At 48.0% G+C, this 102,228-nt stretch overlaps 8 protein-coding genes across 16 annotated transcripts; 4 read left to right on the forward strand and 4 right to left on the reverse strand.

Moving 5' to 3' along the window:
- Positions 1-271: 271 nt before the first annotated feature.
- On the forward strand, positions 272-11,456 carry RNF168 (ring finger protein 168). Of its 7 annotated transcripts, none has more exons than XM_075417732.1 (8): positions 1,589-1,626; positions 2,215-2,308; positions 2,873-3,216; positions 4,130-4,206; positions 5,878-6,057; positions 6,777-6,901; positions 7,202-7,289; positions 7,945-10,288. In XM_075417732.1, the coding sequence occupies exons 3-8, from the start codon at positions 2,916-2,918 to the stop codon at positions 8,998-9,000; spliced, it is 1,827 nt and encodes a 608-aa protein (XP_075273847.1). In that variant the 5' UTR covers positions 1,589-1,626; positions 2,215-2,308; positions 2,873-2,915; the 3' UTR covers positions 9,001-10,288. The 7 variants fall into 7 exon arrangements, with proteins under 7 accessions (XP_075273849.1, XP_075273848.1, XP_075273847.1 ...); XM_075417736.1 differs by lacking the exon at positions 1,589-1,626 and adding an exon at positions 10,918-11,456 and having other exon boundaries at positions 1,747-2,308; positions 7,945-9,046; XM_075417734.1 differs by lacking the exons at positions 1,589-1,626; positions 2,215-2,308 and adding an exon at positions 272-369.
- A 2,860-nt stretch (positions 11,457-14,316) lies between these two features.
- UBXN7 (UBX domain protein 7) lies at positions 14,317-45,621 on the forward strand. Its single transcript, XM_075417738.1, has 11 exons — positions 14,317-14,411; positions 17,537-17,684; positions 19,624-19,691; positions 22,647-22,712; positions 25,500-25,612; positions 31,728-31,874; positions 32,640-32,730; positions 33,910-34,037; positions 34,450-34,843; positions 35,598-35,677; positions 41,121-45,621. Exons 1-11 carry the CDS (start codon positions 14,339-14,341, stop codon positions 41,280-41,282), a joined length of 1,470 nt encoding a protein of 489 aa, XP_075273853.1. The 5' UTR covers positions 14,317-14,338; the 3' UTR covers positions 41,283-45,621.
- Positions 45,622-49,858: 4,237 nt separating this feature from the next.
- On the forward strand, positions 49,859-54,788 carry TM4SF19 (transmembrane 4 L six family member 19). Of its 3 annotated transcripts, none has more exons than XM_075417739.1 (5): positions 49,859-49,929; positions 51,794-51,976; positions 52,080-52,157; positions 52,876-53,060; positions 53,356-54,788. In XM_075417739.1, exons 2-5 carry the CDS (start codon positions 51,800-51,802, stop codon positions 53,540-53,542), a joined length of 627 nt encoding a protein of 208 aa, XP_075273854.1. In that variant the 5' UTR covers positions 49,859-49,929; positions 51,794-51,799; the 3' UTR covers positions 53,543-54,788. The 3 variants fall into 3 exon arrangements, with proteins under 3 accessions (XP_075273854.1, XP_075273856.1, XP_075273855.1); XM_075417740.1 differs by lacking the exon at positions 49,859-49,929 and adding an exon at positions 50,295-51,141; XM_075417741.1 differs by lacking the exon at positions 52,080-52,157.
- A 147-nt stretch (positions 54,789-54,935) lies between these two features.
- On the reverse strand, positions 54,936-56,958 carry NEU4 (neuraminidase 4). Its single transcript, XM_075417291.1, has 3 exons — positions 56,758-56,958; positions 56,322-56,577; positions 54,936-55,957 (listed from the first exon to the last, which is right to left on the reverse strand). Exons 1-3 carry the CDS (start codon positions 56,956-56,958, stop codon positions 54,936-54,938), a joined length of 1,479 nt encoding a protein of 492 aa, XP_075273406.1.
- A 2,754-nt stretch (positions 56,959-59,712) lies between these two features.
- On the reverse strand, positions 59,713-61,755 carry GAL3ST2 (galactose-3-O-sulfotransferase 2). Its single transcript, XM_009940787.2, has 3 exons — positions 61,508-61,755; positions 60,796-61,075; positions 59,713-60,704 (listed from the first exon to the last, which is right to left on the reverse strand). The coding sequence occupies exons 1-3, from the start codon at positions 61,666-61,668 to the stop codon at positions 59,844-59,846; spliced, it is 1,302 nt and encodes a 433-aa protein (XP_009939089.2). The 5' UTR covers positions 61,669-61,755; the 3' UTR covers positions 59,713-59,843.
- Positions 61,756-72,511: 10,756 nt separating this feature from the next.
- D2HGDH (D-2-hydroxyglutarate dehydrogenase) lies at positions 72,512-82,755 on the reverse strand. Its single transcript, XM_075417742.1, has 10 exons — positions 82,649-82,755; positions 82,010-82,410; positions 81,387-81,444; positions 79,665-79,804; positions 78,779-78,972; positions 77,487-77,655; positions 76,405-76,548; positions 75,845-75,987; positions 75,002-75,167; positions 72,512-73,022 (listed from the first exon to the last, which is right to left on the reverse strand). Exons 2-10 carry the CDS (start codon positions 82,401-82,403, stop codon positions 72,763-72,765), a joined length of 1,668 nt encoding a protein of 555 aa, XP_075273857.1. The 5' UTR covers positions 82,404-82,410; positions 82,649-82,755; the 3' UTR covers positions 72,512-72,762.
- Positions 82,756-84,486: 1,731 nt separating this feature from the next.
- On the reverse strand, positions 84,487-92,789 carry ING5 (inhibitor of growth family member 5). The gene is made up of 8 exons (XM_075417743.1): positions 92,535-92,789; positions 92,116-92,187; positions 90,868-91,034; positions 89,324-89,435; positions 88,256-88,349; positions 87,114-87,249; positions 86,907-86,968; positions 84,487-86,228 (listed from the first exon to the last, which is right to left on the reverse strand). The coding sequence occupies exons 1-8, from the start codon at positions 92,569-92,571 to the stop codon at positions 86,186-86,188; spliced, it is 723 nt and encodes a 240-aa protein (XP_075273858.1). The 5' UTR covers positions 92,572-92,789; the 3' UTR covers positions 84,487-86,185.
- Positions 92,790-92,796: 7 nt separating this feature from the next.
- DTYMK (deoxythymidylate kinase) lies at positions 92,797-100,809 on the forward strand. The gene is made up of 5 exons (XM_075417744.1): positions 92,797-92,985; positions 93,774-93,882; positions 94,913-95,003; positions 97,192-97,389; positions 100,235-100,809. Exons 1-5 carry the CDS (start codon positions 92,856-92,858, stop codon positions 100,343-100,345), a joined length of 639 nt encoding a protein of 212 aa, XP_075273859.1. The 5' UTR covers positions 92,797-92,855; the 3' UTR covers positions 100,346-100,809.
- The last annotated feature ends 1,419 nt before the right edge of the window (positions 100,810-102,228 follow it).

Genomic DNA, 102,228 nt, shown 5'->3' on the forward strand with positions numbered 1-102,228 from the left:
GCAGCTGTATTTCCAAGACCTCTGCACCAGGGAAGGGCCAAGAAGACCTGGGCCACATCAGAAAAACTTCATTTCTAGTGGTGTATGTTCTCGTGCAGCTTGGGAGGAGCCTCAGAGCGGGGTCTGGAGCTGTTCGCAGCGCAGCGTAAGCGTCACCCACCGCCACAGCACCAAGACCACCGCCAGTGCCCAAGCCCTGACGAAGCGCCCTTGTTTTCCGCCCCGCAGAGTAGAGACCAAGCTGCAGAGCGTGGAGGCTCGGTTCGCAGCCCTGGACTCCAGGCTGCAGGAGCTGGCGCGGAGGTTCGAGCGGCAGGCCAAGGCGCTGGAGGAGGCGGCGAGCTGGACAGCCCCGCAGCCGGGGGAGAGGTGAGCACTGGGGTGTGCCGTTGCCCTGCGCCGCGATGGTGATGGCATGGTGGTGGGTACCTCCAACGCCAGGCTCCACAACACGTCCACACGTGTTTACCTTTCCCAGCTGGGATTTACTGCAGAAATGGGCAGTATCAGCAAAAAGCACGGTTCCTTCGATAACAGTTTCTGTAAACAAACCCAACCACACAGTTTGCGAAGCATTTATGTGGTTTAAAAACAGCCACGCCACTTCCAAGGTAGCAGGGGCACCAAGCCTGTTTGCTTAACTCTGTCACAGAATCACAGAATGGTCGGGGTTGGAAGGGACCTCTGTGGGTCATCTAGTCCAACCCCCTGCCGAAGCAGGGTCACCCACAGCAGGCTGCACAGGACCTTGTCCAGGCGGGTCTTGAATATCTCCAGAGAAGGAGACTCCACAACCTCCCTGGGCAGCCTGGGCCAGTGCTCCATCACCCTCAGAGGGAAGAAGTTCTTCCTCATGTTCAGATGGAACTTCCTGCGCTTCAGTCTGTGCCCGCTGCCCCTTGTCCTGTCACTGGGCACCACTGGAAAGAGTCTGGCCCCTTCCTCCTGACACCCACCCTTAAGATATTTAGAGGCATTTCTAAGGTCCCCTCTCAGCCTTCTCTTCTTCAGGCTGAACAAGCCCAGCTCCCTCAGCCTCTCCTCGTAGGAGAGATGCTCCAGTCCCCTCATCATCCTCGTAGCCCTCCACTGGACTCTCTCCAGTAGCTCCTCAGATGGGGCCTCACTAGGGCAGAGACAGCACTTGCTGTCCCACAGCAAGTGAAGGCAAAAAAGGCAACCCCCCCATGAACGCTACTGCTTTCTCCGCCTAAGGCCACAAGATGCACGTTCTCAGCAGCCAGCACCTATTTCGGGCCTCTCCGTCCCCTGGCAGCGAGTTTCTGCGCCAGCCCTCGCTCCCCGCGCACCCAGGGCAGCGGGCTCCGGCCAGGCCTCTTGGCGGGACCCGCCGGCGCCTGCCACGGACCGAAACGCGGACTCCCGCGCCCGGCGAGGCAGCCGTTACCCCCGGGGCGGGCCTCCCGCCCCCGGCCGCCCCGCCTCACGGCCGCGGCCCTCTCTGTCCCGCCAGGCTCGGCCCGGAGGAGGAGGAGCAGCGAGAAGGGCGGCGGGAAGAGCCCGTCAGCGAGGGACGGGGCGGGGCGGCCGCGCAGCGCAGCGGCGGCGGCCATTGCGGGAGGCCGCGGCGCTGCCCGCCGCCGGGCCCGAGGGAGCTGCGGCTCGGTGGGTGCTGACTCCTCGCTGGGAGCGCTCAGGGACGGGGCGGTGCGGGTTTGGGGGCCGGCGTGGGGTGCGGGGCCGGGGTGGGGGGGTGGGGAGCGGCCTCTTCCCGGCGGCCCGGCCGGAGCGGCCTGCGGGGCCGCGGTGCGTGGGGCTGCCCCACCGGCCTGCCCGGCCCCGCTCCGGGCACCCGCGGCGCAGGGAGCGTGAGTTCTGGCTGTGTGCTGACTGAAATTACTTCGGAACAGGTATACGTGTGCTTGGTACGGCTTTTTTAACAAGCCACCTGCGAAACTGGGGGTTTCCGTGCTGTCTAGCATCCTTTTTTTGAAAAACCAAAGGATTTGCTTTGTCAACAAAGGGAGAGGAGAATCAATAAAACCCGCTTTAAAGTACATTTGTCTCCATGCTGTGTGACTGACATTGCAGCCGTTCTCTCAGAAGGGCCTCCTGTCTCTCTGAAGCTGGCTGTTATGAAGCTTGTAAGAACTTTCTTAAGTTCCTGTAACTTAAAAACCAGTGTTTTTATTGTTTTTGCTGTGTGTGTCTTTTATTTTTATTGTCCGTCCCACAATATTTCTGGGCCAAGAGGAAACGTCCCGTGAGGAGGGCTGGTGGTAGAAGGGCTGGATGATCCCCACTGTTTTAAGCCGTACAAGAAGATGCCCAAGTGTTGAACGCATTGGTTAGTTCTTTGCTTATACTAACAAAAAGTATTTTGATTCTTTAGTCCCAGCTTAAGCAAATGAATGAACGAGGAAGAACCTCCTCTCCTCTGGTGCGTAGGGATGTTGTATTTCACCTTCAGAACGTGCTGGAACCAAGTCTGTACTAGAAACAGCTTTTGAAAGACGCATGTATACTGAGATATTGCCCAAATGGAAGGTTAAGGTAACTGTGATAACATATCCACCAAACATGAGCGTAGCTTATCGCTGGTAGAGAGTAAGTGCTGGAAGAACTCTCACTTTCTTTCCCCCCTCTCCTTACCACCTCCTTGCTGTCCTGGAAGCACCTGTTACAGGAAACTGCAGTAGGAAAACCTGCTACAGTTTCTCCGTGACTTCGGGACAGATCTGCGTCTTCCTCTGAAAGCCAAGAATCTCTCAGATCGTGAGCAAAAGTAACCACTTAAGCAGACTTCTTAAATCCAGTAACGTTTTCATAAAGTAGCTGTAAAGCTGAACATTTTCTGTTTTCTTTTATAGTCATTACAGAAAGTAAAATACGTGTTTCTTTTTGCTTTCAGGTACTGATGTTGTACTAGTCTTGTTCCTCCGCTTCAAGTCAGTATGTCGAAGAAATCGGAGGCTCCGCTTTCCTTGTCTGACTGCCTCTGCCAAATTTGCATGGAGATCTTCGTGGAGCCTGTGACGCTGCCGTGCAACCATACCCTCTGTAATTCTTGTTTCCAGCTGACCGTTGAGAAAGCCAGTCTTTGTTGCCCTTTTTGTCGTCGTCGAGTCTCTTCCTGGGCACGGTATAATGCCCGCAGAAATACTCTTATCAACTCTGAACTCTGGGAAAAGATTCAGAAGAGTTACCCAAAGGAGTGTGAGCGTAGGATTAACGGGCAGGATTTGGAAGAGGAAAGTAAGTAAAATGTCAGTTGTACTGGGATGTCTTTGCTTTACCAAAGTAATTGCTGTTCATGGACTTTGGATGTTGTGAAATAAGAAGCTGTGCATAGACAGGCTGTATTACTGTTGGAAAACACAGTGTCAGAGCTCTCCTGTGAAAGGGGCTTGCAAGGCAGAGAAATGGACGTCCGTGCCTTTCTCGTTTGTCGTACAGAGGGTGAGTTATATTGTCTGGTCATTGGAGATCTGTACATGTGTTTTGCACAAAGCATTGATGTGCAGCTGCCTGTCCTTGCAAGGGCGGTAATTCCTTACTGTTACAACTTCAGCTGTGAAACGTGTAAGTGGAGTATTTGCATGTGTGTCTGTGTGTTTATCACTATCAAATATGTGAAGTGGTTAATTTTTTTTCAACTCTTAGATGCTGTTAATTAGTTTGGTTAGAAATTCCAGGGCTTCAGTCTATGCAGGAATCTCTGAGTGAGCCTAAAATTGTGGTGTCAGAGAAAAGGAGGTGAAATCTGATTAACTCTTTGAAGAAGGATTTTGGATTTTATTATGTTGTAAGCTCCATTGGGGAAGGCTGATTGGTGCGTTGGCTCTATGCCATACTGTTCCACTTGCAGTATTATGAAGTCTTTTTAATCACAAAAAGCAAAAGGCACAAGTTATGGTCAGCATACTTATTTGCTGTATATACAGCGCTTAGAAAATGCTGGCTGTTCTTGCTATTCTGTAACACAGCGATTTTTTTTTTTTACTTCATTCCTTTGTAAAACAAAGTGCTTTTTTTCCACAGCACTTGATTTAGGTCAAATCATTCCTGTGACAGGGTATGGAAGTGATCTTTTGTTAAAAATCTTTAGTTGTTGACTGTCATGATCTTGCGTTGTTCCTCACTTCTTTTTTTGCTTCCTCTCCTTTAGTCTGTGTGCCCCATCCGCAACATCAGCTGAGCAAGCCTGGCGAACTGAGGCAGGAATATGAAGCAGAGATTAGCAAGGTAAATCTAAAAACATAGTTAAAAGCATAAATGCTTTGTACCTGGTTAATTTAATTGTTCCCACAAACTTTTGTAATGCTATTTAATGAAAAAGAAAGATAGTTAAAAAGGCATTGCTGCTGCAAGAACACCCAAAGAATGCATTGAATTTTTGTCCTTTATGGAAGAGGAGACACTTTCTTGTGTTTGACAGGAGATGACACTTCTGGAGTTTTCTTGCGCTAGTTGACCTGTACCTCCTACCTCACCCTCTCAGTCAGTCCAGTAACATACGCTGTCTTGTTGTCCCTGCAAGTAGGGGTGCTTTGCAGGCTAGGAAACACGTAGAGGTGCCGACACGGCAGAATGGCCAGGCACGTCTCTCAGTCAACACCTCGCATTTCCCAAAACTCTGCAGAAGAGTTCTTTCAAGGTTAGAGTGTCACCTTTCACTGTCTGCATCCCTGCCCACGCATGCTCAAATGGCTTTTATAGATCCTGAGATGCACATAAAGTATTTTGGACTAGCAAATGTGAAAACTCGGAACTGTTCTGGCTTTGGTATTTTACTTGCCTTCTTGATTTCCCTCCCTAAGTAACAGCACAAGTAGACGAACTTGCATAATGAACATACAGCATCTTCTTTCTTATTTGCTCACTCCCTACGTTATCTGTGTTCATTTGAAAATCAGAAAAGATTTTTAAGAAATCCTAATGTTTTCCTGTGTAAGCATCCTGCTTCCTCCAGTTCAGACACAGCAGTAGTAAGAATCATCGTTGGAAATAGTATCGGAGTGCTCCTTTCCCTGACAGCCCTGTTGCTGGCTGTTACAAGAGCAGGGGGAGTACGTGAAGCAGAGGACTATGGGATTCTCTGTTATGGTAGTTATGGGGTAAGATTGATTGGCAGCAATCATGTTGATGGTTAATGGGGATGGTGCCAGTGAAATAAGTAATGGTGTCTGGTGCCAATCATAAGACATCAATACATGATTTGAACAAACTCAGCCTTAACATAGCTTGTGTAGTTTTACAGTGTGACACTCCTCTCTAAAGCAAATTTCAAATTGTGTTACCCTGTTAAGAAAGCTTTGTTCATTCTTGAAGTACTTTGCTGTCCTTGTGGAGTTGCTGATAACTGATTTACCAAGAATGGGTGTCTGCCATAAAGAAAGGAGATTTAAAATTCTTGGTCTGCTCCTTTGGGTTTTGTGTGTTTCAAGAGAGCACAAGGACTCAGTGAAGAGATGCACTGTCTTCTAGGCATCTTGTGCTAATACTGACGTGAAGATGATATAAGCAGGTTGAGCAAACATTGTGGTCTAGCTGGCATCCAGCCTTATAAAGAATCTTAATTTCAGTTTCTCTGTGATCCGTGTACTTGGAGATCTTAGTTTTTGTTACCAACATTTTCAAAGGTAAGTAAATGAATTTTAACTTTGCGTGCTGGCATGGTGAATGGTGTAGTCTTACAGAAACCAAAAGGTAGGTAGGTCACTGTTATCAAACTGAAGACTCTACACTCGGTGTCGGTTTGATTGCTATATGTTTGGAGAGCTGTGTAAATACTGGCACTGAAGTGTGCAGAGTGTCGTGAATAGTGGATTGTTCACATTTAAGATGCGTCAGCTGAGAGATTCTGGTGTAAAGTGTGGTCCTACAGTAGTAACATTTTAAAAAAATCTTTTTTAGGTGGAGGCAGAAAGGCGAGCACACGAACAAGAGGAGAACAAGGCAAGTGAGGAATACATTCAACGGCTTCTAGCAGAAGAGGAGGAGGAGGAACACAGATTGGCAGAAGAGAGACGAAGGGAGATGGAGAAACAGCTGAAGCAAGATGAAGAGTTGGCCTGGCAGCTGAGCAACAGTCTGGTGAGTTAGGATCAAGGGGGACAGTAGGAAACATTTAGTGCAAGCAATTTAGACTTTTCAGAGCAAAAGTTAAAATTTTGAGTAATTTAAATTTATTTTAATTGTAGTTGGAAGCTGTTGGCAGCCCTCAGTACTTTAGATCCTTGATTAACCATTAACTTTTGAAGAACCAGTGGGAGGGTGAAACACCCCAAACATTTCCACCTGTGTAACATGCACTTGAAATGTGTGCTGGATGTTTTCATTGTGAAACATTTTAAAACAATGGTTTTCTTCCGAATAATTCCTTTTCCCCATGATTTTAAAAATACTTCTTTGGAAGAAACTGATGTCTGTAACCTCTACTGAAAAAAAGGAACCATACGATGAAAGTTTGACTTACGTTTTGGGCTATTTTGTTTCGTTGGTTTGGTTTTCGGGGGTTTTTTAATTTGTTTTGGGGTTTTGGTTGGTTGGGTTTTGTTACCTAATAATAGTCCTAATGATGAAACTTGTGTACTTATTTGAGCAAAACCTCTTGTCCCTTTATGCCAGACACAAGAAAATGTTCAGAACATGAAACATTTCTTATTCCTTAACTATCCATTGCTTACAGTTCTAGAATTCTTTGGGCAAAAGTAACTAATGCTGCAGCAGCAGCAGCAAAATAGTTCTCTACTTTTTCTCCAATTTGTGTTGTGTTTTGTTTTATATAATGCTATTTTTGCTTGTCATCAAAGAATGACGATTCCAAAGGACATGTGCTCGGTAGTCCTTCACCAGCGGGCAGTCCCTCATCTGAAACGTCCCCAGCTAATTTGTGCAAGATGAAGAACAAACCAAACAACTCTGGAGACATTCAGAAGTAAGCAATTCAAGTTTTTCTTCTTGAAGTATCAGTCTGTTTCTTGGTATAGTGTCCCTCTGCTCCATTTGCTTCCTTGGAATCCTGTAGTCCAACTTCCCTGGATAATCTGGGGGAACTGTAAACTGTTGAGTCTTAAAACATCTCCTCATAGGTTAATGTGGGGGAGAAGGGAAACACTTGCCTTTCTTTTGTTGTTTTTGTTTGTCAGACTGAACCTGAAGATCTTGATTAATGCAAAGGACTGGCAATTCAAGAAAAAAGTTTAAGCACGTATACATTTTTTTTTTTCTCTTTAAGGTATCTGTCTCCAAAGCTTCATCGTACCTCAGGATCAGCATTGTTCTCTAGAACAACAGAAAGAGGCAGGAGTTACTCTGGCTCTGTGGTAAATAGAATAATTTTGTTATAAATCTCAGTGTTGGTAATTGTGGGTTATTTTCCCCTTGTGCGTAGGATTGCCAGTCAGCACTGGGCAGTTCATCTTGCCCTTCTTGAACTACCTTCAGTATTCATGGTTGCCCAAAGTGGAAAGGGAAGAAACCGTGCTTGACAGTCCGCAGATGCATGCCTGCAGCTTGCTTTGATAGTTACCTTGTACAGCTGTACACATACCTTACCTGAATGTCTTCAGTGAGCTCCGAGTTGCAATCAATGGTGTATAAAACTAAAATGATGGTTCTGGAGCTCACTGGAGGGGGTTGCACTCTGATTTTCATCATTCCATATGTCTGTTCTGTGTGATCTTTCCTGTTAGGCTTCAAAAGAAGATGAGCAGGCTAATACTTTGAACAGTTGATTTGGGTCATTGATAAGAGGAGAATGATGCAGTTGTGTTTTCAGTCCTTTAGCTAGGCTTCTGTAGGTTGTTCTAAATATTTTAATTATTATGAAACAATTATGTATTATTTTTAAAAGCGAAGAATCCGAGTTAATATCCCAGAGTAGTTATGAGCAGCGCAGCTATGAGAAGTGAGATTTGCATTGTGTTCATACCCGCTGGCTTTTGATAAATTTATTAGTGGTCTCTCCCTTTTCTTCAGGAGACCAACAGCAACGAAGGCAGCAGTTCTGCCTGGCAAGATGAGCAAGAGGAAATGCCAACACTGTCCCCACAGCTGACCGGTGTGATTAAAGATCCCAGTGCTAAGGATTTGTTTTTGGAATCATGCATGAACTATTTCAGTGCCTCAGCTTTAGGGGAAACTGCCGCTGTCAAGCAGGAGGAAACACGAGGACCAAATTGTCTAGGAGACGAAGTTCCAGATGCACTTCACGGAATTGCAAAAGGAGAACAGTCTAGAACAGCTCTTCGTAGATCCAAAGGAGAAGATGATGGAATTGAGTCAGACAGTGGCAGTTTAACACCTGTAGAAAGCATAAACTGTGAAAACTCTGCTGAAATTTGTGCACGTATTCAGTCAGCAACAAATTCTGTGGTGTCTGGCAGCAAAAGTGTAATATGTGGTCTCATGGAAGTGGCTGGGCACTCAGATGAAGAGAAACCAGAGAAACTGCAGAATACTAAGGAGACTCCAAAAAGAAAGTCACAGGAGCCACCAGCTGAAGCAGTGGTTGACTTGTGCGTACTTGATAAGAGGAGAAGAACTTTTCCAGAAAGTTTAGAGGACCAAAGTGATTTTGACTTGCAAATGCAGAAAGCTTTTGAGCAGGAGTTCTATGACAGACGTATGCAGGAGGAGCAGGACAGGCTTCTGGCTCTGGAACTACAAAAACAGCTCAACAAGGAGGAAAGGACACTTAACCGACAAAAGGGCTCTCCAGATGAGTACCTTCTTCGCACTAAGCCACCTCAGTCTGTGAAAGACTCTCCTGCTGGAAAGGGAAGTTCTAAGGTGGCAAAAGACTCAAAGGCACCAAAAAAGCAGGCTGAAGCAAATCACCGCAAGACTCGGAAAAGTTCTTGCAATGAAAACTGGCAGTCCCCCACCAGAGTCCGAATGAAATCGCCCAGCATCCAGGGAGGAAAAGTTTTGAATTGCGTGGTTAATACCAGTGACTCAAATGAGATTTGTTCATTACCTAAGAATAAGCAAAAGACGATCCTTCAGATGTTTAAAAGCTCTGTTGTGGAGTAGATCAACAGAATGACAGACACGTGATGGAATGAGAATTAAAACTGTGGTAAAGCGTTCTTCTGTATTAGGCAAAGCTTCCTGTAAACTGTTTTAAGGTTGTTGGTTTTGGGGGGGGATTGCTTTGAGTCACAAAGTTAGGTATTCTGAGAAGTTTTAATAACGTACGCCCCCAGACTTCAAAAAAATTTAATTGGTCTTTTTGTGACTACAGCTTATTTTCTAGCAGTTACTAACCCCTTTCTTAGACAATGAGGGAAAACCCAGGTCATTCTCCCACTGTCAAAGCCAAGGATCTTTCAGAGATGCCAACAGTGTTTGTGGGCTTGTATTTAACTCTCTTCATAGAGGTCGCTTCTGCAGATGTGACTCTCACTGTTGTTAGGAAAAAGACACTTTTGTTTTCTTACTGATAGTGTTATGCAACTGTATTCTTGTATGATAATATTACCTATATTTAGTGCGATTTAATTTCCATACTTGGACTGGTTTGATTAAGAACACATAATATTAAAAAAATAGTCCAGAAGACAGTTATGATAGGGAACGTTCAACCAAAAAGGGCAAAACCAACTGAAAACTGTAGTTGTCACTAATGACATAACTGTAATTAAAGATTCACATAACAAGTAGAGGGACTACCAAACACTGCCTTCCAGGTGGGTTTGAAGCTAACATCATTCGAAAGAATTACCGTTTGGACGTGGGGAGGCCGAGGCCTGGAGAAAGTTGAGGCAGGTGAAGAGTTCACCAGCTGCCACTCAGCATAGGAAGTATTCTTGCTAGGTTGTGTGATCTGTTGCTATTACAAAACCATTTTTTGGCCTTTCTTTGCTTGTAATTAGATACTTTTCCACTGTAGGTGTTTGTAAGAGAGCAAAGCACCAATCTACATTGCTGAAGTGTGTGCGCTAGTCACCCAAGTTTGCAAACGTTTTAAATGTGTACATTTTTTTGGACCTCATTGATGATCTATAGACTTGCAGTTCTGGGAAGTTTGTAACAAAGCAGTATCTTCTGATGTTTTAAGTTAAAAAAAAAAAAAACAACTGAAATTTTATTGCAAGCATGAACAGCACACCAAGCCAAAAATGTGAATTGTTTTGGTTTTGGGGTTTTTTTGCCTGCCAGTCTCTATTAATGGTGGGTTTCTCATAAATACGTGAGCTATTCTGAGACACTTTTTGAGAAAGTTACAAGAGGTGACCTGTTGCAAATTACTCACTTTTCATTTTGCTGCCTCAGCCAATGTGCTGGAAGCCTTCCTTCAATATAGATCTGTTCTGTTTAATCCTTACCTTTGTTCGGGTTGTTTTCTGTCTTACCCAGGGAGTTAAGTATAGTCTTTCATTGATTAAAGTGTTCTTTAAGGCAGAGCTATCGACTGTTTTCATGCTAGTGACACTGGGGCCTTTGCAGTCATGATAAGCATGCAAGAAGTAACCTATTTTCAAAACAGATGAGGAGAAAGAATTTATTTTTTAAGTCTCTGTTCAGCCTCATTTTACAATCAATTTCTGAAGCCTGGTGTCTATTTTTAAATTGCTTGAAAGATGGCCCTGCTTCTGGCACAGAGCTCCTCCTTCCCTGATCACATCTCCAGACGACTGCTGCCCGTTCTCAAGTATGCCTGAGCAGAGGCACTGCATGCTCCTCTGATTTATTGCCGTTTTGGTGCAATGGGTTGTTTAGGATTTCAGAGCAGGTTTGGAGCGGTGGCCTCTTCCCACACAGGTCACGCCTGCAGCCATCTGCTGCCAAAGCCCTGAAGTTCATGCTCATCTCAATCGCGGCCTTCGATGGCTGGCACTGAAAGGGTCTGAAGTGCAAGTGTTTTGAAATGCTGGCCGTTCAGATGTAAGACATAATCTTGCATGTATTACAAATTCTAACCCTGGTTAATTGGTGTATTTTTCTCAGATCAGCCATCATTATACTCCAGTCCAGCGAGTTGCTCTTACGATCAGGTCCTGATCTTTGATAGATACTTGTAGAGGATGTGGAAAAGAGCAAATTGCAGCAATAAGCAGAAAAGCAGGAGCAGAGCGTTGAAGTAAACAAGAGAAGAGGAAGAAAGGAGCATTCTGTTGCCAGAAACTGCAAGCGCATGGACAACCCATAATCAGCAATTCCATTAGCTTGCTAGCGCGTGATGTATCTGCAGATTGGTTAGAAGCTTGGTGGGACAACTCATGCAAATAGCTGCCTTTATCGGGATGGAAAGGTCCCAGGGGACTAACGTCCAGGTAAGCATGTATAAAACACTGCCTGCAAAATAAACTTTATCACCACAGGTTGAGTCCGTGCTGTAATATGCCACAGATACTTGGTGACAAAGAAAGGAAAGCAAGCATGTGTGGTGATGCAGGTACATATCCAGATAAATGCTAAAGAGCTGAAAGGAGTGAAGCTAGAAGTAAACAGCCTTAATCTTCATTAGGGTTAAACTTAAATGTACTGCTCTCTTGGGGCTAGCTCTGTCCCTGTAGCAAGCTGACACTAAGTAACATAGACTTAGTTGTAAGATACGAAGCCTTTTGTTTAAAAAATGCAGTATGAGAGCTCACTAAGTCTGTCTAGCTGAGTACACCTCAGCAAAGCACAGTGAGCTGCTCTAACAGCTCGCTGCCCATGCCAGGGTTCCTACGCTTGTGCCGGCTTCGGCATCTCTCTCCACGGCCTAATTCCAGGTGTTGAAGGGGCAGGGGAAGGATCGAGGGGGGAGAGGGCCAGGTAGGGGGGACAATTGCCCTTTCTGGCAGCGATGAGCCTGCACATGAACCCATGTGCCCGTATACAGGCTTGCCACATTTTAGACCAGTTTCTTTCCCTTTTCCCCCACAAGCTGTTTTGTGGATTCTTTCTTTTCCATTTTAATGTGTCAGTTACATGTCTCTTCCATATAAGATTTATGAAATGCACTAAACTAATGCCAGTTAGAAGTTCAATAGGGGAGGGGGCATTTTGCATCTTACTCTTCAGTCTCACAGTGACTCAATTCCTTGCCATTGTCACCTGAAATTGAAAATCACTCCCAAAACACACAAAGTATGCTTGGAGAGGAGGTACTGTGTTATTCTGCGCAGGGTGCAAGGTGAAAGATTTCCACAAAACAAGCACACACGCTTAGAATCACATTGCATATTTATGCAACAAAAAATGTTTAAAAAATGTTAGTACTTACTTAGTTATTAGCCATACCCTTCTAACTACACTTGGTTAGTTCCCGTCTTGCCTCAGTTTAAAGATAGAGTACTCCTAAAATTCACTAGGCATGCTCAGTGGGTAAGGGTCTGTGCCTGGGCTGGGCTCTCCAGCTCAGGGGGTGTGATTTTTAGTATTATAATGAGGGTAGTTCAAATAAGGATACGTGAATTCTCAGTTGTTCTGCCCAGTTTGCAGCATATGTAAAACATGCTAATTAACTGTCCTTCTCAAGGTTCAGTTGCTCCAGCACGTCCTTGGTTAAAGTTACTAAGTGTTCTCCTGATTAGAGATGATTTAATGTCCTCCAGTTGTCAGAAATCTCCTGGGTTGAACAAGTGTGTAACCATCAGGTGTTCCTTATCTGGAACGCTGGCTGCTACTTAGATAGTTTTTCATGAGTTAGTTTACAACCTTAGTATTAAACTGTTAGTTCGCCTTCTTAAAATATATCCAAATGTTAGTCAGCAAGGTACACCATCAATAACAAATCAATTGAAAATCGATTTAAAAATTACAGAAATTAGCCGTTTCAAAGGTCTAAATAGTACACAGGGGTATTTTGGTGCGTGTCTATATTGGAGTGTGTGTGTTAAAGTATTTAGGAGTTTTTTGTGGTTTTCCAGCTTACGGGATTTTGTTCTCAGTGTAAGAATGACCTCTTACATAAGAATCTTTTTCTTTTTTTTTAACCAGGGTGGAAAAAAAGCAAGAATAAAACATCAATCATTAGTTAAAACCCAACTTTAACTGCAAAATATGCAAAACTGATAACTTCTGTCAGAGCGCCAGGCCAGCAGCCTCATCCAGGGTGGGGTACTGCAAGCCCTCATGTCCCAAAGACAATCACATTCCTCACTGTGTGTATGGCATAATAATGCTCATCAGACACCTCTTCAGACTGTCCTTTGAGATTTTTCATGTTAGAGGGTGGAGTTTGGCCACAGCTGAGTGTGTTCTGGTAGCACCAGCACTCTGTCTCCATTGCTACTCTCTGGGAACTTCGAAGCAGATGAAATCAGCTTTGACTGTTTTAATTTGCTAAGCAAGAGTCCGTACTTAGGCTGTCTGAGCTAGTGCAATGGCTCACTGCTGCTCAAAAGGGTGAGCTCACCTTCTGCCTTCAGCTAGCGCTGGTGGTTTATTTGTCCACTTTGTGAAAAAGTTCAGCTCACCAAACTGAGAGGGGAAAAAAAGCAAGTACTGAAAACCCCAAAACTTTCAGCAGGCTTGGTTTCTTCCCTCAGAGCCAGAGCTGGTGTGGGAATGGGAGGTAGGAAGAGGAGCAAGAGAGGGAACAGATTTAGCTGTTTTCATGGCAGCAAGTTTTTAAATTGTCTTAGACTTCTAGGGAAACCTCTGCTTTCTGCGGTACTCGCTTTGGTTGACATTTGTTAACGACAAGGTGCTCTGTAATACTCCAGCCTGCTGACAGCGTCGCCAGCAAGCCAGCCACACGCCACGCTGTGTTGTGAAGCAACTGAAAGCAGCAAAATGTTCCTTTGCTAAGGGTGCAATTTCTGCAAGTAGCATAGAGATCAAAACCACCCAGCATGCTCCTTGCTGAGGCTGCTTCTCTTCTGACTTTGAAGAACTGACAGCAAAAATATCCAAATAGCAAGGGCTGCGCTCTAACAAGCTCCCTTGACAGCAGCAGCCGCCTCAGGTCCTACTGCCTCCTCCTTTGCAGCACCTGTGGCCCCTGTACGTGCTTCCACGCGAGGGCCGAGGCCTGCCAGACCCCTTGCTTTGCCATAGGCGTCCATGATGACGTAAATCTGTGAGGAAGCTCTGGCCTTGTGTCACGAGCGTTTCAGTACCGCTGCTAAGGCCTTTGCTCCTCGAGTCCCCCGGTTAACGGAGGGTCTGAAATGCAGCGATGGCATTTGAAAAGCCGCGGAGGCCGCTAAGGCGGCGGGGCGGGTCGCGTTGCCACGGCAACTCCCGCCTCCCCGGGCCATCGAGGCGACAGGGCGGGGCCGGCCGCGTTGCCACGGCAACGCCCGTTTCCCCCCACCCGCGGCGGCCCGGCGAGGCGCCTCCCCGGCGACGGGCAGAGGAAGGACGCGGCCGGGCGCCGCGCCTGCGCAGAGCTCGCGGGCCGGCGGCGTGCGTCTTGTTGTGCGGCGGCGGCAAGATGGCGGCGCACGGGGGCTCTGCGGCCTCCTCGGCGCTGAAGGGGTTAATCCAGCAGTTCACCGCCATCACGGGTGAGGCTGCACGGAAGCCGGGGCCCGCCGAGCTCGGCCGAGGCCGCCGCCGCCGCTGCGTGCTTAACGGGCGGGTCCGGTCCGGCCCTCGCCGCCGCGTCAGGGGGCGGCCGCCCCGGCGGGCCGGGGGCGGGAGGAGCGGGCCGCGGCGGGAGGCGCTGCGCGGGGTGAGGTGGAGCGGCCGCGTTCACACACACACACCCCCCCCGTCTCCCGGGAGGCTTTTCCGCTGCCGCCGCGGCCTCCCTCGAGGCGAGAGGCGCCGGCGACGCCCGGGCCTGTCAGCGGGCGCGCTCCGGGGCCCTGCCCGGGTGATGCCTGAGGCCCGGCCCGGGCCCCCGCCGTGCCTCCGCCCCGCGCGTCGTGGGGCCCGCCTCGCTCTGCGCGGCGGCGGGGAGGCGCCTCTCGGTTGTCCCCGGTCGGGCGAGCTGCGCAGTGTGTGGGCTCTGCTTCGGGAACCGCGTCCCGCTCCTGCGAATAAAGCCGGCGGCCAGGAGGGAGGCTGGAGCTGAGCCCTGATTCCGCCTTTAGAAGGGAAAACAGATCTCTTAAAGCACGGTCGGCTCACTGAGAATTTGGTTCGCTAAGGAAAATAGCGAGTCGCTTTTAAATTGAAGTTTGCGGCAGGTGACAGTTCCTGATTTAGCCTGTGCACTTTGAACGCTTGCCCCACTTTGTGTTTATTCTGCTTCGTCGTCGTTGCCCCTTGCCTGTGGCGTTGTGTATCAAATACTGAAGGAACGTCTAATAAAACATCTTTGGCTTTTCGGTTGATACAAGTGAAACGGCTTGTAATTCGGTTGCTGTAACCAGCTGAATTTTAGGCTGTGTCCCTGTACGCAGGCTCGGACGCACTCAAATCCTGGACAGGGGTGTCGAGGGTGTTTAGTACGCTGTGAGCGTGCCGGTAGGGTACCCTGGGAAATCGTTAAAGAAACCATTTAGAATAAACTCTCGAACAAAAAGCACCTACAGCAAACATGTTTTCGTTATGGTATGCACCCATGTGTGCCTTGTGTTTTCTTTTTCCTGAGGTATTTGCTAAAAAACAAACCAGAACAGGGGGAGTCATGCTAGTTGCTCTTCCTGACAGCTTTTTGTGCTTATACAGATGGTTTACATTAAACACAAGAGCACCCCTCTTACGCTTTCACAAAGGAAAAAAAGAACCTGCTTGGGCTTTGCCCATCCACTATTAGAGTTCTGAAGTTTTGTTTTTCTGTTTCAACAGAATTTATGGTTGTATCTAAAAGTGTATTGTTATGGAGGTTGTCTTGCTGATACAGGCATGATTTGACAGGTGCTCAGAAGCAAAGACCCTCAGTGGTTTGTGTTAGCAGCTTTCACTTTGAGTTGTAAGTGTACGAAATCACCTGAATCTGTGGGGAAAAGGCTGCATGAATAATACTGTACAACAGTTGGATTCTAGCGTAGGTGATAGTGAGGAATGAGGAGAAATAGTCCTTGACGTATTTCTCTTATCCAGATGACAGAAGTGCGTTTCTTTGGCGCTCTCACCCGGAGAAGTATTGCTGATAACTCCTGTGTATCTTTACCAATGACGTGATGGGATCTCTTTGAAATTTGCTTTGAGACTTAACAAATATGTAGTATTTTCTGTTTGCCAGCACAAGCACTGAAAACATTCATATGATGGCAGTTTCCTTAGGAGTGGTGAAGAATAAGTACGAGAAGCACTTTGTGTGTTGGTAACACTTTAAATAGCAGAGTTGAATATAATTTTTCTTCTAGTTCTTCTAAATTAATGACTTCACAATGCTGTACAGTGAGGTTCTAGGGTGGTGTGTGCATAACGGGTATCATTTAATTGCTACAGCTGACATTGAACTGAGCTCCTGAAAAATGCCAGAGAGCAGTTAGTTTGAAGAACACGAGCTTGATGCTCTCACGTCATTTTGTGAGATGTCACTAGTTTTTATTTTACACTTTCTTCATCTCAGTTAAGGTCCTAAAATACAGCTGACTACCATCCCAGTACACTTGTCGTGGCAGGTTGATTTTTTGGAAAACCAGATCACTCAGGTTGGCTCTCTCCTTGATTAAAGTGCAGGTCATTTGGAAGTGATTTATCTTGACAGCTTCAAAGTGTGTTCTCTTTTCAAACTAGAGCTTCTTGAGTCTTCCAGGAAAATCTGAGAAACATCCAAATACATTTTGCCTAAACTGATGTTATCTGTGGTTCTGATGCTGGGGAAAGTGTTTTCTTCATTTTGGTGACTTGCAGTAAACCTAGTAAGAATTATTACAGATCCAAAAGCTACTCCCAAACTGGTTCAGCTGCATTTTGCCACTCTTCCTCTCTACCACCCTCCCCATATGAAAATAAACTCTTTGGCAGTCTACCACCTGTAGAGACAGATGCTGTAGTGAGTAGACATTTAAAGGATTGGTGCAGGAGAGCTTCCATTGATGAGGGTGCTTCTGTTGATGGTGTGGTTTTTGAGGAGAAGTTGGGAGGTTGAGGCTGACCCTCTGAGGAAAGAGTCACAAGTGATGCTAAGAGATTTTAATAAATGTTAGTGATTATACAAATAACTGTGTAGACAAGTACTGCTTTCTCCCTCTTGGCTTGGCTTTATTTTTGTCCCCTCTTAATGTGAACTGAGTTTCTGCTGGTTTGTTTTTGCCTTTTAGCACAATCAGTAAAACAGGGTATCTTTTCTTCTGTCTAAATATCTGTTATAAGTGGGTAAAAAAAACTCCAGCAGCTGATCTAGTATTCCCCCTGTTAAAAAGTTAATTCAGGTTTTCATTTTTTTTTGCGTATGCTTACTGGTGTTTGGAAAATTGTACCAGGAAGAGGTCTGACCTCTAGGAAAAAAAAAAAAAAAGAACATGATAAAACCCCTCCGATGGCTTCCACTAAGTTTTCTCTTGATGGGAGGAAGAAGTGTGGCTGTCCTATATCTGGGCAGTCCCTTCCCCTGTGAGATATGTATGTTTGTCTCATTTCAAAGTTGTACTTCAGAGATAAATGGCAACTGTTGAACTGTTCTTTGTAATTACTAATGCTTTGAGAGAGAAAGCTTGCCAGTCAGCTGTTCCTAGTGCTTCCAATCAAAGTGCTTTCCAAAGGATGCTTTAATTTTTCTTTGGCATTACAGGTGCCAGTGAAAGCGTGGGAAAGCACATGCTTGAAGCATGCAACAACAATCTGGAGATGGCTGTCACCATGTTTCTGGATGGTGGAGGCATAGCAGAGGAGCCTAGCACCAGTTCTGCAGGGGTGTCTACTGTTCGACCACACAATGAGTATGTACCCGATGAATGTGTCTGCATAATGAGTGCTCTGTCTTAAGAATTTAATAGTGTAAGGTAGAACAAATAAGACAATTGTCACTTCTAACCTGCTGTAATACGTGCCTCTTTGATGATCTTGTTAAATTGATTGCTCCAACTGGGTAAATAAGTTCTTATTACAGAAGTTAGTCTCTCTTGCAGGTACTTCAGAAGTTTTCTGTAGCTTGAACAGACCATTGTTTGCAAACAGAGCTCAAGACGTTAAAGTGGTCCAGTAGTAAGGGATTCTTGGTTTTTAATGGCTCCAGCAATCTTGCTTTATGTTAATTTAGCAGAGACTTATGTTGTTTTGGTTCTTATAAATACCGTGACCTTAGTCCCCTTTGTAAGGGGTTGTTAGTGTTGTTTTAAGTGTAACCAGATTTGGCACTGGAAAGGCTGGATTGCGTACACTGGTACGCAGAGGAATGAGCAACTGTAGTATCTGCCTGAGTGTCTTGCACATCAGATGCCAATAAAAGAAAGTTGTTCCACTTCAGCATTGCAGAGAGTCTTTCAGTGCTGCCTGTTAATGTGTCTGCTTGGGATAAATAGAATATTTTGAGTGGAAGTCAATTGGTACAAGTCACATTCATTAAATGTTCTAAATTAAACCGAGCCATGGTTTGGTCTTTATGAAGGTCTTTTTCCTAAAGACGACTAACTTTTAAAGAAAATTCTTGCCCCTCATACTTCTGAAGCACTTGTGTAAATTTAAACAACTGGTTTAGTACTAACCTTTGTAGTTGATATCAAGTGCATTCCTGCTTGAACCTTTGACAGGTAATGAACCTAAAACCCTGTATCTTTAGGTGTTAGAGTTCTTATTTCTAGACAACTTCTGGCACATCAGTGACTTAAGATTCAAGTTTTTATTGGAATACTTTCTTTTTTATACTTGACACCCTCCAGGTACTGGTCAGTTTAGTGTTACTTCTAGGAAGAGAGAACAATAAGTATGCAAATGCAAAATGGAGAATAACTAGCTTCACAAAGCAATCAAAGATGTGGAGGTTAATAGCAAGGTTAGTGCATCCTGCTGACATTATGAGTTACTTTTTGAAATGTGCATGGCCAAGAGCCACAAACTGCACAGTTTACCACTTCGATGAGTCCGAGGGAAGAGGGCACTTCAGGAGCAGTTCACAGGCAGGGAATAGCAGTGGATTTGCTTGACTGAGCCTGTGCCCTCCTTCCCGTAGATCTGTGGGCAAGGTGACCACACTGAGTGATACTGTTTCAGAGCCCTTGTGATGTCCTTTCTTCTAGTCATAATTTCAGATTATCTAGCAGTCTCTGCAAGTGTAACTGAGCTGTTGGTATGTGAGGGACCCCAGCTATGTAAGCAAAGAACTGCTTCCAAAATGAGAGAAATGGCCTTTTTGATCATCTTATTTTCCTTCCTCTGGAAAAGAGAGGGCTGTGAACTTCAAGTGGAAGCAAAATTCTTTCAGCAGAAGAAAGCTTGTAGTAAGGAAGATAATCCTTTTTTTCTCCCTCTGTGTAGATAATTAGGGGAGGAGGGGGGCAAGCAGATTAATTAGCAGCCTTTGCTAAGTTTTAAGAAACTTTTCCAAGTTTTAAGACAGTTACTAAAGAAGAAGAAAATATTTGAATAGTAGATTGACAAAGTCTGGGATCTAGTCACCCAGGGATCTGTGTAATCTTCTGTCAAGATTTAGAAAGGTCGTATCCATGTCAGATCTTAATGTAGAGTATAACAAGTCCTGCTTCAGTGCCATGAGTGGCAATGGATGGTCTCTTGAGGTCCTTTGTGACCCAGATCTCTTGATTTTGTGCAACGGTACAGCTGGTTCAAGTTGCAGGAGCCTTTGGAGCACAACGGGATGCTTGGAACATTATAATCTCTGATGTGTGTGTTTTTCTTTTTTTCCTCCTTCCTCTTTGATAGGGATGAAGTACGAGCTCCAATTCCTCAAAAACAGGAAATTTTAGTAGAGCCAGAGCCCTTGTTTGGAGGTAGGCTTGTGTTCTTATTTTATTGTTTTGTTTTCGTTACCTTGAGATAAGCTAAACGATGAAAAAAACCAGAGCTTGCTTCATATGAAGAAAGCATTGTATGTATTTTTGTTCTTATTTTTTTTCCCTGCTGCAACTCTGCTGCTATGTAACATGATTGCACACTTGGAAATACACCAGTGTTATTGAAAACCTTGCACATTAGAGATGCTGCATTCCCAGTGGTACCAATTTGCTAACTCCAGTTTAATGAGACTTTATGAGGCAATAGCCAGTTAGCTATGATAAATACATGTCTGCGTTCTGGGGGTTCAGGACTGTGATACTGCTGTGAAAGTGTTCAAGGTGATGGGATAAAAGCTTGAACTTTGACTGACGAGTGAAAATGAAGAGGACAAATGCATGCTTGTCAAGGAGATGACAGATGAGAAAGGGCTGAACTATGTGATTACTCATAATTTTCTCCATTTCTCATTTGGGAATTTAATTTGCTTTTTAAACTGCGTCATGCAGCTAGTTTTCTTGTTTGTTTTTTGAAGCTGTGTATCACTTTTGTTTTTGAAACATTTTTTTGCTCTAAGGAAACAGGTGATGGAAATGCTCTTTTCTTTTGGGTGCTTATCTAAAGCACTCTTTAGTAATCGTGTAATACACTCACGTTCTGAATCTCAAAACATCAATCGCAAACCTTTGCTATAGTGGTTCTTTTACAGCAGCACAGGGATGGAACTTCTGTAGTGTGACTGGGTTACCTGGTGCATTATCTTCTCCTTTTGTATAATGTCCATGCCTGCATGGAGATACAAGGCGCTCTCTTTTTATGCTTACTTCCTCTAGCTCTGTCCCTCTCATGTTGACCAGGCCATTTCTGGCTGTCTGTGTGGCTTTGCTACGTCAAGCTAATTGGGAGTCTTGCCCTTTTTATCAAGGAAGGGCTTGCAAGGCTCCCCTTTAAAGTGGTTGCATACCCAGAGGGAATGAGCTTTTCTATTGTTTAGTTCCTGTGCTAGAAGGGAGGAGGTGGCCAGTCCAGGTTTACCACGGAACTGGTTTTCTGTCTTTTTTTTCAACAGCAGAGAGGTTTTTAGCCAGGATGCACAAGCTGGGAGGTGATTCCAGAGGATGGTGCCCTGCTGAGGGCACTCTGAAGACACTGCAGCAGCTTGTTCCTTTTGCTTTCTTTGTGGCCCAGCAGAGTTATTGACAAAGGTCTGTAGACTCCTGTGGGTTCGAGAATCTAAGAAGTGCAGGACTAAGATCTGCTGACCCTAGTGCTTGGTCCTGTTCTACCCACCTGTAACACACTGATCTCAGACGCGCTGTCACTGACTGCCCTACCGAGGGGATCTGCGGATCAGTGATAGCCTCCTGGCACTGTCTGGTCCACCAGTGCTGATATGCTCACTAATGCCACTTCTGTTTGTAACGTGAAGCAGGACAAGCCAGCTGAAACCAGAGAGACTTCACTTGGTCTTTTCAGCTCTAACCTCAAAACAGGGAATGTGCCAGTTCCTGGTTTTGACAGTGTCATGCTGACGTGATTGTGTGAGCTTGGGGTTTCTTCCAGTTGATGAGATGACCCTGTGTATTTGTGCTTTGCCAGATACATGGAATCCGTCTTGCGCTACAAAGGATATCAGAAAAACGTCTACCTGGACTGCTGTGAACGTCTTCATCAGCGCTGCCAGGCTGTAGCTAAGCCTGGCAAGCGAAATGCTGCTTTTGCTGAAGTGGTCCTTCAGTTGCTATCCTTACCTGCAGTTTAAGTTGCTCTGAAGTTGGCTTTAATGGGTTGTGCTTGTGCCCCTAAGCATTTAGAGGTGAAAGAGATGTTATTTATTGGAGTTAGAGAAGTATTATTCACAAGCATGTTCCTCATTCAAGCTTACTTTCTTATTCCATGATAGTCTGTATGGGATACACTGATTCTTTACTTCGTACTCTGTACGAGAAGAATGCAAGGAACAAGAGCTGTGTACCATTCTTTATGCCCTTGGTGTGATACAAGGTGAAAGATGAACGATGATGCACACGCTATGGGTGCAAAACCAGAAGGTCTCTAAAATCAAGTTTTGGAGGTACTTACTGTGTGACCTGTGAGTAGGTCTTGCTTTCTCACAGTAAATGGATTTTTTCTTACTACAGGTTTCCAGTGGGTATACATTGTATTTATCTTTGTTTAATTTGTTTATCATTTATTATGTCTTGTAACAATTAGGCTTTGAAATTTCTATCTTTAAATTGTTCTGTTTTCACTTAATAGTAATGCAGATGAAAAGTTGAAATAAATCTTGGCAGGCAGTTCTGTTTTGCGTCCCACATACAGTGGTTCTGCTGTACCATAGGACTTCGATGGTACTTTTAGGTACTGTTCCAGTTACCTGCCTGGGCCGCTGTCTCTCCCCAACTGCACCAGTTCTGTTCTGAAGGTTCCCTTGCAGTTAGTGATACTGGATCCAGTGGAGGACTGTGGCTGTTGCCATTCCAGGCAAGAATTTGGGACAGAGTCTGGATAAGAGATTAGAAAAGAATAGAAATGGATTGTGGAAAAAAAAAGTGTGGTGCCTAATAAATAAAATTTTCTCCCAAAATCATGTTATTCAAATTTTTTTTTCAAAGTTTTTCATCTGCTTGAAGGTCTGTTGTAAAAATCTTGACTGGAATTGTGACACATGATGCTGTGACAGCACTGCCACTGGGTGGGATGGCCTTTGGAGTGCTTGGTGAGCCCATCAGAAAGGGCTAACTTTAAACTTTGGTGTATTGTTGGTACATGTTTTAGACTACTGATTTCCATCTTTCTCCAGCCCTTCCTAATGACCTTACTCTCACATCATTCATGCTTTGGGTTCCTATTCTGTTGTCCCACATGTGTGATGGAAGGTACTAATATGTAATTATTTTGATAGTATACTTTTGAAATAATTATTGAAATACTTTTTTTTTTTTTTTAAGCTCCTAAAAGACGCAGACCTGCGCGCTCAATATTTGACGGTTTTCGGGATTTTCAAACAGAAACCAGTAAGTGTCTACAGATCAGTAAGTTAAGGGTTCTTTTTTTTTTTGTGCAAGTAAGACTGAAAAATAGTTTCCGTTGTAGACTATTACAACTTTCAGTCATTGAATGGTTTTAAAATTGCCTACTGTATAGCAAAAGGGTTTTTTAATAATATTATTAAGCTGTTCATTGTTGTAGTGTCAGTACTGTTTACTGACATGTGTCTTCCACCTTTGTGGTACAGGTAAGGTTGTTAGTTTATTTTTCTGGGGCAGGTGAAGGGAAGGTGCTGAGTAATGGACATACAAAGCAGCTTGTAAGGAGGCTGGTCCAAACACTTTACTTGCATAACACAGGCAAACCTGCAGACAGTATATTGTCTGCTTTGGTATGGCAAATATTTTCTTCATAACTCTCAAAAAAATACTTTTTCTGCTCTAGAGGGAACTGAAAAGCGGGAAGAATCTAACACCCATCTAGAAATTAAGTTCATTAATTGAATTTTGCTTGGCTAGCCAGTGGTCATTCTGGCATGTGAATTAGGTTTGAGTAGCTCTGAGGCTTCTTCCTTGGTCACACACAAGGTTCTCATGAATTTAATTGCTGTTTACCATTGTCTATCTGTTCATACACAGAATCTCAAAATGAAAAGCATTGGCTGTTATTTAAGCCATGAAGGTTTGTAGAATATGATTCTTTGACAGTGAAACACCAGATATTTCACAACTGAGCTAGAGCTGTTGTGCAGTTGTTATTGCTGATGTTGCTGGAATGTTCAAGAGGTCTAAGCATGGACCAGGTTACCATATAGTTAGCTGCTGTTGGATGCTGAACTGAAAATAAGTATTCATAGTTACTTTCTTTTCCCTGACAGGTTTGGTCAGGGTTTTCCAGTCATAATGAACTTGTCAAATGCTAAAGTCACTGGCAGCTGTGTAAATGAAAATACACCATTTACAGAATCATCATACCCTTAAATTTTTTCTCCTCACCTCCACTTTGTTACAAGACACTTAGATATGGATGATACGTAAAACCATTGTGGTTTAACCCAGCAGCCAGCAACTGGGACCAGGCAGCCACTCGCTCACTCCTCCCCTCTGCCCCCAGTGGGATAGGGAGGAGAATAGGCAAAAAGTAAAACTCGTGGGTTGAGATAAGGGCAGTTTAATAAGACAACAAAGGAAGGAAGAATAATAAAGCACAGGCAAAACAAGTGATACACAGTACAATTTTCCTCACTGCGCAACAACCGATTGTGCAGCCAGTCCCTGAGCAGCTATTGCGGATCATAGAATTGTAGAATGGTTTGGGTCGGAAGGGACCTTTATAGATCATCTCTTTCCAACCCCCCTGCCATGGGCAGGGACACGTTCCACTGGACCAGGTTGCTCAAAGCCCCATCCAGCCTGGCCTTGAACACTGCCAGGGAGGGGGAGCCACAGCTTCTCAGCATCCACAACTTTCACGGAACTCACAGAGTCGTGGGGCTTGGAAGGGACGTCTGTGGGTCATCTGGACCAACCCGCTGCCAAAGCAGGATTTTGCAGAGCTTGCCGGACTCACAGAAAAGTTTCTGCCCCCCAGCCAACCCCATTTATATACTGAGCATGATGTATATGATATGGAATATTTCCACTGGCCATCCTGGGTTAGCTGCCTGGCTATGCTTCCTCCCAGCTCTTGTACACCTGCTCATTAGCTGAGCATGGGCAACTGAAAAAAAGTACTTGATTTCTTAGCAACAACTAAAACCATCAGTGTATTATCAATATGCTTCTCATATTAAATCCAAAACACAGCAGCTACTGGGAAGAAAATTAGCTCTATCCCAGCTGAAACCAGGACAAGGGTTTATGATGAAACTTTTATCATGCTTTTTGGTTAAAACTTCGTAGATGAATATCATTGTCTGATTGCCTCTGAAAAAGCAGCCCTGGCCATGAAAGTCAGGATTATTTCCTGACTCCCAGGCATGCTCCACAGGGATGCTTTTTTCCCCTGTGGGGATCCAGAGTCTGCTCAAAAGTGGTTTGTATGCTATGGCTCATTGACAGCTCCTTTCACTACTGGAAGGTTTTTGGTTGTGGGATAGTTACTCCCCACTTCAGCTGACTTGGTTTCATAGAATACATGGTATCACTGCATTTTTAGGTAAGCAATTGTGTTATTTACCTTTACTGTGTATGGTCATGTGTGTGTAGGAACTATGTTCTGTATTATTTTGAATGGAATTGATACCACTGAAAGAAACCTGCTCGAAGTGTGGTACTTGTGTATAAACAAATCTGAAAACCCATTCACCTGAGAGAGACAGTGGTATCCCAAGTTGATTGTGGGAAGAGTAGATACTTAATATAAACATCCAAAGATACTTCTCCATGTAAACTGTCTTTTTTTTTTTTTTTCATATGAGATTGCCTTACAGTCAAGAAATAGCAACAGTGGAATAGAAATATTCTGAGTATAAGTTATGATACTACAGTCTAGCTCAGTTTTCCCTTTTAAAAGCATCACCGAAGACAAGTCACAGCTCTTTTTTTAGCTCTTTTGGTTTCAAATATTGACATATGACCCCTTCTGCTGATACATTTATTAAGGTGTTTTTTAAAAGTGAAACAAATGCCCAGTGCTTGAGAAATCTAGGGCAAGCGGGATCCTTTCCTTTATATAGCAGCTAATCTTGTTCAGTGTAGTCTAACCTTGTGACTTCAGTGCTGAAGTTTTGTGCATGAGCATGTAGCCAATAATAAATCCATCTTGTGAGTATTTTGTCTAATTCAGCTTTCTTTGCTCTTGGGGCTGTGCAGTTCGACAGGAGCAGGAGCTACGAAATGGAGGGGCAGTAGATAAGAAACTCACTACTCTAGCAGACCTCTTCAGGCCTCCCATTGATCTGATGCACAAAGGGAGCTTTGAAACGGTAAGTTTTGAAATTTTGGTGCAGTTCCTTATGTGATGACTTTACAGTGCGGAAGCCTTGTGTTAGGCTGCTGGCATGTATGGATCCATTTCTTGGGTGATCAGAAAGTTACAAAGGGCCATATAGTGATAAAGACTTGATGGACTGCATATGGAGATTTTGCTGACTTACTGAAGGACTTTAATGATGATAGGCCACATTGTTTGTTTCAGTGTCAATGTGGCAAATCATACTTGGTGAAAGACTTTAGTGCACAAAGGAGCCTGGTCAAAGTGGAAAAATTGCATCCCTTGAAGTATCTCTGTATGGCAGGATGCAGAAAAAGCTGAAGTAAGATTGCTTTTGATAGGTGAGCAGGTGCTTCGGAAGGGGCTATATAGTTGCAGCACAGCCCTGCTAAGAAGCTCAGGCAGAGTTATGTTAACATGGCTAAACGGTTTCTGATACCAGAGCTAGTGAAAGTATTTGAGTGTGGCTTTGTCATGAAGGCACACCTTTATCTTTAGCAGAGGTCTTGCTCTTCTATAAAATCACAGTGGCTGTCTTTTGTAGTGATGGAAAAAGTATCCAAGATAACTGTCTGCCTGAGAAGGGGACTGTTAGCTTTAAATAACTACAGGTGTCACCTTTTCTGGCTGTGTAGGCGTATGTGTATCTAGTCATAAGTCATCATGATAATGACTAGAGAGTATGCAATTTGTTTGGGTTTTGGGTGTTGTGGTTTTTTTTTTTTTTGAGTCCATAATTTCTAGATATTCTTCAGAAGTTATGGTTAGTGCTGAACTTTGGTCTTCTTTAAGTAGCTGAGATTTACTATTATGTGATGATTTCATGAGAATGCAAACTAATGATCAAATGGGGCAATACAGATGCTGCAACCATGAGCTGAACAAAAATATTGTTTACATTCTTTTCACATTTGCCTTTACTGCCATACACAAATAAATACTAGAGCACTGCTGGAGAATTTTTTGAGAAATGCTGTGTGCCGTTCTTGAGTCTCCAGCTCTCATCCTGTTGGCCTCATCTCTTTTTATGCTTCCCACATCACCAGGGGTCAGTTGGCTTGTCACTGATTCCTGTATCCTGACAGTGCCCTCCATACGTTTAATTTTCTAGCAAAATTCCAGGTTTGAAAGGACACTGACGAAGAGTAGCCGTGTCTGCCTCAGCAAGTAATTTGGTGCAATGGAAGCAGATGAGCAGGCTGAATTAGTTGGTGCTGAGGCATCCCTGCCTTGTGATATGTAGCTCAGGGTTTACTTCAAACAAGATTGTGTCAGGTCCTCCAGCTGATGATACCTACCAGGCCTGTGGTTCAGAGATGTTTGAGCCAAGCAAATGCATGGTTAAAGGCAACAGTAAAGGGAATTCATGTGAGAACAGCCAGTGCTGCTCCAGACTGGAACATAAACAGTCAGCGAGTGCCCTCTGACCCCTGTGTTGGAGGTTGAAATGTCTGCTCGTCTTTTCCTTGGGCCTTGCGGAAAACATCTCAAGACTGTAGCAATGTTGATTGTGGCATCCACCACAGTTAACAGTAGTTTCAGATAATGAAATAACTGATTGATAGATTTGATTGTCCTAAGATCTCTGCATTCTTATTCAGTCTTGTAAATTTAAAAAAGAAAAAAAAAAAAACACAAAAAACCACACAAAAAAACAACAAACCAACAGAGGGGAGATGCAGTTTGTGTTTACACACTTTGTCCTGTTGTTTGCAGTAACTCGAATTTAAAGACACTTCCTGGTATTGGTATTCAACTTTGTGTGTTCTTGTTTTTGTCCCATGGGATACTCTTCATTTCAAACTGATGCTTCTCATCTTCTTGCAATAAAAATCTTCAGCTTCCCAGTTTGTTGGTCGTTATCCCTTCCGTTTCACCTTTTATGACTGTAGACTGCTGTACTGCTTCAGCCTGCAACACTGTTGGGCCTCCTGTGAATCCAGTGACCAGAGTCTCCCAAAATTCATCTCTAGCAAGCTGCTGTTAGCTTCCTCCTTCTCTGTACACTGAGATAAACATATATAAACATCTCTGATTTATTATATAGTTTATCACATTCCAAAGTACTAGAGACTAACTACTGTCACTTTGATGCTCTTCTAGTTTAGTGTTAATCTAAGTGGGGTTTTCTTACTGTTTTTAGTGTGTGGTGTATTATAATCTCTGAAGAGGTATGCAAGAATATTCTGCCAGTGTTGTGCCATGTACATTTATCATAGAATCATTTAGGATTTAGGACTTTATTTGAACTTAGCAAGAGTGGTGGCATTCTGGTCTTGCTAAGGTTTTCATGCATCTTTGTTGCTCATCTTTTGTTGGTCATCTTTGGGCATTCTAAGGTTAATTTTGGTAGTAAATAGATTTAGTTATCTTCAGTTTTCCTGAAGAAACCTTATTTTTCTTCAATTACAAAGAAACTTTGTTATCAGTAAGGTGTAAAAAGTTGCCATTTCATTTTAACTCAGTAATACTAGCTTTTAAGAGTCGATGAGAATTAACTTTCATTGAAGAGAAGTTTTCAAGCATTAAATTACATTATTTTGTTTTAACTTGCCTTCTGTGAAAAAGCAACGTGCTTCACATACTGAACAACTTATGATCACTATACTCATAAAGTTAAGTGTGTAATTAACTACACCCTAGAAATGTGGTGAAAAAGATTTGATACAGTGTAAAAGACTTAATCCTGCGGGCCTTTTGAACACCGTGGCTGAGCCACTAGATGCCAGTTACCTAGTGGCTGGTGGAGTAGGGCTGTATAAACCGGAGGCAAACGAGTGATGTGTCAGCGAGATGTTAACCTGAGCTGCCTTTTCTTTCCTACTAGAAAATTTCAGAGGAACTTCCAGAGCTTAAATACACATTGTCACTAAAATGCCGGTGTTTGAGGAGTGTTGCATGGTTATATGATTAGGGAGTCAGTTAAGACTGCACAAGAGATTTTTAACTGTCGTTTCCTGACTGTAATATTGAGCTTTAATCTGTATTAAGCTTCAGAGTTATCTCATTAATGTGGAGTCTGCTAGGAATAAATCACTAGAGTATAATAAAAACAAAGCATGTTTGGTATGTAATTTAATTTAAGTTTTGTTCTCATGCCAAAGACTGCATTCAAGAATTGCAGGTGTTCATCTCTTCATGCATATGATGTGAGATAAGATATAATTTTAGGGGAGTACACACCAAAGTGACTTAGTTTACACTTCTTGTTTAGGGAGGAGATAGTCCTGGCACACGCAGTTCTGTGCTTAACACTCATTAGAATTTCAGTATTTCTGAGGTTATTGTATGTTTCAAGTCTGTCTGTATGAAATGTCCTCATTTTACAAGTTGAACCTTTTTTAGCTGCTGCTTTACAGCTGGCACTGATTTTTTTTCTTTGTGCATAGCAAGCAGCAATAGTTTGGAAGCCAGTCTAGTCGTCGTACTCAAATTGTGCAACTATCTTTGCATAAGGAGCTTCTGGATTTGCCATTCACAAAGGCAAGCCCTGCACGTGGCACCTTTGGGACAGGAATGGCTGGATGATGAAAAGATGTATGCCCTGGCCCAGGGAAGAAGTATAATTATAGCACAGATAGGATGTTTCTTGTTAGATAATTCCATGCTCTGACTTCTGTCACCTCTTACCTTCCAAGCTGAATCGTGCTTGATTAGCAGATGTCCAGAAGGTCACAAGGTGCTGCCTCCACTTCCTTGTTTCTCTCTGCTGACTTAAAGTGCATTTCAGCAAAGCTTTTTATTAGAGTGCGTTTCAACAAAGCTGAGCAAGGAAGAACCAGCACGACATTTATAAACCATACATGATTTGGAAAATTCAAATGAGAGGAAAAGATGTTATTTTTAGTGGTGCAAGTGCTAGAGGTTATCCAGTGAGATCCAGTACTGAGTGTAAAACAAGACTTCTCTCACATATTGTCTAACCAGATTGGTGGTTATAAGGTGGTTATATTGGTTGCTATAAGTTGTTGTAGTGATGAAAAATGTGAATGGCATCTGGCCTGTTGTATCTGAGACCCACTACCTCTGTCTTGGAAAGTTCCTGCTCTGCCAGTTGCTGAAAGCTTGGACAGAGATGCTTGCAAGGAGTGGTTGTTCTGCACTTACGCTATCCGTGTACTCTTTAAGTGCCTGGTGCTGGCCTTTATGCCGCAAAGGAGGAGGAGAGATGGGGGGAAGTTGATGTTGGAAACAGTGGATCTAAAGCCACCAGACATAGCTTTCAGAATATGCAACCAGCTCTTGAGTCTTCCCTTGTTCTTTTGTCACTTACCAAAATGACCCACCAGTATAATCTCCAAACCCACAGCATTTCTTTCCCCCACATTCTTCTCCTTCCACCCACCTCCATTCCCTCAGAAAAACCCCAGTAGCTGTGTAAGAGCAGAGTTGTGTGTGTGTGAGATGGCAGCAATTTAACTGTGCCCTGTTAGATGTTAAGTGTGAAGCCCGTTGCTTTAGAAGGAAGTTAAAAGTACTTTCAAAAGCTATACCTGCTCTACAGGTGAAAACTCATATTTGCAAATGTTCTGTGTGGAATTTCCTGCTTGCATCCTTTCGAGGACCTTAGCTGGGTGGAGGAGAGGTAGAGCCAGGTTTTCACTAATGAAAAATATACAAAGTAAGTGTAGAAGAGTGAGATGCACTTTCTAGTTATGTATTTTTGACTTTGTTCTTTTAATCCAGTATAGATGACATTAGAACACAGGACTAAGGCAATCCAGTTGACTGAAATCACAGAAGTTTTTTTGTTCCTCTTAAACTTGTGCAGTACCTCTAGGCCTCGTCTTTAACTGATTTTGTAGAATTAGTTCTGAAAATCCACAGTTAGCTCAAAACAAGTCTTTTAAATAAAAGCATCATGACTATATTTAAGACTCTTACCAGTTACTTAGGTGTCACCTGCCCCGCTTTCCTCTCCTGGTGACCACATGCTGGATTCTGACACTGTAATATTAGTGGTAAGTAGTTAGTGTAAGGTCCCTTGTGAGAACAGGAGGACTATTCAATGCTTCTACATTCAATTTTTTTTCCTTTGAGTAAAATGGTTGGCTCTGCATGTCACTTGGCCATGCAGATTATTTTTGTAGGCTGAGATTCTTCACTTTGTGAAGCTAAGTGTGTGGGGTTCATGTGTCTGTCTATCACACATTGAATAGGCTGACTATTCGTAAGTGCACTGGCTAAAATTAATTTTAAAAGTAAAAACTTTGGTTTTGGGGAAAAAAATATTGCCCAAAACAGCAAAATCTTGCATAACATCCTAATTCTGTGACTTTGCTGTTAAGTGCATTATCAGCAGAATGGTGAACACACTTATAAATAAATACTTTTTTTCTTTTTTAAAAGGAAAGGGAGTTCATATGCTAGTTCCATTCTTTCCAGGGGGTAAGAGCATTCTGCTGTTGATACAGCCCTCTTTTTTTCAACAGGTATGGCAATTCAGCGATCAGAATTACATTCTTGATCAAACTCCTACCATTAACTTGCAACCAAGCAATAAGACAATGCCAGCTTTGTGACTCAAACCAGTAAGATTTCTTCCTGCACCTTCCTGTCTTCCTCCCCAATTGCAGTCTGTATAATGAGCATCAAAAAAGGATGCCTAATTCGGCAGTTGCACACTAGTAGGATAACTCAAAACTTGGAGAGAAAGAAGAAAACACGCAGAGAGGGGGTCCTGTTGAATTGATGCAAGTCCTCTGTCAGTTATGCAACCTACTTAAATAGAAGATGATCCAGGTTTATCTTTAGAATGAACAGGTCTTTCCTCTGTTGTCAGATCAGTGTGACTGACTGCACTCTTTCCCAAACAAATACTTTATTCAGCATCCCTGCGTCCCCCGCAAGTTGCTTTTCCTGCTCTGTGCTTGGCTTGTTGAAATCCAGCAGCTCTGTTCATCGATGTGATTCTGTAATTGAAAGTGGGTCTTTCAGCCTTGCCTTCTGTTTTGTGGATGCCTTTTCACTAGCACTGTCCATCTTCCTCACTGTGAAGGGATTTTGGTGAAAAATCTGACAGTGTTAGAAGCCATCGTTGACTGGCTGGCATTAGTTATGTCTGGCTCTTCAGTTTTATCTAATGAAGCTTGTCTCTCTGCTTACAGGCCAAGGAGTGTGGTCAGATGCAGAACAAATGGCTCATGATAAACATTCAGAATGTGCAGGATTTCGCCTGTCAGTGTCTCAACCGCGATGTCTGGAGCAACGAGGCTGTGAAGAACATAATCCGGGAACATTTCATTTTTTGGCAGGTCAGAATTTGAATGGGGCCATGCAGGTAACTTGGTGTCCTGGTAGACAGGGCAGTGAAAGAAAACAGACTTCTTTGAATAAAATAGCACTGATGCAGTTCTCTTGGTGAATTTGCAGAAAAGATGCAATAGTTCGTGGAGGTGTAGCCTGAAGAAGAGAAGCTGAGAGGGGACCTTATAAATGCCTACAAATATCTGAAGGGTGGGTGTCAGGAGGATGGGGCCAAACTCTTTTCAGTGGTGCCCAGTGACAGGACAAGGGGCAATGGGCACAAACTGAGGCACAGGAAGTTCCGTCTGAACACGAGGAAGAACTTCTTCCCTCTGAGGGTGACGGAGCCCTGGAACAGGCTGCCCCGGGAGGTTGTGGAGTCTCCTTCTCTGGAGATATTCAAGACCCGCCTGGACAAGGTCCTGTGCAGCCTGCTGTAGGTGACGCTGCTTCGGCAGGGGGGTTGGACTGGATGACCCACAGAGGTCCCTTCCAACCCCTACTATTCTGTGATTCTGTGATTCTGTAGTTTATGGGTGTAGATGTAGTTCATGGATGTGCATTTGAATGCATGAACTGCCTTTCGCTTATTCATTCAGAATGTTACCTCATAGCTTCTAATACATGGACCGTTAGAGGCATAGTTTCAGCTTGTCAGAGTTACTGAGAACTGTACGTACCGGTTGTACCATATACTGTAAAACAGAGAAAGATACAGTTTGTTTGTGTTCCCTCTCCACCCAGTAATTTGCTTCCAACGTGGTGTTTTGTAGGTATACCATGACAGCGAGGAAGGACAGAGGTACATCCAGTTTTATAAATTAGCAGACTTCCCTTATGTCTCCATCCTGGATCCCAGAACAGGTAAGATACGTGACAGTTCGTTACCTACAGATTCTATATCCAGTGTGAAGGACTGGCAGTTGTAGGCTAGAATACCATCTTTTGCAGTATGTGTTGCATTCACCTGAAGAATCTCAGTTACATTGTTTTGCTCTCTGGGAGGCCTTGTTGTCCCTGAAGAAGTGAAGCAATATGTTTTGGAGGAACTGAGGGGATAAAACTCTCAAGGCTTGCTGAAATTTTGTGTATTTGGTTATCGTGCTTGGTATAGCTTTGCAAGTACTTTGGGAAGTGAAAATAGTACCACCTGGTGGTAACACTCTGAAATGATTATTTTTATTTAAGTGTCATTTTAAAAGCTAATTGAAATCATGGCATGAGTAAACTACAATATTTGTAAGCATTACATCAGTCTGCTTCCTGCTCCTTGCACAGTAGCTTTGTGAGGCTCAGAGATGACTTATTAAATTGCATCTTAATTTTGAAAGACCGTTTTGGCTTTGGGTTTTTTGTTTGGTTTTGTGTGGTTTTTTTATGTGTGTGTTTTTGTTGTTTTTTTTTCTTAACTGGAGAATCAAACTTCTACCTCCTCTTCCAGCTCTTTTGAAATTGTTTCTTTTTCTTTTGTGTCCCAACACCCCTTCTTCTTTTATCATCATATAATGCCGCTATATTAATTGTCTGGTCTTGTGCTCCTCAGGACTGAAGCAATAGTGTCTGTAATCAGAGCTGAGATTTCTTGCTATTTGACTTAAACCACCCAAAACTTTTTTTTTTTAACAAAAAAACTTTGGTGCTGAAGTTTGGATACTCTTCTTAGCACTTTACTTATGGAAACAAATGCTGTTTGCCAAGGTGTGGAACCAAAGCAGGCAAGAATGTAGAAATGCTTCTTCATAAACTTAGTGGTTTGGCTTTTATTCATTTCGATGCCTAATTCACCATTTTGTGCACACATTCCCATAGAGAAAAAGAATGGAAATAAACAGAGTCTCTGTTCATGTCTGTCCATGATTGAAACCTTTTCAAAGGGGTGGAGGTAGGAAGCTTTGTAATCATCAGGTGGTAGCCTGTAGGAAGCTGCAGTTCCACAAATATGGACTCTTGCAGAGCATGTGCACAGCAGTGAATTGGTGTGTTTGACCGCTAAGCTGCAATCTTTTGCTGAGATTATGTTTCATGACATCTGTTGTTCCCTAGGCCAGAAACTGGTGGAGTGGCACCAGCTAGATGTGACTTCTTTCTTGGACCAAGTGACTGGGTTCCTGAGTGAGCACGGACAGCTGGATGGCCATTCTACTAGCCCTCCCCAAAAATGCTCTCGTTCAGTAAGTATGAGGCCCTCTGGGAGGTCTGGAGAAACCAGAAAAAACATGCTAGCTTGTCTGTATCCAGCTGTACTGGTTTCCATGCTTAATGAGTTAGTGTGAGAGAGTGCTAAAATATGGTGCGCCAGGGAATGGCTTCTGCCACGGTAACTGTCGTTGTTGTGCAGTTTGTGCTTTCAGCATTTTTTTGGATTTGGCCGTCACAGAATTGTGCGTGTGTGGAAGGAAAATATATCACTCCATGTGAAACTCCAAGGAGAAGTCATTAAGTAGTCATAGTGTGACTAGGCTTCCATGGTGTTTGTTCCTGACAGTTTTAGTAGCTTCTCTTTAGAAGACTGATGTCCTCTTAATTTTCGGTACATATTTAAAAGCAATTTTTGTGTATTTGTGTTATGTCTGTATTCAACAGGAGAGTCTCATTGATGCCAGTGAGGACAGCCAGTTGGAAGCTGCTATCAGAGCCTCATTACAGGAGACACATTTTGATTCCTCGCAGGCCAAGCAGGAGAGTCGATCAGATGAGGAGTCGGAGTCAGAGCTTTTTTCTGGAAGCGAAGAGTTTATTTCAGTTTGTGGATCTGAGGAGGAGGAGGAATCGGAGAATCCTGCCAAGCTGAGGAAGTCTCCGCACAAGGACTTGGGGTATAAAAAAGAGGAGAGCCGGAGGCCTCAGCCTGAGCCCCCTGCAAGGACTGAGTCTGGGACAACATCAAATCATAGAGTGCTGCCTTGCATTGATGCAGGGATGTTGGAGGAGTCAACTGATAATCCTGAAAGTACATTTCAGGGACTAGATGTGAATGGTAAGTTGCCATTTTTTTTATTTTTTCAGTGACCTGTGTTTCAGGGTTTTTTTTCCTGAAAATCTTTATATGTGGACAAGCATGGTTTCATCCCTTGTTTTGAAAAGCTAAATCTTTTCTTCTGTCTTACTCGCCCTCCGTGACACCAGACGTTTGAGCGATTCATTTTGCCAGCAGCACCACTCTGGCGTAGCGATGCCACAAACTGCGGAGTGGTACTAGTGACTGAGCTCAAGTTTCTTCGTTTGAGACCTCATCTGCAAATAAATTACACATTGGTGGAATGCCAGGTGCACATGGCAGGCCTTCAGCCAGTATGGTAGAGAGAAGCAGAATAACATCAGCCCCACCTTGTGCTCAGTTAGCTTGGCTGCCTTGACGGTCTGGACTGAGTTTTAATAATGCAACTTTGGCTAATACAAACAAGTCCTTGGGGTCTCAGTTCCTCCCTGCGGTGCCTGAGCTGGGATGCAGCAGGGTGAGGTGGTCTCAGAGGCAGAGGTAGCACAGTGTGCTTTTCTCTGGGAACGCTGAGTAGTTTCAGTCACTGCTATTGACTATTGATAAAGTCCCGAGTTTGTGTATGTTTTAAACTCGTGGTAGAAGTATATCTTCATAGACTGGAACCTTGTATTTGTCTCCAGTCCATGACCCTGCTATCCTGTGCAGTAAAGTGTGCCTCCTAAAATCTACAGAAGAGCTCAATTCAGCTGCCTTGCTATTTGTTAACTTGTAGTAACTTCCTTTATGCTAGGACCAAAGGCACAGCTGATGCTAAGGTATCCAGATGGAAAGAGGGAACAAGTCTCACTGCCCGAACAAGCTAAACTTCTGGTGAGTGGAGTTAATTGGAATCCTTGTTTGAGTACAGGAGAGCTGAAACTGGAGAATTTCTTTTCCTATTGAAATCAGATCTAGTGAAAGTGGTATATCCAGGGAGCGCTTGCACTGTCATTCCGTTGTGTTTCTTCCGTGTCATTCCTCTCTTTGATCAACAGGCTCCGATGGCTCTGTTTGTTTCCACTGCTGCTTGGGTTGCGTGTGCGCTCCAGGGTCTTCCTTAGTCTCCAAACTGCTAGTTTCTGTCCTAAAATGACTCTCAATGGCTTTTGCGTTAATCATGAAATTACCATAAAATGCTCTCAGCTCTTGTTTGTGTTTTGTATCTTCCTCCCCCCCCCCCCCCCCCCCGAAAAGTTCAGTTGTTGCCCATGGTCAGACAACAGCAAAATCAAAGGCCAGCCTCTTGGTTCTTGTTCTCCATCTCTTTCATCATACTTCCACACTCCCTTCTGGATGTGGATGACAGAGCAGACTTCGGAGGAAGTTCTCCCAAAACAAATTTGTTACAATATTATTTAATTACTGTGCTTCAGCTGTGCACCTCAACTATGCTTTGGGCTTGTTTACCTTGGAGAAGATGATGTCGATGGCATTTCCATCAGATTTTTTCAGGTGCTTATCTGGAAACGGTGTTTCAAGAGGACACTGTGTTCCTGCTAGCTGTGACTTTTCATGACACGGTGGCCAGTTAAGCTCATTTTAATGTAATCAGTGTAGAAGTTCTGTATTGAAGTCTTAGGGAAGGCAAAAGCACGCTTCTTCAGAAGGGTCTTGGGTAGATTTAGAGGAAAAGTGTCACATCTCTTACAGAAAATGAGACTATGACCTAGTCTGCAGCACTCTAGAAATGTAGAGTGTCTCAAGCTCATATTCTCATCCTTAACTCTTTTGGTTGAAAATAAAAGGAAAAAACAAAAGTTGCTTTTGTTATACCATCATCTCTCTCAAAACCAACTGTAAGCAGTAGGTTGTGCACTGCTGAAATATGAGGAATGGGGAACTCTGGCAGAGCATCACTCTTACTGTAGGAACCAGCTTTACTTTCACACCTTCATTCTTGTATTGTCGTAGCAATCATTGATGTATAATCTTTTTCCAAGTACTCTTTTGTATCTTGACTGCTTTTTGAATTTATATCTCAACTGCTGTTAAACTGTGTGCGTTATTAAACATGTGTTGCATTAGGAGTATAGGTCTGACGTGTGACGGGGGGGCCCTCCCATTGAGTCATGAGGTTCAGAAAGCGCTCCCTTGCTTTCTAAACTCCTCCTCAGAGAGCAGTCCAAGTGCGGCTGGATCCAGTCTCAGTCGCAGACTTGGTCAGCAGTTTATGCCTAAAGGAGTGTGCGTGCGTAGCCACTTCTCAGAGCCCACGTTTGCCCATCAGAGCCCTCTCAAGGACTTCCACTGAGTCAGTTTTGCAAAGCTGAGCAGATAAAAGATTTATTAAGGCGACAGATACAACAAACTCGCAATTGCCATTGATAAATTCACTTGCTGCATTTAGCACTAAATGTCTTGAGGCTAGCGAGTAATTAATTAAGCAATATTAATGATTTCCCTGGGTATCGTCCAGCATAGTCGGAGGCACGAATCTTACCAAAGAGGTGTCCCTGCTTGGGGAGGAGAGGGGTGCAGGCCTATCGACCCATCTGGTTAGTTGGAGTTCTCAGCCTGAAAACAGGATTCTAAATGCCAGGTTTATACACTTGGTGAGGTGGGACTAAGTCAATTATTGTGTGCCGACTGGCCCTTAGCAAGGGTTACTAATTAAGGAAATTTGACAGGGCTCGACAGTTCAGCACGGGGGTGGGGAATTTGGTACAGATATAGGGGGGTCTTTCTGGTTTTGCTGAAGCAACATCAGGCTGCGAGGCCTTCACCTCATCCCAGATGTCACTCAGTCAATTTGAGTGCTAGACCACAACCCGTTACATCTGTTTTGCAAGATAAGCACAAGTCTTGCAAGATAAACAAGTCAAGCTGCAAGCTAAGCACGTTGCTCAAGTCAAGCCCCGCTACTCCCTGCTGACTTAAAGTGATTTCTGTATTGGGCACTAAGAAGTCTGGACAAGTCAGTGTCCCACAGCATGTGGCACTTTTGAATACTTAATTAATTTATTTAGGTGCTACATAGGTCTAATACTGATACATTCCTGATAATCCTGACTTCTGGTTTGACTCCTTTTATGGACTGCAGTAGTTAAAGGAAGTTGATCTCGGCATGTGATTTCCTTAGCTGCCGCCTGCTCTACAGTCAGCAGAGGAATTTAGGTGAGTCAAGGTTTGTGGGTAAAGAGATCTTTCTATTGCAGAGATGAGCAGGCAGCTTTTGTGCTCATGTCATGTGATCTTTTAAAGCCGTTTCAGTCAGATCAAGATTGAGTCTCAGATGTTTCTGAGCATCATTTCCATGCTGATTTTTTTCAGCCCTTAGTTGCTTCCATTTTAAAGCTGTCCGGAACTATAAAAAGAAGTTTTAACTGATGAGACGATGTTGCTCTCCCCCCAACACTGGCTGTTTTTTAAAACTTTTTTTTTTTAATCATTGCGTTGTTATCAATCAAGAGTAGCTTCTTTACACACCATGATCTTCAGGATGTGCTTATGCTTCCAATATTACCGTAATTTAGCTTTTCCACCTAGGCAAAAGAGAAAAGGCAACACTGCCTTTTTATAAAAGCGATTGCTCTTTGTGTGCAATTGAGTGGCTGACTTCACTCTGTTCAGCAGCTCAGCCCTTCGCCTGCATTGCTGACTGGCTGCCTGAATAACTTTTGTTGTCTGTCAAGTGTTGTAAGGTGTGCAGGATAGGCTGGCCTTTAAATGGGGCAGGGGGGAGATGTGGGCAGTAAACATAACTGGATTTTTAAATATGGTGGTTTGTAAAGAAATTTTGATCATCCTTGGTCCTTGAAAAGGAAGTCAAACCCACTTACTTGCATTCCTTATCAGACATAGGCATTGTAATCTGCAAAGCCTGTTGGAGAACAGTCCCGGTAAAAGAGGAGATTGGAGTGACACTCTCCTCCTGTCACAGGTTTGTGTGTAGATTTTGATGAATTCAGAAGAACACTCCGTGTATGTGCTTCCCTGGCTGTTCTGCAGTCATCAAATCTTGGAAAAGTCCACGTTGAAAAGAATCCCTGGAGATCATCTGGTCTAGCCCCCTGTTGAAAGCAGGGCTGTAGACGAGGTTGTCTAGGGCCCTCAAACTGACTCTAGAGTACTTCCACCAAGGGACATTCCACCACTTCTCTGGGCAACTTACTTTGAAGTTTGATTTCTCTTGCTGTAGAGAATTCCTTCCTTATATCCAGGTGAAACTTCCACTGGAGCATCTTATGTGTGTTGTCTCTTGTCACTGTGCATCTCTGTGAAAGAAATGCCTTTATCTTCTCTATACTGGAATACTGTGATGATATTTCCACCAAGCCTTTTGCTTTCTAGGCTGAAGAAACTGAAGTCCTTCAGCCTTTCTTCATGTACCGAGGCGGGTCCTATACTCCAGTCATTTTGATGGCCCTCCGCTGCATCCTCTCCGTTTTTTCCTTCTCCCTCTTGAATGTGAAGAGACCGAAACAGAACACAGTATTCCAAGCGTGGTGCAGCAGAGTGGTGTAATCGCATCCCTTGATCTGCTGTCAATACTCTTGTTGATGCAGCCCAGGTTTGCTGTCACTGCTGCAAGGGTGCACCACAGACATGTGTTGAGCTTTCCTGATGAGTCTTGACAATCTCTGCGTGACATCCAGGATCTTGGCTCTGGGCAAGGAGCAGGCTTCCAAGACTCAGGTCAGCAGTTGGGTGCCTCAGTCCGCCGCAGAAGGACTCCCCTCCACCAGCATGCACTGCTTCTCCCTGCTGAGTAGGACCAGTGGGTCCAGTTGTGTTTTCTGGTGGAACTTGTTTGTCCTCCCCATTTATTACCAAGACTTTATACAGTTCTTTCAACTGATGTTCCCCCTACCCCCAAGTAATGGGAGAGCTGCTGTTTCACTGCCACAGGTCTTCAGGGTGCCTTGTCTTGCAAGTTGCTGTCCTTCCTGTGTTTGAGTCTTGCTTCTGGTCATCCCATTCTGTCTGCACTGTGAGGCCTCAGTTCTTGCCCTTGCAATGTTGCTGCCGGCATCCTACTGCTTTCCTGCTCATCTTCCCTGATGCAGCGGAACATCCTGACCTCTTCCTGCAGCTCCTTAACCTCGTGCTCCATCTGCAGTGATGCCCCTGAAACATTAGGGAGAGTGCTGCAGGCTGTTATTGGAGACTGCATCCTGTGTCAGTTCAGCACCGTGTGACCGACAGCTTTCCTGCTGGCACACAAACACGAAAATGAACAGCCACCCAAGGGATCTCCTGAGCCCCTTGCCCGTGAGCTGCAGCAGTAACTGCCAAGTGCTTGTTAGTGACCATGTTTTTCTGTGTGCTGGGTTGCTGTCATCCCAAAGCGGCAGCGAAATAGCGAGGGGAAGCTAGTGGAATAATTAGTACTAGTAGAAGCTTAATACTGCTAGCTTACTCCTTCCATTTAGTTTACTGCCATAAGTTGCCCACCAAAACTATGTGAACAGTATTGTTGGGACCCCCTTACTTTTTCATACTCTCCGTTTTACTACATACTGTCTTTTTTCCCCTCTTTAAAAATCTGTGACTTTTTATTCTGCTCTACTGTTCTGTCAATCTCCATTTTGCTATCCCTGTTTATTTGTACTTTACGTTCTCATCTGCTGTGTTTTCTGGTGAACTTGGGAAATGTCTCTCACTGTGGTGTGGACATCAGCTCTTCTTGATATATCTGCTTGTTGAGATGTGAGGCTGATACCGCTTCATCCCGGTGCCCTCTGTATTCTGCCCCAATTGCTATGGTAGGCAGAGAAGGCAATGAATTGAAAAGAGCTTTAAAAAACAAAACAAAACAAAACCAAAACCTTATGCTTCTTGGAGGCAGGAAAAAAATTAATTTTTTAGTAAAAATACTGCATTTCTTTTTCTCAGTGTTACCTGACAAAAATGCTTCTTTGGTGGTTTTTACGTTTAATGTAAGGGTAATATCTGATAAGTGAGGGGGCTTCTGTTTTGGGGCATTTAGGATTTTTTTAGGATTTTTTTGCAAATCTTTACCGTGATTTGAATGTGTGATGTGAAATTCAGCTTGCTTGAATTAGTATACTATTATGTATGTCTTCATTCTGTTTAAAGAATCAGTTAGGTAAGGGATCACTTGGTAATTAGTTTTTATGATTATTCATACCATGTCTGGGCCAAATTAGATATTAAATTAAAAGAGGGTCTATACTATATGAAAAAGTTCAGAATTTCCTTTGTCTGCTGTTACAAACTTCCTTTTTAAAGGAAAACAGGATTTTTTTAATATATATATTCTTTTGTGTTATTCTGAATTATATGACACTTCTTTGCCTTTCCTTCTCTCCAGGCTCTTGTGAGACATGTCCAGGCAAAAGGATACCCCAATGAACGCTTTGAACTTCTCACCAACTTCCCTCGAAGGAGACTCTCCCACATGGACTATGAGATCACGTTACAGGAGGCAGGCCTGTGTCCTCAAGAGACTGTCTTTGTGCAGGAAAGGAATTAGCACCGTGGCCTGAGTTCTCCCAGCCTTCCTCCCCTCTCCTCTTTGCCTGGGACACCAACTCGTTAAATATGCAGTTGAGAGTCATAGGATTGCAGTGCTGAAATCAGGCAGGCAGCTGACTGGTCCTTCTCTCTCTTCTTCCCTTCTCCTGCTATAGTGACCAAATGAGAGTGTTCAGAGTTGTGTTTTCTTCCTCAGCCTGGACCCTGCGGAGAGCATTGGGAAGAACATCTCTCCTTTGTTTTCATGGAAAAAAGTAAAACGGTGATCTGTGTATCTAGTATGCTGGGGCTTGGAGTGGCCATAATACACATACTCTTCTCGCTGCTGTTCTTAAATCTGTTTCATTTAATTTATTTTTTAAAATAGTGTGTGATAAGGCACTGAGTCATCTCTCTGTAAGGGGAGGGTGTAATCTCCAGTACAGTCTTCCATTTGTTTTGATTCCCTACATGAAAGGTCTCCATTAACCTTACAGCCTTCTCAAGGGTTCAGTTATCTAGTGCTCTGTGAAATCTTGGGGTGTGGGAAGGAGTTGGGTTGCGGTGTGGTGAGTTACTCATGCGTATGGATAATCCTTTCATCTCCCTTAGGCAGTCTGGCATGGGAGCATATTGACCTTTCCTGCTCTCCTGCCTGTTCTGCCAGCGTGAGGCAGGGAGCCTTTGTGGTTCCACCAATTCTGCTTTTGAGCTGCTGCTCGTTGGCTGTGTTTGCTGGTGGAGGGGCAGCTCGTTTTGGACAGGCTTGAGTTTGTATCTGCTCTGGGAGCATTGTTCCACATTAACTTCTCTAACAGGTAAGTTAACCACACAGAGTTGATTCTGCCTTTTCAGTCCTAGGTCTGTTTTATCGGTAGCTTCTCTTCTTCCCCCCTGCCCCTCCCTGGTTGTACTAATGTGCGTGGGGCTAGGCTGGGATTTGTTGAAGCAATCTCATATAAAATAACCAACAGCTGTATCAGCAGTAGGGCAGAGGGGAAACTAGATTACAGACAGCAGCATGAAACTTCCATCAGTTCTGCTGCTGGAGAGACTGTGGTCCCGTACTGCAAACCTTCCTTTCTCACCCCTTTTTTCAGAGTAAAGCAAGTCAGCTGCAGGGCGGTGGGCAGCTGACAACGCCTTCCTTTCTTCTTTGCTCAGCTGTAAGCGAAGGAGTAACTTTACACTCATCATCTTGCTATCCAAAACAAAACTGGGAGCCCTAGGTTAGTTAGCTTTGCATTGGTTTTGTTACACTCGGTAACCTCTCTCACAAGGAAGCCAGCGTTGCACTTGGCTGCAGCAGGTTTATTTTTAAACCATCGAGAAACATGCCTCTTAAGCCTGGTAAGTGGCTTTTCCTGCTGGTGTAGTGGTAGCGCTCACTTAATTTTTTCTTTCTTGAGGCTTTATTTAGAAAAAGATTAATCTTTTTATAACCTGTCAGGGAGTTAAGAATGAGAAATTGAAGATTTATATTAAAAAGGGGATTTTTCTTCCGTTTTGCAGTTCCTAGTAGTTTGTTCTGTTCCAAGAAATTACAAGCCTGTTCATTTTGTTTTGTTTCTCTGGCACAATGTATTTTTTCTTTCAGTTTTCTTTTGCTTTGGTCTGGGAGCAGGAGGCAGGGAAAAAAAAAATCAAGAAATATACGTCCCTGCATGTGGCTCTTCTCTGCCTTCATTCTTCTCCTCTCTTTCCCCTTTCTTCCCAACCCAAATAAAACCAGTGCTGCAGCACACGCGTACATCAGCTGTGCTGTGGTGGCAGAAAGCTGTTAAGAAACAGCACCAACCAGGCCTTTATTCATACTGAAGCCCTTTGGAGTTTGGAGGAACGTGGCTGAAAACTTCGAGTTCTGCCTGCGACAGCTTGGAGAGTGAAGGTATAAGCTAGTTGGGCTCTATTTATAAAGAGCCTTTGTCACAATTGCTTCTAAGTTCAGATTGCTTTTGACAAGTTTGGAAAAAAAATGCCTTAAACTTCTGGTTGCAAAATAAGATGTTGAAATATGAAGGACAAAGGAAAACAATCCTTCAAAGGCTGTGGTTTGTAGCTTCCTATGGGTGTTGCTTGGCCATAATTTGCGTGTTGTGTTGCAAGGACTGTTGTGAGTTTGGAGGAGCAGAAGTGCATGTGGCCAGTGGAAGTCTTTCCAGGTAGAGGACGAAACAGAGCTAACGTGGAGAAGTTTCCTTTGCATGTGCTGCTCTTCATCTAACAGTGCTTTGTTTTCATATTTAATGTCTAATTGCAGCTAGTAGTATCAGTCACAACCAATATTCACAAACAGAAGGCAAAATGAGTGCTGCTTTCCCCTGCCAGGTGCTTCTGACACATTTACTGCTGGCTTCCCACATGTGATCTTTCAGAGGCCCAGAGAAGGATTTCAGGTCTTCTTGGTGATATGTGCTCTAAGTCAAGCTGATTGACCGGCTTCAACCTCACAGCATTCCCTACGGACGTAAAAAGAGCCGTTAAAGGCCATGCCAAACGTTTCTGGGCATAATTTTGGTTAGGCTTTGAATTTTTACATTTCTCGTGTTCATGGACTGAAGTATGTTGCCCTTCCTGATAAATTGGATAAGTTGACAGCACGAGTATTAAAGGAATGGCCATGTATGTGCATAACAGCCTTGTAAAATATAGTTGTCTGTAAAAAGGCATCCAAGGGTACCATTGTTCCTAAGTGGATTTAAACAGCAATTTTACTTCAGCATACTTTCCAGAGCTCACTAGGTCTGCTGCCTTGCTCCTGCAGGAGAATAACATCTCCCGTCTGTAAAGCACGTCGGTGCTGCAAACAGGTTGTGTTTCATGTGGTCCACTACTTTCATAGATGCATTTTTTTTAAAGACTACCGAATTTATATGCTCATCTAAATCAGCTTATGCCAGCTTCCTCTTTTACTGGTGCTGTGGTTTGTACCCTTGCAGAAACTGGCAGCTGGTTTTAGTACGTGTTTTAATAAATAAACCTCACTGCTGAAGGGCCTGATTTCTCAAATTCCTGCTCTTGGTGGAGCACTGAGCTTGTTTGCAGGAACTCAAGAGCAACAAGGGCTAAACTAAAAGCAATTTTTCTTTTGGGGGGCAAGGCATCGCTTGCGCTGCGTTTCATTGGGTACCAAACGCTGCGGAGATGCATAAAATGTGGTGTTTGTGGTTGTCTTTCTAAACCACGTAGAAATAGAGAACAGGCACCTGCGTGGGAATGTCCGTGTGAATGGGAAGACGCGTGTCATTTCAGGGACTTAGCACTTGTTTTTTATCCCTCCTTAGTTTTTAATAAATGTTACTACTTTCAGAAATTACTTTCTGTAAATGGAAGAGCCACTGGTTTAAAGGCAAAACAGCAAAACAAAATTCATGTTTGGAGCCCTATACTGGCCATGTGCGGTGTTGGAAGTACCCACAGTCGCATGTTTGGAGTTGATCTGAACACGTTTGACGACTGGTTGTTGAGGTCTGTTGGTTACATTCTGCAGAGACAGTCTTGTGGAGGTTTTCTCTGTCCGAGCCCAAGATCCTCGTGCAGTTTGGTTATACTCTGCTTTGGTATCTGCTCCTGGACTGGCAAGGTTAATGGATACCCTTTCTGCGTTGTTGTACAGGATGACTTTTACTACAGTCTCCTCTTGTCTGAGGGATGCTTAGTGTCTCCTAATAAATTAGTGTCACTCCCAATAAATATAGCCATATGTATATACATACATACACACACACAAACACACGTGTTTTTAATGGTAGAATGCGGCACAACATCCATGCCTCGACTTGCCTCAGTCTTATCTTCTGTCGTTTTACATGGGTATATTATGAGTGAGTGCAGAAGTTTGGGATTTGGTCACTGTCTTTAATTACTGTGAGTGTCTGCAGTACACAGAAAAGTCATTTTGTAACTGCTTGTTAAACGGTGCTGAGAGTTTAAGGTATAGAAGGATAGATAGTAAAAGTACTTGGAGCAGGGGGACAAAGTGCTATTTTATAGAACAGATTTATATAAAGAACATCTGGGTAAAACTCAGAGACGTTGGGCCTCATGAGGGGCACCAGACTATAGGATAGATGATTTTTAAAAATGAGGCTGTTTCCTCTAATTGGTGAACTAACAGTTTCAAAATTATGACTTTGCCTGTCGTTTTTTACGGTAGTCAGATATTTCTTCAGTGATGGCGACTTCACGTGGGAGGAGGGAGAGGACTAATTCGGACGATTTCAGTTCACGGTGCTGGGAGGGACCAAACTCAAGGAAACCTCTGATCTATATACATAACTGCTGCATTTTTTTATAAATATGTGTAAATGTCCTATTGTAATATTTGATCCTGGAAATAAAACAAACTGTTTTCACTAGCTTCCTTCATCTCTTGCTTTTTGGGTTTGGGGTATTTTTGTTGGTTTAGTTCTGAAAGTCTGTCCTTACATTATATGGAGAGTTTCTGAGTTTTTCCTTGAGGTTATTTGGGCAGAAGGAAAGAAAATCAAGCTGAGTTCCCTATATGTGTGTTATCTTACCCTTTTGTAAAATTGTCAGGTTGGGTGCTTTTCTTTTTCCTTTGGCCCCTCGTCTGTGAATCCCAACTTGGCAGAATAGGTCTGAGAGCCACAGCTTCTGTTGAACCTCTGGGAAGTTTATGGTTTTCCTATCCTGGCTGTAGCCGCTTTCGCTGGCCTTGAGTTTCTTTACAAAAGAAGTAGCAGGAGCTGCAGCGCAGCTGATAAAGCCCAAGTGTTTGTTATTTTATGTGCTAGCTCCAGGTCTGCCCTCCCAGCAAGGACAGGGATTGCCTGAATTTTAAGCCCGTTTGCAATATGGTGTCTGGTAATAAATACAACCAGGTAACGGACTTCAGTAGAAAGCATCGAGTTCCGGCTGACAAGAAGCGCTGATTACAGCGAGCTGCTTGCTTCCTAACCCAGGAAAGCTTCAGCCTATTCTAGTGGTTACAAAATCTTGTGAGACAAACTTCTGGTACCTTGACAAGAGAAATACCCTCATGTAAATGAAATAAAAGAGGCAGGGCTAGGATTTTCCATCCTTCCCAGTGGAAGAGCAGAGAAAATGTGACTTTCTGTTCTGAACCATCGATGTCGTCCTGGTACAGATGTTGTCAGGGCAGAGCCTCTAACTTTTGCAGTTGTCTTTTGGGCTCCTTGGGATGTTCCTGTAGTGGCCTCACATGAAATGCAAATGAGCAGATTCCCTTCTGGACAGTGGGGAAACAAAAGCTTAAGAAACTGATCTCAGGTCATCCTCGTGTTCCTGACTAGGTAGGTCTCCTCTGGATCGGTACCTTCAGCCAATGTCTTAGTCTTGCCCCATCTGAACTCTCCAAACAGTTATGGAATAGGGTGACTGTGCCAACAGTCACGCTAAAAACTTCAGCCAGCGTTCGTTCATCATGACTCGTTTCCAGCATGCCTCGGAGAGGAGGGCAAATGCGCTTGGCTCGGCTTATCCAAGCCCAAAGCTTTCTCAAGGGAGGTGGTCCGAATTCCGTGGTTGTCCTCCTGGGAGACGCTGACCTCCAGGGGAGCCCCGGAGAAGGCTGTAGCTCTAGTTGCCTTTCCAGGGGTATCTTGGAAGTGACTTTCTCTTTAGTTTTCGGCGTGTGCATGTCTTCCTCTCACTATGTTAACTGGACAATTCCAGTTTCTGTGATGAAGACTTGCTTGTGCGCCTCTCAAGGCTGGAAAACAGCCTGATCGCTTCGTGCAGCTTAGGAAAATATTTCCTGTTCCAACTGAGTTGGAAATATTTTTTCATCACAGTCTGCAGGTTAAGGAATTGCAGGATAGACTCAAGATGCCTCTTGTTTTTAATCTGTTCATTTTTTCTTTCTGCAGGCTCCTTCCAGCTTTTAACTGGGGTGGTTTATCTCATCTGAAGTGTTAAATCAGGTGAAATCCATAAGGGAGCTAAAACAAATGCCATCTTGTCTAGCAGCATCGTGTCGTATTTCTTCTTCAGTCTGAGTTCTAGCCCCAAACTCCACACAGGGCTTGTTGAAGGGGATCGCTGTTGGCAGCAGACGTGCCCACACCTGAGTGCAGAGACATGTTAGCTAGTGGCAGAAACAGATCTGCAGTGTTACTGCGAGGACGGGGAGAGAGCACTGAATCGTGCTGAGCATCCTCTGGGCAGGACTGAGGAGGTCTTCAGGTTGGCACAGCATGATTTGATCTTGCTGATGAAAACTCAGCCTCCTTGATTCTCCTTGAAGCCGAACCACTCTTGAAACCCAACCTGCCATGCAATTTCAACAGCCCCGGAGGAGTCTGGGGAAGCGAAGCGCAGGGGAACGTGGTTAAGAGAGCAGGTGCAGTGGCTATGAAAAACTCGCAGACCTTGAAGTTCAGAAAGAGCCATCACTGAACGTGACCTGCAAACCGCGGACTGGAGAGGCAGAGCGTGACGGGACAAAGCAGCATGAACCGACTGGGATGAAAGCAGCCGGTGTGTCTCCAGCTGTGATCTGGCGTCGGAGAAGGAGTTGGCAGGAGGACCTTGCCGCGCCAGAATCGCTTTGCGGGGGACCACGTTTGGCAGCGCCGCGGCTGGGTGACTTGGCAGCAAGTTTCTTGTCTGTAATTGCCGTGCTGACGCTTTCATAATGAAGTTCTCACACGAGAAAGGGAGGCACGCAGCTGCTGACGGTGCTTGGGAAGATGTGCAAGGCTAAAATTAGCCTTTTATTATTATTTTTACTGTTATGGACTTGGGCTGGAGTGGGTGTAAGGGGAAGGTCAGTGATCCTGGGGAAAAGATTCACCCTGACACTTCACGCTGAATGGCATGGGGTTTTCTGTGGGAGATGATTGGCCGGATCATGTGTGTGGCAACGTAGGAAGCTCAGATTGCCGTGACGTAGAAAAGGGCACAAGATGAGGTTGCAACACATTTTCTTCCAGTGGAGTGAAAAACGCTTCCTCTCTTTCTAAGTAAAAAAAGAGAGGAAGGAAAAATTGGATTTTTCTCAGCCGTCTGCTGTCCTGCATGTCCTACACCTTTCGCCTTGGCCGCTGTCTCCTTTTTAGAGATCGACTCATGTTATTTAAGAATAAAACCGGGATTTACGTGCTGGTGCAAACTCTGATTTGCCTTTCAGAGGAACTGCCATTATTCAGATAATCTGTTCCTCTCAGCTTATTTTTCTTAGAAAAACGGAATTGGCTGATGTAACCCAGCCTTACCCATTCATCTTTTTCCATGTGGCACTCAAGGCCTTCAACTCCATTTTCTGTTTCTTCCAACTGACAGTAGCACTCTGTACTTAGAGCAGGTTTTACGTTCTCCACAGTCCCACACTCATTGATTTGAAAGCAAGAAAAGCCACTTTGAAACGTGTTGGCAAACGCTACGCGTGTGCGTTACCCTAGGGAGAGCCATTTGGGTTATAAACTAAAAGGTAGTATTCTAGTTGCTTTTTTTTAATTTCAGAGCAAGTCTGTGTCAGGGCTGTGAGAAGCTGCCCTTACGCTTCGTCTCCTGTGGCTGTTGCAGATGGGGAAGCCCACGTCCCAAGCAGCTGAGGTCCTCATGATGAGTGCACGAGGAATATGAACGTTCTCCAGACTCTCCTTTCAGGAGATTCTTCCGTTCGCCTGCACAGCCCATGAGCAATTCTCCTCTGTGCTTGTGCTGCCTGCAACTCCTCTGCCAGGAAAACTGCCCCATTTTTGCCATTTTTTGTACTACAGCTTCCCTGTCTCCTGTTTTCAGACATGGAGGTCATGTTCTCCTGGTCCTGTTCCTGCCTTGGAGCTGCTACCGTCAGACCTTCTCTGTGGGGACAGAAGAGGAGCTTCCCCATTGCACGTTAGCTGCCAGCCATGGGCACCCCGGGTGGGACTTCGAAATGTGTCTGATGACTTGCAGTAATTAAGATATCCAGAAATAACCTTTTGCTCTCAATGTTATCACCAAGGTGTGAGATATACACGTAATGGGGTACGTTCAGTATCAGGAGGAAAAGCTGGGCCATCTACAAGGAGACAAAGGGCAAGAGATAAGAACCAGCTGAGACATGAGACTATTTATTCAGAAGCTGTAGTTAAAATATTAGTGTGCTGCTCCTGTGGGTAAATATGAGAAGAGGCAAACCTGAACTTTTCAGCATCCACACACAGAGCTCTTGCGCAATGAAGTAAATAAGGTGAAACGTAATGGAATAAGCCCTTGGTGAAGGACGTGGACCCGTGGCAGAAGGATAGCGTTCAGAGCAGGGTGCAGAGGAGAGAGGAGAATGTTCTCCCTACGCAGTCACGCAGGTCGTTCCAGGATAAACGGTGTTTGCTACTCGGGCAGTGGTCAAAGCATTTAGGGCGGAGGTGGTAGAAGCCTTAAAATCTGAAGTTACGCATGTTCTGGTGGACTCGTGGGTTCTGCCAGTGAAAGGGGGCATAACTGAACAGATGGATCAGCCGCAGCGTCGGGAGAGGCTGCCTTATTCAGACAGGACAGTCATCCTTCCTTTTAAGCCACCAGCTGTGTGGGAGAGGGAAGGATCATGACTGATGCAGTGGGTGGACCTTGGGGTGGAGGAGGAAGACGTGGAGCATATGCTGGGGCATCATAAATAGTCACCCATGCGTGATGCCTCCAAGACAGGGCTCATCCAAGGGGTGGACGCTGCTGGCTCCACGTGGTATCGCTCCCAGGTAAGCCGGGAAGGCGAGAGGACAGGTTCCCTGGGCTTTGCTTGAATCCTCTTGCTTTTGGCCATGGAGACACGCTGGCAGGAAGGGAGTCTTTTCGTTTGAGTGTCCTAACGGGGACCTGTTCAGCTGCACTTTTGCTTTACCTCCTCTTACAGCGGGGTTTGTCTGTCTGTGTTGACTGAGGTAGAAGATAGCAGCTAATGCAAGCTTGCTGCTTGCTCAAGGGGAGCGCTGAGGGGCAGCAAGCTGTGGAGAGCTTCCTGGAGGAAGGAGACCTTCTGCCTTCCCCAGGGAGAAGGCAGCGGTGGAGGGGAAGGAGAGTCCTTGGTGAGGTTCAGGGAAGACTTACCGAAGACCACAAAAGCCTCTGAGCAGCCCACGCTGTGAGCTCCAGAGGAGCAGGAGCTATTCTGGAAGGTCTTCCAAAATGGAGAGGTGGGACTCAGCAAGGGGTACTCATGGCTCTGGGGGGACCACCATGCAGAATCCTTGGACTGCAGGCAGGACGGCAGTGAGGGCAAGAGGACCTAAATTCCTTAAAACCGAGGCAGGGAGGATAGAAAGCGGAGGGGAGGTGAAGCTCCAGGCTGGTGGAGCTGGTGATCCGCCTTGGGCTTCTTGGCTTGCATCCTCTCAAAGCAGCAGGGTTGTGCAGCCCTCCCTGGCCCCCAGCAGCCTGCCGGGACTGGTCTCCAGCAGGTCGCAGCGGTGGGAAGCCCCACTGGGCTGGTGTCCCCCGGCCTCTCGGGCCATGCAGGGGCTGGTGCGCAGCCTGAGCTGCTCCTCCCCGTCACTGATGCCGCGCGTGAGGGGGGCTGAGGCAGCTCTTCCCACGGAAACAACCACACTGCTTGCTTCTGCTTCTGCAAAGCCAGAGCGAGCCTGGAATAAATCAGCCAGTGGAGAAGCAGCTCGATTCAGGGGGCTTGTGCCAAACGGGTTGCAAGCCACCGGGAAGGGGAGAAATGGGGAAAACCAACCTGAAGCGAAAATAAACACAGGGTAGAAGAAACCTGGGAAGCCAGGAAAACGGCAAACCAGGTTGTTTCCAGTGGTCCCAGAGTGACCGATGGACGTCCCCTGTCTTGCAAGTAACAGAAGAGGGAGAGCTACTTTTTTACAAGGTATCACCTGGAAATGGGCAGGCACTTTCTCAGTGAACTGAGAACTTAATAAAATGCCAGTGGAACTGCATGGCTTGCCTGAGGACAGGTGATAACCTTTTCTTAATTAACTTTAATTGTTTTAAGCATATTCAGAGCTACGGTAGGACTTGTGTGTGTTGCGGATGGGGTTGCTGTTGGATTTGACTGGAGACTGATGTCCTTGTCTGGGGATTTTGCCCCTTTGCTGACTCCCTCCTGCTCGTCAGAAGCGCTCGCAGTCAAAGCGAGCTGTGGTGGCTGGAATCCTGCCTGCAGTAACATCTGGCAGGAGCTGACCCCACGGGGTGCGCGGGTTTCAGGACTCAGTGGGGGACCTGCCATTGTCTTAAACTCCCTTGCCTATTCGGCATAGAAATATTAGCAGGTCTGAAGGTGGGCTTCTCCTTCTGTGATCAAATAGCTCAACCTCCAGACAACTGTTTGGTGGCAGTAGATCGATATTAACATTTATTTTTAATATTTAATTAACATTTTAATATTTAATTAATTTTAATATTTAATTAATATGGTGTGGGGGAAATAGGTTTTCCACTGGAAATTTCTCTCGAGTAAGGGCAGTGCCAGTGGGGTGGGCTGGGACCCGAAAGCACAAACCACCAAACTCCCATCGATCCGCAGCTGTGTGATGGGCTCAGGGTGGGGCACTGCAGGGCCAAAGGCAGCCCCTTCCTCCCCTCTTCCTCCCCATCCCTGTGCAGGTGGCCATGTGCGTGGGGACGTGCAGCCGGATCGTGGGTCCCTGCCTGCTGGCGCTGGGCACGCTCTCTGTGGCAGCCAACATCCTCCTGCTCTTCCCTGGCGGGGCCTCAAAGTACCTGGCGGAGGGGCACATCAGCAAGCACGCCAAGGCCATGCCGGGCGTCTGGGGAGGCGGCATCGCCGTGAGTACCGCGGTTCGCACCGCGTCCTTCCTCCCGTGTCTGTGGAGCAGGGGTGGAGCGAGCGGCTCCCCTTCGTCCCCCAGTCGCTTCTTCCTTCCCGCAGGTGCTGCTGGCAGCAGCCCACATCACGGCGGTCGGGTGGCGATGCGCCGGCTGCTCCGACTGCGGCACCCGTCGCAATGTAAGGCGGCGCCGGGACCCCCGTGCCAAAGCAGTCCCAAGCGACGCGTGGTGGGAAGCGGGGGGTGGCCCCATGGTGGGACGTGGCAGGGTGCCGCCTCTCCCATGGCCCCGCGGTGGGACATGGCATGGACCCCCCTCTCCTCCAGCCCCATGGTGGGACGCGATGGGTGGCCCTTGTCCCGTGGTGGGACGTGGCAGGGTGCTGCCTCTCCCGTGGCCCCGCGGTGGGACATGGCATGGACCCCCCTCTCCTCCAGCCCCATGGTGGGACGCGATGGGTGGCCCTTGTCCCATGGTGGGACGTGGCAGGGTGCTGCCTCTCCCGTGGCCCCACGGTGGGACATGGCATGGACCCCCGTCTCCTCCAGCCCCATGGTGGGACGTGGCAGGGTGCTGCCTCTCCCGTGGCCCCACGGTGGGATGCTGCATGGCGCCAGCTCCCCAGGGGACAGGGCTTCCCGTTCGTGCTGTCATGCGCTCTGCCCCACCGGGCTCCGCACGGCAGCTCCCTGCCCGCTTCTGCCCAGCTCAAAACAACCCAACCCAGCGACGGCTCTGTCCTCAGCCTCAGCACCCTGGGGCTGGAGCCTCTTGGGGTGGAGGGGAGGGGAGTTTTGCCCCCTTACCAAACTCCACTGATGAGGCACAGCCACGTTTTGGAGCCTGCCTGACATTTGGTGTCCCCCCGCCCCGTTCTCCACGGGTGCTGCCCACAGGCTTTCATCTCCGCCGTGCTCTCCAAGCTGGCACTGCTGGGAGCTGCCGCCTGCTTCGTCCTTTCCGGGGTGGGCTTGACCAATGGACCCCTCTGCTTCTACAACACCTCCGAGCATGGCCGTGGGCACGGCACCCTCTGGGGTTACCCCTTCCTGGACGCCAGCGGCCAGGAGCCTGATGCCAGGTGAGGCAGCGGGGTTGAGTTGCCAGTGCCACCTCATCAGCTCATCGCTAATTAAGTCAGTGCTGTTCGTGGTGGGTGGGCTTGCTGATGCTGATGCAAGACCCCAGTAGCTCAAGAGGTCCTTGCCTTCCATGGCTTTCTACGTGGTGCTCCCCATCCCCATCACCCCGCTGACCCCGCTCATCCTCGTGATGAAGTCGGGGTGTCGGGGGCACACCTCCATGGTGGCAAGCGATGCGATTCCTCACCCGCCACAGGGCAGCATCTTGCATCTCCTCCTCTCCCTGTCATGTAGGGCAGAGACATACCTGTACGACCGTCGCACCTGGAGCATCTGTCTGGAGCCGGCGGGCGTCGTGGCCTGGAACGTCATCCTCTTCTCCCTCCTGCTGCTCGTCAGCGCTGCTGAAATGGTGCTGGCTTCCGTCCAGATCCTCAACGGCTGCCTCGGGTGCCTTTGCGGCTTTTGCGAGGGGAAGTAGGGACCTGCCACGGTGCCAAGGAGGCTGGTGCTTGGGGGAGTTGTCATCCCCGTCTATCCCTCAGCTGATGGCAAATGCCATGGCGGGGACACGGCACAAGCTGTGATACCAGCCCCGTGCAAGAGCCTGGTGCAAGACAGACAGACTGTCCCAGGGGTACAGACACCCCAGCCCGCAGGAGACGTCGAAGCGGTGTGCGTGGGGCTGGCGCGTGAAGGGCTGCCTCCGTGCAGAGCCCTCCGCCCCGGCGACACCTCTTCCTACGCCCTGGGGTGGATGGCCTTGGGGTTAGCAGCCATTTGGGGTTGGAAACCAGCCCGGTGAGCGATGGAGGCGAGGACCTGGTTCCTGCCACCCTGGCACGAGCCCAGCGGCTTCCCGGCCGCTCCTCATCAGCCTCCACCTGCCCCAGTGCAAAACGTGATACCTTGGTCTTTGTAGTGATAAGCGCTGGCACATTAACTTATTTTCGTTAATCAATCTGTATTTAGGGCAGCTTGTGCTGGTGTTTATCTCCCGTGCATGGCAGGAGGGAGGAAGGGAACCGGAGGGGCTGAGCCAGGCTCCGACTGGGGCTGGGGAACATGGATGGAGACATGCTGAAGGAGGCAGTGCTGGAAGCGAGGTGTAGTCCCGCAGAGTCCACCCACACGCGCACACCTGCGTGCGGCAGACGTTGGCAGCAGCCGCTCGGCCCCATCGCGCCACTCGCCGCTGCACTCGCAAGGGCTGCCACCGGCTTCGGCGCATGCCCCATCCCTGCGTGGGGACGCAGGGACCGAGCGGGGGGACAGGCCTGAACCTGCCTGTGCTGGGAGGATGCCTGCCCCAAAACTGGTAAGGTTCAGAGGAAAGTAGCGATGTCCACGATACCTTAACTAAACAAGCAATCAGCCAGATTAAAGAGTAACTGGGTAATTGGGGAGAGACCACGGAGAAAAGATAAATTGGCTCTAACAGATTCACTCAAAAGGAGCAATAAAATAAAAGAACTTACATATTTATGACCATGGGAGGAAAGATCCCAAGAGCAGAGTGGTTGCACCAGGTATGGCACAGCTGGAGCATCACGGCCTGAGACAACGCACCCGGGTCTTCTTCCCTGCATTGCTGCTCTTTGCCCCCTCATGATGTATTTCATGGGTGGCTCAGGTGCTCAGAAGGGAGCCTGGGACTGAGCTGGTGTCACAAGCCTCCATGCCCAACCAACTATGTAATTAAAAAATAGCAATAAAAATGAGATAAACCCCACTTTTGGGACGGTAGCGCATGCCTTCGCTGTGATGTGGCCGTGCTGGCCAGTGGCAGGACCTCAGGCTGTGAGCACCCCAGCGTGCCAGGTCCTGGGTTGGTGCCCTGGGGTCTGGTGTTGGGGAGCCGACCGCGGGAGGCACTAGGAGACGCGGCAGCTCCTTCGTCCCCGCTTGCCGCAGCGTGAGGGGCCACGATCCCGCCGGGACACAGTGGCTGTCAGGGGGATGTTTTGGAGCACGTCGTGCAGCGTGAACATGCTGAAGGAGATCTGCTCGTAGGGCGACCGTGTCCCATTCTCATAGAGGCAGGCAAAGGCGATGGCTCGGCCACCAGAGATGGAGGCCTCATTGTAGGGCAGCTCCATGTAAGCCAGGTCTGAGTAGGCACTTGGGCCCTCGTAGATGACCCATGGCTCGGTCCAGCTCTCCGCGTCCCTGGGGAAGGTGCTCAGGTGAACCCCCATGTTGACCCGTGACATGGAGCTGGTGGGGTGGGAGTAGAGGACCCATGTTGGCGCATGGAAGAAGGCAGCAGGGCTGGGGGGCACTGCAGGGTTCCCTCTGACCAAGGTAAGGCCATGGGCATCACCGTGATGCCCTGGGGTAGGACAGCCCTCCTCAGGCTCAGCTGGTTCACGGTGGCTGCCGGTGGCCATGGCAGGCAGGTACCGAAACCCCGGGAGCATCCCAGGGAGCAGCCGGTGAGCTGAGCCCTGGATGGGCAGCACGGGGTCCCGGGGAGCAGTGGAGACATACACGAAAGGTGCGGGGAAGCCGACGACGCTGCCGTGACAGCCATGGGGGGGCTCGACCAGCCGCTGGACCAGCTGCCCCCCGTGGAAGACGGCCCCGTCATCCGTGCTGAGTGCCTGGACCCTGAAGCCCAAGGGGCTGCGGGCGTTGCAGTAGAGGACGTTGGAGCCGTCCTCCTCATCCACGGAGACCAGCTGGCACTCGCCCGTCTGCAGGTTGGGGATGAACTCCCCGAAGCGCCAGCTCCGGCCGTGGTCGTCGCTGTAGAAGGCGAAGGAGTGAGGGGTGGTCTTGCAGAGCTGCCCGAAGCACTCCTTGCAGTCGATGTGGTAGCTGTAGGCGGGCACCAGCAGCCGGCCGGACCGCAGCTGGATCCCGTGCCCGGGGCCCAGTGCGAACGTCGCCCAGTCTGGGGAGCAGAGATGGGATGGGGGGGGGGGTGAAAGCAGCCTCCTTGGTGCCCCTGCCATGCCCAATGTGGAAGGGTCTCCAGAGCATCCCCCAGCCTAGCCGACCAAGGAGGGGGGAGGGCAGCAGAGCCTAGCGCTGCCTGTTTGTCCTCATGCATGGCGCTACCCATAGCCACGGGCCTCTCCATCTTCTCTCCCCCTCTGCTTGAGGTCCTCCTTCCACCCCATCTCTTTTGATGCTTGTGGGCTTCCTACCCCAAGGCCACCTCCAGCCACACCACAAGTGGCTCCAGGAGGCCAAAACCTATGGTGATGCTCTTGCTGCCTGTCCTCCCCCCTCCTCGCCCCTGTCCAGTGGGCTACCTTTGATGGTCCCGCCAATGACCTGCTGCGTCAGGTCCATGGCCGTGCTCCAGCTCAGGCCCTGGTCAGTGCTGGTGACACAGCAGAGGCGGGTGACATTTTGGCCAGTGACAATCTGGTAGGCTTCAGGTGTCCTGCCCAGCACCGTGATGAAGAAAAGGAAGAGGGTGCCGGTGAACTCATCATAGAGAGGGCAGGGGTTCATTGACCGGTGGTGCTGCAGCGTTGCCGTCTCCAGCACGCGCATGTCTTCCCACTGCTCGGAGAGGATGGAGAGGGGTGAGGACCACCCTGCTTCACCAACCCAGCCTCCCCTCCCCATGTGGGTGCCTCCAGGAGCTCAGCTGTGCCATGCAACAGTGGTGGAGGAGGACGACCCGGCTGTCCCCATGCCCCAGCCCAGTGTGTCCCCTCCCAGCTGCATCCCCCGTCCCACCTCCACGTAGCTCCCGTAGACGGTGCCGCGGCGCAGCACCAGCACATTGGCGTGAGCATCGTCGGCGCTCAGCCGCTCTTCCGCGAAAGCCAGCAGCTTGGCCACGCAGGGCAGGTAGAGCAGGGCGGGCACGCGATACGTGACGCCGTTGGACTCCTTCTCGAAGAGCACGGTCCGGGCGGGAAAGTACCGGGAGCCCATAGCATCTGTGGCAGAAAGATGCAGCCCCACCCTGGTGGGATGATGAAGGAGAGGGGCACTAGTTGCCAGGCACGGTTAGGGGTGCGGGCTGGGAGCTGGGTGGTCCTTGGAGAGGTCTGGGGTTTAACTTGGCGGGCTTGGGTTTGGGGACACCCCTGGGAGCATGGGCTGGAGGGCAGGTTGCTACAGGCAGGGTTGGAGTTGAGAGGGGCTGAACGTGTGCTGCTGTGGTGGCAAGTCACCGCAGCTCAAAGGCGGGATGAGATTTTGGGTGACACCAAAGAGGCTGACCTGCACTACCCCAAAATGAAATTAAATAAAAATAAATTGATCTTCAAGATGCTCTTCAAAAGGGTTTCTGGTAAATCAAGGCCAGTCAGGAAAGGGCAGGGTGAGACCTGCCGTTCCCCGCTCCCAAAGTCAAGTGGGTGTTGGGGGCCCAGAGTCCGTCTCCGCACGCCCAAGACCCCGGGACCAGCCCAGGCTCTTCATAAGGGGGTCAGGGAGGGTTTTGTCCTGCGTTTCTGGTGCCTCCAGTGCAGCGGACCCGGCCGGCTCCCTGTCCCCCCTGCACTGCAGGGTTGTTCTGCGAGGCACAACATGAGCTGCGGGGTCCCCGGCCAGGCTGTCCCCGCCGCAGCGGGGTGCGAGCGGTCCCCAAGCACCCCTCCTTTGGGGACAGCAGTACTGCCACTGCGGTCAGCTGCCCCCAGGCTATGTGTCCCAGGTCATCACCGCAGGAGTGGCCAAGGGCAGCTTTCACCTGCGTTTTAATGAGGAGCTTTGGCTGATCAAACGCCCCGGGGAGAAAGCGAAGGCACTCACCAGGTCCTGCTCAGCTGGGGGGTCTCCCCTCCGTCCCTCACCCCCGCCACGGGGTAACGCCAGCTCCCGCAGCCGCCGGCTTTCTGCAGAGCCTGTCGCCACACAGCTTCGCTGCCGCCCCCCTTGCGGGGTCCCCCCACCGATGGGTCACGGGGCTCCCAGGAAAAAGCCCTGAGTCAGCAGTGGCAGTGGCTCGTGCAGCACAAAGGCACCATTATCAGCGTGGGCAGAGCCCGTGGCTGCTGAGCCACCTTGCTTGGACCCCCCCCCAACCCAGGAGGGGATGCAAAGGGAGACATGGAGGGGTGTTTGCATCTCCTGCCTCCGTTTCCCTCCTCCTGCAGGTGGCCAGAGGCCAGACCTCCCTGCCCAGGTGCTGCCACCCATGCTCACCATGGTCCACCCCCAGCTGTTAGCTCCCCAGCCTGGGCTGTGGTCCAGAGGGTCCAAGCCTTCCCAGGACCCCTCATCCACACACAGGTCAGCTGTTAAGAAATTATTTTTACGCTTATATTCCATCCCTGGGACCAGCTTAGCTAAAGGGGCTTGACAAAATTCATATGGCAAGTCACGATCAGAAGTTCCAAGGCGAAAGCTCAAGCTCAGGCTCCAGAATTGGCTGGGAAAGGCCCTCGGGGATGACCCAGGCTGAACACGTGCGGCTGCCATCTCCTCTGGCCCGGCCAGTTGCAAATGCCTCCTAAGCCTGGTTAATTTTAGCTGGGGCTGCTGGAGCAGAAAACCGTGCAGGCGCTGTTAATCTCGTGTTGCTCCTGCTGTAGCTCACACGGGTAGTGGAGGAGCACAGGTTGCGCTGCAGGAGGTTAACCCCTGCCTCCGCTGGCTTCCTGCCACGTTTAAACGTAGCTGAGGAAAATCCCTGCTCTGCTTCTCACCTCTCTCCCCTCCAATGGCATCTCTCCCGCTTCCCGGGCTGAGCTGCTGCCCAGACAGCTTCACCCCCAAGGCGAAGCTGCAAGCCAAGCCACCCCGGCTCCATCACCCCAGTCGTGCTGTCCGGGTCCCCACCACCACCCTGAGCGGGAGCTGACACTGGCTAAGCTGCGAAATATTGCACCATGGACCATGGCGGGCGTGCTGGAAACTGGCAGCGGGCAATCATTAACGGCGGTGACGCCAAAGCCGTTGGGCTTGGCTCTGCCATCCTTCTGACGAACCTTCCCAGCACCGGTGTGGCAGCAGGGAGCTAGCGAACAAGCAAAGACATCCCCGGCAGGTTTAATTAGTTCCTTCAGTAACGAGGTCATGCCCTAGAGCAACGGCTGTGCCTCCCTCCACCCTGTCCATGCCCAGGGACTGGGGACCCTTGGCCAAGAGAGAGGGGTGAAACTACAAAACGGGCCCTCCCAGGGGAGCACCAAGCTGTCCCAAGTGATAAAGAGGCCCCCTGCACCTCATGACACACACGAGAAGGGCATCACACGTGCCGGTGGGGAAAGGCTGCCAGCCAGTGCGACCGGCTCTGGGCACGACGCTCGGGACGCCCATCTGAAAAGCAGCCCCATCCTCGCATGGTGGTCAGACGTCACCGAGCGGGGATGCTGCCGGACAGGAGACCCAATGCCTCTCCTACTCCTTCGAGTGCTGCGTCCCCTCGTTGTGCTCTCTTCCTAGTTTCCATCCCCCTCCCCTTTCTTCCCCTAAAGACTGAAAATCAGGACTTGCTCTAGTGAACTGTGACCAGTCTGGACCTAATGATGGCTATTAAATAAAGTCCAATGGAAACAAAATGATTAAGCCCGTAATTAATGATTTAGAGGTAGGAACATCTAAGCCAGCTGAAAGCCTGCCCAGCACTCAGCAGCAGTGGGCTCATCCCCCTGCCTGGGAATGAGGAGGAGGGATCACGCAGGATCCGGCCGATGCAGAGCCTTTGGCTCAAGGTACCCAAAAAGGGACCTGCCATCGGCTCGGTGGCCCCGAATAAAGGCCCCGCCACCCCCACCTCCCACTCGTCCATCAGAGTCCTGTGGGCCAGCCATGTGCCAGACATGGGATGATGCAAAGCGGTGCGAAACCACAGTGGGTTGTCGCATGTCCTAGTTGTGAGTTAAGAGCTGCGTCTTCTCCTGGAAACTGGTCCACAGCAAGGGAAAGCCTAACTGCTTCCTCTTCTTGTGCGGATGTTGAACAGCATAAAGATAGGATGTGTACTGGAGCTCTGGTATAACCATTTTCTGGCAGGTTCTCAGAGTCCTGTTGTCTAAATCTCGCTTGAGGTTGTAACCAAGAATATTTGCAGCCCCTGACTGGAAAGGCAGGAGAGCTCTGTTCTTGATGCGATCCTTCTTCACTGCCTCCTGGTCCAAGAGACAGGTCTCCATCAGCTCCTTCTGTCTCATTCGCAGGTGATTCACCTCCTTCTCCAGCTTCTCGAGTCCTATGGTCTCCTCAATTCTTCTCCAGAAGCTCTGGTTGAAGTGCAGGTAGAGCTTCCAATCCAGCGAGCACCACGCTTTTATCCGCTCCTCACTTTCTGGAGTCAAGGTCTGGACAGTGTCCTGGCTTCTGGAATTGAGCTTGAAGTAAATCACGTCATCCAGATCCCAGCACAAAGTGTGCTTCAAGAGGATCATGGACTCATCAAAGTAGTCTGCTATCAAGATCAGGTGGAAGTTCTGTTCAATCTCCTTCAAGACTGCCTGGATGTACCTTTTGTTGTCCTTTGCATTGTTATCATAGCCAAAGTCAAACCACATGATATTCCTGGCATAGATGTTTTGGCTGTAATCTGCCGGATGGTAATACTTCATGGGTGACGCCAGGTACTCGTTCACGTCCTTGGAGATCCTGAAGGCAGGGGCATAATTCTTGTAGTAGACGTAGGAAGACTCCAGCAGAGGAATGGGGTTCCTCACGATGGAGAAGTAGAAGGTGTTCTCTGCCATCACCTTTTGCACCTATTGGTAAGGAGGAAGAAGAAAAACTGTTAATCCAGAGGCACTGCTTGTTCAACCAGGTTTCTGCACAGGTGCCATGACTCTTTCTTACCTCTGAGGGGTTAAATCGCAGGTGGTTGCACATGATGTTGTAGTTTTGTCCTATGGTTTGAAATTCCTCCACAAATTGAGCCAGGAAGGTCCTTGGGTAGCCTAGGTGGACGAGCTGGTCAGCTGGAAGGGCGACGGTGAGGTTGTACCGCTCTGCAAACCTGAACATGATGTTCAGGATGGTGCTGCTGGCTGTCTTGTGTGTCTTGAGGAACATGACGTTAGTTTTGGCACGGCAAGGCATGGAAGGTAGCAGCAGTTCCTTGTGGCTCCTCGAGATTCTGCAGGAAGGCAACAGATGGGGAAAACAGCCTCTCCAGCGCCGCCCCCCATCTCTGAGACCCAGCAAAACCAAACCCCAGCAGGTTCTCCTTCTGATATAACACCCGCAGCAGGTGCAAGACACCAACCCAAACAAGCCCCATTCCTCAGCAGATGTTGGACAACTTTCTGCTTCTCCAGGTCCTCACTTACCCAAAGGCTTCAGCTCGATCCCCTTTTCTTTTTTCCACACAGCTGATTTTGCCCCAAAGAGCTGCTCTTTGGCTAATTTGATCCCTTGCCTGCCCAAATGTGGATCTAGAACCTACCTTTGGGCCGCTGCCCTTCCAATATTAACTTAAACCTCACGAGAGTTAAATCAAGTGTCACAGGTCAGAGCTCTGCTGCCCTGGGCAGACAAAGTCATGCAACCTTGCTTCTGCTTCACTTACACGTAATTTTTATTCTTCACATGAAAGAATCTTGACAGGAAGAGGAGTCCCAGGCAGAGGCTGAAAATGAGATATTTGACTGGCCTGGAAAGAAAGAAGAGTTTCAGTGGATTTTTATCTAATGGTCCTTCCTCAAACACAAACCACCAAACTTTGTACATTGCCCCTGGGAATTTTTATCACCGGGAGCACAGTTTCATGTCTCCGTGGTGCCAGCCACCTTTGGCTCCCCAAGCTGTCTCAGCAGCTCTGGCATTAGAGGCAGGACAGGGAGAAATTGCACTTTCACTACCACTCTCCTAATTTTGGCCTTTGACAAGACACAGCCTACCTCAGGCAGAGCCTAAGCTCTTCCAACAGCCTCCCGCTCTGCTCTGCTGCCTTTTATTTCGCTTGTCTTTTGGTTTTCTGGGGCTTTAGAGCTTATTCGCTATTCAAACTTCTAGTTTATTTACTAGAAAAAGCACCCTTTGTAGGGGCGTAAGGACTTCCTTGGCAAGAATCTGAGCGGAGCTGCTCAGTAATCACATCACTCCAGAAGACAGGGATCTCAAACAAACACTAAACTGAGTTTTTTTCAACATAACCGAGATTTTTCAATACAGACAACCGATTAATAACCCAACAGCACCTGTAACAGACTAATTATGCCTTGCTTTCAAACAAGAGAACTGCTTCCCCGCTGCGAGAGCTCCTCCCAGCCCAGCTCTGGTGCTCAGCCTCACCCAGGGCTCCCTTTCATTAGATCTTCTTGCCTTGGCCATACTTTAAACTGCCTGAGCTCAGAAGCAGCATTTTGGACCAAGCACCTCATCTACCCATGCTCTGCCTGGATAATGATGAGGCGTGAGTCTTTTCCAGCACTAATTAGGCAACCACCATGTATCTTCATCTGTGCATTCTAGCTGGGACACGTACAGGATCTTCTGAATGCCCACCAAAAAGGAACCTTTCATCACCAAGCTTGATCTGACTTCTCTGATCCTTTTTTAACTCAGTGTGAATTCCATGTTTTCAGCTGCCATTTCCAAAATGCAGCAGATCTGGCTTGGGCTTTCAGCTGTTTTGAGAAGATATAGTCCAATTTACAGCATGGGATGGTCACACTCACAGTTCCCACTCTCCCAAGCGAGCAAGGAAGGCTCCAAGCCTGCCCAGTCTGAGGGTCAATGGGGGCACATGGCTCACTGCAGGCTGGACCTGGTGGTCCTTTCTACTGTCCTTCTGGCCAAGGGGTCCTGACACATGGTCCTGCTGCACAAGGTGGTGGCTTTCATAGCCTCCTGCTCGTACCATGTGAAAGACACTGAATCACTCCTTCCAGCTGGCTTACCAAGAGTGCAACCACCAGCTTTATCTGGCATGGTCTACGGCCTCCCACTGACTGGCCACAGTATGACAAACCGGGCTGTGACAGCCTGGATCCGGCTGTGGAAAACTGGAGCGAGGATGGGAGCAAAGTCCAATGGAACACATAAAACCACAGCCATCATAGCCAGCTGTGCTAGCTGTGATTGGGAGCCACAAGCCAAATGCAAACACAGCGGAAGCGCAGGGACAGGTGGACATGTCGCAACACCATGATGGCACCGCCAAAAAGCATTTGACTTTGCTCGCTGTGCAAATCTGCCCCAAACCACTTCTGCTTCAAGCTTTGCTTTGCATGAGAGAGTGCTTTCCTTGCCCAAGAGCACCCCAGCCAAAGTGGGAAATCCTCAGGCAGAAGAGCCCTTCCCAAAGCCAAGGAAGACCCTCAGCCACAGCTGGTACCAACCTCTGACATGAATTTGCAGCACAGCTTCTGAACGAAGAGTTTCACGACATAGCTACAGCCAGTCTTCCATCTGTATTTCTTGACTTTTTGGTCCTAGGCCTATTAAAGGGATGAGGGCTGAGACAATCCCCTTCCATTTGATCGCTCTACGTATGCAAGTAGAGATGAGACAGGAGAAGAAACGCAGTGGGGCCCACAGGCAGCAAGCAAGCTCACATCTATGAAATGCAGCCCCTGCCTATATTCTTGGTCTTTCGTTAAAACTGAAGCTGATGTTGGTGTGATGGTTTTCCAAAACATGTCGCCCCGCCTGCCTGGAGGTCTTTCCTAAGCCGGTCCGGCGACGTCCCTCTTCTGCAGCTTTTCTGTAGAGTTTAATGCACGTGATAATGGTCCACACATTTGTTTGGGTGGCGTCCCCAAAACGGCAACTCGGGTTGATGTTTTATGGGGCAAACAAACCAGCATACACGTAAAACAATCCTGAAGATGGATCAGGATCACAGTATGCTCCAGAATGATTACCAGTCCCTTCTACTGGAAGAAGACAGGCTCTGCAGACCTCTATATCTTACCACCTCAAGGCATCCCAGCAGATTTTAATAGTTATTTAAATAAGAGATTACATAGTTCCGTCCTGCCTCCAAATCCTCAAATACGTGCAGCACACCAATGGCTCCCAGCAGATCCGTTTTGTCTGGATGTGCTTCAAAAGCCTCGAACAACTGCTGGCTTTTGCACCTGAAGACAGGGACGGGTAACGGTCTGCATTACCTAGGCACCTAAACCCTTCAAGTGTTGCTGGTGCAGCAGACTGGACTGGTACTGCGGTGTCAAACATGCCCTGTGGGCAAGTTATGGGCAGAAAAGTGCCACCAGCAAGCCCCGAGGGGCCATGCAGAGCTCACCCCACTCCTCACGGCACCGTCCTGAAGACAACCGCAACCTGCAGCCAAGCAATGTCCGTGCTGTCGCTGTGAGCAGTGGCCGCCCAGCCTATGTCGGGCTTGCCAAAACTGCAGCGGCTTCCTGGAACGGCCCGTTTCAAGGACCAAGAGAGACTGATTTCTTTGGCACATGAGCCACGGAGGTGCTGATCCCCATGCAGAAACATCTCGTGACATTGAACTGTTGGGCTTCTTGTCCCGGTGGTGCCAGACAACGTTACCTCGTGGCATGGTGCATGTTCCCCTGCCTGGGGACGTAGATGGATGGATGGAAGGGTATCTGCCTTCCAGCTCAGGGAGCGAGCAGGGAGCGGGGACAGGGAGGGGACCGCAGCCACCTTCACCCCGCTGCACCCCAGCCCAGCAAAGGCGAGCGAGGGAGGTGTTCAAGGGAAGGGCCAAGGGCAGGGATCGAGGTGACCTTCCCCAGGGAGGAGTGCAGCAGAACGGAGACCGGGGGGAGATGAGGGGAGGAGGCTGAAGGTACACAGGGCACTGGTCGGTGTGCTCGTGCAGCCGAGTCCTGCGCCTGATCGCTGCTGGGGGTCCCGTCTCCATCGCCCCCCGGGGCTCGGCCACCCAGAGCCGTGCTCACAGGGGCTCTCACTGGCTTCAGCACGTCCTGCAAACCTGCCCGCGGGGTTTCACCACCCGTTCCGCACCCACCACCCTGGCACACCTCTGCGAGAGCCAGCACCGCTCTGAAAGACTGTTCCCTTGGTGTCACACACACCCCCCTTTGTCACAAGACTGCAAGTCTCTGACCAAGCCACTTCTCAACCTGCACGTGCTGGGCCAACAGACATCATATTCAACGCTGGCTGAAACATCCCCCGTCCTTTAACCCCTTCAAGAAGGACAAGTCCCACTTGTCCAAGAGCTATTTTGCTGGTGACTGTCTCCCACGCACAGGCTGAAGGCGCAGTGGGTGAGCACCTGGCGTTACAGAAGACAGAGCTGACCTATACGAACAGTTACAGCCAGAAGTGGAGGGATTTTGTGTCCACCCGGCACACCAGTGGGACCGTGGAGGGCGTGATGCACGGGATCGTGGCTGCAGCGATCTCTCCCTCCCTGGCAGGACATCGAGGAAGCATTTCACCTGGGGTGTGTGAAGCCCGACACAGCCGAGTGTCGCAGGGTACGGCCAGAGCCACCATCTACTTTTTCGCCTCATTAATATAGTCTTATGCAAAGCAAAGTTCAAGAGAGAAAGCCACAATTTGAATGTCGCACGGAAGTTACCTAAGCACGCAATGTGTGCAACGAGCCTGGGAGCCCTTCGAGGCAGAACTTGGGAGCTGACCTCTAAGACACAAAATTCTTCCAAGAAGCCAAACAACCTGCAGAGCTGACAGCAGGGCTGGCGCCGGAGGTCCGACTCGCCTTTCCAACCTGCGCCATGCCATCTCCCAGTCGGGAGGAAAACACAGAAAACTACCTCTCAGGTTGCAGTTGGAGGTGCCGCTACGGATGCTTTAAGGCTTGGGACAACCTTCTTATTCACTTGGCTTAAGCTGAAAATAACAGACCTCTGTGTTGACCTAACAAGGTTCTTTCAAATTAAAAGACCTGGAATACAGGAAAGAAACATTCACGGCAAAATTAATCTCTGCCCTGGAGCAAACTGTAACTAACTCTACAGGTTCACAACTTACAGGGATTACCTGAACCAGAACTTTCTATAAACTGCGTTTTAAGTCCGCACCCATAGAGTTCACCTCCCTCTCCCCTTACCTTGAAGTGCACCCAGGGCTTTTCATGCTGCCTCACTGCTGCACGCTAGAAAATATCTCCTTTGCAAATCGACTCCAATACTCCTTTTGCCTACGGGCTCCTCTGGCTCTTACTGTACACGTCTCTATTTCTAGCATCTCATCGCTGCTATAAATGGCTGGGATAGGTGAGGACAAAGGGAGTGGCTAGGTGCTCCCAGGGGTGGGCTGAAGTTAATTAATAAGCCACAAAAAGCACCGGTATGGCATGACATTAACACAGGTACAAAGAGCTGCCTCGGGAGACGGGGTTTGCACCGGTTTCGCAGGGAGGTAAGGAATTAGCGGGGACCTCCTTCTCTCGTGGCTGCGGGAGGGAGGCGCGGGGGGCTCACGGCAGGAGCGGGGCAGGATGCCGTGCGGGTGGTGGGCTGGAGGAGGGCACCGTCGGCCCCTCTGCCGCCCCGCACACCCTCGCACCGCTCGTTCGCTGCCCCTTCCCCGCACGCCGCTCGGTGCCGCGGCCAGCGCCTGCCAGGCCTTTCCTTGGCTCCTCGCTCTGTGGTTCAGGGCTATAATTCGCTGCCAGACACAGCTGGCAACAAGAAATTAGGGACAACGGCAAAACAGGAACGGTGTTCACCTATCGGGAACTCCCCTTAAAATATTTAGATTTCAAACTCCTTCCCAGTAAGAATGCAATTATTGTAGCTGGAGGTTAACAGCTGTATCTCGGCCTTGGGAGAGAGCTCCTGCCCCTCCACAGGTGCTGTTTTATGGTTTGTCTACAGAGTGACGTTCTGGTGTTCTTATCAACCATCACAACTTGCGTTACACAGGAAGCTGAGATTCCACCAAGGCTCCTGTACACCAGCACGCCACAGACCGTGTCTGATGGTTGCAAATTTCCCCGAGGAGAGCAGGATTTGTCCTGCAGGTCTGGCAGTGGGGTAATCTCCCCACTCCTTGCACTGGGGATGAAGCCAGTGCTCTCCTCATTTGGGCAACAAAAAGTTTACCCACAGCTCCCAGCCTGGAACATGGGATTAAGCCTTTGCTTTTGGTCTTTCATGGCCATGCCGCTTCCCATGCACCTCCTGACATCATCCCCTTTCCCTCCGCACCCATGGTGCCAGCTTTCTAAACCTTGCATGCTGGTGGCCCGACCTGCCCCACCAAGAGGCGAGTCCTCAGCGTTTGGGTATCCCTCACCTACATCGCCAAGTCTTCAGAGTGCCCCAAATACACAGCATTTCTTTTTAAATCACAGCTTCCTGAGGCCAGCCCCAACGCCAGTACTTATCAAGATTCAGAGATTAGCAAGGTATAGGGTTGCTTTCCATGAGTTTCTCGGTAGAACGTGTGCCAATGTGTTGTTTTATGACGAATTTCTAGGGTTACTCTCGGCATAGTGTCAGCTGCTGCTGGCACAGGGGTCACGTTTAACAGATTTCTTTCTTCTGTTACATTCTATACGTCAGCTGTGCGCTTTCTTGCTCAGAAGCTGGCAGAGCCCATGAGTCACAAAAGACATTTTTTACACTTTTACAATTGATTCATTACTCTCTCCTGGGGTGTTCTGCAAGAATCACCAGGTTTGGTTACGCAGAAAAATATGGTGCCATGCTCAAATACTCGGCTTCACGTGGGGCTGGGCTGCTCTGTGACTGGGAACATGAAGGTCAGCCAGCGGATGCAGAATTAGTGAGCTGGGGCGGGATGCTGAGTTAATAGCTCCGTACTGCCTCGGCTTCACGCGCCTGCTGGCTCTGGGGAGAGCACTGTGGGTCAGCCCCCGTGGACTGCTCGGCCCCACGCAGCTGCTCGGCTCGCGTCCCCGCAGCAGGATGGGGAGGAGAATCGGAAGGGTAAAAGTGCAAAAACTCGCAGGTTCCCGTAAAGGCAGTTTAACAGGTAAAGCAAAAGCTGTGTGTGCAAAGCAAAAGGAATTCGCTCCCTCCCTCCCACTGCAGGCAGGCATTCAGCCATCCCCAGGAAAGCAGGGCTCTATCACGCACAACAATGACTTGGGAAAACAGACGCTGTAACTCTGAACACCCTCCTTCCTCCTCCTTCCCCCAGCTTCTACTGCCCACCAGTACAGCGTCACACGGAGTGGGGTATCCCGTACGGCAGTTGGAGTCGGTTGTCCCAGCTGCGTCCCCTCCCCGCTTCTTGCACAACCCCAGCCTACCCGCTGGTGGGACAGGCTGAGAAGCACAAAAGACCTTGACGCTGCTCAGCAACAGCTACAACAGCCCTGTGCTGTCAACACTGGTCACAGATCCAAAACACAGTGCCATACCAGCTACTGGGAAGAAAATTAACTCTATCCCAGCCAAAATCAGAACAAAGAGTCAAGTGCTTCCTCATCGCTTCAAAGCGTTGAGCATCAACATCCACATCGTTCTAATACTTCAGTTTGTCCCAGAAAAACCAGAATCTTGGACAAGAAATTCCTACCACCCCACCCCATACATGTACCCACCCTGCCTCTCCCCGTCCTATACACAGCTGTGAACCAACATGTGAAAGCTTCATTGAGAATACAGAAGAGAAGGATAATAATACTGGTGTTTAAGGTCTAGGAAAGATACTATAAAATAACCCTACAATAACTCCTTCCTTCTTTTCCCTCAGGGTAAGTGCTATATTGTTTAGCTGAAACAGTAAACTTACATTGAGCTTAAGAATCTTCATGTGTAAAGAAGACGGCTAAATGTAGCTGTCCCAGAATTTCCCTGGCCACGGCACTAGGTTATCTGCCAGCCCTGACTCCCTCCCTAGCACTCTCTCCATATGTAGCTGAAAAGAAGCAGTATGGAAAGTTCCGCTTCCCAAAAAGAGCCATTCACATGCAAAGCCTGTATTTTAAACAATTATGGTCAGTAGTTTGGGGGGAAAAAAAGAGAAAGAATGGCGTAGGAAAAAGGCAGAGAATATAAACAGCCTGATCCGGAAAGAATGAGCTGCATCAGCTCAACTTGGCAAAAAGCAAATCCTGTGTATTTCTTCTCTAACAACATCGTGGACTTTCTGTATTTTTGCATCACCTGATAACAAGCAGCACAGGCTGACTGCATTTCACATTCTGTTTCCTCTTTGCTAGTGACAGAACATTCACTCTGCTTAACCCCAGAAGATGATCAACTCCTTTCTGAGCAGCCCTGAGGAACGAAGGGAGAGGTGGGGAGTCCACCGAAAGCGGAGAGAAAGAGGGAGTTGAAGAGACCAGGGGGCAGGCCCAGATACTGGCACTGCAGGTCACGTAACGGATGAAGGTATTTCTGTTAAAAGCACCCATGCAGCCAAGCTGAGAGTCATGACCTTAGAATTGTATCATGAAGGGTGTCGCAACACAGGTGTGAGCATAAGCTATCATCCTTAACACAATTCAACAGCTTGCAGCCTTGTAAAGGCCGTGTCCTGGTTAAAAACAGAAGAAAAAAAGACTCTGTAGGATGATTTTCTTCCAAGAAAACAGCCCTGGATGGAACATTCATTTCACTGCACTGTGGAAGAGCAGAAACCACTGAAAAGCAGTTCTTGGAGAAGACACGTACTGGATAAGACAACCAGCTTTCCTAGTCTCACGGAGTCCAGCGAGGCCTCCCAAACCAGCAGACCTGAATAAAAACCATTGGTCACCTCCCTCTAAGCACAGCCTGTGAGCCAGTTTCCCACTCATCTTGCAGACCGTCCGTCTGGTCTGTGCATTGCCAGCTTCTCCAGGAGAAGGCTGTGGGAAACAATGCCGAACACTTTGCTGGCATCCAGGCAAACAACATCCACTGCTCCCCCCAGGTCGACAGAAAAAGTTATTTTGTTGTAGAAGGTGGTCAGGTTAGTGTGACACGATTTACCTTTGGCAAATCCCCGTTGGCTGTTGCCAGCCACCTGCTTCTTTTGGACACAACAGAGCCCGGGTTACGAGAGTGACGCATTGGTAAACACGGATGTGCCTGGCAAAGACGGAGCAGACCGGAAGATGACTCACTGGCAGATGGCTTGGCTTGCCCTCTGCTAACAGAAGGGTGACAATGTGTTTTTGTACACCAGACTGTAAATGACAATCTCTCCTGTCATCTCAAAACAGACAGACCAAAGCAAAAAAAACCCTAAACAACAAAAAAACTCAGATTAGAATAGTCTAGTTGGAAGGGCCCTACACTGATCATCTAGTCCAACTGCCTGCCCACTTTGGGGCTGACCAGAAGTTAAAGCGTGTTGTTAAGGGCATTGTCCAAATGATCTTAAACACTGACAGGCTTGGGGCATTGATCACCTCTCAAGGAAGCCTGTTCCCGTGTCTGACCACCCTCTGGGTAAAGGAAGGCTTCATAATGTCCAGTCTGAGCCTCCTCCAGCACAGCTCTGAGCCATTCCCACATGTCCTGTCCCTGGCCCCCAGGGAGAAGAGCTCAGCACCTCCCTCTGCGTCCCCTCCTCAGGAAGCTGTAGAGAGCCATGAGGCTGCCCCTCAGCCTCCTTTTCTCCAAACTAGACAAACCCAGAGTCCTCAGCCGCTCCTCATCAGACATTTCTTCCAGCCCTGCACCAGCTTTGTTGCTCTTCTCCGGACACATTCAAACACCTTAGCATCATCCTTAAATGGTGGGGCCCAGAGCTGCAGACAGCACTCAGGGTGAGGCTGCAGCGACGCTGAACGCAGCGGGACAGTCCCCTCTCCTGCCCGGCTGGTCGGGCTGTGTCTGATGCACCCCGGGGTGGGGTCTGCCCTCTGGGCTGCCAGGGCACGCTGCTGGCTCCTGTGGAGCCTGCTGCCACCCAGCACCCCCAGATCCCTTTCTGCAGGGTTGATCTCCAGCCACTTCTCTCCCAGGCTGTTCTCGTGCTCAGTGTTACTCTGTCCCAGGTGCAGAATCCTGTACTTGCACTTGTTAAATTCCATGCCATTGATGATTGCCTGATGCTCCAACCTATCCAGATCCCTCTGCAAGGCCTCCTGTCCCTCGAGAGAGTCAACAGTGTCTCCCAGTTTAGGATCATCAGCAAACTTGCTAACGGTGCATTCAACTCCTGCGTCCAGATCGTTGGTAAATCTATTGAACAGCACCGGGCCTAGGACCAAGCCCTGAGGAACACCGCTGGTGACCGGTCGCCAGCCAGATGTAGCCCCATTCACTGCAACCCTTGGAGCTCTGCCCTTCAGCCAGTTCTTCACCCGGTGCACTGTGAACTCGCTCGTATCACAGCTGGACTTGTCCAGGATGCTGTGACGGACACTATCAAAAGCCTTACAAAAACCTTTACTAAAAAAATACTCAAAACTGAGGAAACAGAGACAGTGCTCGGGATTTGTGGAGCACCAAGCAAGATCCTGAATCAAAAGTATCATTCCATAATAATCAGTAACCCCCAAGAGGTATAAAAGACATGCCCAAATGTCCCTTATCCTCCACAAGTGTCCCTGGCCAGACCATATGGACACACAGCACAGGTGACACATGCTTGTGGGAGGGCATGCAAAAGTGATGATCGTGGACACGAGTAATACCAGCCTACTTCAAAAATAAGATCACCCTCCTCTTCCATTAGGTCTTGTGCTGACTTCCGATACTTTGCTCCACGACCATCTCCTTTCTCTCACCCTCCTGCTTATGTCTCTTTTTTTAAGCATCTTTTGCCAGACAGGCTGGTTTTATTTTCCCACTCTTTTATTTTCCGGACTACTGTCAGATGTTCCAAGCTTCTTTTGGGTGACAGCTGCCCGAACCGTTCTGTGGTCTCACCAACTCAAGCAGGACGCTGGATGCAGACACCAGTCTGTCCACCAGCCTGGGAGACTCAGAACCACCTTCACTCGGGTAAGGGGGCACCTTGGGAAAATAAATTAGTATCGGTAGGCACAGAGACCTCTTTTGCCTTTAATGCACCACATGCACAGTGCAGAAAAAACTGTGGGCAATTTAAACATCATTGTCATTATCTCCACCCAGCCTAATCATTTGATGGTTGGGAGGGAACAGGTTTTATGTATCTCTGTAAATCATTCAGATAACGGCTCCTGCTCTCTGCGAGAGCAAATCAGGACTTGCTGTCAAGGACAAACTGGTAGACAAGGAAGCAGGAAATAACAGCATGCCTAAAGCCCGACCCTGCCAGACAGACGTCCTGGGATCCCTGCCCTCAGCCTGGCTGCTGGCATTTGCCCTCCAACGTGTACTACCCAGCAGTTAGGTCTCCAGGCTCCCTCTCTTCTCTGGCCAGTCCTTCCAGGACTGCCAACCTGTACCTGTGTGCTGTACATGGGACAACACCAATGCCTACTGGGGATAGCCTGCAGGTGGCATCACTGAAAAGCCCATAAACTGATGCTGTTGTGGGCTTTTGGACAAGCATATTAGATCAAAACAAGTGAGCAAGAGCCACATTTTCACTTGGAGATGGTGGTATAGTATCCACAGGTGGTTCTGCTGTGCCTCTGATGCTTCACTTGCACACCCCAAGTGAGAAAATGTCTCCTCTGGCTGCTGTCACTTCACTAATAAATCAGAACAAACTAAGGGGGAAGAGAGCTGGAATATCCACACACAGTATCTGCACGCTTGGTTTCAGTGTTCGGATTTAATAGGAAACCCGCAGGGTCAAAACCAGTAATGTGCTCTTCTTCAGAAAGAGCGGCCACCTCTGGAAAGAGGAACCACGTCCCTTTACTCGTACAGTAAGGAAGTCAGACACGGACCGTTCCACACGCTTGCTTGATCCACCAGTTCGTTTAGGTTAAAGTGCAGTTACCGAGCTAGAGATGCCGTCCTCGCATGAGGGTATCTGCTCGCTTCTCAGTGCGTGCTGCTCTCAGGAACTGGAGGGCAGCGTCTTGTACGGATTGAGGATCCCTTTGGGGTCTAACATGGCTTTGAAACGCTGCATTAGACAGACTGCCTCACTGGGTTTGCTGTACCGAATGAACTGCTTTTTCTTGAAGCCCAGTCCGTGCTCTGCACTGATGCTGCCGTTGTATCTTGCAGTCCACTCATACACAAACGGCTCGATGGCATCCAGCAGGGAATGGCTATACGACTCCGCTGTGACGTTCAAGTGCAAGTTTCCATCTCCTGGAAGAAAACATTGCAGAGGTGGGTCTGCAAGAAAAACTCCGTGGCCCTGCATGGAGACTCGTTACTGTCTCCTCCACATACTCAAACAACGGTGCCTTTGTTCGTCTCTAAACCGTGCAAAAAAAACCAAGTTCATTGTCCTTCTACAAACACCAGGCCTCTCCATGCACAAATAATTCAAACAGTATCTTTGTTTTTCCATACTTTCAGTACAATATTTGAGGAAGTGTTCTCAGTTAAGCTACTTTCAAATTCGCACTCTTGTGATTTTAGAATTCAAACAACCGTGCTGCATTAATTATTGTCCCACTACCGAGATGGCATGCCAGAGACTTCCCCACTGGTATTTCATAATGATCGTTAGATTTTAATATGGCCCTTCACCACTTTCTCTCTCCCTATTATGTTTGTGCAATGTTCTAAATGCACTTTAGCACTGTGCAAACAGAAACAAAGCAAGCAGAATATTTCCTCCTTTTACCACTTGTGTGTGATGGTATTTGATCAAGCACATAGTTGCACGCTATTCAGAAGGCAGAACACACGAAGACAAACACAACAGAACCTCTTGCTGCATCCCAGCAAACCCCTACAGTAGACAGCTTAATCCTCAATACCAAGAGCTACGAGAGGCAGCTTTTGTTATGCAGACTTATCTTTCCACGTCTTCCAAATCATCTCAAATCAAGCGTGCTGAAGTGTGTTTTTGTTTTGTTTTTTTAAAACAGAACAGCTCTGCTAAGCTATGAGTTTACCTGCTTGTAAAATCAAATTAGTTTCAAAGCATTCTGACTAATGTATTGGCCCTTCTGTGCATTACCTTTATCACTCTCTTTTGGAGGGTTAATGGCTCAGACAAAATTGATTTCCAGTATAACTAATCACTTTGGACAAGAAAGTGTTTATCTACCAAATGTGTCTAAGTACATTAATCACAGAATCATAGAATCATAGGTTGGAAAAGATCTCTAAGATCACCAAGTCCAACCATCTGCCCAACACCACCATTCCCACTAAACCATGTCCTGAAGTGCCACATCTACACGTCTTTTTGAACACCTCCAGGGATGGTGACTCCAGCACTTCCCTGGGCAGCCTGTTCCAGTGCCTGTCCACTCTTTCAAAAATAAATTTTTCCCAATATCTAATTTAAACCTCCCCTGACCCGGCTTGAGGCCATTGCCGCTCGTCCTATCGCTAGTTACCTGGGAGAAGAGACCCACCCCCACCTCACTACACCCTCCTCTCAGGTATTGCTGTAGAGAGCGATAAGGTTCCCCCCTCAGCCTCCTCTTCTCCAGACTAAACAGCCCTGGCTCCCTCAGCCACTCCTCATAAGCCTTGTTCTCCAGACCCTTCACCAGCCTCGTTGCCCTTCTCTGGACACGCTCCAGCACCTCAATGTCCTGCTTGTAGTGAGGAGCCCAAAACTGAACACAGTACTCGAGGTGCGGCCTCACCAGTGCCAAGTACAGGGGCACAATCACCTCCCTACTCCTGCTGGCCACATTATTCCTGATCCAAGCCAGGATGCCGTTGGCTTTCTTGGCCGCCTGGGCACACTGCTGGCTCATGTTCAGCCGGCTGTTGACCAGCACCCCAAGGTCCTTTTCCACCTGGGCAGCTTTCCAGCCACTCCTCCCCAAGCCTGTAGCATTGCATGGGGTTGTTGTGACTGAAGTGCAGGACCCAGCATTTGGCCTTGTTAAACAGAAATTACAGAGCAAGAAGATATAAATGACCAGTTCAGTGGTGGACTGGCTAGCAACCTGCTGTTAATATATGGAATATAGCCTGAAAGCAATGAAGTTCAAACGTGAAGATCCTTCTGCATCCTCCTCTTCTGACAGCTCTCAGCTATTTAGTCTATGTCTCTCACTAATCTAAAAACGACATTTAAAACTACTAAGGAAGTTGCACAGCAAAACCTGGAGCACGAAAGATCTATTGTATCCTTTCCCAGCACCCACACTTACCCAAGTGGCCATAGCCCACCACATTTTTGGCCTTCTGGCCCAGCCGAGCCCTCGTGTCAGTCACAAGATCATACAGCTTTCCCACAGGGAGAGAGATGTCGTATTTGTAGACATAGCCATCATGAGTGAGGGCCTCTGTGATCCTCTCCCGCAGGCTCCACAGCACCTGATGAATCAAAGATCAAAGAAATCCAGATAAATGAAGTACCTCTTGGGTTCCATGCTTTGTGGCACAGAGAGAAAACCAGCCTTGATTCTTTGCATATGACACCAACTTCTGATTTCCCTTGATATCCTCTGCCTCTTGGAAGCTAGTAATAATGCTTTCTTGGCAGCATCGTACAGTAAAGTGATACGCCAACTCCTCAAGCTTGACAGTACCCCAGACAGAAAGAACATAGGCACAGGCATTCTCTCCAAAGCTGTTTTGGGTTTCCCAGGAAATGGGGATGTGCAAGGGTCGGTTTGGGAACTGGGGCTGGAAGAAAAATGGGTCAAAGACTCATGTTCACCGGGCAGACACAAATCGCTCTCCTTCTCACTGAGACACTGTGCATGGCAGTTTGGGTCCTTCCCCAGCAACTACTGCATGATGCAACTCCTTATTCAGATCTTTTTAAAAGGGGAAACATCCACTGAAACCCCACATACTCAGGCCTTCTGGGAAGAGTCAGCAGACGTAAGTATGCTTCTTACCACTCTTACTCAATATGCCAGATAAGCTACCAGGTCACTCAAGGATATTCATACCAAACATCAGTCTGAGCATTTCCCTACTAAAAATACAAATCCGAGCAGAGAATCATGTCGAAGAGATTTGTGCAAGAGGAAACAATGACTTGCCTTTATTTTCTTATCATCAGTTGCCACAGTTCCATCAGTGACCAAACCAGAAGTCATGGCCTGCTCCAAGAAGTTGTTCAATTTTTCTTCGTCATGGGTTGAGTTGGAGCCTGAAGTTTCAATTAAAACATAGAAAGGGCTGCCTGAAAGTGAGGGAGAACAGAGTAAGCAGATGCTCTGGGCGAAAGCACAGGAATCTAGTGCAGGTTTTGAAGCTTTTCCCAAGCTTGGCACATTTAATGAGGTCGCTTTATTGCCCAAATTCTCTGGTGCCAGGCAGAAGGGCAGTGCAAGTGCCAATCTTATTGTAAGGCACTTCACTTGCATGCTCTATCCTTTACCCAGCCACCGCTTTTCATAAAGCTAGCAGTTTTGTGGGGACAAGTAGAAGTAAAAAGCCTTATCTTTAACAGACTTCCACCAAACATGTTTGAAATTGAATACCAGGTACAAAAATTCTGAGGGATGCCCACACGCTCACTGACATATACACGAAAAACCAGGCTAAAACTCCCCAAGCAGTCCAATGCCTCTTTCTACAGCATGAATGACACTGGTACCTGTCACTGGGCTGGACAGCTTGAGATGCCTCTCAACCAATTCCATGCACTTCTCATCCATGAACTCATAGGCTGACAGGATCTCTCCCAGCATGGCTCTGGAAGTTGTAAATGTTTCCAGAACCTTAGCGAAACTCTGACACCCTTCAGAGACAGAAGAGAAACAGGAATCAGGACCAAAAACCAGCCCCCCCAAACCTTGTAAACAGTTTTAAAAAGTCTATCAGGCTTCAAAGTTGTCTTCCCCATCTCCAGAAAACGCAATTACTCTTTGCTGTGGCAAGTACCTCTTGAACATTCTAAGACACTTCATACCAAAATGTCTGCCCCATCCTCCGTTCTCAGCACAGGAAATAAGGCAACCCAAGAGAAATTTAAAGGCCACTGTGAGAGTCCAGGCAAATTCTGGGGTCCACTGCACATATTCCACAGGTCTGTCAGCACTTGGGGTCTACTCTTCGCCTCCTAGCAGTTTAGCTTTCTGTTCTTAAGGCCACATCTGACACAAGCAAGCTGCCTGAGAAGTCCCTGCTGGCCTTGGAGGTTTTTGAGAAAAAAAACATTCTCAGTGAAGGCTCCCCACAAACAACTCCGCTAAAACGGAGACTCAGAAACAGCTTTTAAGCAGCCATGCCCAGCCAGGTACCCTGCTAATCCAGCCCCTGACCTGTAGACTTGACTCCCCTGCCTTGCCTTGTCACGATGGATTTATCGGGTGCCCGCTGGATTGCGGCTGCCTCTGCCTCCTGCCACCAGACTTGCCCTGCTCACCTCAACTTGTGTACTGTCAGACCGGGCCCTCATCCGTAAGGACACTGCCCTGCCTGCCTCTTTATCCTGCTAAGTTCTGGGCTCTCCTCTTCCCTTGCAGAGCAACCTGCCCTTGCAGGCATTTCACACATTTACACCACAGACATAACATACCCGCACAGGTATTTTAACATACAGCACCATTCTACTGCTCAGAAAGAAGGCGATGCTGGTAGTCCAGCTCAGCAGGCTGACCAGTGCTTTCTTCCCTCCATTCCTTTCCCTTCCTAGCCTCTGAATTCAGATGTGAAAGTACTAATATCAGCTCCTACCTAGGAATGCCAGATTCACAGCCTTAGGTTTCTGAGGACAGAGTATGGAGACAGCAGTGATAACTCCCAAGGTCCCCTCAGATCCGATGAAAAGCTGCTTCAAATCATAGCCCGTGTTATCTTTGCGCAGAGACGCCAAGCAGTCCAGAGCTGAGCCATCAGCCAGCACCTGTGGGAACACACAGACCCCGTTAAAGCACCTGCATAGAAACCTGCAGTCACAAGCTTGTCTACTATCAAGCTGATGAAAAGCCACCACTAGCCTCGCACAGTGGACACCAGCTGCAGCCTCTTCCCACTGTCCCATCACTGTTCCTCCATTCCCAGCTCTTCCTCCTCTCTAGACCCTACCTGAGTCTTCTCCCAAACTGTTCTGCTTCTTTGCTCCTGGTGCTGTTTTGTACATGTTCCAACAGGACAAGCAGTAACAGAAGATCGAGTTTGCTCCACTTTTCTTACCAATGGTGGAGAAGATCAGCCATTCTTTGCAGCCCCAGATCCCATTATTCAACAGAAACAATGAACACTATTTGAAACAGTGAATATCGTTAACCAGAATGAAGTAAGGCCTCCACCACTTGAGTCTTAAATCAAGACTGAATGCCTCTAAGACACATTATTAGAGGCTGTTTTGACACTAGGGGGACTAATCTGAGAGAAAAAAAGCTCTCCTTTCTGGGCCTACACAGTAAAACCAAACGGGGCTTTTGTTACCTGCCAAATTTATTTCCCAATAGCTCTTTGCTCCCAAGCCCTGAAATCTTTTAGCACCACTAATCCCAGCCTTCACACATAGAGGCAAGGCCTGTACGGCAGAAGCAGGCTGAGGAACAGGAAAGACTTTAGGAGAAAGCCAGCAGCCAAGCAAACCCGAAGCAGATGGTTCTATTAAAGCCAAGAGAGCAGCCACTAGAAGAGAGTGCCATAGAATGAATTTAGCAGAGCGTTCAGAGATCCACCGCTCCACAGAGGAACCAACATCGTGCAGATAACCTGGGATCACCAAAACTCTCCCTACCTTCTTTTCACTTCTCTGGATCCGAAAACCACCTAGTATCACTTCTGTCAGTAAGGACAGAGGTGGAAGCTGGAAACTGCGGTAGCAGAAACATATGCTACACGCATGAAGACACTTTTTGACCCTTCTCAAAAGAGCCGTGCAAGGAAAAGTTAAGCGTGTAAGCCTCGAGAGGAACTTGTCTGCATCAAGGACAGCTAAGGGCTAGAACATCAGGAGACGGTAAGAAGTAGAGGTTTAAACACAGAAGGGAACTGCCAGGTACTCGTCTTACCACTTCCAGTCCTAGCACGGTCCCTCGGAGAGAGCCGTATCTCAAGAGCCGTAAGCCTCCAGCATTTGTGGCCACATTACCACCGATGTGGCAGCTGCCTTTCGCTCCCAAGTCAAGCGGCATGATAAACCCCTGCTCCTCCAAGTACTCGTTGAGGTTCTCTAAGACGCAGCCAGCTTGGCACACGAGGATTCCTGAAACACAAACGTCCTGCTACGAGCTGATGCAGAAGGAGAAGGTGCCTCCTTTAAGAGGCGGGATAAGTGCAAGCAGATGCGAACGGCTCTTCCTCCAAAACTTTCTGAGATTGCATTTAAACACATAAGCAGCCTGTGCATGCTACAGGGCACTGTCCTAAGCCTCCTCAAGCCTAGGGGAGCTTTGCCATTGCCTTAACATCTGGTCATCCACAACCCCGGACAGGTAACACACAGTGACATGAAGTATAACTGTTGTTCTCCCTCTCTCTCTCTTTCTAAGAACTTAAATACTCAAACCAGCCTGATTCCTAACCCTCCAAACCCAAACAACCTCTAAGGTTTCCCCATACCTCCCTTCCCTCTGCTAGTGTAGCCATCTGATGCCTTCTTCAACACCATCATTCTGCTCCACCTGCTGGGTTTCTCATTTAATTTATGAACAAATAACAGGCTGTCCATGATTCTCTTCTCTCTCTCTTCCTCTTTCTGCCACCAGATGTATTTTTACATCTGCTACCGTTATAACCTAAGGATTACATCAGCAGCCTTGATGAAACGAATCTCTGATGCCCTATACGATGTCACTGGGCTGAACCTTGGTGACCCTGCAGCTCTTGTCTCCCAGGAAAATGGGTGGTTTAGGGCCCAGGCCTCATTTCGGTACCTCACATCTCTCCGATATTTACCAGACACTTTGTCAAAGCTGATGATCCGGTTCATGAGAACAGTGGAGAGAATGATCTCATCAAAGACAGGAACGCTGCCCCCAACAAGGCCTGTGTTACCCCCCTGTGGGTTCACTGCCAGGTTCCTCTCATAGCAGTACCTGGAAGGGAAAACATTTCCAAAGTATTATGCATGTTAAGGCCATAGCCCCATCTATCAGAAGAGTTTCACCTCCTCATGAATGTCTCCTGTTGCGACAGCGCTCAACGCTCCTTAACATTAAGTGGCATTTAGCCTAAAGGTTAAAAAGATACAAAGGGATGGTTTCACTGCAGAAGTGAGAAAGCACAACTCCTCCTCAAATTCACCCAGAACTTAGCAAAGGAACGAACACTTGGGGTTACTCCCGCGCATGTCGACAGATCGGCCACGCAACATCCGCCTGGAAGTCACAGCTCACTCTGTTTATATGCAAGCTGTTTATGTAGCAGTCTCTGTTAACAACTTGATTTCCTCAGTGGGCTCTGACAGAGGACTTCTGGCAGTGCCTTAAGACATCACTGCCCTTCTCCTCCCCACAAGAAATGAATGACCTGTAGGCAACAAAGCATGTGCATCTATGCCTCCACTGCTTCACCTTCCAGCCCGCCATATCCCTGGCAAAGCACCACCCATCACACCCTCTCCAAACTCACAGAAGTTCTTGCACGACCGATGGCACAAAGCCGCACTGCACCCACAGTTAGTTCAGAAGCCCTGACTTTACTGTCCTCTGGGTATTTGTTCTAGCAGAGCTAGGAGCAGGTTCATGCAGCTTTCAGCTCTTGAGCCAAACAGCGATCCCGCGTACTGATGCCCAGCTGGAGCCGTGCTCACACCCCCAAACCACAGAAGTGTTCTCACTGATTTAGTGGACAAAACGTTAGCTCCTCAAACGGCCTGATTCTGGTCTAACCTTCTTCACCTTTTCACATGGACTCTCCTGAATCCTTCAACACAACTGCCCCCTTGAGCACTGGTACAGCATCTAATTTTGACAATTTATTAGAGCAGAAAAGTCATCAATACTGAATTCACTTGCTTGTCTCTCCCTTCCATTTCTCTCCTCTACACCAAGCACTTTGAAGACCCTTCTACTCAAAGCCATCAACTCTGATTTGATAAGTCTGCTGCTGCCCACTGAGCCTTTGCAAGGACATCTGGCTAGGAAAGATAAATCTAGTTTTGTGAAGCAAATGAAAGTTCGACCTTTGTTTCTACCTGATACTGACATGCCACCATCACCCCAGAAAAGCCAAGGGGCAGGGGAGAGCACACTGGGCCTGGAAAAAACAAGGCACAGGTGAAAGTCCCTTTCTGCCTTGAAAAATTTCAGCTCTGTATGTGAACATGTTCCTCATTATGAACCTGTAGGGTTTTTCTGACAAGTAACACTGCCTACCCACCAGTACACGCATACCCCCAGACTAGCAACAGCACGCAGTGCCTCCTGTCCTGGGAGCAGCTGGAACAAAAGGTATGTCAGGAAACACGGGCAGTAGCAATACAAAGAGCAGAAGAGAGAGCTGAAGTCACCAGAGCTCAACCACAAGACACACAGTCAAGAAGAAAACAGCTTCAGCAATTCCACTGCTTGAGCAATCAGTGCCTGAACATCTAGATGTTCCCTTCACCTGCCGGACCCTCCCAGAACAACCCTGAGTTTCCTCACCACAAAGCCCAGCAGGAACGGTGTACGCTACCTGAGAACTTCAGACACCTCTGCTGTTGTCTGCGGCTTCAACATCAGCTTGCTACAGCCTGCAACGCAAGCAAGAGACTCTGAAGGCAAGTTGTGGGCTCTACAGAGGTCAGAGAGAAAAAGGTGGTAAAGTATGATATCCAAAATAAGAATACTCCCTCCGCTGTGAGGCAGAGTACTTTTAAAACAAACATTTTTGATTACGTTAAAGCACTGTAAAAACTTTGTCTGTACATGTAGACTCGATTGCCAGTGGGGGCAATGGGAAATGTTTTACATTCTCATGAAACCTTTGCCAAAACCAACAGAAAATTCACAAAACTTGTTTTCTGAGGTTCAACCAAAACTTCATGAACTCTGAACTGGACCAGTTTAGTTCAGGAAAAAAGTAGTCAGTTAACAGGGCTTAAGATTTTTTTTAATGAAAGCTTGAAAAATTACCAGAAATGAGGTAATTGTCTAAGGAGTATTTTCTGTCAGGAAAACTCATTTTGCCTTGTCTGTAAAGGCATGGTCTGCTACAAAGAGAAAAGAGATTTTCTTTGGCGGACTTTTCATTATGGTCCCTTAACAGAAGCAGAGAGCAAGCCTTACCAAAACCGAAAAACAAACAAGCTCGCTTACCTCGGACTGACTTCAGCCAGTCCACGTTAAACGGCTTCAGCTCCTCCGGGTTTGTGATGACTCTGCCCGGCATTACGCGCTCAAAGAAGGCCAGGTCACCGTCGGACAGAGGGGAGAAGGGCAGCCGCCGCACTCCGTAACGCTCGCCGGTCAGCACGACCTCCTGGCAGCCGGAGGAGGCTGCGTGGAGCGCCCGCCTGCCCCGCACCCCCAGGCCCCACGGCCTGCAAACCGCGCTGGCGGGCGCGCCTGGCGGCCTCCCCCGCTGGAGCGGCCCCGGGGGGGCGGCCCCGCTCCGCCGCGCCGGGATCCTCCCGTGGAAGCTCGCCGGCCGCCTCAGCTGCGCCCAGCCGCTCCAGGCCGCGCGGCGGGGGGCCGCAGAGGCAATCCCCATCGTCGCCCTGAAAGGCAGAGGCCCAGCTCACGGGCGAGCTCCCCGGGCTCGGGGGCCGCCTCGCCCGGAGGCAGCAGCTCGGCCGCTCTCCCAGCCTGGGGGAGCCGGGGACAGGCCCCGGCCAGCGCGCCGGGCCCCCGGGGCGGGGGGGCCTGAGGGGGGACACCCGTGACCCAGCGCCTCAGACAGGAGCTCTCCCTCCCGCTGTGACCAACCCCCCGCCTGGACGCGGCGGCCCCACGCACCCCTCGGGGGACGGGGCAAGCCCCGCGCCCCTCCGACGCCCCGCAGCCCCGGGCCTTTCCCGGTGCGGGCACCAACCCAGCCACCGCCGCGGCCGGGCCCGCTGAGGCGGCGACTGCCAGCGCCACGGCGCATGCGCGCAGCGTGGCTAGGCAGCGCCCCCCGGCGGCGGGAGGCCGGTAGCGCCCCCCGGCGGCGGGAGGCCGGCAGCGCCCCCCCGCGCCCCCGCAACACGCTCTCGCACGCTCCTGTTCCCAAAAATACTTTTATTTATAACAATATAGCCATCATCTGTAACATGATCCAAAAATACAGATATACATTTTTACTTTACATTCCTTTTTTTTCTTAATAAAAAGATTTATATTCTCTTCCCTTTCCAAAGGGAACATAGATCTAATTCCTTTTAAAAACCAGAGCAACAGGGTTAAAGCCCTTTCCCCCCCAGTTCGGGCACGCTGCAGTACAGCTGAAGCCCGCAGGCGCTTCGACAATCTCCAGCAGAACATTCCTTTACATCTGTCACAGTTTTGTTCACCCTTTTCCATGAAAGCAGATTTAACACTGTACATTCAAAAGTCAGGAGAAAGATTAAAAGCAAAAATGAAGGCTACTGGTATTTCTGTCTGTGAGGAGTTTAAGAAAGTCTCTGGAGCCAGGGGTGGGTGGCCACGAGCCGCCCTCGAGGCCGCCGGAGCCCCCGCGCTGGCCCGTTCCGAGTGGTACCGGTTATTGCTGGTACAGGATGTTCTGACACGTGAGGGACGTCAGTCGTACAGCTGAGGAGCGTGCTGTACCTCACACCCCTCACCATCCCTAGCGAGCAATCTTTCCTTCCGAGGGCCGATGCTAACTTCTAGAGCTTATTTTTCTTTTTGCTTTGCTGGTTAAGATGGAAAAGGAAGCCGGCTGCCCCGAGCCCCAGGAAGCGCTTGCTGCCAGACCACCTTCTGCTGTCCGACCCGGCCGCCTCTCCCGAGCTGAGGGTGCTCAGCTTCGCATTTCCTCATCTGCAGCCGCGCACTTCCTTAAGGACACGCTTCCAGCAAGACCTCCAGAGAGGCGCAACGGAATCGTGAGACTTGTTTCGAGTCAAATGCTTAACCTATAGCGCTACCACTACCAACAAAAGCCAGGGTGGGGGCGAAAGTCATACACGATACCATCGGACGGAAGGAGAAAATAAAACCTGAAACGGCACCAGCGCTGGTCTTGAGGACGCGGTCACGCTCCTGCGGCATTCCAGTGTAGCAGGTCGACGAGGTGCAGGTCTCACTCACCGCTTACTGAATTACAGGCTGGCCCATGAGGTATCACGAATAAACTTACCCTCAAAAAAGAGGCCACAAAAAAGAGGGCTGACTGCATTTCTAAGTTCAGGTTTGTGCGACTGTGCTTTTCCTCCCCCTTCCCTCCAGCAACCTGCTTCTGGTTTGTCTGCCGGCTTTCTGGGTGCTATTACAACAGCAACTGTGCATCATCTTGTAAACGTGACTACGGAAGCTTCATACGCAACGTACAGAGCGATGCGACGCAGCGAAGGCACGTGCACCACACTTCAAATGAAAAGATCCGGGAGACAGGTTTGGGTTTTTTCCATAGCAGATGCAATAAATCTAAATGTTCACAGAAACGCCGTCCCAGCATAAAGAGGTTCCTTCTACATCAGTCTTAACACACCTGCGGCATCTACAAAGCCCAGCGGAGCAAAGCAGGGAAGGAAAATTGGCAAGAGCTGTGTTCTACTTTTTTTCATCACAAAGCACGAGGGTCAGTGTAACGAAAACAAAAAAAAGACCTTTTTCTTTTGGAAACAGGTGCCAAAATCTTACTAGAAGTGTTTTGTTTTCTTCTGTTCCATTTATTCAGATTGTTTTTACAGCAGAACAAAAGCTTATCTGGAAGTTTGTCAATGCCTTTCCAGCAGCCCCATACCAAGAGCTCCTGCACAATGGTACGCAAAGTAGTACACAGCCCTGCACAAAGCCACCATCAGCGCCCACCAGGGATCACAGCCAGCGAAGGTCACGAACCCTGGCGCATACTGCTGCAGGGGGGGCTGGTTTGGGGCTTTTTTCCCCCCCCTCTCCCCTCTGCCAGCAGAATCACCTTTCCCCACAACATCTTTTATTGTTGGTGGGTAAGCCGCATAATACAGGAGATGTACATGTGAAGACAAGAGTGATCTCTGCTCTGCCCTCAACTTCTGCAGCCACTGTAACTCAGAGGAAGGAAAAAACAGAAAGACTTTCGTTTTCCTGCTCCTGATTTCCTTCTCTCTCTGCAGCAACTGACACTGATGACAGCAAGGATTCACATTCACAATCTGAAAGGCAGCTTAAAGAAGCCAAGAACATGCAAATGTGCCCCTATTTAACAAGACAAGAAGTCATTTTAAAACATTCCTGCTGGATGGCCTTCTTCAACAGCAGTGTTTCACGGCAAACGCTATTCAACACCCCCCACCAAGCTACCGCATGGCTGCCTTTCAGCTCGCCGCCCGCCATGGGAAGGTACCCGTCACAGCATCGTCCTTATGGAGCCTTCCCCTACAGCTCCTTTTCCCGATCGATCCAGGTGCAACACAGGCAAACACAAGTAACAAAAAAACAGGCCTTCATCTTCTTTTATGAATAAATCCGACTTTCTGTAAGAATACTGTAGGTTTCATCTTCACAGTAATGTACTTAAACGATCTTCAGAGAAATGGAAACAGCCAGGAAAGGTAACGCCCTCTCTCAATATTACTGTCACTAAGAAACACTGCAGGACAATTCCTTTGCTATTTGAAAGTTTCCTCCCAAAAGAGACAAACCTTTTCTACAAGGAGGTGAAAAGTCAAATGGTTTGCTTCTGTTAAGGTTCACGTGATCGGGGGCAAGATCAAGTGAAATAAAGGCAGTGCAAAAGTAGACAGAAGAAATTCACTGAAAGAGAAGGTACGATCACACCTCTCTCCCACCCCTGCCCCGTCAAAACCAAGCACAGTGCTTGGCTCTGAGGGAACGGACACTGCAAACAGTGAGCCAGCTCTCCCGTTCCTTTCCATACTGCAAAACTGCAGAACAAATGGACTTCTCACCTAAACGACAGAGCCTACTTCTTTCGTGCAGACTACATAGGAGAAAATTCCTTCCTCTCTGCCACACCAAGCTCCAGGCCTAAACTATTTCCATGCTGGCAATGTGCTGTGCTGAAGATACATGCATTTTCTTCTCCTGCAATACCTTACGTGGTTTCACAGACTCCTACAAACTAGCAGAGACTACAGCCACCAGCTGCCCTAGCACTTCACGGTAACACCGATTTCAGGGCTCTGCAAGTGGAACATAAATAAAATCCCCAGGGCAAAGGGATTTGGGACCCTCTCCCAATGTCATTTTCTTATGAGAGAACAGGAATTACAACTGGCCACTGGACAATTAATTATCATACCAGAAAAAGGTAGGTTAAAAAAAAAATCTAGGATAATATTGCAACATGAATGAAGGAATATATTAAATTCTTCTTGCCTCAGACGATGAGTTCCCCTCTACTCCTTACTTCTTTTTCTTTCTTTCCTGAACACAACGAGGACAAAACCTACAGGGGAAAAAGAGGCAGTAATTAGTTCCTGAAGTTAACAACACACAGCCCAAAACCCTCTTTACTATTTGGGAATGAATGGGTGGGAGGGTGGTTTAAAAGCAGCCAATTTAAGTAACTGCAACAATTTTGCAGTTCACTTTCACTTCAGCCTGTTTCTGACAGGCATCTAGGTAGATGAGAGTGGTCCATTAAACAGAAACTACATACAGAACAAGCCTGTGATTCTTTCCAAGATGAGCACATACATAGGCAAAACCTAAAGCAGTCTTCAAACTTTGCTTCCAGAAGTGAAAAAAATAAATACGTGTCTTATCAATTTTCACCATAGCCGCAACTACATGACAATACAGCAAACCTGAGATGTAACACATACATGATTACACAAGCCTCGAATCAAAAATGGCTCTGTTTATCATGCAGTTTTGCATATGCCCGGGTCCTTGTTTTGCTCCCACCAGAATCTTAGACTCCTGTGGAAGCAGACTTTAGGAAGAAGGTGCTCCTTGTACCTTTGACCTTCACACAAACACAATTCCAAACCTTGCAAACTCTCTGATGAGAAAAGCAAAGCTCCTCTCTCAGGAAGGGTCACAATGGGGTTTTAATTTTTATTGTGATTCCTATTGAGGCAAATTGTAGCCTGATAAAAAAGCTGTACGTTGTCATACTTACCATTTCCCTTTTGGTTTGGTGGTGAGGTCCACACAAGCGAAGTGGAACCATTCAATTGGGCACTGCAAAACAGAAAGGAAAAACCCACAGAAGAGACACTCAGTGTTTCACAAATGTCACTTTGATTTCGTATGATCTAACTGAGCAAGTACCCCCCCGCCCCCGGATTTCAGTGTTGTGACGTAGCGAACCATCTCAAGCGCTTACATCTGGGTTGTCACAGCCAATCATTTCTCCATAGGACACCTGGTGACACAGGCAGTAGGTAGGTTCGTTGGGGTCCACTGGCATGTCCAGGACATCCGAGGGATGCACCGACAGGATGGTATCAGCAAACTCTGATCTGTGGACAAGGACAGGTTGCGGACAACACATTTTTCAGTTGCAGGCAACACCATGTTTCCAAGACCTAAATCCCAGATGGGAAAATTCAGTTTTAACAGTATCTTTGCTAAAACACACTGACCCTACTTTAGAGTTGAGATTACAGGACTGCATCTTATCCAATAATTAAAATCATACGGTAGGTCTGATCAAACACAAAACATGAGCTTGACTATAAAGGATTAAGAGAATGATTTGTAGATGCTATGACTACAGTAACAAAATAAATGTGCAGATCACTTCTGCTCACAGATAGAAGAATCTGATTCCCCTCCCCGCCCAATCAGTTTTTATATATATATTCTTTTATCTTGCCAGGCATGAGTGAACCCTCTTGCTCTGACAGGATTGTATTAAACTGACCTGTCAGTAATGCTCAGTGGAAGCTGTTTTTTTCTTTTCTGCCCCTCCATTTAGCCAGTCGAAAAAATCAGAATTAACAGGGCTCCTCTAATACAAATCATATGACAGAGAGGGGATGTGCTTTCCTCCTTGCTTCACAAAACCAAATTAGGTTGCTTAAGACTATTTAGGACATGATCGTTTGAAAACAACCCCCAAAATCCTCCAAGATGTCTATAACAACAACAAAACACCAGGTTTTATCTCAATGGGCAAGTATTTCTTTTTATAATCAAGACCACAAGCAACTGTTAAAAATAGCCGCATGACAAAAAAAATCAAAGCTATTTTCTCCCAGCTTGCCAACAGCAACAGAGATGTGGATCTTGTCCTTCCAGACAGAGGGCATTCCAGGCACGCTGAGTTACCACATGCCAACCAAGAAGTTAATTAACAAAGCTGACTTGTCCTAAGCAGGACACTAATGACATGGAGTAAGACCAGAACACTCTTAACACCGCTCACCATCCAGACACGAGTCATAAACAGGGTAACATGAGCCTGCAGAAAGTTCATGAAGTGTCAAGCCAAAGTCACTGGAGCTGTGACTGGGTACGCCTTACCCTCCTTTGAGTTTCTTTTTCTTTGGTGTGTCTTCTTCAGATGTTCGCCGGCCTCGACCACGAGAGCCTCTTTTGTCTTTCTGACTTCGTCCCTCTATAAAGGAACAAAAATGAAACACCATTGTTTCAACCTATTTGAATACCAGAAACACTCCAGATGTTTTTCTTTTGATGCATTTATTGTTTTGAAATGTGTAACTGAATATGAATGCTGATTCTGAAATACATTTTTATGCTGCACATACGTCAAGTTAGCACGTACTACAACTGAGCAAACTTTCGCATTCGCAGGTTTGGCAATGAAATCATTGCAGTACAATGTTAGCCCATATTGTTGCACAAGATACACACAGCATCACATTTGATTAGATATGTTGTATTTTTGTTTTTTAAAAATATCTCAGTATATTTTTAAACACTCAGCCAGTTAATTGGTTACTCAATAACTAACTTTTAATAACTCAATAACTAATAAGTAACTTTTATCTCCACATCCCTGACCTTACTCCTTATTTCACAGTTAAGGCCATAAAGCTGTATAAATAAATAAAGCTCAAATTTCACTGTAATCATACGACATTTCTAGTATGCATTACAGAAACTGGTACCTTCCTTCAACTCCTAATTTTTCCTGCTGTTCTCAGCTTGACTAGTATTCAAATTCTGGTAAAGAGAGTGAAATAGACAAATCTCTCCTCAAAAAGATCTTAGAACTTAGTAACAGATCAAGCCTGATACTAAACCTGTTACCCTCCAGAGCTGCAAGAACCTCAGTTCAAGTTTGTCACAGTTAGCTCCCCCTTGGCCAGCACCCCCCTTACAGCAAGTAACCATGGGCCACCTCGGGGTGATCTGGCAAGCAGAGACAGTATGTTAGATCCCAGCACTAGATTTTCTTTTCTTCACCTGTTTACTGCCCAACAGAACACTCTAAATACAAGTAGAGAAGTACACTACGGTGCACTTCTTTTCTTCCTCCAGAAAGAACAGCCTACTTTATACCTTAGCCCGTCTGGTTAGATATGCTCAGTGCTGGAAAAGGCTGTCAGACATGTCTAATTTACGCACTTTTCAGGCTTCGAGATCCAGGGTTTTCAAAGTCACTGCCTTCTAGTTTATCTTTCAGATCTGCTTCAAACCGCGCCAAGTCGGCGTCCAGCCGGCGGATATGCTTATCCACCTGCACAGAAGAGGAAACCACAAACTGAATTAAAAAAAAAATTTAAAAAATCCCCAAACGAAAACAGGAAGGTCTAAAGCCGTTATCGGCATGAACAGGAGTATAATACTTTAAAGCAAGGTACAAAAGGAGTTTGAAACTAGAAAAAGGGAAATGATACATACAAAGGGAATTACAGCAGAGAGAAAAAGGCAAAGGAAAACAGGAAAAAGCAAGACGACCTAATCCCAATATAGGCAAAGAGAAAGGAAGGAAAAGCGGGAAGGAGGCGGCATAAAGGAGAATCAAAGCAACTCAGACTAATGGTTTGCAGAATAAAACCAGACGATGAGAGACATTAAAAAGAATTGTTTTTTCCCTGCAATTTTCAAGACACATTATTCAACTAGTGTCCACAAAACGCATTGAGTGGATCAGTCTGTTTCTCTGACATTTCACCAGCACGCTATACCAAGACACTTGGTGATAAATACCGGCTTCTGCTTACTACCCCCAATATCAAGTCCATACATGTTAAGGAGGTACCTTGCACTACCCTGGCTCCAATAACATGGCCTACAGAACAGTATTTTAAGCCACCCACAAACTGTGTTGCTGCAATACCTAGTCCTGAAATAAGTGGTTATCTAGGACGCTTTTCAGTCCCTCTAAAATGATTTATACGTTTCTGCAGTATTTGATGGTAATAAAATGTACTGCAGCTGCAGACGTAGCAAAACCCAAAACATCTCTAGAAGCTGGACAAAAACCACTAAGTACAGTCAAAAGGATTCCCCTCCCTCAAGTTTCATCTATGGGATAAAAATACACAAAGATAAGAATTATTCAAGGGACAGCTAACTGGACACAGCAGTAGGGACAGAAGAGAACTGTGGAAAGCTGCATCTTGAGAAATGAGATTTTCCCATCAGGTCCATGGAGGACAGTTCGGTGTCCAACAGATGACCAGAACGGTGGAGATGACAGGTCTGCTTTCTTTTGTCACTTGGAAACCAAGGTAATTCAGCAGATTTCCTTCCATTCCTCCACAATGTAGTATTGAAGTTGACTTCACAAAATGTTGTTTATGGCAAAGACCAGCTCTAAACAAATTATCAGGTGACAGGGGAGCTGCTGGGGAGGAGGGAGTGGGATAAATTTGCTGGCATTATTACACAGCGGAGGGGTACTACCCATCAAGCAATCTCCACGGGGGATAAACTCACTTAACCTTTCACCAGAAGCGAAGCCTACCTGACACAAAACCTGCTAACACAAAGAAGGGCAACAGTAAAAAGAAAAAAAAAAAGCTTGACAACTAATAATTTGTTTCAGTAAGACACGAATATGTCAGGCAAAACGGACACTGTGGAAATGTCTTCCACGTCCACCAGCAGTGCCATTCCAGAGCACGGCCGCTGGTAACAGAAGTCTCACTGGTCACAGTCCTCACCATCTCGTACGTCTGCATGGCCAGCTGGACTTTGTCATCGCTGTACTCTTTACATTTGCTGTAGGCACTCTGGATTTTCTTCAGGTGTTCCACTCGCTCCTCGGGTAACATGTTCTTCACTGATTCAATGTACTCTGCTGCAAGACTGTCAATCTCTGCTTTCTTATCTGAAAAGGAAAGTATACACACACCTGAGCAAGCTGTCTGACATAGCAAGTATTTTTTTCTTCTACCTCTTCACTGCATTTAGAAGACCTCTCCCGACAGTTTTCTGGCTTCCCCTGATCCCTTAACATATTTACCTTTTTTTTTAAAAAAACCAAGAAGTTAAAGGTACTCGCTCTCCAACACTTGCAGTGTGATTCTGATTTCTCAAGTGTTTTACAGTTAATCCAGAGGAGGGGCTCACAGCTATGACCGGAAACTGAACCGACGGGCTCACAACCTTCAACCTCTTTTCCCACACGCAGAACATTGTATTTGCCACACAATCATTTACCATTCTAACGGTTCAAACGGGAAATCATTAACGTGCAACCAGATACGAACACAAACCTTGAAAAAGGAGAAAAAAAAATCTGGTCTTGCACGAGACACAGCAATCTACAGTTCGGCAGACATGGAAACGTGTGCCAGTAAGGCCATCCACGTGGCTGTCAGGCACAGCAATCTCACAGCTGCAAACGAACATGGAACCGCTGAACAAATCATAGAACGGTTTGGGTTGGAAGGGACCTTAAAGATCATCTTGTTCCAACCCCTCTGCCATGAGCAGGGACATCTTCCACCAGACCAGGTTGCTCAGAGCTCCATCCAACCTGGCCTGGAACACTGTCAGGGAGGGGGCAGCCACAGCTTCTCTGGGCAACCTGGGCCAGGGTTTCACCACCCTCATGGTGGAGAATTTCTTCCTAATATCTAATCTAAATCTGACCTCTTTTAGTTTAAAGCCATTCCCGCTTGTCCTGTCACTACACACCCTTGTGAAAAGCCCCTCTCCATCCTTCCTGTAGGCCCCTTCGGGTACTGGAAGGCTGCTATAAGGTCACCCCGGAGCCTTCTCCAGGCTGAGGAGCCCCAGCTCCCTCAGCCTGTCCTCGGAGAGTGAGCTGGAGCCCTCACAGAGCAGAGGCAAACGCTGCGCGGTGCTCAGGGGGAGCGGAGGAGAAGCGGCAGAGACACGTCCCCCGCCGCCGAGTCTCCAGGGGCTCTCCACGGGACTTCGCTCACCGCAGCACCCGCACGCACCTTCCGTTCTCTGGTCCAGCTCCCGCATCAGCTGGAAGTTCCTCTGCAGCTCGCAGGGCAGGTTCTCGATACCTGGAACGGGAAGGCCGAGAAACACCGCGGCCTGCTCGCCTCAGGGCGGCCGGCCCTCCTCCGACACCCCCCCTCCCCCCCCCCGAGCCGGGGCTCGGCCGCCCACGGCCACGCCGCGCCGCCCGCCATCGCCCCGCGGCCCCGCTCCTCGGCGCGCGGCGGTGACGCCACCCGACGCGACGCGGCGGCTGATGACGTGTGGCGGCGCCGCGCGCCCGCCCAGCCCGTGGCGCAGTTCTAATTCCCGCGCCGGCGTCCTGGCCGCCGCCGCCGCCGCGCTCCCCCCCCCCGCCGCCGCCGCCGCCCCCCCCAGGCCCCGGCGGAGCCGCGGCCCGCCCCGCGCTCACTGTCCAGGTAGTGCTCCAGGTACATGGCGGTCGCCATCTTGCGGCCCGCGCCCCGCCGCCGCCGCTTCCCGCCGCATGACAAGGGGCCGCGGCCCCGGCCTCATCCCGTATTCATAGCCCGCCCCGCGCCAATTGGTCGCCGGGGAGGCTCCTGCTGCATATTCATGAGGGGCAGGGCGGGCGCGGGGCGGGGCCTCCCTTCCCGCCTCTCGGAGGACCTCGGCGCCTTCCGTGCCCTTCCACCGCCCAGAGCGGCCTGGGGGCGCTCGCTGGGATTGGCCGGGCGGCGGCGGAAGGGGCGGGGCGGAGGGAGCGCGCGCGATGGCGGGCCGGCGCGGAGCGCTGATCGTGCTGGAGGGAGTGGACCGCGCCGGGAAGAGCACGCAGGGCCGGCGGCTGGTGGAGGGGCTGCGGGCCGCCGGGCACCGCGCCGACCTCCTCCGCTTCCCGGGTGCGGGCGGGGGCGAGGGCAGAGGGAGCCCCGCTAGGCCGGGCCGCGGGGGTGCCGTCAGGGGAGCTGGTGGCACAGCCAGCCCGTGACAGACGGACAGACCCCCGGTCCCGCACGGATCGGCCTCCTCCCGTCCCTGACAGACAGACGGACAGACCCCCGCCCCGGGCGGACCGGCCTCCTCTCGCCCCTGACAGACAGACGGACAGACCCCCGCCCCGGGCGGACCGGCCTCCTCTCGCCCCTGACAGACAGACGGACAGACCCCCGCCCCGGGCGGACCGGCCTTCTCCAGCCCCTGACAGACAGACGGACAGACCCCCGCCCCGGGCGGACCGGCCTCCTCCCGCCCCTGACAGACAGACCGGCCTCCTCCCGCCCCTCACAGACAGACGGACAGACCCCCGCCCCGGGCGGACCGGCCTCCTCCCGCCCCTCACAGACAGACGGACAGACCCCCGGTCCCGGACAGACCGGCCTCCTCCCGCCCCTGACAGACAGACGGACAGACCCCCGCCCCGGGCGGACCGGCCTCCTCCCGCCCCTCACAGACAGACGGACAGACCCCCGGTCCCGGACAGACCGGCCTCCTCCCGCCCCTGACAGACAGACGGACAGACCCCCGGTCCCGGACAGACCGGCCTCCTCCCGCCCCTGACAGACAGACGGACAGACCCCCGCCCCGGACACACCCCAGACAGACCGACGTTCACCGGGACAGAGGGACACCCCTTTGGCACGAGCAGCTCAGGGCAACGTTTGCTCCTTCTCCCCCCTTTCTCCCACAGAGCGAACGACGGAGATCGGGCGGCTGATCAGCTCCTACCTGGTGAAGGAGAAGAACCTGGAGGACCACACTGTTCACCTGCTTTTCTCTGCCAACCGCTGGGAACACGTGTAAAGATCATCTTCGTGAAGTTGTAATAGGAAAATGCGTGGCACTGGATCCTCCCCGGGGTTATAGCTCGCAGCGGGTGCACGAGGTGCAAGAGTATGATCCTGTTTAGCAAGGGAAACGTGGCTGGAAGCAATGTCTCAAGGACTGTTAGCACCTCTTAGGACTCTGGATTTGATCTTCCTAGATCAAATCACACTGTTTGGATTTTTGAAATCATCAGGTGTGATATTTCCAGTCCCTGTGCTCTGCTGGTTTAAAGGACTGGGGAGCTGAGACTGTAGCAGCCTAGATGGTGAATTTACTGTCTTTCCTGAATGAGGAGACCTCTCATGGCAAGCAAGTCTGTGGGAGTGACAGAGAGCTTAAGGAACCGTGTCCAAACTTCCCCTCTAGCCACAGGCTGCATTCAGCTGTAAGTGGCTGTCCTTGCTTTTGGCTCCAGAGTCTTGGCATGTGGAACTAGGGAAATCGGTGTTGGCTGTTTGTTTTTTTTTACCTGGAAATCTACTGCAAAATGTTCTTCATTTGAAAAAAAAAAACCCCAACATTGCTGATTCTGCTGTAGTGGCGGTGCCAAGCCAACTGGGAAAGTGTAAGGTAGATGAGGGAGCTGTCGTCAGTAAAGGATACTTTTCTCTGACTGAGGCAGAGTGTATCACAAATCTGCTGCATCACTTAAAAAGGGAAGAGGGCTAAGCTGTTCTTGTGTGAATACAATTCATCTGTGGTCTTGCCTGTAAGCCATGGAGCTGCCTAGAGCAGTGCCCGGCCCTGGGGCACCCTGAACTTAGGTGTCTCGAAAGCTTGCTTGGTTAATGTCTGTTAAAGGACAAAATACAGTTAGCTATTTATCCGTGATCAGCATCACAGATAACCCTGACACTGCTGCTAATGATTGCTGTTTATGATGATGTGCATTGGCAGAGAAGCACTGGCCTCATGAGCTGTCTTTTAGATTCACTCCTTTCATTTGCATTGCTATAAAGGAGTGTTAACTCCATTTTTCCTTTTCTTCCACATGGTTTTCAGACCGCTGATAAAAGAGAAACTACATCAAGGGATCACGCTTGTGGTTGACAGATATGCCTTTTCTGGAGTGGCCTTCACAAGTGCCAAAGAGGTGAGTGAGACAGACCTACAGCAGCCCCTGCCACTCTCTGTGTTCGGGGAAACAGCCCAGTTAGAGACCTGGTACAACCTGGTACAGATGTCAGTGTGCTCAGCCCCGGCTTCTCCTCTGGGGAAACAAGGATTGAAGTTGAGGGATGGAAGTTTCAGCTCAGGTATTGACAAGGTCTGTTTGCCCAGGTCTACCCCTTCCCCAGAAAGAGCAGAGAAACTCATTCAGTTACTTTTTGTACATCTGGGCAGACTCGTGGCTGTTGGAAAGCCGGCCTGTTCGACTCTGGAGAATGATTATGTGAGTTTATTTGAGATTCTCCGTGCTTGCTCTGGCTGCTGACCCATAGATTTGCGAAGAATAACAGAACCACATAGGTTGGAAGGGACCTGTGGAAGTCATGAAGCCCAGCCTCCTGCTCAAGAGTAGGTCTAATGTCAGCCAGGCTGCTTGGGGCCACATCCAGCCAAGGTTTGAGTGTCTTCAGGGATGTAGATCCACAGCCTTTCTGGGCTCTTTCAGTGTTTGCTCACCCTCATGGTAAAAATTATTTTCTTCATTTAGCCTGAATTTCCCACGTTCTGACTTGTGCATTTTGGCCTGTCTCTGTTTGCTGTGAAGACAAGTCAGCTCTGTCAGCCTCCCTTTGGGTCCTTCTACGCAGCTGTAAGATTCTCCCAAGGCTTGTGCTCATTCTAGTGCTCTGAGGATGCTGTCCTGGAAAATCAACCAGATCTCCTGGGCTTCTTTGCCTTCCATGCGAGTTTCCCAGGACATCCTGCTAAGAAGTCCCTAATAAACAGAAATCTGGTCTCCTGATGTCCACGCTGGTGATTCTGTTTGTCTTGTTGACTCCTCTCCAGATTTTAAACCACCCTCTCATGTTTGCTGCAGCCAAGGCTGCCGTTGACCTTCACATCTTTGATCAGCCCTTTCTTGTGAGTAACAAATCCAGCAGGGCACCTTCCCTTACTGGCTCTTCATCACCCTGTCAAGAATTTCTTCACTGTGCTCCAGAAACCTGGATTGCTCGTGCCCAGCAGATAGGCAGGTCGTTGAGGTCCTCCAGGAGTACCAGGACCTGCAGCTGTGATCCTTCTTCCACCTGTCTAAAGAAGGTTGCTTGAAGGTTCCTCAACATCCGTTCTTCACCCAGGCAGTCTGTAGAAGGCCCCACCCCGACATCACCCGTGTTACTCTGCCCCCGTTGTGCTGCTTTCAGGTGAGCCTCCATCATCGTATCGTCCCCCAGACATTTCCTCCTGGCCTCCTGCCTGTGGTTCCCTACAGATTGCAAATCTTCCCTGACATGCCTAGTTTAAAGCTCTCTTCACTGGCTTAGCAAGCCTGTTTGCAGACACTGTTGTCCCACTTGCTCAGAGGTATCCCATCCCTGCTCAGTAGCCTTCGAACCTCAGAGAGCATCCTGTGGTCATGGAAGCTGAAGCCCTGTCTGCAACACCAGCTGTGCAGCTGAGAGTTGACCTATGCTCATTCCTGCCCAAGCCTTTCCGCCCTGCCTGGAAGGATCAAGAAGATCCTGCCTCCCTGCACCCTCAACCCCAGAAGTATCAGTGGTGCCCACGTGGATGAGCAGTAAATGGACAAGCCTCAGTGGTCTCTCCACAACGTCATGGATTCACGTGCCCTGATGGAAGTCTTCAAATCTGTCAACAAGATCCAAAGTTGGAAAGCTTTGTCTCTTGTATCTGGGCTGAAATACCCGGGTAGGCAGAGAAAGCATAGGTATTTGAAAAGGAGTCTCCATGGGCCGAGGAAGATCCACATTGAAGCTGCATGGTGTTTGTATTTGGGAGCAGCTTTCTTCTGGACTGGTCACAGTTTTGGACTGATAATAGCTGTATGGAGACTTAGAATATGACTTGGTATTTAGCTCTGATGGGTGCTGTAGAAGAAATGCTAAAACCTTTATCTGTCTTTGACTTCAGTGAGCATAGGAGGTGCACAGCACCCAGAAAAACCTGGCCCCCCGCAATTAGCAGGACCGAATTCCCGCATGGTAAGCTGGGATATCTCCTTTTCTGTTTGTAGGCCCGTGCTCAGTGTTTCGGGCTGGATCTCTTCTCTGGCTCTTCCTTCCCTACACTACTCTGCAGATAACTTGTTTCTTTCCCTTCTTCGTGTTCCTTTCTTTCACCTCAAACTCGTTTGTCTTTGTTTGGGACAGAACTTCTGCCTGGACTGGTGCAAACAGCCTGACATTGGACTCCCAAAGCCAGATCTGATTCTGTTTCTTCAGTTAAGCCCGGAAGAAGCAGCGGAACGAGGGAACTTTGGAAATGAACGCTATGAGAACAGCTCCTTCCAAGAGAAAGTTCTACAGTCCTTCCATCATCTGATGAAAGACAAGACATTAAACTGGAAGGTGAGGAAATAACCCTAATGAGCCTGTCACAGACCAGGGTGGGGGTGTCTCCTGACAGCTCCCAAACTGTGCCCATCGCATCCCTGTGCTCCCCCTTCCTGCTTCTGGCCAGGGAGACACCCTAGGCATCTGCCAAGGGCACTGTGGCCTCTGGCAGAGAGGACACTGCTCTGTTCCAAGACGCCCTCTGGGGCCCTGTTGGAGTGGGGGGAAGATTTTTGGTTGGTTGTGGGTAAGCTGCTGGTCACCAGAAGTTGGAGATTTACACAGGTTTGCCAAATGAGCAGACTGTGTAAGGGAAAAGCAGTTCTTCACAGCCTGTTTCAGGTAAAACTCCTTCTCTAACACGGAAGAGTTTTTATGTTCTGTTAGAACCTGAAGGACCTGCAACAGTCACCAGACTAGGACTTGTATTCCAGTAACTGTTATGCTAGGGAATTACCTTCCCTACAACACAAGGACTGGAAAGATAAGCTGACAGAAAACACATACCATGGCACAAACGCCCAAATAATTAATGTAAAAATAAGCATGCTCTCATATGAGACAACATGGAACTTGTGTATAGTCTATAAACTCTGATTTTTCCAAGATTCCAGCAGTGGACCACATTTCTCTTACTACCTGTCTTCTGTTATTTCTTTTGTTTTCTATCCATTGCTTGAAACGACTTTTCACTTAAAGCAACACATCTGTTTAAAATATCTCAAAGTGCACAGCTATCAAACAGATAAATACCAGAAAAGATGATGAAGAGGTGTCCCTGAAATGAGCATGGAAATCCCGTTTCAGTACACATTAAAGGTATAGCTAGCAGTCCTGTATCAGACAGAATAACAGACATCAGACATTGCCAAAGAACTGTTTAGTCCAGGGCATGGGACCCAGCTCAGTACCATCGACTGCACAAATAAATTGAGATCACCAAGCTACCTGAGGGTATGGTGTGAGCACAAAGGTGGGGTGCTGGTTGTGCTGTAGTGAAAAAGCTACCACTTAATCATGAATTCTATTTATTGCACGTCCTCACAGCCTGCTTTTCCTCAGCAATGCTGTGTGGCCCAGTGTTGCATCGGTCACTGTGATAAATCTGCACCTCTCTACATTTTTTCACCACATCCTTTCCTCACCTCGGTCTCCCTCAACCACATGGGAGCGATGCTGCTATTCGTTAAACATCAGCCTGAAGGAACACCAGCATCGTATAGCTCTACCACCTTTACTGACCTCAGCTTGCAGTATTTAAAAAAAACCCCAAACAACCCAACAAATCTGAAACTGGAACATCACATGATGGATTTTTAGAGGTTCCTACTATGATGGGTGCAGTTTATTTTGAAGAACCACTAAAGGATCAATACACTGATGCTTGTGGGGGACTACAGAACAGGATGAAGAATGTTTACCTGCCTGCATGTCACAGGCCACAAAAACTGATCAAACAGTGTGTAACAGCAGCAGCTTCTTTTGTTTCCCTCCATCCAGCCCCACATCTGCTTCTTAAATGTCTATTCATAAATAGACATTTATATTCATAAATAGACAAGGCTTTCGACACAGTCTCCCATTATATCCTCCTAGGGAAGCTCAGGAAGTGTGGGCTGGATGTGTGGTCGGTGAAGTGGATAGAGAACTGGCTGAATGGCAGAACTCAGAGGGCTGTCATCAGCGGCGCTGAGTCTAGTTGGAGGCTGGTAACTAGTGGTGTCCCCCAGGGGTCAGTACTGGGCCCAGCCTTGTTTAACTTCTTCATCAGTGACCTGGATGAAGAGTTAGAGCGTACCCTCAGCAAGTTTGCTGATGACACCAAACTGGGAGGTGTGGTGGATACACTGGCAGGCTGTGCTGCCATTCAGCTTGACCTGGATAGGCTGGAGAGCTGGGCAGAGAGGAACCTGATGAGGTTCAACAAGGGCAAATGCAGGGTCCTGCACCTGAGGAGGAACAACCTCATGCATCAGTACATGGGGTGGACCTGCTGGAGAGCAGCTCTGCGGAGAGGGACCTGGGTGTCCTGGTGCATGACAGGTTGACCATGAGCCAGCAGTGTGCCCTGGCTGCCAAGAAGGCCAATGGCATCCTGGGGTGCATCAAGAAGAGTGTGGCCAGCAGGTCGAGGGAGGTTCTCCTTCCCCTCTACACTGCCCTGGTGAGGCCTCATCTGGAGTACTGTGTCCAGTTCTGGGCTCCCCAGTTCAAGAAAGATGAGGAGCTACTGGAGAGAGTCCAGCGGAGGGCTACAAGGATGATGAGGGGACTGGAGCATCTCTCCTATGAGGAGAGGCTGAGGGAGCTGGGCTTGTTCAGCCTGAAGAAGACTGAGAGGGGACCTAATAAATGCTTATAAATATCTGAAGGGTGGGTGTCAGGAGGATGGGGCCAGACTCTGTTCAGTGGTGCCCAGTGACAGGACAAGGGGCAACGGGCACAAACTGAGGCACAGGAAGTTCCGTCTGAACATGAGGAAGAACTTCTTTCCTCTGAGGGTGACGGAGCACTGGAACAGGCTGCCCAGGGAGGTTGTGGAGTCTCCTTCTCTAGAGATATTCAAGACCCGCCTGGACGCGGTCCTGTGCAGCCTGCTGTAGGTGACCCTGCTTCGGCAGGAGGGTTGGACTAGATGACCCACAGAGGTCCCTTCCAACCCCGAACATTCTGTGATTCTGTAAAATAGATTTTTCAAGTTCCACCCCAGAAGCAGTGCACAGGAGGTGTAATTAGGTCATTTCACTGCTCAAGAGTAGTAGCAATGTTGAGTAATGGGGGGAGCAAATATAACAGCAAGGTGAATTTTTCTCATTTGGTGTTAATTGAGGAACATGTCTATTTTTTGTCTTGGAAACAGATAATAGATGCTTCAAAGAGCATAGAAGACTTGCACAGAGAAATCAAGTCCATTGCAGAGAAAACCATGCAGGAGGTTCAGAATAAACCGCTGGGAGAACTCTGGAAATAAAGCTTTACACAGGTTATTCTTTTTGATGTAAGGGAAAACGCGCCTCTTGGATCTTCCTCGCTTGGGTGACTCCCCTACATCACCGTCAAATAACTACAGCTTAGATCCTGTCTGTTTTTCTGGGTCCAGCACACTGCTGGTGGCCTTGTGATTTTGTCTACTCCTCCCCTCCATCCTGCGTAGTCTCTTCTGTATTTTATAAGTGAGCATGTAACTAATTCCTCGTAAAAACCTCCCTACCTTAGGCAGGAGCTCTTGTTGTAGCCCCAGTCCTGCCATACAGATGTGGGTATGGAGCCCAGGGCTGCCCCTGGACATGGACAGCAGCAACAGGCAGGCAACAGCCTTCTCAGTTTTGGGGAACTGATATGTTTCTGATTCTTCTGCCTCTCTAGTAAATGCATCCCTTCTGCTGAAACCAGGTTGTAGAGGACTTGCCAATAAATTATTCTTTTAAACATTTTGCACAGGGCATTTTTAATTTTTTTTTTTTCCAGTATGATCATTTATCTTCTAGAATGATATATGGGAGGTCAAGGTGCTGTGGTTCAGGCACTAAATCCAGAAAGAGCGGTTTGCTAGAGCTGTGGACTGGAGGGAGAGATGAATTCTGCTCCCCAGCTGTTCAGCGAGAATGATACAGAACTGAACCGCTGTGAGCAGGTGAGAGTCTGAAATAGATGTATTGGCACATAGCCAAGCGTAGCAAGGCCAGTGGCACATAAATTATTTTAGACTAGTCAAGTTACTCCTGTGGCTGAGATCAGAGGAATAGTCACCCGTGACTTCTGTACAGATCCCAGTGCAGTTTAAGCAGCCCAGCACAGGCTGCCAAATCAGATCAGCTATGAATTCACCCAAGTCATCAGTAATGACCAGCAAACTACAATAAACTGGAATGTTGAATCATTTGCAAGGTGCACTGAGATACAGGGATGACCAGAAGAGTTAATGTCTCTATCTGCTGGACAGTTAACTCACCTAGCAGTGTGGACTCTCCAGGCTGGCCGATACAGAGACTAAATCCTGCTCTAACTCAGAGAGAGGCAGATTGAATGGATCCACTAGCAGGGAGAGGAAGGTAAATGTTTAAAACAAAATTGCTAATGCAAGCATCTGCCACAATGGAAAAAGCTGCTGCCTTCTCTCTATAGCTGCAGAGCACGTGGTGGCAGAAACACTCCTCGTGAAGGAGGTGAGCAGCTGTAACGTCGAATTAGGCCCTTCCAGCAACACTGGAAGAAGATGACACACAGAAGTCACTTAATTCTTATTAGTGTTAGGCTCCTGACTAAAAAGCGAGAATTACCTGTTAAAGATCTAAGCAAGCTGAACTTAGGTCCGTTATTGGAGTTATGTTAACACTCAGGTAAACTCTTATCTGGCTGAGCTGGCAGAAAAGCATGAACATGAAATAAGTAGTAACTCTTCTTGTGTACGAATGAGGGAGATGCATCCAGAGCGACCAGCCGCCAACAAAAAGGACCTGCCAATGGCAACAGAGCCTGCAGTGTTCCGATTCAAGTGACGTGTCCCGCCATTACACGGCAAAACAGGGAAAAGGGTTGTTGACTGCTGCAGAGCTGGGGTTTAAAAGGCCACCTGGAAACTGGCATTATGAAAAGCTATCAGTTAAGCAGCTAAACAGTGGGCATACAACCTTACAGGAAACAAGTTTCACTTTCCACCTCCTTTTGCGCCTCTGCTTGGCTCCTTCCCTTCTACCTGCACACACGGCAGAGACTCACCAAAAATACACGTCCTGTTGTGGAAGGGCTGAGGCCGTTTTAGAAGCAGAGAGGTGCTGTGCCGCTCAGCAGGGACAGCCTTCAAGTATTGCTTTGTTGCCCCACATTCGTACAACTTAAAATTGAAGCAGCAGA

The sequence above is a fragment of the Opisthocomus hoazin genome, chromosome 4 (genome assembly GCF_030867145.1).
Source record: "Opisthocomus hoazin isolate bOpiHoa1 chromosome 4, bOpiHoa1.hap1, whole genome shotgun sequence".
Classification (NCBI taxonomy): domain Eukaryota; kingdom Metazoa; phylum Chordata; class Aves; order Opisthocomiformes; family Opisthocomidae; genus Opisthocomus; species Opisthocomus hoazin.

Excerpts from the sequence above, each read along its gene's own strand:
- DTYMK (XM_075417744.1), top strand. The coding sequence starts at position 92,856 with ATGGCGGGCCGGCGCGGAGCGCTGATCGTGCTGGAGGGAGTGGACCGC. Across the intron at positions 95,004-97,191 it reads CCTTCACAAGTGCCAAAGAG|AACTTCTGCCTGGACTGGTG; the intron begins GTGAGTGAGACA and ends TGTTTGGGACAG. Across the intron at positions 97,390-100,234 it reads ACAAGACATTAAACTGGAAG|ATAATAGATGCTTCAAAGAG; the intron begins GTGAGGAAATAA and ends TCTTGGAAACAG.
- ING5 (XM_075417743.1), bottom strand. The coding sequence starts at position 92,571 with ATGGCGACCGCCATGTACCTGGAGCACTACCTGGACA. Across the intron at positions 92,188-92,534 it reads CCTGGAGCACTACCTGGACA|GTATCGAGAACCTGCCCTGC; the intron begins GTGAGCGCGGGG and ends TTCCCGTTCCAG. Across the intron at positions 91,035-92,115 it reads GCTGGACCAGAGAACGGAAG|ATAAGAAAGCAGAGATTGAC; the intron begins GTGCGTGCGGGT and ends TTTCCTTTTCAG.
- D2HGDH (XM_075417742.1), bottom strand. The coding sequence starts at position 82,403 with ATGGGGATTGCCTCTGCGGCCCCCCGCCGCGCGGCCTGGAGCGGCTGG. Across the intron at positions 81,445-82,009 it reads CTGGCTGAAGTCAGTCCGAG|GCTGTAGCAAGCTGATGTTG; the intron begins GTAAGCGAGCTT and ends CTTGCGTTGCAG. Across the intron at positions 76,549-77,486 it reads TGTGAATCTGGCATTCCTAG|GGTGTCAGAGTTTCGCTAAG; the intron begins GTAGGAGCTGAT and ends CTGTCTCTGAAG.
- UBXN7 (XM_075417738.1), top strand. The coding sequence starts at position 14,339 with ATGGCGGCGCACGGGGGCTCTGCGGCCTCCTCGGCGCTGAAGGGGTTA. Across the intron at positions 25,613-31,727 it reads ACAAAGGGAGCTTTGAAACG|GCCAAGGAGTGTGGTCAGAT; the intron begins GTAAGTTTTGAA and ends CTCTGCTTACAG. Across the intron at positions 35,678-41,120 it reads CCGAACAAGCTAAACTTCTG|GCTCTTGTGAGACATGTCCA; the intron begins GTGAGTGGAGTT and ends CCTTCTCTCCAG.
- GAL3ST2 (XM_009940787.2), bottom strand. The coding sequence starts at position 61,668 with ATGTACAAAGTTTGGTGGTTTGTGTTTGAGGAAGGACCATTAGATAAA. Across the intron at positions 61,076-61,507 it reads GTGAAGAATAAAAATTACGT|AATCTCGAGGAGCCACAAGG; the intron begins GTAAGTGAAGCA and ends GCCTTCCTGCAG. Across the intron at positions 60,705-60,795 it reads TGCGATTTAACCCCTCAGAG|GTGCAAAAGGTGATGGCAGA; the intron begins GTAAGAAAGAGT and ends CCTTACCAATAG.
- TM4SF19 (XM_075417739.1), top strand. The coding sequence starts at position 51,800 with ATGTGCGTGGGGACGTGCAGCCGGATCGTGGGTCCCTGCCTGCTGGCG. Across the intron at positions 51,977-52,079 it reads TCTGGGGAGGCGGCATCGCC|GTGCTGCTGGCAGCAGCCCA; the intron begins GTGAGTACCGCG and ends TCCTTCCCGCAG. Across the intron at positions 53,061-53,355 it reads GGCCAGGAGCCTGATGCCAG|GGCAGAGACATACCTGTACG; the intron begins GTGAGGCAGCGG and ends CCTGTCATGTAG.
- RNF168 (XM_075417734.1), top strand. The coding sequence starts at position 2,916 with ATGTCGAAGAAATCGGAGGCTCCGCTTTCCTTGTCTGACTGCCTCTGC. Across the intron at positions 6,058-6,776 it reads GGCAGCTGAGCAACAGTCTG|AATGACGATTCCAAAGGACA; the intron begins GTGAGTTAGGAT and ends TTGTCATCAAAG. Across the intron at positions 6,902-7,201 it reads AACTCTGGAGACATTCAGAA|GTATCTGTCTCCAAAGCTTC; the intron begins GTAAGCAATTCA and ends TTTCTCTTTAAG.
- NEU4 (XM_075417291.1), bottom strand. The coding sequence starts at position 56,958 with ATGGGCTCCCGGTACTTTCCCGCCCGGACCGTGCTCTTCGAGAAGGAG. Across the intron at positions 56,578-56,757 it reads TCTACGGGAGCTACGTGGAG|TGGGAAGACATGCGCGTGCT; the intron begins GTGGGACGGGGG and ends CTCTCCGAGCAG. Across the intron at positions 55,958-56,321 it reads CATTGGCGGGACCATCAAAG|ACTGGGCGACGTTCGCACTG; the intron begins GTAGCCCACTGG and ends TCTGCTCCCCAG.